The following is a 139,734-nucleotide window of genomic DNA, read 5'->3' as shown; positions in this document are numbered from 1 at the left end:
CCTCCATAGTACAGAATGGCAGGCGTCCACCATTGTTTCTTGACTTGCCAGCCGGCTGCCGTGCTGGATGAGGATGTGGCTGCCCGAAACCCCCCTCCCCTCCACCCTCTGCAACGTCCTGATGTTAGACTAGTTGGACCTCCACCTGGATGACCTCTGTAACTCTGAGCCACGAGCCAACACGGCTTCTTGCCCCGTCGGAACACCCGCCCCCCTCCACCTCTGCCCGCTGCGCTGTCTCCGCTGCATTTGAACACCGGCAGCCGGACCCTTCTGTTCCATCCCAGGACTCAAGCTGCCTTTGTTCTGTCTGTGGGACGTGGCCAGATGCTGACGCTGGCCGGTGTTTGTGGTCCCGCGATGCCGGACAGCACAGCCGGGCCCCACAGGCTGCCGCTCACTCGTCCTGCGGTTTCCAACGACGCTGTGTGTCCTATTATCACTATTTCCTTTTGTTTCACACGCTCCGTAATATAACCTGGTTGACCGAGTTCCTTTCTCCCCCAGGGACCTCCCTCACGGAGTGGCTCCAAGCACCCTCTGGCTTCCTCTTCACCGATTTCCGGGGGGATTCTGTCTGGTGCTCCCCAGCCCCCCGCCTTTCCTGGTCTGCTCCTTTCTCCTTTGCTCGGGCATGTTCTCAAATAGCTTCTAACTTTGTGAGGTTTCAGAGTCCCTGCACGTCTGACATGACCTCTTCCCACCTTCTCATGTCCAGGTTAAAATCTTTGTTCCTCAACCAAAACGAGAAATCACAACAGACTAAATGCAGAAGCAGATAGGACCCTCTGGCCTCATCTACTAAGCCAGACGTTAAAGAGATTTCCAGAATGCTGTCTTTCATGAAATTGTCATTTATATTAACACGTAATGGGTTTACTATTTTTTAATGGATTCGTACATTTAAAAAAATTGTAATTATAATTCCCCCTCAAAACATAGAAGGCAGGGCTCTAATGTCTTCCAGAACCCAGCACGGTGGGTGACACAGCCATGGCTAATCCGAGTCCTGTTATCCTCCAGCTGACCCGCATCATGTCTGGAGCTCTCCCAGCTCTTCCCGGGGTGGGCTATGGCGCAGCCATGTGGCTGGGTGGCGGCCTTCTTCCTCCCTCGTTCTTGCCCCCCCCGCCCGCCCCCCCAACAAGCCCTTGCAATCAAGAGTTCTGTGGCCTCAGCTCAGGGAAAGAACCTTGGATTTTTAACCGTGTTCTTCCCTCTGCTCTCCCCGTTTCCACTTCCCGGGGTTCCCATTGTTCGGATGTTGGCCTCCTCACCTGGATCCCTCCTCTCTTCCTTCCGCTCATCTTCAGCTTCCTACAGCGTTTCCTCGGACATGTCCTCTCGCTATTTCTCGGAGCCGTCTCCGGGCAACGTCAGTCTTAATGTCTACACGCCTTCTTTCATGAGCATGACTTTTTCATGACGTCCTGTTCTTGGTTAATGAATACATCTTCTAGAGAATAATTGGGATATGCTGCTTTTTCAAGCTCCCTTCTGCTCCCCCCAGTTCATCTGTTTTTCCAGGGTCATGCTGTCTGCTTATTCAGTCTCTCTCTTTCATGCTGGAGGATTTCTTCAAACGTTTGAGGGTCCTTTATTTCCCTTCATATGTAACAGAACAGAAAGAAAGCCAGAGAGTGAGTTCTGCATATGCAGGAGGCAATAAGCAGGAGTAGTTGGTGGTTCGCAGGGGTGACTCCCACCTACCAGGTGGGACGTTTCTGGCTCCAGCCACTCAGTGTCTTTAGAGACAGCCCTCCAGGGTATTTCTTTTTCCCCTGAAGGACAGACTCCTGGACGTGTGTCTGCAGTCTAGGGAGGTTGGCAGTGGAGGCTCAGCTCCAGTAAATAAAGACGTTCACCCACCGGCGCCCAGCCCACCCCCATGGCCTCCCTCTCCCCACCTCTGCTTCCCATGAGCTCAGTGTCTGCGACTCCAGCTCCAAAGGGGGACTGTACCCGGAGGCAGCACCCTGCTAGACGACCAGGTCCACACAGACCCCTGCTCCCTTGAAAACCAGAGTCTGTCCTTAAAGTGACTTCCTTTGACAGTCCGATGACTTCATCAAAAAAAAAAAAAAAATTGGACTCTCTTTCTCTCCTTCTCTATATCATTTCCTTCTCTTCACCCTGTTCCTCCTGCCACCCTCCCGCTCATTCCTCGTCTGTTCCTCTCCAAGCCCCGAGCCGAGCAGGCCAAGAGCAGCCATCTTGGGCCCTCAGAGACCGCCGAAAGCCATAACTCCCGGCTCTCGGTGACTGTGGCACCTGTGTGCTCATGGTTCCCATCTCAACAGCTTCTTCACTGTCACCAGAATCAAGCGTGTTATTGTACACGGAGTGTGCTCCGGCCATATGGTCTTGAAAAGAAGTCATTTCTCAGAAGAAAGTCTAGTTCAGGGAAATGTGCTAGTTTAAAATTCCCCCACAGTAGTACAGCATTTTGAAGTTCTTTTGCTTCCTAATAGGAGTTTCTGGCAACTTCTGCTTGGCGATGAATTCGGATCCTTTATGTTCAAAACGTCTCAAGCCCCCTCTGGTCCTTGAGCAGACGTGTAACTCGGGGCCCAGACTGCCGCTGTGGATCAAGCCCTGCCCTGCGGAGGCCTCAAGGGCCTGGGGCCTGGCGGGAGCTGGTTTGTTACACTCAGTTTGACCCTAACTCTCACCAGGTTAGTGGGATTTAAATCCCAGCAGTGTGGGCTAAGGTCCCTACTTCTGGAACATTCTCTGTCTTCCATCAGAATACCAATAGTAGGGCAGCTTGGGTCTCAATGGCCCCTTGGGTAAGGACCTTGTTGGCTTGAGTCTCTGGTTCCACCTGGAGGTCTTGGCCCTCTTGGGACATCCCTCTAACATCAGGTTATCATGTTTCCCAAAGACTGGAGGAAGGCGGGGCCGCTAGGAGACGTTGGAAAAGTGGGAACCTGGAAACCTGAAACAGGAGACTGCATGAGGTTAGGTTTTGTTTCAAAGACTCAAAACAGTTTGATCCCACGTTTATAAAAGTCGGAACGGCCCAACAGCTCCGTACAAAAGTGCTCCTTCTGAAATGTGTGAGGGGCTTGGAGGCCAGGCCGGCAGGAAGCCAGGCTTGGAAGTACGAGTCTCTTTCCAAGTCTCATCAATGGACACGAGGAAGCAGGAAAAGTTCTCAGGAAACTTGGAAGCTTTCTGTCTGGACTTGCCCCGGCCTTTCTCAGGCAGGAGCCACAGACAGTTATAGGTCAACCGTACGCAGGTTTTCTGTAAGGGACACGGATGAATGGCTGTGACGCACAGAGACGCAGGCCACATTGCACACACCTGGGTGTCATCCACACAGGCGCCCCCCCCCCCCGGATTTGTGACAGGCTCCCGTGTCCCCATCCGGCGCAATGGGTCCTTGAGTTAGGTCTAGGCTGAGTCTGAAACTCGGGTGATTTTCTGTTTTTCTGAAAAGCAAAGAAAAAGACCCTACAACGTTACCTGGCCAAGAACACCAGCGTCTCCCAGGGCTGATGTCAGGGGACCACTTCCAGGGCTGATTCCCAAGGCCTCACCTTCCTCGGCACACAGTAAGTGAAAGAAGTGAGAACGGCCTCCCCTCTGTGATCCCTTGGTGTGCCCTTCCTCTGGGGGCGACCGGGGACTCAGTCGCTTGAGTGTCCCACTGTTGGTCTCGGCTCGGGCCATGATGTCCTGGTTCGTGAGTTGGGGCCCCACGTCAGGCTCTGTGCTAACAGCCTTGAGCCTGGAGCTGCTTCAGATCCTGTGTCTCCCTCTCTCTCTCTGCCCCTCCCCTGCTCACACTCTCTCTCGGTCTCTGAAGAATAAATCAACATTTAAAAAAAATTTTTTTTAAAAAGAAACACCTCAGAATTGACTTGTTCAAAGAGCCATTTTAAAACAGAGTTTTGCCCGGGGTGTCTCCATGTATTAAGGGTAAATACAAATTAAAATCCAGAGACTTAGTGCCCTTGTTGAAGACGAGAAGAGCTTCCCCCACCCCTTCCCCCTTCTCGGAGCCTTTACTTTAGAAAACTTGTGAGTTGAAATGGGTGTCAATCTTCTCCAGAAGCTGGACAAGCCCCTGGCCGGCTCTAAGACCCGGGGCTGCCCTTCTGAAGGACGGGCCGTCTCTCCCAGATGGCATCACCTGGGCAGCTGGCGCTCGCCTGCCCCCGTTTCTGAGGGCAGGCCCCCCAGGCTGTCAAACCACCTCCGGCCGTCAGATGCGGGAAGTTCGTTTTCCCTTTGGGTCAAGCCGATTAGCGAATACAGGTGGTCACCCAAGTAGCAAGGGCTACTGTCTTGTCACCGGAGAGCAGGTGTGCCATCGGGTGATGCGCTCGGCCGGGTAAAGGGGACTCCTGTGCCTGCGGTCTCCTGGCGGACCGCCCGACGTGCACATCACATGCCGCTTTAAGTTGTTCAGTAAGAAAATCGTTTTCTTTCTCTTCTACCTTTGTGTGAAGGTGTTCTGGGTTGGGATTTGTTTTTAGTTATACTCCCCCAACGCCCACCAGAAACAAACATTTCACTTCTTTTTTTTTAAGTTTGTTTATTTATTTTGAGAGAGAGAGAGTCGGGGAGGGGGGGGAGAGAGACAGAAAGAGAGAGACAGAATCCCAAGCAGACTGGGCACCATCAGTGCAGAGCCCAACACGGGGCTTGGTCCAACTAACCGTGAGATCACGACCTGAGCCGGAACCAAGAATCGAACGCTTAACTGATTGAGCCACCCAGGCACCCCTTGTCTTCCTTTCTTTTTTTTTTTTTTCTTTAATGCTTATTTATTTATTTTTGAGAGAGACAGCATGAATGGGGGGGAGGCAGACAGAGAGGGGGCACAGAATCCAAAGCAGCTCCAGGCTCCGAGCTGCCAGCACATAGCCCGACACGGGGCTCGAACCCATGAACTGCGAGATCACCACCTGAGCTGGTCAGACGCCTAACCGACTGAGCCCCCCAGGCGCCCGAGGTGCTTCTAAGCGGGGAGTGGAGGTAAGATGTCTCAAGGATGTGGCTTAAGAGCAGGAGGAACCCACTCTCACTGATGTGAAGCCACCTCGTGCAACACAGTTTGCACATCTGTAAGGGGCCTCAAAGGTCAGCGACTGCAACCAACCGCAGTTGCCACGGAAGCAAAGTTCGTGTGGCCCCAGTGTAGGTGGGGTGGATGTCTGCCTCGGGCCACAGGGAGCTGTGGCCTCAGGGTGGGGCCGTTCGGGACCGAACGATGGGGCGGGAGTAGGCTGAGTGGACCGTGTGGAAATCAGGGTGTGAGAGTGGAGGTGACGACGGACCATCCCTGAGTCCGAAATCGAAATCGGAGAAACGCAGACAATTAGGTACACTCGGGTTCCCCCTTTCCAACCTGTCCTTACTGGGGGCTGGACTGGGGCTGGACTGGGGGGCTGGGCAAGCGTGGGACTGGGGGCTGGGCTAGGGCTGGACTGGGTTGGAACGGGATGAGTGGTCACTGCCCAGAAAGTCAGGGACTTTACACCCAGGACCTCCTCCAACGCCTCCAACAGCTCGGCAGGACGCGCCCGTGGCGCCATCCCGCATGAGCGCGTGGACGCTGTGCGAGTGGACGAGGCCCGTCCAAGGTCGCCGAGGGCCGGGATCTGGGCTCCCAGCCTCAAAGTGGGAGGCGGTGACGGCGGTGCTGACGCGAGAGAGACTCACAGACCTGTTTCCCTGCAGGAAGGACAGGCTGGTCTCCGCTTAGAGGGAACAGAGTACGCGTCGCTGGTGAGTTTCGGTTCGCCTGATGCAGCGAGCGTCACAGCAGAGGGGACGCCGGAGGCACAGAGGAAAGAGGGGTGAGGACCGTGTCTGTGCATGCGCGGTGTCTCCAGGACTCGGGACAGCGCTGGACGCACGGGAGGTCCTCACTGAAAACTGGTGCCGTGGTTGTTGAGTGACCCTCGTGACCCGAGGCTGAGGGCAAAGCACGGTGGGGGGTTAGCCACGTGGAGGGAGGGTCTCAGCAAGGGCGGGAACAGCACAAGCAAATCCGGAAGAACTAAGACGTTATCCCGCCCACAAGCCACCGAGTCGGCCTATCACAGCCCCGCAGGTGCTCGCGGAAGACCGGCGTCCTGGGCCAGAGGCGGAGCGCTCTGTGACTCACAGTGGCCGCCTTTTTTTGCCTCACAGGGTGACGCAAAGAGGTCTAGGTGGCAGGAACAGTGGCAGGTGACACGGTATTTCAGGAGCGGAACCCTGAACTTAGAAAGCTGGATCTGTTCTAAATGGAGGGGACAGGCCTGCCCGTTGATCCCGAGGGAGGTGCTCTCTACCCGTCAGGTAGACATGTCACTATGTGGACACGTCAGGAAGAAGTCTGGAACAAAGCGTCTGCTTGTAGCACGTGCAGAGATGGCCAAGTCCCGCAGACGGTGGTCTCCCGAGCAGGGCCCGGCCGGGGGTCACCCTCTACGATGCCACCGAGGACACCCACGTGCAGGTAAGGTCAGGGGTCACCCACGCTGGAGCCTTCAAGCAGACAGCAGCGCCTTGCCTGGGGTCTGGGCGAGCTCGCGAGGGTGCTGAGTTTTCGTGTCGTGACAGTTCGTCAGTCAGGTTCCCGTGGGACAAAGGAAGTGACGCCGAAGTGACCCTTAATAAAACGTATCCCAAACATCCTGGGCCCTCCAGCAGGCCCGCCTGTGCTTGCCCGAGGCTCGCAGGAGGTTCGTCTACTGGGAGCTGACCCCGGGGAAGCAGAGGTGAGGGACAGGGAAGCGAAACGGGGAACCACCGGGCCACCAATCTGGCCACCTTTGTGGGGAGCGGCGCTCCACACCAGGGGACTTCTGAGGAGTCAAGTGGGACGCACGCAGAACCGTCCCCCTCCTCGTCCCCTGCCACCCAGAGACCTCCCTCAGCCTCGACCAGCACGCTGATCTATGCTGCCTGCCCAGTGGGGGGACCCAGCTTGTCACCCGAGCCTCCTCTACCGCCTCGCCCTTTTGCGATTCCAGCGGCTAAAACTCCCCACGCACCTTGTCACCGGGAAGGGGAGCAGCACAGAAGTCCAGTGAACCCTCGGGGCTCCAGACACGCTCCTCCCTGTCCCCGCTGTGGAGGACAACCCAGCACCTGGTGGCATGAGGGTAAATCACACACATCCCGCACGCGTGTGGCTGTCAGTGCACACAGGTGGCTTGTACCTCCAGGCCTGGAGACCCCCCCACCCAAGACCCTCTGGCTGCAGAGAGGTGCTTGGCTCACTCTGAGCCTAGGCCAAGGGTGCTGGGGAGCGGGCACCGGGGGACAGTCTCCGGCTACGCAGCCCCTCCAGTGAGGCCGGGATGGGAGGCTTGCTCCGCGGTCTCCCACTGCCCGCGGTGGGGGGCCTGTGATCACTAACGCACACACTGGACGGGCCCCCTCGCCTGTCTCACTTTCTCACCCCGGCTGCTGGTTCCTGGAATCACCCCCCAACTTAACTATTCACCCTCAAGGTCCACCCTGCTTTGCAGGGAACCCAAACTAGAACATCTGGTAACAGAAGTGGCCCTAGGAAGCAGCCCCTTAGGCTGGCGTTCTGGAATTGGGTCCCTCACTGAAGGTGGCAACAGGGACCCAACTTCCATGGTCGCCGCGTGGTGGCTGCCCTAGCTGTGCCCCAGCATCCCAGGTACCGCATGGGGGAGGGGGTGCCTGGGGGGAGGGGGTGCCTGGGGGGAGGGGGTGCACCGGGCGAGGGGGTGTGCGTTCCGGCACCAGGTACCACATGGGGGGAGGGGGTGCACAGTCCAGCACTAGCTCTGACGCTTGAAAAGCAAGGAGACGATGGTCATTACAAGCATAATACTGCGTCACCAGCCACAGAAGCCGCGAAGAAAGAAACTAACAACCTGGGACCGGCCTGGCGCCAGCTCAGGACGCGGTGTAAAAGCCAGGAGGCTTCCCCGGAACCCCTGCAAGGCCGGTATCCCCCAAAGCTAGCGGGCCAGGCGTGCTGATGATCACACTCAAACACGGAGCCCAGAGAGCTCCTGTTGTGTCCCCAGGGGCACCTGCTTCCGACACCAGTGCCCCCTGCTGCGACAGGGGGGACAGGGGACAGGGGGTGGGGACAGGAGAGGGACAGGGAGGTCCTCCAGCCTGAGGAGCTTGCTCAGCTCCCATTCAGTGCAGAGTGTGGAGCTAAAGCCCCGGGCCCGGGCCCCTCTTGCGGAGACAGCTCTGAGGTTGGCACCCGAGCCCCCAGGGGTCCCCACAGCAGCAACCTGCCCGATAACACCCCGTGTTGGCTTCCTTCTTGCTTCCGTCTTCTGTCCCCGTCCCCTTTGGTATTTTCTGGAATCCCCTCCCAAATAAAGCATCTGCACTCAAACCCTGGGCCAGGGCCAGCTGCTCGCAGACCCCACTGAGGGACACCAGAAGGACAGACACCTCTCTCTGCCTCCTGGTCCGTGGGTGCGAGAAGATCGTGGCTTCAAGGTCAGAGTTACTGTGTCCCCTGACGGGAACGTTCTGCACCTGGGAAACGAGCTCTGATCCCACAGTGACTCAGTTCACAGGGAAGGAACACACCTTTCTCAGGTGGGTCCCCAGACCCGAGGGCTCCAGCCACTGGCAGCACAGCGCCAACCATCACTCATGGTGGGGGGGGGGGGAGGGGGGCGCGCACATGGCAGCCGGGGCCCCGCACACCCCAGGCAGGCGCTGTCCCAGAGCTGCCTCCGCTAAGGCGACAACAGGTAACTCCGCTGTTTTATTGGGCTGGCCCCTTCCGGCCGATCGGGACTCGGAAAGCCCCACTGCTGTGTGCCGCCCCCTGCTCCTCAGTGAAATGGGTCCCTCGCGTTGAGGCCACACGCTGGCTCTGTTGTCCGCAGACGGGATCGCTGGCAGACGCGAGGCACACCAGGACGTGCAGGAGACAGAACTCCAGATGGAGACAAAGGGTCTCATTCCGTCAACATGTCCCCACGTGGCCAGCAGCTCCCCTGCACAGCGGGGCCTTATCCAGGGCTCAGCCCAGCCTCACCTCTGTCCCTGCCGATCTCTGACAGCTCCTAATGATACTGATGATACGAGTGATTACCATGCACGCTATGAGCATCCCCCCCCTTTTATTTTATTTTGCTTTTAAGTTTTATTTTTAATGGGTCTGTAGATACAGAAGTTACCTAAGTTTCCGTTTGGGTGAAATCTATCAATACTTTTCTTTATGGTTTTTGTCTTTGCTGCTACGATTATAAAGCTTTCCTCATTCTCAGTTTAGATACAATTTTCACCAATATTCTCTGGTCTACCGAGGACTCTCTCTATGAACACTTAGGTATTTCATGTATCTGGTGTGAGGTAGGGATCTAACCATCCCCGGCATGCACACACAAGGATTGGGTGGTACTCCCAGCCTTGGATATAGCATTCCCAGATTCCCCTTCCATTCCAGTCATCTGTCAACCCCTGTGCTGGTCCCAAACGAGTTCAGTTGTCCTCACTTAAAGCACGGTAGTACCTGATCGAGATCCCTCCCTTCTTTATAACCATCCCTAAAATGTTCTGCTATTCTTGTACATCCTTTTAAAGGAGGCTTCAATAGGAATTGGAGGGGGATGTGGTGAAGCATCACGGACAGAGGAACAAGGGGCAGGCTTCCAGGTTCCAGGATTAGCGGGAAGCTGATGAGGGCTGAGACCTGAGGGGATTGTGACCCCAGCACACCAGGCTTGCCTCGTCTAAAACAGGAGACGGCTCGGTGGGGGTGGGGGTCCCCCAGCCTTCAGGCACGCTGCCTCTGACCGCGCACAAGGGTCTCTGCACCCACGTAGAGAGGCGATGACAAAAACCACACCCCTGATTACTCACCTGCCAGCGACGTGGAGGGCTCCAGGGCCTCTGGACGGTGAGCTTTGCCTGGCCCTCTCGCTGAGTGACCAGGGTATGGCCAGCCGCTCCCAGGCAAGCCGGTCTCCGAGTGGGGAGATGCCAGATCCCAACGGGAATGTGGACTGAGAGCGTCAGGGTCCCATAAAAGAATCCACGGTACGAGCCACGTGCCCCTGAGGATGCATCTGGCTTCTTGCAGGAGTCAGAAGTGGAAGGGGAGGAAAGCACCCCTGCGCGGCGCCTGAGGCCCCCGTGATCCGGGAGCCCTTCCCAAACCCCCAACACTCTGCTTGGCCCAAGAAACACCTCGTGCAGGCCTCAGGAGGTCGTCCCGCAGTGTGTGCTTATTTTAACACAACAGATTTGACGGTTTCTAGTGGGGTTTTTTTCCCCCTCATGGGTATGTTCTAAATTAGAAACAAATTAGAAAATAATTTGTTTCTAAAATGATTCTGTGTTTTCAAAGTGGCCACGTCAATTGTTTGGGCTCTTTGAACATTTTCATTATTAAAACGAAGTGAGAATTGAGAAAATCTAAATTTGGATAAATCTTCATGGATATGTATTTTTTTTGTGTTTTTTTGCACCAAATTTAAAGGCATGGGACATACGCTGTGGTTTGTGAATCACATGCACAGACACTCGTTTTACCAGGTCTGCGAGGAGACGGGAACAAGGGGGTCGAGGACGGTGTGGCCCGGGGAGTGGAGGCCTTGGGAGGTCCATCCCGGGCAGAAGTGACCGACGGGACGCGGAGGCCGCACATCACAGAGCAAGGCACCTCAGCTGCCATCCACAGATTAGACGTCCACGTGGCCGCAAAGACAGATCTGAGACACGCGGTGGGATTTATGGCAACACCAAGAACACCAATGAAAAAACGCATCCACACCCCAACAGTGCACACCAAGAAGACACCAAAAGCAGCACCCAGCAGAGACATCAGAGCCCTCTCCTGGCGGGAGGAGGGTAGGGAGAGCGCAGAATGCAGATCGAAAGGAAATAAAAAAAAAAAAAAAAAAGACTGTTTTAAAATACATTTCCCATTGCTTTTTCTCTCGTGTGTACTTCATATTTAAATCGTGGGGTTTTTTTTCCCCTGCTAAATCAGGAAGAAAGCCTCCCACCCACAATATTCTAGAGAGAGAGATGAATATTCACCATCTAACTTTTGAAATTGACATTTATTTTGTGATTCAAGAAGAAAAGGTGGTGAGAATAAATAATGTAACCAGGGAACTTAATCCATAACCTGGGGGAAACAGATTAGGTTTTATCAATAAAATCTGGACCGGGGACGCTCAACAGCTTGGGGGACTTATCTACTTGGTGATCTTAGCCCGGGCGGGGAGAAGTTTTAATTAGTGACTATGGTTGTTTCTATTTATGCTTATCTCTTTCACCCTGTCCTTGGGGCACACATTCGCCACCGGATGTAAACCCCCGTCTCAGACACGGCATTTTCATTAGGTGATGATTTCTGCACACAGACGGCAGCGGAACTCACCAAGAGGCCCCATGGGATGATTGGTCTTTAATACCGCGCTGGTTTGTGTTGTGACGCGGCTCTGGGATTTCGGGGGCACCGGTGGTTTTCCGAGCCGATTCTTAGCGGCCCGGACAAGATTGTTAGCAGCACCGGGGTCTTGCGGCTCCAATGGGCTGGGGAGGGAGCTCGAGCCGGCCTGTGCTTCAGCGCTCCCTGCGGCCTCCCCAGGCCCTGCCCACGGAGTTGGGCACCCCGTTCTTACCCTTGGGGGAGAAGTCAGAGGTCGCAGCAGGGCAGGGAGGTCCCCCCACTGCTTGGCGTCGGCGGGCAGCTGTGCTGGGCAGCATCATCACACGGGCTTCCAGAAGGCCAGGGGGGCCTTTCGGCAGGGGACAGCTTCCCAGAGGGGAGGCACGTCCCGCTCTGCCATTCCCATCAGGCCCAGAAACAGAGGTGGCACTCACTGCCCGAATTCCCCGCTTCTCGAACTGGGTGTTGAGTGTCTGTGACCTACAGGGGACTCGGCAGGGTGTCGGGGAAATCGGGGAGCCCCATGTGCTTAGGGCTTGTGAGCGCGTGAGGTCTGGGGTGCTGGTTCCGCCCTCTGTTGCTGCAGAACTACCCCAAACAGGGGCTTAACACAAGAACCGTTTTTCTCTGCTGGAGGTCCCGAGGGTCAGGAACTCAGCGGATGGCAGGCGGGCCGTTTAGCAGGCAGCCCCTGTGCTGCCGGGGGTTCAGCTGGACTCGGCTCCGCTGGGAGGGCCCAATAGGTTTCAGTGACCCCTGCGCTGGCTGGGCGCGCCTCCAGGCGGCTGATCTCTCTCTCTGCCTGTGTGGTTTCCTTCAGGTGACGGCTCTGGGGCAGGAGGCCGTGGGCACGGTAGCGGGCCGCGAGAGGAAGGGCACGGTGGCAGGCCGCGAGAGGAAAGGCCCGGTGTGCAAGTCCAGCCCCAGAATCCACGCAGAGGGAACCATGTGTCACCCTGGGAAAGTCCGAGGTTGTGTCCACCGCTAAGGAGCCCAGCCTGGGGGCTGCATGTGACCCTGGACAATCCACGGTGTGGCCTCCCCCCACCCAGTGACGCACGGTAAGAAGCCTCCAGAGCTGAAGTGAATAAAGGACCCTGAACAAGCCCTGGAAACCGTCTAGCAGGAATTCCAAGCGTCTGCGATGGGGTCTAGGTGCCCCAGTGGGAAGTCGGGGGATGGCCACCATCTTCCTCCACCTCCCCCACCCCCCGCCCCCACCCCTCCTATCAGGGGCCGGTTCGGACACTAAGGGGTGGGGCACCGGAAGACCGCAAGCACCGCCCCCAGGGTCTGACCATGGCCCCCCCCCCCCCAAGTGTGGACTTGGCCTGAGGGCAAGGCCGGTTCTCCCAGCCGGCGCCAATGATCCTGTTACCTGCAGCACAAGCCGCTCCTCCCCTGGGAGACCCTGCCGGCCCCTCCTGTCCTTGACGTGGGCTGGCCCCAGGCCTCGCCCAGACCAGGAGAAAGGAGTCCTGTTCTAGGCCTCAAGGAGCCTGCAGCCAGCACTCCTCCCCCCTGTCAGAAGCCAGCCCTGCCGCGGACACCCAGGGGCCCAGCCAGTCCCCCCGATTCCTGCCGACCCGCCAGCGGGCTCTGGAGGGCCACTGAGACGCCCAGGTGGAGATGTGCACAGGGCAGGGACATAGCTCCCCAAGTCTCTCTGAACAAGGACCGGGCCCCCCTTTGTCACCTGGGCCGAGGACCACACTGCGCCATCTCAGGAGGTTACCCTGTGGGCCGCAGGGCCGTGTGGGGGTACAGGTGTGTGGGGTGGGGCACAGGCGTGCGGGGCGGGCAGTGTGTGCGTGGGGTCACGGGTGTGCGGGGGCGGGCACAGGCGTGCGGGGCGGGCAGTGTGTGCGTGGGGTCACGGGTGTGCGGGGGCGGGCATAGGCCTGCGGGGCGGGCAGTGGTGGTGGGGATTACGGGTGTGTGCGCACGAGTACGGACGTGTGCAGGCGGGCACGGGTGTGCGCATAGGGTCACGAGCGCGCGGGGCAGGCACGAATGTGTGCGTGCGTGGCGTGTGGGCCGAGCGCCTGAAGCAGCCTGTGCCCGCGCCCCCACGGCCTCCCTGCCGGGAGCCGACCTCGGCCGCCCCTGCCCCTCGAGGCCCAGACGCTGAGTCACCGCCACGGCCTCCTCTGCCGGCTCCCAGGGCAACACGGCCCTCCTGGCCCAGCCGACCTCCGCTTCTGATGCCTCGGGGCGCCCCTGCCTCCTGGCGCACAGACCCCTCCTCGAGGGCCGGAAGGGGACCGCCGCCCTCTGCTGCCCGCCGGCTGTGGGCAGGGGCCTCCCGGCCTCTCGCCGGTGGTCGGTGGTCGGCAGGAGCCAGCACGGGGAGGGAGGGCTTCCTCACTCCCAGGGTGCCCCTGGGGGACGCTGGCCCGGGGCGAGCCCTGCGGCCGCGGTGACCACCTTGCCGTCAGCAGAGCCCACGGCTCACACGGAGCTCAGGCAGTCGCCCGGAAGGAGCCCGGTGATGGCACTTGGAGCTCTGTTGCCCTGAAAGTTCTCCCACCGGTGGACTCCTGTCACCTGGCGTCACTTCTGCTCTCTGTCCTCTCCAGTCAAGGGTAGCCGGGTGGCTGAGGCCCAGGCTCCTGCCCCCTCCTGGGGCCTCTTCCCTGGGACCCTCCCCTGCGCGTTCGGGCGCCCGTGTGGGTCCGGAGGGTCAGAGGTCTCTGCAGGTGTCACCTGCGGACCAGGTGCGACCTTGACCCTGACATCACCCTCCACCCAAACCTGGTGAGGCCTGCGCTTGCCCCTTTGAAGGGCCTCACAGCCCCGCCTCCAGGCCCCCCTCCAGGGCCCTCCCCAGGCCCGCCTTCAGCGCCCCCCACCCAGCCCCTTCTTCACCGCACCTGCTCTGCAGTCCTCCCCAGACCCTTCTGGACCTCTGACACTCACCCAGCATTCTGGGCCGCCGAGAGAACATGGCGGTGAGGCAGGCAGCCCGAACCCTTCCCTACCACCCCCCACCCCCAGATGAGAAGTCAACACACAGAGATGCCCAACCTGGGGACCCTGACAGTTATGAAAGCTGCTTTACGATTTTAGCTCTGAATTTCCAGGCGGCCAAAGTTCAGGAGTCTTGATCAGTTACATAATTCTCCGTCCAATCAACCCAACGTCCAAATGTTGATGGCCATCTACTCCCTTCCAGGCACTGTGTCAGGCATGGGGGTCCCCAGCAGCCCAGACCCACCGGCTGAGGTTAGAGATGTACCCACCAGGCTGTGTCTACGCCAGAGCTTAATCTTTGATCTCTGGGGACCCAGGAGACTGACGTATAGTCCCAGAGCCCTGGAGTCCCCTCGCCAGGATAATGGGACATCTATCTGTCAGTATCACAGGACGCCTGGGGGCCCCTGCAGGTTCTCTGCATTCTGGCCCCTTCGACCCACAAGTGCTTGAGCCACTCACACTCAAACCAGCCACGCAAACAAACCCAAAGGAACAAAGAACCCCGGACAGGATTTGCTGGTGACCTTGCTCCCTCCCTTCCAGTATTCGATCAATCCGTCTTTATTTAGCACCTACTATGCGTCGGGCCCTGTGCTTCCCATGCAGAGAGGATGTGACACTCAGTCCAGCTTTTCTCCCACCTGAGCTCATCTCTCCACCTGGAGTGGCCACCGCCCATCTCCTCTGGACCAAATCCCACCCTCCTCCAAGAGGCAATGGTCTTCATTTGCTTAGCAACTACTGTGCACCGGGCGTCCCAGCAAGACTGACCCCAAGCAGAGATGCAGGACCTGCCTTCAGGGAGCCTGAAGTTGGTGGAGGAAGGCTTTAAACTCGCCCCTCCAGGAAGGAGTAAGAAACCCCACCTGTGGTGTGGGCGCACAAGAGCACAATGACCCCTGTCAATCGGAGGGAAGCCGGAGGGCAGACGGGGGAGGCAGCACAGCCTTTCTCTGGGGCCAGCCTGGGGGCGCCTGGGAGGTTCAGTCGTTGAGCGTCTGACTCTTGGTTTCTGCTCAGGTCAGGATCCCAGGGTCGTGGGATCGAGCCCTGCGTCGGGCTCTGTGCTGAGCAGGGAGCCTGCTTGCTTAGGACTTTTTTTCTCTCTCTCTGTCTGCCCCTCCCCTGCTGGCACTTGCTTGATCACTGTCTAGATAGATAGATAGATAGATATAGATAAATAAATGAAAAATAAATAAAAAGTTCCCACGCTGGATCAACAAATGGAAAAAAAAAAAAAAAAAAAGACAAAAAAGGAGGAAAAACCCATTAGCTTAGCTCCCGTCCGGCTTGAATTCTGGAGGGCACGGACCCCGCACTGCGGTGACCCTGCCGTCAGCAGCGGGCTCCTGGGTTCTGGTCCTGCTGTCACCCCATTCCACGCCGTACTGCCCCGGCTGGTCTATTATCCTCTCTGGGCCTCGGTTTCTCTGTCTGTAGAATGGGGGCACCACGTCCCCCGGGGGGGTAGCTGGGAGGATCAACGAGAGACGCTTGTTCCACACGGCGGGGCGGAGCGAAGCGTGGGGACCGCGGCCGGTTCCTCCCGCCAGCCCCCATTCCCGTGACAGCTGCACGCGGGTCCCCGGTCATCCGTGGCGGGCGCTCTCCTTCCGACGCTCCCACGGCTGGTGGGTCTGATTGCCCCTCGGACGCACTGGCACGCGCCGGCTGTCTGACGCGGCCTCACCGAGGTGTGAGGTTCCTGCCCGGGCTCCGTCTCCAGTGCTCTCTCCGTAGTTCCGATGTGACAGCACGCCGCGAGAATCTGTTTGACACGGTCGCCAAAATAGAAGTCTGGCCGCCTGCTACCTGGGTACGGCTTGTCGCCGTCTCTAGAACACAGCCTGGTGACGGCCGGCTTAGAATTCCTTCTAGTAAAGGAAGCCGTCACACAAGCCAGACACCCAGGCCCTTCCTTCATCCAGATGCGCAGCAGAAGGAAGCGCTTTCGCCGCTGCAGCTCGGGCGGAACGGGCCCTCTCGCCACGCAGAACGCTGCTCACGCCCGTGCCACGGTCCGGCTGGGACTCCCAGACGCTGCCCCTCGGGAGCAGTTACTGAGCCCTGTGCCGGGACCTCAGCCCCCCACCGCTAACGCGCACGGCCACCCTGCAGGGCAAGCGTTGCCACCTCCGTTCTACGGGCAGGAAGCCGAGCCGCACCGGCTCCAGTCCTGGGGCCGGTTGAGCCCCGATGTCCGACCGCCCCTGCCCGAGCTCTGCCCGCGGCCGCACGTGGTCTCCGGCCCAGTCAAGGGCAACTCCCGTCCCTGCCCGGGTTCTCGGCCTCTGCGGGTCCTCGCAGGCCCGGCTGATGCATGACCCCCCGCTTTGAGACCCAAGAAAGGCTGTGCCAGGTGTCCCCAGGGCCCCTGCGACCCGCCCCCCCCACCCCACCCCCCCGACATGTCCATGCTGACCCAGTCCCGGCTTTGGTGTCTGCTTCTTAGTCTGGCCTTTGTGCTGAAGGAAACTCTGAAGGAGTCTGGAACCCACAAGCTGGAGTCGGCCCCAGGCCCCCTGCGGACCTCTGCACACCCACCACCACCCCCCGGACCTCCAATCACCTGCACCTCCATCACAGGCCGCCAGCATGGCCGTGACCTCCTCCACCCTTTGGGCACTGGGGCTCAGGCAGCCCTTCTGTGCTGAGTAAAGTCCGGGACTTTACCCAACATCCAGCCAGCAGGTGTAACGGTCAGAGCCATCGCCCCTAGGGTGGTCTGCAAGAAACCGTGCTCACCTAGGCTGGCACCCGAAGGCCTTTGCTCATCTTGCCCACCTGGACACTGCAGAGGGGAGACTGAGGCCCAGGGAGGGGGAGCAAGCACAGCGTCTCACTGACAGAGAGAAATCCAGAACCCAGAGCAGGTGGCTGCTGTTGATTATTAGGACAGCCATTTGTGATTGGTATCTGGTACGGTTTATTGACTGATGCGGTAAAAATGTGGGGCCACAGCAGAGCTCACCCACGTTTTTCACCACCAGAAAAAGGGACCCCTTCCTCAGACAGGGCAAAGGCTCGGCAAGCAGCTTAATGGCTAGATTTCAGGTCCCTTGTGCCTTCAGCTGAGTGGTTGGTGCAGTGAAGCACCCAGACAACTGTACATGGTGGGCCTGCACACAGAACATTGAAATTATTTGCTTAAGTGTCTGCTTCTCCAACCAGACTGAAGGCTCTTTGAGAGTGGGAGTCCTGTTTTATTAATCTCTGTACCTCTCCCCATCCTGGCAAAAACCCTGGCACACAGGGGCTCATTGAAGCCTGTTGAATAAATAAATGGATGAATGCATGATTCACGTCTCCCACTTCACTTCTTCCTTTGCGTATATTTGCTTCAGCGATCCTTCCTGTCTACTACTTAATTTTCTTGCAGTTGTAGTAACTGTCCTGCACCTCAGTGTGCCCGTCTGCAGCCTCACTCGGTGGGCCCGTCTACAGCCTGACGGCACTAACTTCTGCCCGGTACCCTCCTCACAGGAGTGCCGAGCAGGAGGCTGGAGGGAACAACAGTCTGCCTACCCCCTTAGAGAAAGATACAAGCGATCACCGGGCTTATAGACGCGATCCGCACGGTTCTCCATAAACCCATGGGTCTGAGCTCCTGTCCCCCTGGTTCTGCGTTGCTGGCTGGCAGCAGTTATTCTGGGCATTTCTTCAAGTGTCACTGGTAACAGAACTCACGAGTGACAAGCTGGCAGGTGCACTTACAGAACCAGCCCCTGAAAACTACTAATGACGTCGTGAAGAAACAGGAGTATCTGGTCTTCGGTTTCAGGCATAAATATCTGAAAATGAGCAATTCGTCGGAGCCAGCCTCCCAGACGGAACATTTAGTGCTTGGTTCCACAAAGAGACCCAGAAGCCAAGAGGCCGGGCAGCACGGCAGCAGGGGAGCGAGGCCTGGGAGGGGGAAGGTGCAGAAAACCCGAGAGAAACCTCCCTTTCTCTGCCCCAGGGCAACCACGACAGGCTCTGGAATGCCAGGAGGAGGCTCAGCAGCCCCTCCCCCAGGGACCCGATTCCCAAGACAGAGCGACAGAGCGGCTGTGGCGTGAGGTGCGCTGGCAGAAGGCAGCCGCCTGCCCGCGGGGCAATGGACACGGTCCTGACTGGCGGTGGGGACTGACCTCTGTGGTGTAGAGATTCCCACCAGGGCCATCGGCTTTGCGTGAATGGGAAGGTGAGAAGAGGTGCCCACAGCGGGCCTCACAAGCGGGGTGAGCCGGCCTCTGCACCCCCATGACCCGGGAGAGTCACCTACCTCCACGCAACACCTGGGGGGCGGAGGGAGCGGGACCTTCCTTGGGTGGCCCATGGGACCAGGGACGGAGACCATCTCTGAGCCTGGCTCGGCTGGAGGGAGGGGCCGCCTTCCCCGGGGCTGTAGGGGAGGGTGGGGGGGCTCAAGCCAGCATGAGGCATGGGAGTGAGCTCGCACACAGCAGGACACAAGCTTCGCGGAGGTTCCTGGCCCACGCAAACCCTGCTCGCCCTGAGGAGGGCGCCCCAGGGAACGACGAGCACGGAGACGGGCAGCTCTTACCCATTTTCAATGTGACTTACAAAAATAAATACTGGGTCAGTCCTTAAACCGCTACAAAGAGACGGCTGAGCCTTCTGGTTTATGGGGCTTCACTCAAGGTTCCCGGCCCAGGAGGGAAAACGGAAGGTGGTGTGGACCAGTACCGCACACACTTGCACAGAACCACTTTGCAAAGCGCTTCCGTCGTCCTCGGGACCTTGCCAAGCTGGCTGGAGTCCCGCTTCACAGATTTGGATGCCGAGGGTCAGAGAGGCCCAAGACCATCTGGTCCGTTGGTGCAGGACAGACAGGTGTTCCCCTTCTCATCTTGCGTCGGCCACACTCAGAGTTCTGTCCCCTTTAGGGGGACACACCCACCCGGGTTTGCCAGGAACTGTCTCACTTGTAGCTCTGAAAGTCCCGTGAACCCTCGGTCTGGGGCAAACAAGACCAGCTGGCCACCCCAGTCCCTCGTCCTACTGTGGCTGCACAAAGTGCTGTGGGACTCAGGAGGCGAGGAAGTACTTTTGGCCTGGACAGAGGAAATCAGGGAAGGAATCCTGGAGGAAGCCCCCACGGGCTAGACCTCTGAGGCCGAGCTTGAACACACAGGGAGGTGGGGGGTGTACAAGGGGGATGGGGGTGTAAGCACCTCTCGGGCAAAAATAAGAATGATGTAAACACTGAGGGGTCTCTGAGTCCGTGGGGGGCTGGGCGGCTGCAGTTCTGCCTGGGACTCCGGGAAGGGAGGGGCCACCACACCTGTGCTCTCAGGAGGACATCGGGAGCTGGAGAGTGCTAGAACACGGCCAGTGTTCGTCCTCACCTTCTTCCTTGGCGATAGAAACCTGCTTTTAACAGCAATATCTGCCCTGCCTGATGGCCAGTGACACACACGTGTAGGTCACTTAGTTCTAGGATCAGACACCTTTAAAAAGATCAGGCAGGGGCGCCTGGGTGGCTCAGTCAGTTACGTGTCCGACTTCGGCTCAGGTCACGATCTCACAGTTTGTGAGTTTGAGCCGCGTCAGGCTCTGGGCTGACAGCTCGGAGCCTGGAGCCTGCTCGGATTCTGTGTCTCCCTCTCTCTCTGCCCCTCCCCCACTCATGCTCTGTCTCTCTCTGCCTCTCAAAAATAAAGAAATGTAATAAAAAAATTTTTTTCTTAAAAAAAAGATCAGGCAGAGAATGCCCCTTTGCTTCCTCCTATTTTTCTTCCTGCTTGGAACTTGAATGTGATGGCTAGAGTGCCAGCAGCCACCTTGTGACCTCGAAGATGCGTGCAACATGCTAACAAGGTGGGAGCAGACAGACGGAACGAGGCCGGGTCCCGCATGACTGTGAGCCACCAGACCCACCCCGGACCACCTACTTCCAGCCTTCCTTTACCTGGGAACGAAAGCCCTTACGGATCTAGACCACGGGAGGGAATTCTCTCTTTATTGGCAGCCAAAGATAGTTCCACCCAGAGAACAGCTCAAGCAAAGTCACTGCGACCAGAATGCACACAGCCTTTGAAATCTCCAGGTTACTACTCCCCCAGGGTTTAGCCAGATTTCTGTGGATTTTAATTCTCTTTCAGCTCTCCTTCTCTGCCTTCACTCCTGAGCCTTTCACTGACAATCCACAGTGGTATGCAATTCAGTCCTGAGACCCAGGATCACGTCTTGTTTTGCCCCTTGTGATGTGAGGGTATCTCCTTAGCTTTCCCCAGTTCAGCCCCGGGCACTGAGGACGTCAGGGAATGGGCGTACAGAAAACAGGAGTGCAGTCTTAGCTTTTACAAAGTAGACTTTGGGACTCGTTTCAAAGACATCAGAAAAAGCTGTTTTGAATTTCAAAAGCCTGGGTAGTGTGCATTACCGTGGAATTTCAGACCCAAAGAGCTTTCCAAGAGGAAAAAAAAGAAAGAAACAACAACTCCCAACAGCCAGATGACAGAGGAAGAGCCCAGGCCCCTCAGAGTTCCCAGCAGTAAGCTGCTGGAACACAGCAGAGCCATGCCTTCCAGATGTTGTCAGAAAGTCATCTGCAACCTAAAAGTCTGTTCCCAGCCAAATTACCAACCAAGGAATGTCAGATCAAAGACACGTTAGACATCCCAAACCTCTAATATCCTGTTCCCCACACAACCCTTTCTTTGGATATCAACTGTAAAACAGGAAAGAAAAAGACGCAGGATCCAGAGAGCAGGTGGAACCCACAAGGGCAGCAAAGGAAGGGCCAGGAAAGTGTTTACAGTCGGACTGAAGAGGGACCACGAGATGGAGAGAATGGGACGGGCCGCAGCCACAGACCCCACAGACCGGGAGAAAACCCCAGCCAGTTCTCAACTGCAGGACAAGAGGCTGAAGGGCTGCAGCCCGGGGACACTGGCCTGGTTGCCCAGCTCGGCTACTGCTATTTGCATATTCATGAGGCGAGAGGCCACTAGAATTGGCCACCCTGGTGGTAGACAGAGCTCCTGGGGGAGGGGTGAAAACGGGAGGGTTAAGTGCACGCCTCCCAAAACCAATCTCCTGTTTTCTGTACACTTGTCCCCCGGGGTCCTTAGTGGCCGGGGCGGGGCGGGGCGGGGCGGGGGGGGGGGGATGGTTCGGAGATACCCTCACATCACAAGATCCTGGGTCTCAGGACTGAAGCCAGTACCACTGGGGATGGGCAGCGAGGGATACCACATCCGTTTAAACCTGATTTTTAGAGACCTGGTAAATGGAGGGGTTGAAGGTAACTGAGGACGTGGGGAGAAGTGGGCCAGTACTGACTTTTTCATCCGTGTGCATTCCGCGTATCACTAAAAATAAGTCGCGGCTTCAGGAAACCTATAACAAAAAAGGAGCGTGGGCTCTGTAACATAACACACAACAAATGTTAACTCCCCAGAGAGCAGCAGGTACCCTCTCGCTGCATCCGTAATCTGTAATAAGAAAGGGTAATAAATTTGAATTTACCAAATAAAATTCTAATCAGTGTTTTGAAAGCCAAGGCCCTAAAGGCATAAACAATAGATTTGGAAACAATTCTGATGATGCACCCGGGCCAGGTTTTTGTTTTTGTGTTGTTTTTTGTGCATTTACATACACTTTAAACTCTTTATTCCGAAATCATTATAGACAGGACGCTGCAACAATGTTATCTAAAGTCCTAGCATGTCCTTCACCCAGTTTCCCTCAAGGGTTACATTTGTGTAACCATCACTGTGACCAAGATACGGGACTATGTCCCCACGGCAGAGACCTTTCTCCTGTTTCCCTCCCGCTCCTAAGCACAGGCTGACCCTAAACGGTCTTCTACCTCTGTAGTTTGTCACTCTGAGAACGGTCTAGAATGGAATCGTGCAGTACGCGACTTTGAGATCATCTGTGTTCATTCAGCTTGAAGTTCTGGGGTGCTGGGTGTTGGATAGTTTGTTACTTCTTACTGCTGAGCAGTATTCCGGTAGGAACATGTCACAGTTAATTTGATCGTTGTCACTGAAGGACATTCTGGTCATTTCCTGTTCGGCGTTACCGCAAGAAAGCTGCTGTGAGCATCTCTGTGCAGAGTTTAATGTGGACTTAAGTTATCATTTCTCTGGGACACATGCCCCGAAGTGTGGTTTCTGGGTCATGTGCTGGGCACAGAAATGATTTTGTAAGAAACCGCCAAACTCTTTTCCAGACCAGCCGGACCGTTCTCGGCCCCCACCAGCCGTGCAGGAGACCTCCGGTTTTTCTGCATCCTTGCCAGCATTTGGTATCGTCACTGTTTTTTGTTTTTACTGTTGTCACGGGTGTGTGGCAATACCTCATCGTGGTGTTCCCTCGCGTTGCCCCCGCGCCCAGCCACGCCAAGCCCCGTCGCCCATCTTTTCAAGGTGCCTGTCTGCTGCCCACAAGTCCTCTTGAGCACCCTGTCCCTTCCTGGCGCCTAAGCATTTCCACTTGTGTTGTTCGTAGCTTGACCACTGAGTGCTGAGAGGTTTTCTTGTAATATTCAAGATAGGAATCGTTTGTCAGCTGTGTGGTTTGCAAATATTTTCTCCCTGCTTGGAACCTATCCCTTTATCCTCTTGACAGAGTAATGTTTAACTGTCATGTCGTCCAATGTATTGGTTTTTCTTTAAGAGATTGTTCTTTTGTTGTAGAATCTGAGAACTCTTCACCGAGCTCTGTGCCCTGTTTTCTCCTGAAAGTTGTATGGTTTTACATTTGTATCTATGATCCATGTTTTGAGTTAATTTCTTTTTCTTTAATGTTTATGTATTTTTCAGAGGCAGAGAGGAACAGGGTACAAGCAGGGGAGGGGCAGAGAGAGAGGGAGACACAGAATCCGAAGCAGGCTCCAGGCTCCGAGCGGTCAGCACAGAGCCCGACGCGGGGCTTGAACCCACCTACCGTGAGATCATGACCTGAGCCGAAGTCAGACGCTCAACCGACTGAGCCGGCCAGGCGCCCCAGGTTAATTTCTGACACACACGTGAGGTTACATGGAGGTTTGCATTCTTGCCCACAGCCATCAACTGCTCCAACACTCGGCAGAAGAGTCACCTTCTTCTGCTGAATTGCTTTTGCGCTTTTCTCAAAAATCCATTCGCTGAACCTGTTTGGGTGCATTTCTGGATCCTTCTGTCCGCTGTAACTGTCCGTCCACCAACATCACACGGCTGTCCGGTGTCCCGAAACTGGGCAGAACTGATTTCTTCCACTTTCTTCTTCCTCCTGTAAAGGTGCCTTAGCTGGTCTGGGTCCTTTCACGAGTTAGTTTTAGCATCCTCTCGTCTGCACTGCAGGAACCCCAGCTGGAACTCTGGTAGGGATTGCGTCACACCTGCGTGCCAGCCTGGGGGAGAACCGGCAGCCGACAAGGTGGAAAGTTCCAGCCCACGTGCAAAGCGCGCCGCGGCCTAAATGCACTTGATGTCTCCCATCATCCTCTGCAGTTTCAGGTATACACATTCTGAACGTATCTCGTTAGGCTTGGAACTAACTGACCGTGATTTACAGCTAATTTTGTAGGCTTTTGGCTCATTTTCTGTGTCAACGTTACAGGGGCTGAGGGACGCCCGCAGAGCAGGTAAAGCACTGCTTCTGGGTGTGTCTGTGAGGGTGTCTCTGGGAAAGATTAGCATCTGAAGCAGCAGAAGGAGTCAAGATGGTCCCCCTCATCGGTGGGGCTGGGCACCACCCAACCCACCAGGGACTAAATAGGACAAAAAGGTAGAGGAAGGGTGAGTTCGTTCTCTGCCAAAGCCAGGGAATCATCTCCTCCTGGCCTCGGACACTGATGCTCCCGGGTCTTGGGCCCTCGGTCGGACTCAGACCGGGATTTACACCACAGACGAATACAATGTTTTCTCTCTCTCCCTCTCCCTCCCTGTTTCTTTCTCTCTCTCTCTCTCCCTCTCTCTCTTCCTCTCTCTCTCTGTCTCTCCCTCTCTAGCTATTGTGAATGGTATTGTACTTTTGATTCGGGTTTTCATGTAGTTAATGCTATTTTATAGAAATACGATTGACTTCTACATGTTGTTTTGGATCCTACAACCTTTACGAACTCACTTCTCACTTCCAGGGCTATTTTCTCTTTGTAGATTCCCTGGGGTTTTCTACGTGGGCCTCGTGCCATCTGCAAATAGGTACAGTTTTGTGCCTTCCTTTCTGATCTGTATGACTTTTATTTCCTTTTCTGGCTTTATTGAGCTATGTAGAACTTGCAGTACTGTGTTGAATTGCTAAGAATTAACATCAGTGCTACACAATCTGTTCTGGAGAAGAAGAGAGGACACTTTATAAGACCAGTATTATTACCCTGATAACAAAATCAGACAAATAACAGTTCAAAAAGGGAAAACTACAGACCAATCCCTTTCATGAACGTCGACACAAAAATCCTTAATAAAATACTGACAACTAGAAATCAGCAACACGTAAAAAGAATTGCACACGAGGACCAAATGGGGCTTCCTCCAGGGATGCCAAGTTGGTTCGATATCTGAAATCCCATCAACCATATTAACAAACTACCATGTTAACAATGCACCATATTAACAGACTAAGGAGAAAAATCACATTTTATAATCAACCGATACGGAAAAATATTTGAAGAAATTAAATTCTCAACACTTTCAGACCGTGTGACAGAATCTCTCAGAAAACCAGGAATAAAGAGGAACTTCCTCAACCTGATAAAGAACATCCATATTTTAAACACACACACACACACACACACACACACACACACACACACACACGGCTAATATTAGACTCACTGGTGAAAGCCTGAATGCTTTCCCCCTGGGACCAGGAACATGGCAACAACAGGTACTCTCACCACTATTATTCAAGCTGGTTTATATTTCTGAATACTTTTTCCTATTACATAATCCCTGGGCTGGAAGACAAGGAGAATTCAGTGGCGATCAGGAGAGTCAGATGGGGTGGGCCCGCAGAGGGAGGGCATGTGGCCACCACACTCCTGGACAGAGCGCCCTGACAAGAGGAAGTGGCAGAAACACTGTATCTGTTTGAGGGAAATCATAGGGCCCAGGGAGGCCTGTGCCTCTTTCCCAGGTGGAGTTTGGGGAGTCGGCGTCTCCCCAGAGTGTCTGTCTGCCCCACCCGGCCCGGGGCCAGGGCGGCAGAGCAGAGCTGACCCCGTAGGGTGTCTAGGCAGCCATCTAAGGAAGCTGGGGGGCTCTCCACTCCCCGGAAGCAAAGCAGGGGAGGGGTAAGCGAGACCAAAGTCTCTTCCCTGAGGTGCACAGAGCTGCTGGGAGAAAGCAGCATCTGAAAAGCCCTGGGGTCAGGGAAGAAGGAGGCACAGTGGTGACCCTGTGTATTGGCGACCACGGTCCAAACAGGACCCAGGGCCCCCCAGTGGATGCTCGGCGGCCTGTCAATGCCGACGACGACACACAGAAGGCCTCCCACCATCCGGTGCTTGGTCTCCGAAGGCCACCGCCACCCAGAACGTGCACGTGATACTGAAGAAAAGGGAAGTGAAGCTGCATACATTGAACACCGGAACCAACTGGATTTACCGACCAATCAGAATCAGGCTCAAAATCGAAATGAAGTTCCATTCTAGGGAAATACGTGCTTGCGCGTGTACCCCCGTGGCCTGCGAACTGGGCGGCTCAACTCATTTGGACGCAGATTTGCCACCATCACTTGGCCACCGAGAAAGAAACCTGGAAAGCCCAACATTGAGATGGCAGAACCCTCGGATCCGGATCCACGGGGGGAGGTGCCCCTGGGCCGGGTGGGGTTGGCGGGAGCCCTGGACTGAGGGAAAGACGGGGGGGGGGGGGGGGGCGAGAAGACCCTTACGTTCCAGACGTGATGAGAGCCCAGCGCCTCTCAGGACAGGACCCCAGGGGCCCACGAAGCCGGGACGACAGTGTGAGCCCCTCAAGGGAGCACAAGGCCCCCTCTGCCTACCCGTCCACGCTCTGCACCCAGAAATGCCAGGATCCAGTCCCCTAAAGGGCAAAGTCCATGCTTTCACTCAAGAGGCCCCGCGGCAGAATCCTCACCAGGAAACAGCGAGAAGATTCAAAGGGATTTCACAGCCTGAAGCAAAAACCTCTGGCCTCCTGCCTGGATCTGCCCAGGTCTCAGGCGGACATCCACTCACCTCAGCAAGCAAGAGTCTCCTAGGAGATTCAACCCTCTTCCTTGACAGACAGCAGACGGCAGCCAGTGACCCAGAACAAAACACAGATGTCCCCAAAGCGCAGATTTTGTTTTGGCACAACTCTGAGCTCTGTCCTCAGCTTCCTGCACCGGGGCCCTTCGTGTACCGCTGTCATATCCGTCATCGAAGGCCAGACAAAGCGGCCCACCGCCAGGCTCTGAAATCCTTCCCCAGGGGTCAAGGGCGCTTTTCCCCACAGCACCAGGCGCAAAGCTCTGTGGACACCCTGAAGTCGCTGAGCCTGGGCGTTCGAGCCATTCCGGGAGTCCCCCCCCCCCCCCCCGTTCCTGGGCCTCCGTTTCTCCACCTGTGAATAGGGTGGGCAGGACAGGGGTCTCCCAGGGCCCACAGCGTCAGCACGCGATGTCCCCAGACTTAGCCACAGCCGGCACACCCCGAAGGCAGAGCCATTCTGCACACTTGCTTTCAGCTCTACTAACCAGCGTTCTTCCGGATGCAAGTGCCAGAAAATCCGACTGATGGAGACAAAAAGGAGAATTCGCTGTGGCGACTTTAACTGAGAGGCAGACTGAGGTCCAGCCGGACCCATGCGGTTAGTCAACACCGTCAAGACCCAGTCTCTTTGCTTCCATCCACCATCTCTGCTTTTTCTCACGTCGGCTTCCACCTCACCGAGGGCGGCAAGACCGCGGCCAGCGCGGGCAGGGGCACACCGCGTGGTTCCAGCGTCCCCAGCAGCAAAGACCACGCGGCTCCCCTAGAATTGAGTTTCTTTGGCTCTGATTGGTCGGGCTTGGATCACATGACCATCGCTGGCCCATTCACGAAGGCCCGAGGGATACAGTGTTCTGATTGGTCGGGCCTGGACCTGGGGGTGGGGTCACTCTTCATCCTACCGAGTGGGCGGAGGACTCGGGAAATTCCTGCAAGAGATAGTGTCTCCGGCGGAGGGAATTCGTGTCAGGTGGCGGGGTGGGAGGGAAGACGTGCATTCGTCCATGCCATTGGCCTTTGACCTTCCCTAGGATGAAACCCCAGCCTGGACTCCTGCCATCTTAGTCTTCCGAAGCCCCGCAGTGTATGCCGCCTGCTCTGGCGGCGAGGGAGCAGGGGTGCAGAGCCCTGCGTCTCCACCCGCAGAGAGGACAAGAGTTTCCAGTGACCCCTCCCCATCCAGCAGCTGGTGAATGGCCAGCTGCCTGCCCGGCCGCCGCGGGCATCCTGCAGAGTTATTTCCTAAGTAACCATCCACTTACGGCACCTCAATTATAAGAAAAAATTCCTTCGTTGGTTTTTCTTTCTTTCTTGCTTTCTTTTTTTTTTTTTACTTGAAACACCAAATCAGCCTAATGGTGATAGATTTATTTTAAAATCCCTCTGAATTCCCTTTCTTAGAGGCCTGTCTTATTTTAGACTGCACAACAAGCCTACCCCAAAGAATCAATACAAGGCCTGGGAACAACTACTCTCACCTCCTGATTCAGTAAAGCCTCTCCTCCAGAACATTCTAGAACTCTATAACTGTGCCATTCTGGGGAGGTGAACCCTGCAAATAGCTGAAGATTTGCCTTCTCTCTTAAGCACCAGACATTTCTGATTGCAAGTTTTTCTCAACAGTCTGCACACGCACGCCCCTGTCCTATTTGTTCACTCCAGTAACTTCTCATCACAAAAAGTAGAACATAAAGATAAGAAAAATATTGAATTAAAATGAGATGCAGAGCACATATGCCTACTTCCCTTCCCACTCCCCCTAAAATGACTCAAAAGATCAGATTAGCTGGGCCTGATTCCAGTGAAGGGGGTGGTAAATCTTTGACTTATTTTTTTATATTCTCCCATGTTTATAAGTCAATTCTAGGCTATATATGTAACACAATTTGATCCAAAGAAAGAATAGTGGGGAGGCAAGAATGCAGGCCAAGCCCCCCAGAGACCCGAATTCTGCTTCTAGCCAGCCATGAACTTCCTGTGTGGCCCTGAGTGCATCACTTCCCAAGCAAAAGATGAGGAGGTCGGCCTGACTTATTCCCCAGTTTCCCACCGGCTCTGCATCAGTTAGGATCCAGCAGGAAACAGAGAGAACATTCAAATTGGATCATTCGAGAGAAGCACGTAATAAAGGGACGATTTCCAAAGGTCAGGGCTGGGAGTAGGGAAGCCACCAGAGATAACGCTCTTCCCGGGAATGAATACCGCCCTCGGTCCCGAGGAGCAAGGGAGAGGGCAGCCACTGGTACCTAGAGACAGAGCTGGCAGGAGGGAGGTGCCCCCAACCTACTCTCGCTCCCTGCAGACAAACCTGTCTCTTGGGCCAGACCCAACCAGATGCCCTTGAGCTGATACCAGGGACTGCTTCCCACCCCCTCCCCCAGGGCAGGGAGCTGCCAGACAAGAGCTGAGTGGTACACGGAGGTGCCCCGCACAGACTCCTGCACCTCTGTCTGTAGTGCTGTGCTCTGTGCTCTGCTCGGTGGGGACAGACAGATGCTTCTCCCAACTCACTGTCAACCACATACTTGGCTCCCTCGGCAGCGAACCGTCCGCCCCTCATCCTCGATGGGCCAGGAAGCCAAGTTCACCGGAAGGTAGAATGCAGTGTCCATGTTCAGGGGATGGAAAGGGCGGGGGCGGGTGTGTGTGTGTGTGTGTGTGTGTGTGTGTGTGTGACTCTGGGAAGTCAGAGCGTTGCAGCACGTGGGCACTGGTTTTATATTTGCTTCCAGTGCCGCTGGTGCCAATCGTGAGCGAGTCCCGGGGGGGTCTGGACTGCCACGGGGACGCTGGACTGTGAACACGGCATTCCTGGGCCTGCTGCTCGCGACCAAACACGTCTGCCGCTTCTGTGCCCAACTGCCCTGAACAGAAACTGGAATTAGAGATTTGTTCCTGGAGAATACAATTTCTAAAGTTGACCTGCTGGACATTCATCAAACTGTATACCTTGTGAACAGAGCACGTGCCCTCTTTCCCAGGGCCCGGGGGGCAGTCACAGAACTGACCACTTACAGGGCACGAGAGAGACAGAAATACATTTCACATGTAGACAGAGTACAGACCACATATAATTACATTAGGTTTAATGTTTAAACATACGTTATCTATTTTATACAGCATATATGTTTTACGTATAATATATATAAAACATATTTTATATATGATTGTATAGCAATCTCATTGGGTCTGGAAAAAATCTGCACTTAAACGAAAGTGCATGGTCTTAAATACTAACCAGAAATGATAAAAATAAATAAGTTACACACTCAAGAGGTTGAGGGAAACAACAAACAAATCTAAAGAAAGCAGGAGAAAGAGTTTAATAAAGACACGGGTGTTTACTAACAAACTAGAAAAACAGAGCTAACAAATACATTTAAAGACTTCACAACAATAATAATAAAATTAAAGCCTTTTCGGGGAAAGACAGGTAATATAAGACACAAAATCAGTACCTAAGAAAGGGGAAACACGGACGGAGAAAACCAGAATAGCAAGTCAATGTTCAGTTCAGTCTATGATTTTGGAAATGATAAATCACCAGGATTGACTCAAAAAGAGACAAAATAAAACCATGATAATGTAAAAATTCACCAGGATTAAAACGGGGGTTTTCTAGGAAATACACGCATACCTAAATATTGTAAATGTTTTCCAACTGCCAGATTGGCAAACCCAAAGAGATAAATTAAAATTTTAAAAACAGGAAGAATTCGGGATAGTGGTGGCTTACAAAATAAATGTATAAATGACAGTAGCTTTCTTAAATACTAATAATGTCCAGGTTTTTAAAATATAGAAAAAATCATATGTTTATTAGAAGCCACAAAATGTAACTCCCAGAAATAAACCAGACAGGAAGTATACAAGACAAATATAACAAAACGTGTACAATTCTATCAGAAAACTTTAAAGGACAAAGATTGGAGTAATAAACTTTTTTCTTGAATAAGAAGGCAAAGCATCGTGGGGCGCCTGGGTGGTTCAGTCGGTTGAGCGTCCGACTTAGGCTCAGGTCATGATCTCACAGCTCGTGGGTTCGAGCCCCACGTCGGGCTCTGCGCTGACATCTCGGAGTCTGGAGCCTGCTTCGGATTCTGGGTCTCCCTCTCTTCTCTGCCCCTCCCCTGCTTACGCTCTGTCTCTCTCTGTCTCTCAAAAATGAATAAACGTTAAAAAAAAAAAAACTTTTTTAATTAAAAAAAAAGAAGACAAAGCATAGTAGAAGTATTCTTCCTAAATTAATAAATATTTTCAATGTAATTCCAGTAAAAATCTCAGTGAAACTCTTCTAGAACGTGACAAAGGAGAAATGAATTAATCTTTTTTTTTACTCAGATGTAATTGATATGTAATGAATTAATCTTGATGAATAAACGCAAATGATATTTAGAAACACTTTAAAAATGAAAAGTGAGGGACACCTGAGTGGCTCAGCCAGTTGAGCGTCTGGCTCTTAATTTCGGCTCAGGTCATGAACCCAGGGTCATGGGATCCAGTCCCCTGTCAAGCTCCACACTGCGTTGAACCTGGAGCCTGTTTGGGATTCTCTCTCTTCTCTCCCTCTCCCCTCCTTCTTCTCTTAAAAAAAAAACAAAAAAACAAGAAAACAAAAAAACAAAAAAAAAACAGTGATGGGGGTCGAGCACCGCGTCAGGCTCTATGCTGACAGCTCAGAGCCTGGAGCCTGCTTCGGATTCTGTGTCTCCATCTCTCTCTCTCTCTGCCCCTCCCTGGCTCGTGCTCTGTCTCTCTGTCTCTCAAAAATAAATAAACATTAAAAAATTGTAAGTGGAAAAAATGAAACCATAAAAACAGAAAGTGTGGACAGATATGTTTCAGTGTTGAAGGAATTGGTACAAGGATGGGAGAAGGGGGGTGCTGCAGACAGGGAGAGTCAAAAGTCAGAAACCATAAGGAAAAATATTTGTCTATACAGTTCAGACTGTAAAATTTCTTACAGCCTGTATAAAGACATACACAATATACAGGCATAGTAGATATATGCAAGATTAAGGACAATCAACAGACTGTGGAAATAATTTGCAACGCGCACTATAGCTGATGGCTAAGCTCCCTCCTATATAAAGGACTGTGGCAAATCAACAAGAAAAATATTAACACATCTGGAAAAAGGTGTTAACAAGAAATTCACAAAAGAAGGAGTGCAAAGGATCATAAACATTTAAAAATGTCTTGGGGCGCCTGGGTGTCTCAGTCAGTTAAGCTGACTCAGTTGGACTTCAACTCAGGTCATAATCTCACGGTTCATTGGTTCGAGCCCCACCTCGGGCTCTGTGCTGACAGCTCAGAGCCTGGAGCCTGCTTCAGATTCTGTGTCTCTCTCTCTGTGCCCCTTCCCCACTTGTACTCTGTTTCTCTCTCTTTCAAAAATAAACATTAAAAAATTACAAAAACAGTCTAACCTCACAAGCAATTAAAGAAGTAAAAATAAATACAAGAAGGGGATGTCATTTTGCCCTTTCAAAATGGGCAAATTTCAAGAGGTGCATACCACGGCCATCCAGGAGTGACAGGCGGGTGCTGACGTGGGCCTCCCATCCACCCTGGGTAGCCACGCAGAGGAAGTAACCTCCCTGGAAACCTAGTATAATATGTACCCGTGTTTCAAATGCACGTTCCTTGGCCTAGAAATACCACTTTCAGGAATTTGGCCACAGGGAGGGAAATGTATACACAAAGATATTAACTGCAATGTTGTTTCCAAAAACTACGAACGGAAAAACAGCAGAAATGCCTAAGCATGAAGAATCTGTTCATTAAATTCACGGTAATATGAAAACTTGTCCCCACACACTGTGAAGTGAAGGGAGCGAGGGAGATGGAGATTTTAAATAGCCTGTGTTTGCGGAAGCCCATTTCGGTAAATATATTAGCGTAGAAAAAAGTCAAGAAAATTAGATAGCGGAAAAAAAACAAAACAAAACAAAACCAAAGAACCGTGGAAGAGTTGTCCTTTTATTTTCCATGTTCATGTTTGACAAAGAGCCTTATTACATCTACCATCAGACAGAATAACACAGCTATCGTCCCCGGCTGGGGAGTGAAGGCGAGAAGCCCTTGGGTCCGCACGCAGGTGCCTGGCGGAACCGACCCGCGGGCCCCAGCGCTAGAGCAGCAAACCCTCCTGGCCAGACCTCCATTTCCAAAAATGCTTCCGAGTCCACATACTTACTTCTGCATTTCCTTTAGGTGACGTGGAAGCTGTGTTTTTTTAACACGGTGCCAGAAGAGCAAAGCTTCTCCAAATGCTACACCTACCCGCTCACCACTCGCAGGGCATACGTGTGTGCACACAGACGCACACATACAGCAGCACCCAGAAGCTCCCACGCACACAGCGGAGGGCGCACGCAGGCCCCGGGAGTCCTCGGGCACCCAGGCCTGAAGCCGGGCGGACCCACAGACCAGCCAGACCCACAGACCACCCATCGCAAGCAACGCGCAAGCTGACTTCGTGCAAAGTGCAGTAGAAAACCTGCCGGGAGGACTTCGCAGGGGTCTGGCCAGGCCGAAGTCCCTGTCATCTGCTGGCCATTTCTTTGTGGGGCCATCAAGCCCGCCAAAATGCTCCTTAATGCTCCTTCATGCGTCCTCGTCTACAGAGACGTGTCCCCAGACTCAGGGGAAGGTGTTCCCCCCCGGGGCACACTGAGCGCTCTGTGGGAGAGGAGCACTGGAGGCCTGAATATCAGGGCGCAGGGGCTGTGATCTGTGGATCCCTGCGTCCCCAGCGGCCCAGGCTGGGGGCTCTGTGAGCGCTGCCGGGACAGGCTTGCATGAGGGAATGAACGAATGAATGGGTGGATGAATGAATGAACACCTCCAAAGGCGGTCTGCGGTCCAGCCAGGTCACATCACCAGCGAGCTCACTCACACGCAGGCTCTCAGACCCTGCCCGCAAGGAGGGCCTGTATTTTAACAAGACCCCTGGTGATTCCGGTGCCCACGACAGAATCGCTGGGTCCCCCGCGTGCTGGTGGGTGTCTAACTTTGCTGCACATTAAAACCAGCCGGGAGAGCACATAAACCACTCACAGCCTTTTGTGGCTGCTTGTCACACACCCCAGGTGATTCCTGTGTGCAGTCTCAGGTGCCTTAGGGTCTCTGTCACAGTGGCTGCCCTGCAGGCCCAACCTGGGCTCTGGCCCACCTGAGAGGCCCTGCCCCATCTTAGGATAAAAGCCCCACCCCCCAACCCAGGGACTACCCCCTCGGCTGTACACAGACCCTGGGGACACAGGACGCAGTTCAAACCCCAGCTCTGCCCTCCGAGCCTCGTTTTCCCCAACTGGACGACAGAGCTGGTGGGGGTGGGGCCACCTACCCCACAGGGTGGCCGAAGGGTTAAACGACTTGACCTATCTGTGGAGTGCCCTGACCAGACTGCCCCTTCCCTGGAGTTTCGTGGGCCTCAGTATCAACAGGCCCAACGAAGGAGTTCAGATGAGAGCTGGGGTTAAGAACCTCACTCCTGGAAACTGCTTCCCCAAAGAGGGCTAGAAAGAAGCAAAGGCGGTCACAGCGGAGGGTCCCTCTGGGGAGAATGAAGACTGAACCGGGAGGCTTAGCCATCTCGCCTCTTTTGTTTTTATTATTCGTGAAGAGAACCGGCTCCTTGCAGAGTCCGCGCGCGGGGAGCGTGGACGCTAAGAGGGCGCATTGAGGTTAACACGGTCTCGCTCCCCAGCGCTTTCCCCGGAGGAGGGCAGGCCGGAGCCTGGTGCCCAGGACCGCGCGCGGCGTCTCCTCTGCGCGGAGTCGGCGGGCCTCCTCTCCACGGCTACCTGATTCCTGGGCCCCTTCCCTGCGCCAGCCCAGGGCGGTGTGAGCGTGTGTGTGAGCGTGTGTGTGTGTGTGTGTGTGTGTGTGTGTGTGTGTGTGTGTATGTGTGTGCGCGCGCGCGCGCCGGCGGGGAGGGGTGCTCGCAGGTTCGGTGCTGTAAGATGGTGTTCCTCCCTCCTTCCTTCCTTCCTTCCCTCCCTCCCTCCCTCCTTCCTTCCCTCTCTCTTCGGGGCCGCGCGGCCGCCCTCCGCCGCCGCCGCCAGCGCGCTGGGCCGGGCCGGGCGCCCCCCTGGGTCCCTCTGCGGCAGCCGGCGGTGCGCGCTCCCCGCCCCGGCGCCCCTCTCGCCCGGCGGCCCGCGCGCCCTGCCGGTGCAGCATGCGGGCGCGGTGACGTTCCCGGATAAATGCCGTGTAACTGTGTAGGCGAATGGGAGCTAAAAATAAGAACGGAAAATCTATCATTAAGGTATCATTGCGCCAGCGCAGCTATTTGAAGGCTCCCATGGTCCCCGGCGCCTGCGTTTGAAACCCGCCTTTAGGCTTTGGGGGGGTATTTGCAGAAAACTCCCGGCGGCGGCTCGCCAGCTAGACCTCGGGGGCGCAGGGGAGGGGGGTGGCGCCGGTAATTATGGCAACGCGCAAAATGAAACAAAATAAAATGAGCGCTCACCTAACCCCTCCCCCACCGCACCCCCTGCGCGGTCCTCAGGTCGCTGGGGAAGCCGCCGGGTGTGCGGCTGGACCCTGAAATGAATGTGACCCGGCCGTTTACGCAAAGAATAAGACCGAAAGCTCCTTCAGAGCTATTTCGCCAACCACCACCCTCTTCCATCCACATCGGATTAGAAAAATAAAGTACCGGGAGGGAGCCTTTGGAAGAGAAAATGAAAACTGGGACTTAACCCCGGGTCGCCAGGGCGCCGCGGTGGGGCGCAGAGAGGCAGACTCCCAGGATGGCAAGCCTCCGGGGTTCCATGGGGTTAAACGAAAATTGATCTGATTTGGTTTTTAGCACCCGAAGGGGAGCAGGGGAGACCGCGGGGACAGGGGCAGGGTTTGCGCGTGTGCTTGTGCGTGCGTCCGCGTCCGGGGAGGGGGAGGGGGCGCCAAGGTGCAGCCTGCGCGCCGCTCTGCGCCTCGGCGGGCTGCGTGCGTGTCTCTGTCCGCGCTGCTCACACGGGCTCTTCGAGGGATCGGCGTCACATGACTCCGCCTGCCCCTCGCCCGCGCGCAGCTCGCCAGTCCCTCAGTTTGCCCGGCGCCGGGGGAGGGTCGGGAGGCCTCTCCGGGGCCCGGGGGCGCCGCGGGGCGGAGAAGAAGTTCCGGCGGGGAATGGTACATCTCTCTTCCAGAAGCCGCGGCCCGGCGCCAGCTCCCGGAGTGTAGCTATTTGGGGGGAGGGGAGAGCGACCAGGAGCGAGCGAGCGAGCGAGCGAGCGCCGGAGAGAGGCAGCGCGCCGCGCGCACGGACGGGGGGCCGCGGGGTGTCGCGCGGAGAAGATGTAAGCGCGTGGGGTCTCGCTGGCCTCCGAGCACCATGCAGAAGGGGATCCGGCTGAACGATGGCCACGTCGCGTCCCTGGGACTGCTGGCGCGCAAGGACGGCACGCGCAAAGGCTACCTGAGCAAGCGGAGTTCGGACAACACAAAATGGCAAACCAAGTGGTTCGCGCTGCTGCAGAACCTTCTCTTCTACTTCGAGAGCGACTCGAGCTCGCGGCCCTCGGGGCTCTACCTGCTGGAGGGCTGCGTCTGCGACCGCGCGCCCTCCCCCAAGCCTGCGCTCTCGGCCAAGGAGCCGCTGGAGAAACAGGTGAGGCCGCCGCCGCGTCTGACCTCCCAGCGCCCCCGCCGCGGCCACCCTCGGCGCCCCGGGGCCTTCCGCCGGCCCGCGGCGCCCGAACTTTGGTCCCTCCCCTCTGGGCGCCTTCGGTGCGAGCGGAGGCTGGGCCCTGGCGGGCGGGTGACCCCGCGGCGGGCAGAGGGGGCAGGGACTGCGGGCAGGGAGTAGGCGCGGGCTGCGGCTGCCCTTCACCCGGAGAGCTCCGTGGGAGGCGGGGACACAGGGGCCGAGACGCGGAGGCGCTGGGGGGCGACGGGGTGCGGGAGGAGACGGGGTTCCGGAGGACCGGGGATAGACGATGAATGAGGACCGACATCCAGCCAGAAATGGTGCTCCCCACCCCCACTGCCCCCCCGCGGCCCCCGACAGCCCCGACAGTCTGCTCCAGGCCTGGAGAGGGCGAGACGGAGGCGTCCGAGCGCCTGGTCCCCTGCTCCACCGCCGCTCAGAGTGGAGAGCCCGCCCTAGCTCTGCCGAGTTGGGGGGTGCGGGCCGCTGGGGTCGGTTCGGTGCCATCGGGCGTGATGAGCTCCCGGCCGGCCCCAGGCCCGAGCACCAGACCCGGGTGTGCCAGGAACCCCCTCTGGCGCGCGGGGACCAGGGCCAGGGCTGCTGCGGAGGCCGCGGGACAGGCGGGCGCTGCTCTCCTCCCCCTCCCGCTGCGACTCCGCCACCGCCGCAGTCCCGCTGCCCTCGCGTTTCCCGAGCTGCAGGGCTACGGGGCCGGGCCTGGGTTTGCCCGAGGGCCAGGGCGGGGTGGGGGTGCGCCTCTGGCGTGGAGGGAGGGAGGAGCGACCGAGAGCGAGGGCAATTTTTAAGCTCGATGCGCTCTCCAGAGGCGACTGCTCCGTTTCCATGCCTCTGGGAAGGGAAAGTCAAAGATAGTGGTTCCTAAAATGTCATCGCTGGAAGGGACCCGAGATCCGTGGGGGCTCCAACCAGCTAGCTGTTGCCTGGAGGAGGACGCCGAGGCCCACAGGGAGAAATTTACTTGGCCAGTGTCATACCACCAGTCGGTGGCTCAGGCTCAGAAAAGAGCACTGGGTTCTCAAAGCCACTGCTGCATGGAGACCAGTGGTGATGGAGCGGCCCAAGTGTCGGGAATAAAAACCCTGCTCGAAACTGCCCACCGTGTTGTGGGGACGGGTCTGAGCCCGGCGTCTGCAGTACGCCCCTTTCTTCCCTGCCCTTGTCTGCTGGCGTTGGATGATTTCTGGGGACTGGGAAACGTGGACAAGAATATTCGAGGGCCCATCTCTGGGGACAGCAGGCCACACGGCAGGGAGAGGCTCGCCGATGGCAAAGCTGAGCAGAAAGCAGGCAGCTCCTGGGCTCCAAGCACAGATGGGGCCTAGCGGACTCACCTGGGAGAGCCAGACCCAGGCTGGGCCAAAGACGCCGCTCTCAGCCCTTGATGGGCTGTCTTCACGGGCCTTCCGGAACATTGCCAACCTTTGCCAGCCCAAGTCCACCTGCGCCTGCCGGCAGCCTGCAGCCCCAGGCCCAGCTGGAGCCCACCTGCATCCCCCACACCAGAGCAGAGCGCTGGGCAGGGGGGTGGAGGAAGCTGAGTGGCTGTGAGGCTCACAGCCTCTGTTCTCAGCCCTCGGAAGCCGGAGGCAGGCCTGAGACTGAATCTCCGCGCCACGACCTCAGCGCACACGCTCAACTTCTCTGAGCCTCTGTTTTGTAATCCAGATAATGGAGATAATAGCACCTACTTTTCTGAGATTTCTAGAACGCGGGCAAATAACGTATATGAAAGCATGCTCACAACACGTTTTAGCTGGATCTAAATAAATTGTAGTCGGATCTCCATTACCCACTTGGGCAGGGAATAAAGGCCAGACACAGAATGTTAAAGCCGAAAGGCAGCTCAGAGAGAGTTCACACATAGCCAAACGGGACCAGCGAGTGGGGGTCACCTATCCCCACAGAGTAAGTCAGGGCAGAATCGGACCTAGAATTCATCCAGTGTCTAAAGATTCCTGAAAAGGAGATCTTGTGTTGATCCCAAATCAGTCTTGGCTCAGGTAACGAATCATGCTAGCAGCAGATTTTGGACGGGACAGGAGTGCAAAACCCAGAGATGATATGCTCACATGTTAAGGGCTGTGTCCCCAGAATGCCACCGATCGGGCATCCCCAGATGTGTTCAGAGAGCGGGCTCGTGGCGTGAGAAGATTGGGAGGTGACGATCTGATGCGGCCCAGCTCCGGTGCAGATTCCGTTAGGGACGTGTGCTTTGGTCTCAGGCACTTGCGTTAGATGTCCCTTCTGTCCCGCTCCAGAGCGGGAAAAGTCCGCTCGCCTTCTCTGGCCTGTGCGTGTTTGTAAGAATTTATAACGTTTCGGTTCTAAATTTCAGAGTAAAACCGATAGTCTCAGCAGCTGACCCGTATCTCTCATCGGGTTGGGTGCCCCATGGCACCACCCCGCGGGGCCCCAGCGTGCGAGCCTGGCTCCCAGCCATCCCGTCACCGGGCCTGCCTGGGATTTGGGCCCACAGGAAGCCCGGACTCGGAACCGGCTGGGCGTGTGGTGGGGTGCCCTGGTCAGGGCCTCGGAGGTGCCCAGGCTGACCGGACCGGCCGGTATCTGTGAAGCCGCTGTGTTAGCAGGATGTCTTTGTGTTGGGTCGAAGCAGGTGACCTCCCCCCGGACAGGCAGGAATGCGTCAGGGACAGAGCACATAGTAGGTGTGCAGGGAGCGCCTGTAGAGCCGAACTCGGGGTCTCTCATGTGAATTCAACGCTTCGTGCCCTGGGGCCTGCCGCGTGCTAAGTCCAGGTCCTGTCGCTGTGTCGCGGGCCTAGGAAGCTGGATGGTCACGGCCCCCAGACCCTAAATACGGGCACTCGCCTGGTGCAGATTCTCCAGCAGGACGGAATGCAGGTGCTCTGGGAGCCCAGACCCCAGCACCAGGCTCAGCCTCGGGGGATGCCCTGGCCTCTGGCTGCTTCCGTGCGGGTCTGACCGCACCTCATGCAGCCCCGGTGTGCTGGAGCCCTGACCTGGGACCCCACACCTCATGAAGGCGGACTGGCACGGCCGCCGTCTCCTCCTGCCCCTGCTCGCTCAGTGCTGACTTCCTCTCCTCCCGGCCCCGGTGCCCTGGGCTTCGGGTTTGGATTCAGCCTCCCTACAGGCTGACCCTTGGTGTGGGAGCCGTGCTCTGGCCTTGAGCGCCCCACCCTCGTGCTGAGCCCTCTGAAATACAGCTTCCGGCCTCAGCTTCTCAACAGGCGACCCTGACCATCCAACCCCAGCTCCTTCCTCGCCCCACCAACCACAGGGGGTCCAGCCGCGGACCCCAGGCTCTTCCCGATTCACTTAGGACAGATGGGACATGGAAGGGACACAGACCCCCTCCACGGGAACCTCAGCACCGATGTGGGCGGAGGCTCCAGAGGCCGGGGGGTGGGGGAGCCCAGAGCACCGATTGTCCCCCCTCCCCCAAACCGGGTGCCTTTCCCCGGAGATAAGGTGGAGCCCCATTCCCGCTCCTCACGGGACGTGTTCCTGGTCGGCCTGGAGCGTTCACATCAACGACAGTCCTAAAGCTGCGAGCGTGCCCGATTTACAGATGGGGAAACTGGCTGGCGGTGCCACCAGCAAGGCGGGGGCCGAGCTGAGACTCCTCGGGCTCTCCCGGTCCGCAGCTACGCCACCGTCTTCGCCACGAAGCTTGCCCTCCCGTTGCTCTAGCACATTCAGCTTCTCGGCCAATCAGAAAACTGCAAACCTGGAGGGAGGGGGTGAGGTTGTGCCGGAAGCAGCCCCCTGAGACGCAGAACCGGGGCTCGGACTGCGGACGCTGGCACCTGCAGAAGGGCCCACGGTGCGCCCCCCCCCCCTCTGACCCGGCAGGTGCGGGGCCCCAGGGTTAACTGTGTGGGGTGCCCGTTCCATCCCCCCTACGTCTCTAGAGCTGAAACGAGGTTGAAGAGCCTCGGTAATTATACCTTAACTGGGACAAGGAAATGCCAGGTCACTGCTTGTCTGCTTGGTGACAGTGGGGTGATGGAACCGGACCAGAGGACACACAGCTGCACTAAAATACACTACAGTGTGTGCAGCAAACATTCGGGCTCGAGGCGCCAGACCCGGGCTCAGTCCTGCAGCTACAGAGAAAAATAAAGCTTAATGTTGGTCTTCAAAGAGCTCGCGGTGGGGTGGGGAGCCCTCCCCGGGCTCACTCCCATAGCTACGGCCAAGTGTTGGGAGCTCTCCCTCCCCTGCTTCGTGCCCATGGGGTCACTGAACACCCTCGCTCATGCTGTCCCCCTCACCCCCCCTCCACACAGCCCCCACCAGGGCGGTCTAACCGCATGTCAGGTCGCGGCACCAAGCCTGTGAGGCCATCAGTGGCTCCCGTTGCCTTTAGGAAAAAATGCGAACTCCCAGCCATGACCTGGGGCACCCTCGGGACCCAGCCTCTGCGCCCCCAGCCCGGCCCCACCGTCCACATTTTGCCCCTCCACACCCTGCACCAGCCTCTGCTTTCCTACCTCAGGGCCTTAGCGGATACTTCCTCCACCTGGAATGACCTCCCAGCCCAGGCCCTTCAGTGACCAAGTCCTGCCTCCGAGGTCTCAGCGTAGAAGCCACCTCCTTAGGCTTCGCTCACCACACACCGGGGCTTTTCCCTATCCATGCCATTGTCACGGTCTGCAAAGACCGTGTGTTTGGCTGGTGGTTTGTGAGTGGACACCACCCCCAGGACGCAGGTGCAGGAGATCAGGGGACACCCCCCCCCCCCCAGAACACAGGTGCAGGAGATCAGGGCCAGCCAGGGCAGAGGCCGATGGGGCTGTCGTAGCTAGTAGTTGGGGGGCTTGCTGAACCCCAGGCAGCAGCCGGGTCTTTACAATAGAGACTGTTTACAGACACTGAGGTGCCCCTGGCAGGACCTGCGGTCCAGCTGGACAGGGTGGAACCTGACGTCCGACTGCCGACCTCAGCCTGGAGCAGACGCGGTGCCACCAGCAGAGAGAGACATGGGAGGGGAGCAGACCCGGGGTGGGAGGTGGTGGATGATGGCGAGTCCATCCCAGGAGGTCAAGGGTCAAATGTGAGGTGACCCCAGGTGTGGTGACTGCAGGTGCAGTGACCCCAAGTGTGGGGAGGCTACTTACAGAGACAGAGGCCGCCAGGCAAGCAGGGTAGGCGCTGACGGGCTGGACTGCTAGAAGGGGGCGCTCGGAGGGTCTGGCTGGACCGACACGTGCCCGGCCTGGCCCGTCCACTGTCCCTGCCCCCTCCGCAAAGGCAGCCAGCACCGTGGACGCCGACTTGCCGGGGTGCCCGCACCCACAGCTCGGTTCCTGACGCTTCCAAGAGAGTTCTGTCACTGCACCCTCATGGAGGGAGGACCGGGGCCCGGAGCATTTGTCAAAGCCCGAGAGCGGAGGTCGGGTTTGAGCCTCCTGTGCACCCGGTGACTGTGACGTGACACACAGGCCCCTCTCCTTGGCCCCTAACCTACGGCTTCCCTGCCATCTGAGGAGCCCTGGGGCTTCTGCAGGGACCCTCGGTGACCACCATCAGGGCAGTGGAGTGGGGGCCACAGCCCTCACCAGAGGGAGCAGCCCCACTTTTAACCACTGTCCGTGGTAGGGGCCCACGTGAAACATCATCTTTATTAGTGGCTTCAGGAAGTTTCATCTTCGCCCAAAGGCAGCGCTCTGTGGCCTGAGCGCTCGCGTGGAGTGAACGTGGACTCGGCCGTGGGTGACCTTGTCGCCGAGCGCTTCCCGACGCTAGACCAGCGAGCACAGGAGAGTGGGGAACACGGTTCGCGGAGCACCTCCGATCCGTGCCGGGCACCAGGGTGAGGTTTCACGTCCGGCCCCTGCTGAGTCCTCTCAGCAGCCCCTGCTAACCCATTCTCGAGACGACAAAACTGAGGCTCAGAGACGTCAGGGACTCCCTCGGGATTACAGAGAGCGTGCGGCAGAGCCGGCAGGCGGACCCGGGCCCCTCGCCCGCCTGCCTCCGGGACCTGAGCCCTCCGCCACGCTCAGCACACAGGCCTGGGCCGGGGGCGGTGGTGGAGTTTACCATTCTCTGCCAAGAAAAAGAATCAGCAGCAAGTGAAAATATGTCACTGTCGCTCCGGTGACTTCTACGAAGCAGCTTCTGTTTCTGCTTGGGTGGGAGCCTCGCAATTCGAATCCCACGAGCGTCAAGGCCAAGACAGGCATCCACATCCCACGGTCCGGTCTCCCCGGAACCCGTGGGAGCCCGGAGCCGGCGCCCATGTACACACAGCCAAGAACAGGACTCAGCCCCCCGATGTGTATGCGGGAGCTCCGGGGACACGTGGACCCGGGAGGGGCCCAGACGCCTCCGCGCGGGCACCTGTGGTGCAGTGGGCATGCCCACCCCCTCCCCAGAGAGGGGCACACAGCCCCTCAGATGCAGAGCCCGGTCGTCAGCTGGCTCACTGAGGACGAGCCACCCCGCCCAGGCAGGGAGGCAGCATTAGGTGGTAGCCACGGGCTTCGAGCCACGCGGACCGGCGTTCCTGCGGGTTCTGCCCCCTCGTAGCTGGGGGGTGGTCACGCTCCCTGAGCCCCGGCCTGCCTGCTTGTGAGGTGGAGGCCGTGATGGAGCCTCCCTCTGCCCCCTGCTCTGAGGCTTAGACCAGTGGCTCTTTGAAAAGCGCTGGCACAGCCCAGTGGGTCTCGTCAGTAAGCGATGGCTGCTGCGGCTTCGGGTTCCGCCTGCGTGACCAGCCTCTCGCTCAGCGGAGCAGCGACCCCGGGGCCTGGCGGCTCTGACGGGCTTGCAGCCAGTGACAGCAGGCCCTGAGCCCGGATGTTAAGATGGGTGGGAATTCTTCACACGGAGAACCTGGGCGCTTCTGGGAAGGTCTCGGCAAGTCTGTCCCCGGTGCGGGGACGGGGAGCGATGCCCGCAGGAGCTCGTTCCATCCCTGCTGGCCACCCCGGCCCTGTCCATCTTGCCCCCTGCACGTCTCACACCCACCCACTTGGCGTCTGCCCCCCCTCAGCTCTGGTCCAGGCTGCCGTCCCCCCTCACCGGGACGTGGGGGTGGCCTCCGGGCCGTGCGCTAGTCAGGACGGGCTGCGCTCAGCTGCCATAACAACCGCCATCTGCGTGAATGCGGGAACGTGTGTCTCTTGTCGGTGCCTTTCCCGCCCGTGCGCCCGGCGCCGTGATCACTGGGGGCCCAGGCTGATGGAGATTCGTGCTGACTCCTGCCCCCGCGGCCACCCAGCCGAGGGGAGGGCGGTCACACCCACCCCCCCAGGAGTGACCCGCTCTGGCCTCAGCTCAGTGGACAGGCAAGTCACGTGGCTCAGCCCAGCGGCAGCAGGCAAGTGCCGGCCTCCTGTGCCTGCGGGCGGAGCTCCGGTGTCCCCGCCGTCTGCCTCCAGCCGCTGTGTCCCGCAGGCCATCTGCCTGGGTGCAGCCAGAGCGTCCGCGACACACAGTTCCCACTCACACACATTCCCAGCAGCGGGGGGAAGGCCAGGCGCCTCACGGCGGGCGTAACGGCGGGAGGCGGAAGCCGGGCTCAGCCCGGTGGGTTCACACTTGCAGGGGCAGGTCCGGGCCAGGCCTCCCCTTTTCCTGACACTCAGTGACCGTCATCCCTAGGCAGGCGCCAGGAGAAGCACTTTGGCCACCGGGTTTCCCCTGAAGTAATGAGGAAGAGAATTCTAGAAGCAGAAGTGGCGTTCTGTTCCACAGAGTTGCTGGTGCCTCCTGGGAGCCAGGCCCGTGCTGCCTGGGGCCAGGAGGACGGGACAGAAGGAAGGGCCTGCCCTGGAGGGGCTCACCGTCCAGCGAGGAGGCCCCCCTCTCCGCCTCCGGTAGACAGCGGCAGCACAAGGGGGGCCAGTGCTGGTGCAGAGCAGAGCCCGGGTCTGTGGGAGCCCAGCCGGGGGGCAGCAGGGCAGCTCAGGCAGGAAGGGAGCCGTGGGACATCCCGTGGGGGCCGTAGGGGCCCGCTGAGGCCCGTGTGCCCGGCTACTGAGCCGGCCCTTCCCCCCAAGAAGTTTCCCACCGGGTTCCTGACAGAGGCCGACGCCACACTGGAGCCTGTTCCTGAATTCGGCAAACGTCCTGAGATCTGGTCAGTGGCAGGGCCAGGCCGGGACGGGTCTGCGGGGGGGTGGCGATGGACTGAAAGATGTTCGTGCCGGACCAGCCACGCAGGACCTCCATGGCCCTGGCTCCTCGGGCAGGAGTAGCTTCAGACAGAGACCACCCGGCAGTAGAGGCTCGTGGAGGCTGACACGGGCCCCAGGCCTCGGGCTGAGCACCGCCTAGTTCAAGGCTGACTCTGAGGGGGGCCGGCCCTGTAGCCACTCACCCCGTTCCGGCCGGGCCGGCAGTGAGCCGTGAGGTGTCGGCAGCAGTGGGCCTCAGTCCCGGCTGGGGAGGGCCGCAGGGACACAGCCCAAGCCCCATGGGAGGCGGGAGCTGGATGGGGCCTGAGACAGACACGTGGCCCGGGGACCGGGCAGAGCCCGGTGGGGTAACCAGGCCCTGGGAGGATTCCAGCTGGAGAGCTCCGAGGCCCCTCGGAGCAGGGGCAGGATCCAGACCCCTCTCGAGCCGTATGGGATGGGGCGGGGCATCAGGAGCGGGACAGCTGGTCGGTCCAAGGAGTGACCGGCGGGAGCACTGCTGGCCCGGGGAGGCCAGTCCTTCCAGCGAGCAGGCCCACTCGGGAAAGCTGTACTAGTGGAGTGCCGTGTGGCGGGCACGAGACTGGCGTGGCTGGCGCAGCAGCCAGCATTTGAGGAGCGAGTTCTGTGCTGCAGAAGCAGTGGGGGTGGAGGGGAGCCGAGGACACTCTGGGGTGACCTGGCCCGGGTGGGACAGGACCTCTCCCTGCAGGGGCTGGGGAACAGGGCGGCTTCCCTGGGAAGTCTGACCATGAGAGGTATGGAAGGGACCTGAGGGGGAGCCTGGATGGACGGCCCTTATGTGGCGGGGGGGGGGGGGGGGGGGGGGGGGATTCAGGCCAGGGCGTGTCCACACACGCACACACATGTGCACGAGAATACTCGGGGTTCTCCGGCACAGCCCCCTCTGGACCGGGAAAAGCAGCATCCAGCAGAAAGGTCCGGCCGAGGCCCGGGGCCAGCTGGACCACAATCCCGAAGGAGGAGCGGGAGGGATGAGCCAGGACCTGTTGGGGGACAGGGCAGCAGAGTTGAGCAGGAACGGTGCCTCCCTCACTCAGCTAGAAGCAGGGGGCAAGCAGTGGGTCTGGGCTCTGGCCAAGCAGGATGGAGACCGGGGCCAGGGGGAGCACAGGGGGCACTTCAGTGGTCCACGTGGGCGGAGCTGAAGCCTCGAAGCAGGGCGTGGCACGGGATGGGGGAAGGCACAGCGTCTGGAGATTCCAGAGTGAGACCCTTGCCGGCCAGCTGAATATCAGGAATGAGAAGAGATGGGAAGTGGAGTGTTGCACGGGCCGCCAGCCATTGCCTGCTCGACCTTGGCACACCTGCGACCCCTGGGTTGGTGACCCCCAAGCCTCTCGAGTACGCACTCGCGCAGGGGGGGTTTGGGATCAGGGTGGGCATTTTTTATTTTGAAACAACAGTTGTGGGCTCTCAGGGCTCTGGAGGCCAGCGGTCTGAAGTTGGGGCCGTGCTCCCTCGGACGTCCCAGGGAAGAACTTCCCTGACCTCCTCCAGCTTCTGATGGCTTCTGGCAGCCCCCGGTGCTCCTTGACCCACAGGCGCAGCTCTCTGACCTCTGCCCGTGTCTTCACTTGGCTTTCTCCCTCTGTGTCTTTGCCCAGCTGTCAGCGCAGAGCCCGACGTGGGGCTTGAACTCAAACCGTGAGACCATGACCTGAGCCGAAGTCAGACACTTAACCGACTGAGCCACCCAGGCACCCCAAGACCTTATTTTCAAATAAGGTCACAGTCACAGATTCCAGGGGGTTTTGGAGGCTGCAGTCGCACAGCTCGCGAACGCACACGCATGTGTGTTTCCTGGGAACTTGCCACCAGTAGTTTGATTAGACACCCCGCTTAGACTTGCAAAGGATTTGATTGGTTCGAAACCCATTATTAAGCACTTTTATGAACCACGAACTCTCACATTATCTCTGTGAGGTGGGCGATAACCTTCCCCGTTTTGTGAAACAGAAAACGATCTGATCGATCTTCAGAATCTGACAACCAAAGGGTTCCGTGGTGGCGTAAGTTCCAGGAAATATCCTTCGTCGCAGGACTGCGCGGGGCCTTTACGATGTGAGTAGGCCTCCGGGGGTCCCCGAGAACCAAGGACTTCCGTCGTGAAAGGCCAGTGCCCCACTCCTTACGGCCAGCCCCGCCGCCCAAGCCTGGGGAGCACAGTGTCACCTGCCTTGTGGCTTTGCTGGTAATTAATAAGCCTGGCTCCCGTGCCACGGTGACAGATGTGTGACAGATGTGTTCGGTCACCCATTCAGCAAATGGAGGCTGCTCTGTGCCAAGGCCAAGGCACAATGCCGAGCTCCAGGGGCATGTCTTGGTCAGGAATCGTTTAGCGGAAACAGGAGCTTGTTCAGATCAGCTTAAGCAAAGGGAAGGACTTTGTTGGAAGAGCCACGGTGGTGACCCATGGAGCCTCGGAGAAAACCTGTGTGCGGCCTCCGTGGCCTGGACCGGGAACACGCCTCTGCCCAGCCCCCTTGCTACCCAGTCCCTGTCCCCGCTTCTCTCTGAGACACTCGTTTCCTTCTGTGCCTTCTCCCTGGCTCTTGGCGGTCACCATGCACAGCTCATCAGCTGCCTCTCCACGTCACCGTTGCAAACACCTGACACCCTGGGTGTGACCGCTGGGGCACCTGCCCACGGCCGCCCCAGGGCTGCGCTCCCCGTGGGCGAGGGGCGGGCAGCAGGGGAAGCGCTTCTGCCGAGGCATTGCCCCCTCGGGGTTCCCAGCACTGGGTGGACATCGAGACTAGCCACCCCAAGCCCATCCCCCTGCCCGGACCCTCTGCCCCTGGTCCTGCTTTAACAGGTCTCAGGAGGGGCCTGAGTGTGCGTGGCCCAGAATGAGCCTCTCCGCTCTCCCGGAAAGACCACTACAAAGCCATCATCACAGGGGCACCCGGGGGGCTCAGTTGGTTAAGCGGCCAACTTGATTTCAGCTCAAGTCATGATCTCATGGTTCGTGAGTTTGAGTCCCGGGTCGGGCTCCACACTGATGGTGCAGAGTCTGCTTGGGATTCCCTCTCTCTCTCTCTTTCTCTGCTCCTTCCCCTCTCTCTCTCTCAAAAATAAACAAACTTAAAAAAAAAAAAAAAGACAAGCCCTAAAGTACAGGCTTTTAGTACTCAAAGGCAGCCTAATCATCCTTATGATTAGGATGGCGGTAATTATAAGGGCCCAGGGGTGACAATACATTTAGCCTGACACAGAAGTACTCGCGTACTCGCCCGTCTGCGTCCCTCGCGGGAACTTAGGTGCCTCTTAGCATAGGCGGGCAGGTGTAAACCCCCTGCTTGGATCAAAAATTTTGACCGCCTTAAGCCATATGAGGATCACCGCGGAAATCGAGTTAGAGCCCACTCGAATCCCGTAGCTTATGCCGTGGGACTACACGTAGGGTAAGTCAGGCGCGTGCCCCTGACTCCCAACAATCATTCCAGTCAGTTCAACAGACAGACACACAGACACACATCACATCAGGACACGGGTAACAATGGGCATGCCTACTGGTTTTTCAGGCGCCTGGAGATGTTTCTTAGCACTCTGGACTAATTTATACAGAGAAACTGGAAGTCCGTAGAGAAAGTGAAAGTGGTTAACTCGAAAGCGCGTTGGGCGTGAGTGGCCCACAGAAAAGAGTCCTGATGGGCCAAAAAGGCCCCCCCGATGGGCCAGAAAGTCCCCCTGTGTCAGTGGACGTCTCCAACTGACCCCGGCTGGGTGCCCTATAGCGTGTCTGCCAGGGTCACACCTGCTTCCAGACAGAACCGGTTCTCCAGAGAAAAAACACAGATCAGAGAAAAGGAAGAACGTTAGAGCCGGCTTACTTACCGATCGATCGGAATCAGATACGACCCGTTGACCAGAAGTCTGGTGGGCTCGGGGGAAATCTCGGTGGGACCTCCAAATGTTATGCCCGAAGTTCTGAAACCTCCCACAAAAGACCACCAGAGTCGTAAGTCAAAGCCAAGCGGCAAGGGTCGTTTATTGCAGGTTCGACCTTGGACCTCCACGCACTCGTTGCCGGTGTCGCTAAGAGGCAAGGCTGACCGATCGGGACCAACACTCTTGATAAGAGTGTGGCCGACCCATCGGGACCAACACTCTTGACAAGAGTGTGGCCGACCGATCGGACCAACACTCTTGACAAGAGTGTGGCCGACCGATCGGGACCAACACTCTTGTCAAGAGTGTGGCCCCGAACAGCCGGGGTACAGAGTTTTTAAAGCCGATCACATCGTTTTATCATTATCTGGGAACAGAACAGAGAAACAGTTTCCAGATGAGTTAGAAACAGTTGCCAGATGAGTCAGAAACAGTTATCGAATGAGGTGATTATTTTAGACTTTCTGCCGCTAAGTTGCAACCAGTGGATCTCCTTGCCCTTGTCTCTGATGCTCTTTTTTGAGGTTTTGTTTCCTTCATTGATAAAGCCTGATTCACAAGAGTGTGAAGTATGATTTACAAGAGTAAAAGCAAGGTTGTTATCTTTTGACCTTCAGTGTCAGAACAAAGTTGTTATCTTTCAAGCTAAGCGTTAGCTTTACAGTACAATTTAACCCTTACAGTGCAAGCTGATAATGGCTTTGCGGGGGGAGAAGAGGGATTGTGGGAGCGCCTGGCAGTGCAGAATGAGCAGGAAAGAGACGAGCTAAGCTCTGGGTCCAAAGAGCAGCAGGCCTTCTGAAGGCCTTTCACGTTTGTCATCGACAGCCGTGAGGTGACCAGTGTGCGGGCAGAGAGTGAACGCGGGAGAACTTTGTTTCCCACGATGGGTACCACCTGTGTGCCCCCGTGGCGCCTGTGTCCCCGTGAGAGAGAAGAGGCTGCCCCGTGTCCCCCGGCTCTGAGCACCGCCAGACGCGCCCGGCCCTGCCATCTGGGGGGGGTGACCCTCCGTCCTGCTTGGCCCAGGACTCCCGTGGTCGGCACTGGAGGTCTGTCCTTCGGGAGCCCCTTGGTCGGGGGCAGCGTGGGGCAGTGGTCACTCTGCCCGCCAGCTGGGCGTCCTGCTGGGTGTCCTGGACGGCGGAGAAAGCCGGAGGCGGGGGCCCTGCCAGCCACCCCACCCCCAGCTGCCGGGAGCTCCTGTCTGCTCAGCCGCCCTGGATGGTAGAAGGTTGTGACCCAGGCCTGAGGACCCCAGGAACACCGTGCCTGGGCAGGATGAGAAGTAAACCCAGCCCCCGACGGCGAGCAGGCAGTGGGAGCCATTGGGTGGGCAAAGCCCCTGGACGTGGTAAGGCCCCTGAAAGAATCCTGGAGCTGTTGTAACGGTCTGGCTTTGAGGCTCAGAGTGTTTCTGGATCCATCACAACCTTCAAGTCAAGGTGCCCGCCTCTTCAGGTCTAGGGACGCTCTGGTCTGTCCTGGATGTGGAGGCCCCCGCGTGGACTTCTGGGCCCTTCCCTGCAGCCCTGGACGCTCCCGGGGTCGCTCATCGAGCCTGCTTCCGAAACAAGGTCAAGTGTGGTCCAGTGGCAGGTTCGCCTCCATGGCACCTGTGGGTCTGTTCCGGCAGCTCCCGTGAGACCTGTTAAGATTCTGTACAGAATCCTCCCCCCAGAGGAGGCTCCAGCTTTGTGTCTGAGTTTATCCCATATCCTCGATGACGGGTAATGTGTGAGTACTGACCCCTCCCCACACGGCGTCCCGGGGAAGCCACACGTGTGGCCCTGCATCGCACCGGAAAGCTTTGGGGTGTCCCCACCGCTGATTCCAGAACGATGCTGCTGTTCTGTAGAGGGATCCGTCCCACGTGGTCACGTTGTCGTGGTAGGTGCGACGCGGGTCCTGCCCTGTGGTCATGTTGAGGCCCACGTATTATTCTGGTTGAGTTCAGACTTTGGGAAGCCCCAGAGTGGTCCTGCTTGGTCGGGCACCATTCTGGGTGTGCCTGACGTGTGGTCCTGGTCACGTCCCAGTGGGCCCCTGGCCCCAGTACGTGTGCCGTCCACCCTGCAACTCTGTGGGGCCCACCTCTGGCCTCTGCTCGGCCTTGTCTCTCTGGGAAGGCCCAGGGGTGGTTCAAGCTGTCAGGGCCGACCTGAGGTCTGTCTGAGCTTGGATCCGACACCATCTGAGGCTGTGGGACCATCTTAAGAGCTCCGGTGGTCCCCGGGGTCACTGTTCCTCCCTAGAAAAGGCTGATGTTGGCAGTGTTTATCCAGAACCCCAGAAACACCCAGCTCCCTTCTAGACTGCCAGCCGCGTGAGCTTGTCAGGTAGTGGGGGATAGGACATCCTGGTTCTGGAAGACTCCGGTGAGCTGGGCTGGTCCCACTGACCCCGTGGATCCTGGGACCTGAGCCAGAGCAGGTCGGTGAACCCTCCCTCGCCCAGCCCGCGCCCTAACCGCAGACCATACTGCTCCGGGATCCGGAAAGCCTGTCCCAAACCCACCCGAATGAGCCAGAAAGGAGCTGAGGGACCAGAGAGTGAGGCAGAGGCAGAGCACATGTGTCCAGACTTCTGCACCAGGAGGAGAGAAACGGGGAGCCCCTGATCTGACCGCAGCCTGTCACCAGCCTGAGAGGGAGGAACTGACCAAGAGGGGAGCTGTGCGGGGTGCTCCTTCCTGCAGCCCCGGCCAGCCGACCTCACCTTCCCTGCGGAAGGAGGCCGACAGGTGTGGGAGAGGGACCTGGGGAGGGTGGAGACCCAAGGGGCAGGGACCGACCCAGCGAGAAAGGGGCAGAGAGGTGCACGGATAGGACAATAGAGGCGGAAAAACGGAGAGAAGATCACAGAACAGCAGGGAGGTGATGGCTTCCCAGCCCCGCGAGCGACGAGGCGGGCTCCTCCTGGAACATGCCGGCGGGACGCAGCCCGGCTCCCTGTCCAGGCTGCTGCGGTGGAACCGGGCTGGGCCCCCAGACCCCCCCCCCACCCGGCACCTCTGGTGACCACCAGTCCATTCTGTACTTTTCTGGGAGTTTGGTTTGGCTTGGTTGGTTTTTTAGGTTCCACTTTTCTTTATCCGTTCATCCTTTGATGGACACCGACGTGGCTTCCGTGTCTTGCCCGCCGTACGTGACGTTGCCGTGAATGTGGGGGTGCGGGTGGGTTTTGGAATCAGTGACTTTGTCTCCTTCCGATAACTACTCAGAAGTGCAGTTGCCGGATGGTAGGGTCGTTGTTTTTCCAACCCGAGGACCCTCCACACCGTTCTCCACGGCGGCTGCACCGGTCTGCGTTCCCACCCACAGTGCTCGAGCGCTCCCTTTCTGCGCGTCCTCGCCAACACCTGTTGTTCCCTGTGTTGTTGATGTTCGCCATTCTGACAGGTGTGAGGTGGTATCTCTTTGTGGTTTTGGAAAGAGAACGAGCAGGGGAGGGGCAGAGAGAGGGAGAGAGGGAATCTTAAGTAGGGTCTGCCTGACACAGGGGACTCGATCCCACAAATGACAAGATCGTGACCTGAGCCGAAATCAAGAGTCTGACGCCTAACGGACGGAGCCCCAGGCACCCCTGTGCAGAAGCTTTTTATTGTGATAAAAATAATCACAATTCGTTTATTTATTTTTGCCTTTATTCCCGTTGCCTTTGGAGTCAGATCCAAAAACACACTGCCGAGAGTGAAGTCAAGAGCTTCATGACTACATTTTCTTCTAGGATTTTTATGGTTTCTGGTCTCACATGTAGATCTTTAATCCGTTTTGAGTTTATTTTTGTGTGTGGTGTAAGAAAGTGGTCCAGTGTCATTCTTTTGCACGTGGCCGTCCGGTTCTCCCAGCACCGTTTGGTGAAGAGGCTTCTTCTCATTGCACATTCTTGCCTCCTTTGTGGTAGATCAATTGACCGCGTGAGCATGGGTTTACTTCTCCCTTCTGTTGATTGATCCGCGTGTCCGCCTTCATGCCGATAGCGTAGTGTTGGGATCACCACAGCTTTCTAATACGGTTTGGAATCAGCCAGCGTGATGCTCCCAGCTTCCTTTTTCTCAAGACCGCTGCGGCGACTTGTGATCTTTCGTGGTTCCACACGAATTTAAGGATTGGTTGTTCCGTTTCTGCGAAAAATGGCATCGCAGTTTTGAGAGGAATTGCATTGAATCTATAGATTGCTTTGGGTATGTGGACATTTTAACAGTATTAAGTCTCCCATCCGAGAGCACGGAACGTCTTTCCATTTCCTTGTGTCGTCCTCAGTTTCTTTCTTCAGCGTTTTATACTTTCCAGAATATGGGTCTTCGCCTCTTTGGTCAGGTTTATTCCTGGGCATTTTATTATTTTTGGTGCAATTTGTAAATGGGGTTGTTTTCTTAATTTCTCTTTCTGCTGTTTTAATATCGCTGTGTAGAAATGCAACAGATTTCTGTACGTTGATTTTGTATCCTGCGACTCTGCTGAGTTCATTTATCAGTTCTAGTAATTTTTTGGTGAAGTCTTTAGTGTTTTCTATATAGAGTATTATGTTATCTGCAAATAGCGAACGTTTTATATTTTTCCGTATGAACTCGGATGCCTTTTACTTCTTTTCCTTGTGTGGTTGCTGAGGCTGAGACTTCCAACATTGTGTAGACTAAAAGTGGTGAGTGGACATCTGTCTCATTCCCGACCCTCAGGGAAAGCTGTTTTTCACCACTGAGGATGATGTTAGCTGTGGGTTTTTCACATGTGGCTTGTGTCATGTGGAGATATATTCCCTCTAACCCTGCTTTATTAAGAGTTTTTATCGTAGATGCATATTGAATTTCTTCAAGTGTTTTTTCTACATCTATTGAGATGATCATGTAATTTCTATTCCTCATTTTGCTAACATGCTCTATCACACTGATTGACTTGTGGATGTCGAACCATCCTTGCATCCCTGGAATGAATCGCACTCAGTCGCAGTACATGATCCTTTCAATGTGTTGTTCATTCAGCTTGCTAATGTTTTGTTGAGGATTTTTGTATGTATGCTCATCAAGGACATTGCCTGTGACTTTCTTTTTTCGATGGCGTCCTTGTCTGCTTTTGGCATCAGGGTAATGCTGGCTTGGGAAAATGAGTTTGGAAGCATTCACGCCTCTTCAATTCTTTGGTAAGAGTTTGAGAAGGATAGGTGTTAAATCCTCTTTGAATGTTTGGTGGAATGCACCAGTGAAGCCTTCTGGTCCCAACTTTTGCCTGTTGGGGGGTTTTGATTCCTGATTCAATCTCTTTCCTGTAACTGACCCATTCAGATTTTCTGTTTCTTCATGATTCAGTCTTAGAAGACTATGTTTCTCGTAATTTACACAATTTTCTAAGTTGTTGATTTGTTGGTGTATAATTGTTCATAGTAGTCTCTTACGATCCCTCGTATTTCTTTGGTATCAGTTGTAACTTCTCTCTTTCGAAAGTTCCTGATTTTATTTGAGTCCTCTCTCCTTTGTTCTTACTGAGTCTAGTTAAACGTTGATCAGTCTTATTTGTCTTTTCAAAGAACCAACTCTTCTTTTCATGGATCTTTGCTATTGTTTTTTTAGTCTCAATTTCGTTTATTTCTGCTCTGATCTTTATTTCCTTCCTCCTACAACTGCTGGGTTTTGTTACTCTTTTTCTAGTTCCTTTATGTGTAAAGTTAGATTCTTTACTTGAGCTTTTTCTTATTTATTGCATCGCTACGAACTTCCCTCCCAAAACTGCTTTTGCTGGATCCTGTAGATTCTGATATGTTGCATTTTCGCTTCTATTCACCTCAAGGGTTTTTTTTTTTTTTTAATTTCTTCATTGAAACATTTGTCGTTCAGCATTGTGTTTAATCTTCACACGTTTGTGGTTTTTTCCCGTTTTCTTTTTGCAAGCAATTTCCAGTTTCGTACCATTGTGGTCTGAGAAGATGCTTGACATGATTTCAGTCTTAAATTCATTGACACTTGTTTTGTGGCCTAACATATGGTCTCTCCTGGAGAATGTTCTATGTGCACTTGGCCAGAATGTGTGTTCTGCTGTTTGGGGACGGACTGTTCTGTGTAGAGCTATCAGACCCATTTGGTCTAATGTGTCCTTTAAGGCCATTGTTTCCTTGTTGATTTTCTGTCTGGATGATGTATCCATTGATGCAAGTGGGGTGTTCATGTCCCCTACCGTTAACTGCATTGCTGTGCATTTCTCTTTTTAAGTCTCTAGTATTTGCTTCATGTGTTTATGAAGCGTATGTTGCATACATAAATATTTAAAATGTTGTCTCTTCTTGCTGGATTGACCCGTTTATCATCAGTAATGCCCATCTGTGTCTGTAATCATGGGCTTTGTTTCCAAGTTTCTTCTGTCTTAGGTAAGTGTAGCTACCCCAGCTTTCTTTTGGTTTCCATTTGCATGAAGCATCTCTTTCCATCCCTTCATTTCTAGTCTGTGTGTCCTTACATCTGTCTGTCCTTACATGTTATAGAGAGCACATAGGTGGGTCTTTTTTTTTTTAATTGATTCAGCCACTCTGTGTCTTCTGATTGGAGAATTTAGTCCCTTTTTGTTTGTGGTACTTACAGATAGGTATGTACTTGTTGCCATTTTGTTCATTATTTTCTGCACATCTCATATTTCCTCTCTGTTCCTCCTTCTCTTCTTGCCCCCTTCCCTTGTGGTCTGATGCCTTTCTATAGTGTTACGTTATGTGGTTACCACGTGACCTACATACGTCAGCCTACAGACACACCTTGGAGATACTGCATGTGCGGTTCCGGACCGTGGCGATAAAGTGAATGTTGCGATAAAGCGAGTCAAATGAATTTTTTGGTTTTCCAGGGCATGTTAAGGTTACATCTACGCCGTCCTGTAGTTTATTATTTCTTGGACATGTGCGATAGCACGATGTCTGAGAAAACAATGTACTTACATAAATTTTAAAGTATTTCTAACCAATGTTAACTCTCTCCTGAGCTTTCAGTGAGTCATAATCGCAGATCCCCGTAATAAAATTAATAGTAGCGAAAGAGCTTGAAATACCGCAAGAATTACTAACAGGTGACACAGAGACCCAAAGTGAGCAAGTGTCGTTGGGAGAATGGCACCGATGGACTTGTCTGATGTGGGCTTGTCGCAGACCTGTAATATGCAAAAGTGCAAAATGCAGTAAGCAGAGCACAGTGAAATGAGGTGTGCCCGCGTGTGTGTGTGTGTGTGTGTGTGTGTGTGTGCACCCCAGTCTGGTTTAAGTAGCTAGCAATTTAAGTTTGAACACATCCTAAAACTTAACATTTTTACACCCTCTCCCCCATGTGTTAGGCTTTTCATGTCACGTTTCACATCTTTTTTATTTTTACCCCTTCCCTCGTTGTTGTGGTTGTAGTTATTTTTACTGCTTTTGCCTTTAACCTTCATTCCAGCTTTGTAAGGGATTGAGCCGCCGTCTTTACTACACGTCTACCTTTACCGTGAGATTTGTGCTCCCACGTGTGCTCTCATTCCCCGCTAGCACCCTTGCTTTTCAGCCCGAAGAAGTCCCCCGAGTGCCTCTTGCTTGGCCAGTTCCGTGGCGGTGAGCCCCTGTGGCTTGTGCTAGTGTGGAGAACGTTCTCTCCCCTCAGTTCTGAATGACAACCTTGCAGGCTGGCGTGTCCTTGGCGGAAGGTTTTTCCCTCGGCACGTCGACTATACCCCGCCACTCCCGCTGGCCTGTGAAGTTTCTGCTGAAAAATCTGTTCATAGTCTTGTGAGGTTTCCCTTGTACGTAAGAAGCTGATTTCTCTTGCTGCTTTGAGGACCCTCTTTCTCTTTAACTTCTGATGTTTCCGTCATAGTGTGTCCCGGTATGGGGCTCCTTTGGTCACCTTCCTTGGGACTCTCTGGGCTTCCCGGACCCGGATGTGTGTTTCCTCCCCCAGGTCAGGGTCGTTCACAGCCGTTATTTCTTCAAATGACTTTTCTGTCCCTTTCTCTCTTCTTCCGGGCCCCTTACTACCCAAACACTGTCCCCTGCGTGTTATCCCCTGGGTCCCTGAGCAATCTTCCTGCTGCTCTTTTCCAGTGTGTGCCTGGCTTCCAGATGACCCGGTCCTGTCTTCTGCTTCGTCCGCCGTGTTGTTGAACCCCTCGTGTGTTGTCCAGAGCTACTGTATCCTTCCCTCCGTGACTCCTGTTTGGTGCCTTCTTGTGTTTTCTCTCTGTTGAGGCTCTCACTGTGTCCCTCCGCTCTTCCCAAGATCAGTGAGCCTCTCCGGCTCAGTTACTCTGAGCCCTCTATCAGGTAAATTAGCTGTCTCAGTCTCACGAAGGTTTTTTTACTGGAGTTTCATCTTGTTCTTTCTTTGGGAACATATTCCTCTGTGTTCTCATTTTGCCTGGCTCTCCGGGTTGGTTTCCATGTATTAGGCAAAAGTCCTCTCTCCTCATCCTGAAGGGGTGGTCACGGGAAGCCTGGGGTGGGTGTCAGTCTGCTGTCTGCACGGTGCCCCGGGGAGGTGGCCTGCCAGGAACGTCTCTCCGATTGTTTCAGTCCTGTGGGGCCCAGAGCTACAAGCCCCCCGGCCACCAGAGCCACACATCCAGGGGACACCCCCGTGGAGACTGGGCACAGATCTGTGGTGGGGGCGTGGGGGCAGAACACATCAAGCCTACTTGCTGGGTTCAGTGGAGCGGGGGCCACAGCCTCCCCTCACTTCAAAAACCCCCGGGCATTCCTAACTTCGGCTGTTCTCACCCCATCACCGAGATCTCTTCTCCCAACCTTGCTGCTACTGTGAGGTCTGCTTCCCCTGGAGAAGCAGCCCCGTCCCTCCGTGCTGGCAGGGGAGGTGGAGAAGAGTGGGAAGTAGGCGGGCACAGGGACAGTTGTAGCACCCACAGTGCCCATCCCAGGGTCTTGCCTTCCCCACCAGGGCCCGGACCCCTGAGAAATGCAGCCACACCAGGCAGAATGGCTGGCACAGAGCAAGTGCTCAGGGGGCATATTGGCAGTATTATCGGGAATAGTTTTTAAAAATTTTTTGATGTTTATTTTTGAGAGGAGAGAGAGAGAGAGAGGGAGAGAGACAGAGCATGAGCAGGGGAGGGGCAGAGAGAGGGAGACACAGAATGTGAAGCAAGCTCCAGGCTCTGAGCTGTCAGCACAGAGCCCGACGCTGGGCTCGAACTCACGGACTGTGAGATCATGACCTGAGCCGAAGTCGGATGTTCACCCAACTGAGCCCCCCGGGCGCCCCTATCGTGAATATTAATAAGAGTAAGGGGACGAGGACCACAGACCGCAGGGTGCCTTGTGGAGACATCATCAGAGCCCTGGAGCGGGATGTCCCTTTCATGTGTCTGTTCATCCTTTCCTTCCTCAGCCATTTGTCAGCACTTACTCGGTACCAGACTCTGTGTGGGGCTCCAGAGTACCCAGAGGAAGGTAGCCAACCCCGGCCCCGGCCTTGAGCAGTGCACGGCCCGTGAGTCAGTCAGGCGTGAGACCCTCTGGAAGGAGGGGCCTCAGGGGGACGCCATCCTCAGTGACAGAAGGACAGGGGCCTAGCAGACACCCCCACCCGGCCAGGCCGAGATCCAGACAAGTACCTGGCGCTCTGTGTGTGTCCTGGCAGATACGGGGCCACACCTAGGCCCCCAGGCCACACCTGGGCCACACACCTGAGCGGGACAGAAGGGCGCCAGGCCAGAGCCTCCCCAGGGCCTCCCACGGGCTGTACGGGGAGACCGGGAGCCGGCCCAGGCCTGTCCTGAGCTCCAGGAAAGATGCAGAACACTCACCTCCAGCCGGGCTGTGCCCTCCTCCCCCCCGCCCAGCAGATGGGCAGGCACACGTCCATGAGGACAGAGACATAGATGGTGCACGTGTACAGGGAGATCACGGAACTCAGAGACACAGACGGCCCAGCTCGTCCACCCAGCACCGCGCCCCCCATCGCGGATGAGAGCCCGAGCAGGACAGAGGAAGGGGCCCGGCGGCCCCGAGCCGCACGGTGGGTCGGACTCCACGTCCGGTGCCCATTCTCTCCCAGGAGGCCACTTGTCCCTTAACTTGGGGCGTGCCCCTCCCAATCCTGGAGAGAACGCCGGATGACGGGGGAGCCCTGGACTGCGGCCCGGCGCCCCCCTGCGGGAGCCACATCACACCTCCCACCGCAGCCCCTCCTTGGGAGGGCGGTCACCGTGTCGCAGGCGCCTGCACACCCACGGGCCACCCCGGCCGCACCTGCCTGGGACCGGCCGCCTTCCAGGCACCACACAGCCGGCGGTTTACTGGGTCTGTCTGCGCGCGGCCTAGGCCCTCGTTCAGCCTTGCTCGGTTCTCCAGATTCCTTTCTTACTAGCATCTTCCCGGAACCTGGAGCTCACCAGCGTGGGGGCTTCGTTCTTTCCCAGCGGATTTTACTGCCCCTGTCCGCTTTGTGTCTCCGTCCCTGCCTCCCTTCTCCGTCTCCCTCCATCGCTGTCTCCACTCTGTCCCCATCCTTGTCTGTGTCCCCCGCCCCCCAGGCCCCACGTGGAGCACAGTCTGGTTCCTGAGCCGCCCGGAGTCAGGACTGGGGATGACTCAGGTGGCTGGGAGCAAGTCTACCGTCCCCTGGTGAGCACTGGCTGCTGGTCACCGGGGCCACGTGGCCGCGTAAGCCAATGTCAGGGGGGAGGCTGGCGGGCACACGGGACCGCACTGCTCTCCCGTCCCCTGGGCCGCTTACTCTGCAGCCGGGGCCGCAGAAGCATCGCCGGCCGAGAGCAGCCGTGTCCCGGAGGGGGCCTCGGGCAAGGCCCTGCTCCCTGTGACATAGGGGCGGTGTGCTTTACCCCAGGGGCTGTGGCCCAGGGAGGCCGTGCTCTCCGCTGGCTCTCCCTCCTCCAGCTGAGGCTCCCCAGGCTGCCCGCGCAGCAGGCCCTTCGGCCTCTGCCCCGAAGGCGCCCCGGGCCTGCTTGTCAGGAGACACGGTGAAGATTCTGGGCTGTGCCCGCCCCTGAGGCCCCCACGCCCAGCCCTCCACCCGCCGCTGCTCGGTCACTCAGGGTCTAGACAGGGTCTCCAAAGACGAGACGCACGGGACCCGCGTTAGGAGACTGGCCACGGCCACGCGACTTCACCCGGAGCAGGGGTGACAGAGGCGAGGCCTCACAGAGGCGGAGTACATGAGGGGTATGCTAGCCCCTCGCTGTGGAGGTGACGGGACGGCGTGGGGAGGAAGTCTCTGGGGACAGACCCTTCTCCGAGGGGCAGACAGTCGAGCATCCGCATGGCTCCAGAGGCGTCTGTGGTGGCCTGGGTTCAGGCCCGGGAGCTTCCTCGCGGCTAATTCCCTGCTGAGGGGGGTGGCGGGGGTCACGGTACCCAGGCTGGCAAGCGGCCGAGCGTTCTCTAAGCTGGGCCGATCGGGAAGAGGCCGCTGTTAGGGGAGAGGGGCCTCAGCCAAACCCCTCACTGCCCGCAGCTCTGGGGGCCCGGCTCCCGGGGCTTTGCCAACCCGGCCCCTCCCCGGGCAGGTCCACAACCCCCCCCCCCCCCACCCCAGCGGCTTGGCGGGGAAGGAGACCACTTTTGCCCTGGGAACAGGGCCTGGTCCCATCGGTGGGCCCATCCAGCTCCAGGACATCCCCCCTGGGGACCCAAGGAGACCCACCCTGTCCGTCCCCCGTTTCTGAGTTAGGACCCGAGTCTCACCCGCCTATAAGCTCCGTAGCTTTTCCGTCTCTACACCCAGCGCCAGGCCCCAGCTTGTGTGTCCTCCTGGCTTCTCTGCTTTCCAGCTGTGTGGCCTTGAGCAAGTGGCTTGAGTTCTCTGTGCCTCAGGTTCACCCCCTTGGTGAGTGTGGGACTCCGTGAGATCGTGGGGGGACAACCTGGGGGTGCTCACCGTCTCTCGAGAACCACCCGTGGCTGCCTTCCTTCTTCACCTGCTTCTCCCGGGGGGCAGGTGGGGGGCGTGCCCACCCTTCCGAATTCAGTTATTCGAGGCTGCAGCTGACAGTTCCTTCCACAGCCCCAGTTGTCTGTTTCCTAGGAAACAAGTGAGAGACATGGAGTGTGCAACAACACGCACACACACACACACACACACACGCACGCGCACAGGCACGCACGCACAGGCACACCCTGGCTGCCACCCAGACTGACCCTTAACAGAAATACAGGAAATGTCAGCAGAGGCTAAAAATAGTTTACGCACCACACCTCGGTTGCGGGTCCTTCCCCCCAAACCCCAACCCCCCAAACCTGCCCCTTATCCTGCCCCTCCCCCTCTGTGGCCCCCCCACCTCTAGTCGCTCCAGCCAAAGACCTGAGTGTCGTCCTGGCGACGTCCTCCCAGCCCGTCCCCCTGCTGGGCACCGCCACCCGGACCCTGCCGCCTGCCCCCCTTGCCTCCGGCATCCCTGTTCCTGCCGCCCCTCCCGCCCCAGCACACCAGGCGCAGACGTCTGTGCCGCCCCCACACTCCGCGTCTAGCGACCGTCACTCCTGGACCAGGGCCCCAGCGCTGGGCAGCCCTCCTGCTGTCTCTGGACCGATCAGGGGACAGCCCCTTGTCACCTCCATACAGCAGTGAGTGTGGCTGTGGCAGTTGTGCTCGCGAGGGTCCCGGGCATTGTTCTGGGGGTTCACGCACTTTAGCTTGTCCAACAACATAAGAGACATGGGTCCGCTGTTGGTTCCTCCGCTTCCCAGGAGCCCAGGGACGGGCCGCGAGCTTGACCCGCCTCCAAGTCCCCTACACCCGACAGAGGTGCTTCCTGGGGCCGCTCCTGTCTGTTCACCGCTGTAACCCCAGCACCAGAAGAGTGCTCGGTACACTTCCGTGCAGTGAGTCGAGGCACGCTGCACCCAGCGGGCACCCACTTCCCAGGGGGTGCTCTCGTGGGTTTCCTCTGCCGTCCTCCCAGCATACCTGGCGGTTGAAAAGTGGCTTTTCTGCAGTTTGTTGGCAAACGGGACTTTGGGGGCCCCGCTTGCTTCTCACAATGTCCAAAGCACGGGGTCTGCTAACATCATGAGTCTGGGCCCGGCTGATGTGGCAGCAGGCACTTTGCGAAACAGACTGATAGCAGCAGACGTGGCTGCTTCTGTGGACACCTGGTAATCAGAGATACCTTCTTCTCGGTGCAGCATTATTTCACGGTCAACTTCAGCCACGAGAACCAGAAAGCCCTGGAGCTGAGGACAGAGGACGCCAAGGATTGTGACGAGTGGGTGGCAGCCATCGCTCATGCCAGGTATGTCTCACCCACCCCACGGTCCTGGCAGAAGAGGCTGAGCCCAGAGACCCCGTCTAGAGCAAACCCAGGCCCCGGAGTGGGAGGGCGCGGAAAGGAGGGGAGCGGAGAAGGAGCCTTAAGGGAAGGCCTCTTGGGAGGGGGCGCCCCTCAGAGCCCCGAAGCTCGGGGTCTGTAGCTCCCTCGGGTGCCCCAGGAGCCAGATGGGGACAAAAGCAAAGGGCTCTAGTATATGCTGCAGAGAAAGTGGGGCTCCACGCTGGATTGAATCTTTTGGGTCCTGGAGAGGTGACAGGCTTGTGGTCTGGGGTGTGGCTCCACAGCTGACAGTCCCCTGGCAGAGCTGAATACTGTCCGAGGGCAGGGACACCCGGATTCACCCCTCCCAACAGGTGATTTTTATGGCTCAGTAGAGAGAGGTGTGTTTCTGTGTCTGTCTGCCTATTACATGCAAGGTCCTGAAGGCAGAGACCAAAAGCGATCCAACATCCCAAGACTTATAGAGGCCTAAGCAAGTGCTCAGCAAGGTGGATTGGAAGAGGGCAGGGATGAACGAATGGATAGAGGGTGGATGGGAGATTGGATGTTGAGTTTGTGAAAGATGAATGGAGGGTGGATGGGTGATTAGCGGATGTGTTTAAAGTATGAGTGATGGTGGATCCATAGACAGCTGGGGGTGGATGGGTGGGTGGTGGGTGGATGGATGGATAGGTGGGTACATGTAAGGATGACTGGATGGATGGATGGATGGATGGACGGTGGGTGGGTGGAGGGATGATTGGGTAGGTGGGTGGGTATATGAGTGGGTGGATGGATATGTGGATGGACGGATGGATGGATGGACGGTGGGTGGGTTGGAGGGATGATTGGGTAGGTGGGTGGGTATATGGGTGGATGGATGGATGGACGGTGGGTGGGTGGAGGAGTGATTGGGTAGGTGGGTGGGTATATGAGTGGGTGGATGGATATGTGGATGGACGGATGGATGGATGGACGGTGGGTGGGTTGGAGGGATGATTGGGTAGGTGGGTGGGTATATGGGTGGATGGATGGATGGACGGTGGGTGGGTGGAGGAGTGATTGGGTAGGTGGGTGGGTATATGAGTGGGTGGATGGATATGTGGATGGACGGATGGATGGATGGACGGTGGGTGGGTTGGAGGGATGATTGGGTAGGTGGGTGGGTATATGGGTGGATAGATAAATACGTGGATGGATGGATGGATGGATGGTGGGTGGATAGATGGATGAATGGGTAGGTGGGTGGGTATAATGGTGGATGGATGGATACGTGGATGGGTGGATGGATGGATGGATGGATGGTGGGTGGATGGATGGATAGATGAGTGGATGGAAGGATGGATAGGTGGGTAGATGTAAGGATGATTGGATGGATGGATGGTGGGTGGATGGATGAATGGGTAGGTGGGTGGGTATATGGGTGGATGGATGGATGGATGGATGGTGGGTGGATGGATGGATGGTGGGTGGATGGATGGTGGGTGGGTGGATGGATAGATGAGTGGATGGAAGGATGGATAGGTGGGTAGTTGTAAGGATGATTGGATGGATGGATGGATGGATGGATGGATGGTGGGTGGATGGATGGATGGTGGGTGGATGGATGGTGGGTGGGTGGATGGATAGATGAGTGGATGGAAGGATGGATAGGTGGGTAGTTGTAAGGATGATTGGATGGATGGGTGGATGGATGGATGGTGGGTGGATGGATGGTGGGTGGGTGGATGGATAGATGAGTGGATGGAAGGATGGATAGGTGGGTAGATGTAAGGATGATTGGATGGATGGATGGATGGATGGTGGGTGGATGGATGGATGGTGGGTGGATGGATGGTGGGTGGGTGGATGGATGGATGAGTGGATGGAAGGATGGATAGGTGGGTAGATGTAAGGATGATTGGATGGATGGATGGATGGATGGATGGATGGTGGGTGGATGGATGGTGGGTGGATGGATGGTGGGTGGGTGGATGGATAGATGAGTGGATGGAAGGATGGATAGGTGGGTAGTTGTAAGGATGATTGGATGGATGGATGGATGGATGGATGGTGGGTGGATGGATGGATGGTGGGTGGATGGATGGATGGTGGGTGGATGGATGGTGGGTGGGTGGATGGATAGATGAGTGGATGGAAGGATGGATAGGTGGGTAGATGTAAGGATGATTGGATGGATGGATGGATGGATGGATGGATGGTGGGTGGATGGATGGATGGTGGGTGGATGGATGGTGGGTGGGTGGATGGATAGATGAGTGGATGGAAGGGTGGATAGGTGGGTAGATGTAAGGATGATTGGATGGATGGATGGATGGATGGATGGTGGGTGGATGGATGGATGGTGGGTGGATGGATGGTGGGTGGGTGGATGGATAGATGAGTGGATGGAAGGATGGATAGGTGGGTAGTTGTAAGGATGATTGGATGGATGGATGGATGGATGGATGGTGGGTGGATGGATGAATGGGTAGGTGGGTGGGCATATGGGTGGATGGATGGATGGTGGGTGGATGGATGGTGGGTGGGTGGATGGATAGATGAGTGGATGGAAGGATGGATAGGTGGGTAGTTGTAAGGATGATTGGATGGATGGATGGATGGATGGATGGATGGTGGGTGGATGGATGAATGGGTAGGTGGGTGTGTATATGGGTGGATGGATGGATGGTGGGTGGATGGATGGATAGATGAGTGGATGGAAGGATGGATAGGTGGGTAGATGTAAGGATGATTGGATGGATGGATGGATGGATGGATGGACGGACGGTGGGTGGGTGGAGGGGTGATTGGGTAGGTGGGTGGGTATATGGGTGGATGGATGGATACCAGAGCCCTTCCTTGAGCTCTGGAACAAGTGAGTTGACCAGAAACCCTTTATTATGGCCACAGCATTGACGTTGACTTTGGGGTCAGGCCATCTCCAGCCCTGTCCTCAAGGAGTGTCCAGCAGTGGAGACCACGTTCTCACACATGAACCTGTAGAGTCAGGCTCTGAGTGTGGTGCTGGGCAGACAGGTGTCCCCCAGGGATGTCACGGTCCAGTCAGGAAGACATTAGACACATTCACAACTAGCTCTGGTACCTGACAGCTGTGGTAGGGACGAGGCACCACGCAAAAGAGATGTTACTTCTATTTGCAGGGGTTGGAGGAAGCTGGAAATAGGGTGACCGCGACCTGAGCTGGAGGACTAGGGTCGTATCTAATGGGTTTAACTGTGAGGACTTTGGCCCCCAGCCCCACCGCCAAGACACTGATGTAGGAGACTTCCAGAAACAGTAAAGACACCGAGTGCGGGTGTTGGAAGGTGGACGGTCATACCCAGTCTTGAACACCCAGCCGAAGTTTTTGGCTTTTACTCTGTGAACAGTGGGAGCTATGGAAGGTGTTACACCAGGGGAGTGACACGATTAGAGCTACGGATTTGAGCGGAAATTGCCAGTGTTGGGGAGGACGGATTCACGTGGGAAGAAGCCAGACTCCGAGAGACTCGGGGGGGGACGTCAGTCTCCCCGACACTGACCTAGAACCAAGAGCGGGGTCTCTAAGTGTTGAAGGGTTAGAGAATTCTGATTCGTTGTACATTCTGATGACCAGGATTACGCTGACTTAGAAAATCAATTAATACAGAAGTGTTTTAGAGACAGGGAGACGCTGCTGTGTGTGGAGTCCAGCCTGGAAGAAACGACAGCCTGAGGTGGCAGATGCCAGACCAGGGTGGGGCCCCATCATTCACACACACGGGCAGGCGCGGGAAATGGCTCAACCACTTTAGAAAATCGGAAGGCCGTTGCCTAAAAATTAGCAACTTAGAAATTGTCAGGACTGTTGTACGGCCAGCAATGCCACCGTTTGGTATTTGTCCGGGAGGAACAGAAGTGCCCACGAGAAGTCTCGCGTGCTAATGTCCTTAGCGGCTTTGTGCGTGATGGTCCCCAGACTAGAAATAGCCCGGGTGTCCATCAGCAGACAGACATACAGACACGCCCCGGAGCATCCACGAGACGGAATACCGCTCCGCGATGGAAAGGAAGCCACCACAAACCCGCGTAACAAAAGGGATCAACGTCAAAGTCAAAGGAAACAGAGCCAGACACAAAATAATACACACCGTGTGATTCCAGTTATGTGAACTTCTAAATCTTTTTAATGTTTTTATTTATTTTTGAGAGACAGAGAGCTTGAGCAGGGGAGAGGCAGAAAGAGAGGGAGACACAGAATCAGAAGCAGGCTCCAGGCCCCGAGCTGTCAGCACAGAGCCCGACGCGGGGCTCAAACTCACAAACCGTGAGATCGTGACCTGAGCCGAAGTCGGACGCTCAACCGACTGAGCCCCCCAGGCACCCCAAGTTACGTGAACTCCTAAAACGGGCAGACCTAAAGTGTGGTGAAGGAATCTGGACAGTAGTTGTGGGTGGGGGGGTGGCTGGGAAGGGACGTGAGGGAACTTCCCAGGTGATGGGAACGTTCTTTTATCCCAGGTCAGGCACGCACTGATCAAAACCACTCAGACCTCGCACTTAGGGTCTGCGGTCTCCGTTCTATGCATGTTAAACCTCAAATTTTAATTATGCAGTCCCTTGGGGCGCCTGGGTGGCTCAGTCGGTTAAGCGTCCGACTTCAACTCAGGTCACGATCTCACGGTCCGTGAGTTCGAGCCCCGCGTCGGGCTCTGGGCTGATGGCTCGGAGCCAGAAGCCTGCTTCCGGTTCTGTGTCTCCCTCTCTCTCTGCCCCTCCCCCGTTCATGCTCTGTCTCTCTCTGTCTCAAAAATAAATAAACGTTAAAAATAATAATAATAATAATAATAATTATGCAGTCCCAAATCTCTGACCTGCCTTTTCTGTGACCAGCAGAGAAAACTCCCTTTTAAATGGTTCAAGTGATTAGGTCAGGCCCACCTGGACACCCTCCCCATCTTCCCGCCAGCTGTGTCGTGTGTCAGTTAACGTGACCGAGGGAGAGGGGTAGCAGCCCACCCGATTTATGGGCCTGGGGCTTAGGAGGGCTTATGCACCAGGCCCGACTTGCTTCTCCGCTGTGTAACTAGGGGGAGACTACAGACCCTGAGCCGTAGTTAGCTCCAAGTCTAATACATCGTGTGTGTGTGTGTGTGTGTGTGCGTGTGTGTGTGTGTGTATAAGAGGGAGCCTGACGGCCTCCCGCAGCTATATCTGGTAGTAAGTATTTCTGCCGGTATCTTATTTATATTTTATTTGTTTACATAACAGATACATTGTACACACAAAAATAAGCACTGGGATGTATGAACGGCATGCAGGGACACTGTGTACTCTCCTGCATATGTGACGTCCCAGCGTCGGTGGGGGGGGGGGGAGGGGGCCACCTCTGAGCTGTGCGCGAACAGCCGCGTGTGGAACGTTACACCCGCGTGTGCATCACCCACACGTCGGGAGGGGAGCTGTGTGCCGCCGACGGCCGCGCGGGCTCGTGCAGACCCGTCTAGCTCCAGCCTCCACGCTAAGTGACTGTCGTTTGGTGCGAGTCCCATCCCTTCTCCGGGCCTCAGTTTCTTCATTTATAAAGTGAGACGGTTGGTCTTTCGGGCTTCCCGAGCCCCCTTGCAGCCCCGAGTCCGGGTCCGTAAGGACGGTGCTGCACAAAGAGGTACTCAGTACCTCGTCTCTGGAGGAGGTGGGGGGAGGCGGGAATAAGGGAGGAAGGGAGGCAGAAGCCGCCCAGACAGTCCTGCAGGTGAGATCTCGCTCGGCTCCGAAGCGGAAAAACTCCCTGGATCGTGTCTCCCTGGAATGAGGAGGCCCCTCCGTGCTCCCGGCCCAATTCCCCTTGCGAGTAAAGTCGACTGAGCCTCTCGGGAAGTGGGAGAAACTTTAAAACTGAATATTCTGGCTAACGTTCATGCTTGGAATGGAGGCACAGAATCATTGGAATCAAATAGTTCCGCAAACCAGAGACGCCCCTCACAGAGCGTTTACCTTTAGACGGGGCGGGCCGGCGAGGGCGCAGCTGTGCTTTCTGGGCCGGGGTGTCCCCCAGGCCCGCTGCCCCCTGCCCCCCCACACCCTCCCGCCTTCGGGCTCAGCTGAGGGAGCCTCCTCGGACACCGTCAGGGGACCAGGTGCGCCCCACCACCCCGACACAGCCCGTTTTGCAGAGCTGTTCCCCACCCACGGCCTCTTGGGGTCCTCCTGTCTCTCGGGGCTTGTGGGGAAGCTGTCATTGTCCCATTTCGGTCTCAGAGCGCCTGTGTGTGGCTCCTGAGTCGGTGACAGCAGCCAGCACCCACCCCGCCGACCAGCCACACCCAGGGCAGCCGGAAAGTCACATCAGAAGATGCCAGATGGAAAGGCGTCCCCTCGATTGGGCAAGTGGGAGCCAGCTGGTGACCCCCGAGAGGGACCCAGGTCCTGTGGGCGCTGGTGGCCGACCCAGGCCGGCCTGGGCTCGGAGCGAGGGCAGGAGAGACCGCGCGGACGATGGGGGAGGGCAGGCCACTCTTTCCACAAGCCTGCAGAGGTGGGAGGGGGCTTGGTCTGTGCTCCGTGTGGAGGACAAAGCCCATGGAACAGGGGCCGCTGCTACTACAGAGGGAAAGGCAGGGTCTGGGGCACGGACACTCGAGGTCCAGATGGGACTTGGGCTTGGGCAGGGATGCCAGGGGAGGGAGGAGCTGAGGACCCAGCACAGGAAGCAGGGAGGGGAAGATGGGGACCCAGCACAGGAAGGGGGAGGGGAAGATGGGGATGGGGCTTGGGAGGGGACCCGAGACCCCAGACCTTCCCTCGGAGTCGACGTCTGGCTTTCCAGTTCCCTGCCCTTCTGCCCTGTGAGCTGCACCCCTTTCCTGGAATGGGGTCTCTCCCCAGCTCTGATACCTGCACATGGCCATGATTGTGCTGTGGGGAGTCAGGGAGAGCTGGCCCAGACGCAGGTGACCTGGCCCATGACCTTGGGTGTTCCAGGCTCCCCACCGCCCCTCCTGCCCCCAGTTGTGATGCTCTGCAAATGTGAGGTGACGCCTGTTAATCTGCACAAATGCTGGGCTGTCTCTTCCTCCCCCTGCTTATCCTTTGGGGGGACCTCTGACCTGTCCCCACTAACTTTCCGGCTTTGTTGCCAATCACCCCCACACAAGCCTCCCAGCCAAGGCTGCCCTCGGATGGGCGCGTGCCCAGAGCACCGGGTTCGTCATCAGAGGCCCGGGCTGCGGGGACATAGTCCGGGTTGGAGACGGCATTTCAGCTGGACCCGGGCTAGCCTAGGAAAGAGGACGGGGCTAGCACAGGGAGGGCAGGGGAGGTGGATTCCAGACAGGAGGTCTGCCCCGTGCAAAGGCCTAGAGCTCCTGGCAGGAGAGCGGGACCCGTCGGACCCAGAGGTTGGAGCGTGAGACGGGCTGGGGAGGAGGCGGCCAAGCCGGGGCCCCGGGCGCTGTGTCCTGAGTTGGGGGGGGGGGCCCCTTGGGCTGGATCTCTAGGGGTGCTGGGGGCTAACCTGCGGTGTCCATCTGTCCACAGCTACCGGACCCTGGCCACGGAGCACGAGGCACTGATGCAGAAGTACCTGCACCTGCTGCAGATTGTGGAGACGGAGAAGACAGTGGCCACGCAGCTACGGCGGCAGATCGAGGATGGGGAGATTGAGATCGAGCGGCTGAAGGCGGAGGTGACCGCTGGCTGGGCGCGGAGGGGGCCGGCGGGGGTCCAGGCCCCAGACCGGCACCTCAGAGCACCCTGGGCTCCTGCAGGTGGGGCGGGGAGGGGGGCGGCGGGCCGGTCTCCAGATGTAGACCCAGCGATGCAGGCGGAGCGGGAGGGGCGCGTGGTCGGCTCTGGGTTCGAATCCCACCTCTGCCACTGAAGACGGGCAACTGGAGCAGGCGCCCTAGGCTCCGTGCCTCAGTTTCTTCATCTGTAAGGTGGGCTTTTCGCCAGCACCCAGCGAGGTTGTGCGGACGGTGCGAGGTCACGAGGGCACCGGGGGTACTATGCCGAGGACCACGCTGAGCACTCGGCGGGGGCCCGGGCCCGGTCATCGGAGCGTGCGCTCCCGTGTCAGCACCACAGCAGCCCCTGCCCTCTGCCCGTCGCGGGGAGCACTCTCACGGGGTCGTCGGGCAGCCGTCTGGAGGCTGCGCTGCTGCTGGATGGGGCCCGCTAGGCTTTGATCCCGAGTGTCGTCTGCGAAGCAGTTTCTCGTCGGAAATGCGGAACCGGGGCCTCCAGCATCGGAGCCTGCACTCCCACAGCCTCCCAAGCCAGCCCCTCTTGCGTGAAAGCGTGGGAGATGCTCTCGGCCCTTAGACACCCTGCCAGCCGTCTGCCCAGCCCAGAAGGATCTGATCCCTCACCCCACAGCACACTTGGAACCGTCTGGCCCCGTCGCACAAGAGCCGAGGACTCGAGCGGAGGAGGGGACGGGAACGCACAGACTCTTGCAGCCAGAATCCGCTACGTAATTTCCAGGGCCCAGTGCAAGGGAAATAAGCAAGGCCGTGGCTAGGGCTGGGGGAGTCCGCCCCCGTCCTACGGCCCACCACCCCAACCCAGGCGACCCCCAACTTCAGCCTCCACCTCCCCCAGCCTCTGCACCATGAGGCGCTATGTTCCCAGATTAGGGGGTCACCCACCTGGTGCACTGGCTGCTGTCTCCCGGAGACACCATGGGCCACGCCCTCTGCGCCTGCACCCAGGCCCCTGCGGGTGGCACAGGGTCTCCAGTCTCCCCTGCTCCTGCCACCCATTGCCTCCAGGGCACAGGGTAGCCATGGTCATGGGTCCCAGGGTGCCAGGCTGTGGGGAGGAGGCAGCTGAGAACCCGTCCCGGGGAGGCAGGAGCACACGTGAGCTGAGGCCCCAAGCACCTGGGGTGTGCTGCACTGTCCCATCTGATGTCACCATAAAGCACAGATTCCGGAAGGAAATTATTAAGAATTTCAAGATGGCAGCTGCACGGGTCCCGCCGCGTGCCCGCGAAGCCAGCTCTGCCTGGGATGTTCACAGACTGAAGGTCACCACTTCCGCCTTGGTGCTCGGCGGCCAAGCTGCCCGGTGCCCTTGGAAGTTGAAATTCAACAAAGTTTCGGGTTCAGTATTCCTCTTCCCATCCTGCACCGGACACCTGCAGAGGCCACTTCTCAGTCCCTCCGTGACCAGCCACTCAAGGAACCAGGTGCAGAGACAAGTCACGTGCCTGAGCTCACACAGCTGGGCCCAGGGCCCAGGGCCGCCTGTCCACTTGCCAGTGTGTCCACCCTGCCCGGAGCCCCTTCCCACATGGCTCTGGGATAGGAGCTCGTCCTGCGTCTCGGCACCTGGTTCGTTCTGGGATCGGCCGCACCCTGGAGGCCACTCCCGGGAGCTCCCCAGCCCGGCACACGTCCCCGAATTGGGGCTCCACCCTGTGAGGAACCAGAGGCCTGGCCCCAGTCCTGTGTCACTAGATTCACGAGCAGGGGTGTCTAGGTGCCACTCACTCATTCTCTGACATGAGCCTGCAGCCACCTGCCCACAGCTGCGGCCTCCGCTCTTCCCCCAGGCCCCCCCCCAGGTCAGCCAGGACTCTGGCACCTCTTGGCCACGGCACATCCTGGTGCTCCTATTGGAATGGCCCTGTCATCCCACCTGCCCTGCCTCATGGAACCCTACCCAGTCCAGCACCCCCTCCCAGGGACCCCCCCCAGTCCAGCACCCCTCCCAGGGAACACCCCCAGACCAGCATCCTCTCCCAGGGAATACCCCCAGTTCAGCACCCCCTCCTAGGGACCCCCCCCAGTCCAGCACCCCCTGCCAGGGACCCCCCCCCCAGTCCAGCATCCCCTGCCAGGGAATACCCCCAGTCCAGCATCCTCTCCCAGGGAACACCCCCAGTCCAGCACCCCCTCCAGGGAACCCCCAGTCCAGCATTACCTCCTAGGGAACACCCCCAGTCGAGCACCCCCTCCCAGGGAACACCCCCAGTCCAGCACCCCCTCCCAGGGAACACCCCCAGTCCACCACCCAGGGAACACCCCTAGTCTAGCACCCCCTCCCAGGGAACACGCCCTAGTCCAGCACCCCCTCCCACGGAACACCCCCAGTCCAGCACCCCCCCAGGGAACACGCCCTAGTCCAGCACCCCCTCCCAGGGAACACCCCCAGTCCAGCACTCCCCCCAGGGAACACGCCCTAGTCCAGCACCCCCTCCCAGGGAACACCCCCAGTCCAGCACCCCCCCCAGGGAACACCCCCAGTCCAGTACTCCCTCCCAGGGAACACCCCCAGTCCACCACCCCCTCCCAGGGACCCCCCGCAGTCCAGCACCCCCTCCCAGGGACCCCCCCAGTTCAGCATTCCCTCCCAGGGAACACCCCCAGTTCAGCATTCCCTCCCAGGGAACACCCCCAGTTCAGCATTCCCTCCCAGGGACCACCCCCAGTCCAGCACCCCCTCCCAGGGCCCCCCCCCAGTCCAGCACCCCCTCCCAGGGACCCCCCCCAGTCCAGCACCCCCTCCCAGGGACCCCCCCCAGTCCAGCACCCCCTCCCAGGGAACACCCCCAGTCCAGCACCCCCTCCCAGGGACGCACCAGTCCAGCACCCCCTCCCAGGAAACACCCCCAGTCCACCACCCAGGGAACACCCCTAGTCTAGCACCCCCTCCCAGGGAACACGCCCTAGTCCAGCACCCCTTCCCAGGGAACACCCCTAGTCCAGCACCCCCTCCCAGGGAACCCCCCCCCCAGTTCAGCATTCCCTCCCAGGGAACCCCCAGTCCAGCATACCCTCCCAGGGACCCCCCCCAGTCCAGCATACCCTCCCAGGGACCACCCCCAGTCCAGCACCCCCTCCCAGGGACCCCTTCCAGTCCAGCACCCCCTCCAAGGGACCCCCCCCAGTCCAGCATACCCTCCCAGGGACCACCCCCAGTCCAGCACCCCCTCCCAGGGACCCCCTCCAGTCCAGCACCCCCTCCAAGGGACCCCCCCCCCCAGTCCAGCACCCCTCCCAGGAAACACCCCCAGTCCAGCACCCTCCCCAGGAAACACCCCCTAGTCCAGCACCCCCTCCTAGGGAACACCCCCAGTCCAGCACCCCCCCCAGGGAACACGCCCTAGTCCAGCACCCCCTCCCAGGGAACACTCCCAGTCCAGCACCCTCTCCCAGGGACCCCCCACAGTCCAGCACCCCCTCCCAGGGATCACTCCCAGTCCAGCACCCTCCCCAGGAAACACCCCCTAGTCCAGCACCCCCTCCCAGGGAACACGCCCTAGTCCAGCACCCCCTCCCAGGGAACACCCCCAGTCCAGCACCCCCCCCAGGGAACACGCCCTAGTCCAGCACCCCCTCGCAGGGAACACCCCCAGTCCAGCACCCCCTCCCAGGGAACCCCCCCCCCCCAGTTCAGCATTCCCTCCCAGGGAACCCCCCCCAGTCCAGCACTCCCTCCCAGGAAACACCCCCTAGTCCAGCACCCCCTCCTAGGGAACACCCCCAGTCCAGCACCCCCTCCCAGGGAACACCCCCAGTCCAGCACCCCCTCCTAGGGAACACCCCCAGTCCAGCACCCCCTCCCAGGGAACACCCCCAGTCCAGCACCCCCTCCTAGGGAACACCCCCAGTCCAGCACCCCCCCCAGGGAACACCCCCAGTCCACCACCCAGGGAACACCCCTAGTCTAGCACCCCCTCCCAGGGAACACCCCCAGTCCAGCACCCCCTCCCAGGGAACACCCCCAGTCCAGCACCCCCTCCCAGGGAACACCCCCAGTCCAGCACCCCCTCCCAGGGAACACCCCCAGTCCAGCACCCCCTCCTAGGGAACACCCCCAGTCCAGCACCCCCCCCAGGGAACACCCCCAGTCCACCACCCAGGGAACACGCCCTAGTCCAGCACCCCCTCCCAGGGAACACCCCCAGTCCAGCACCCCCTCCCAGGGAACACCCCCAGTCCAGCACCCCCTCCTAGGGAACACCCCCAGTCCAGCACCCCCCCCAGGGAACACCCCCAGTCCACCACCCAGGGAACACCCCTAGTCTAGCACCCCCTCCCAGGGAACACGCCCTAGTCCAGCACCCTCTCCCAGGAAACACCCCCAGTCCAGCACCCTCTCCCAGGGACCCCCCACAGTCCAGCACCCCCTCCCAGGGACGCACCAGTCCAGCACCCCTTCCCAGGGAACACCCCCTAGTCCAGCACCCTCTCCCAGGAAACACCCCCAGTCCAGCACCCTCTCCCAGGGACCCCCCACAGTCCAGCACCCCCTCCCAGGGACGCACCAGTCCAGCACCCCCTCCCAGGAAACACCCCCAGTCCAGCACCCTCTCCCAGGAAACACCCCCAGTCCAGCACCCTCTCCCAGGGACCCCCCACAGTCCAGCACCCCCTCCCAGGGACGCACCAGTCCAGCACCCCTTCCCAGGGAACACCCCCTAGTCCAGCACCCCCTCCCAGGGAACCCCCCCCCCCAGTTCAGCATTCCCTCCCAGGGAACCCCCCCCAGTTCAGCATTCCCTCCCAGGGAACCCCCAGTCCAGCATACCCTCCCAGGGAACCCCCCCCAGTCCAGCATACCCTCCCAGGGACCACCCCCAGTCCAGCACCCCCTCCCAGGGACCCCCCCCATTCCAGCACCCCCTCCCAGGGACCCCCTCCAGTCCAGCACCCCCTCCCTGGGACCCCCCCCAGTCCAGCACCCCCTCCCAGGGACCCCCCCCAGTCCAGCACCCCCTCCAAGGGACCCCCCCCCCCAGTCCAGCACCCCTCCCAGGGAATACCCCCAGTCCAGCATCCTCTCCCAGGGACCACCCCCAGTCCAGCACCCCCTCCAGGGACCCCCCCCAGCCCAGCATTCCCTCCTAGGGAACACCCCCAGTCCAGCACCCTCTCCCAGGGACGCCCCCCAGTCCAGCACCCCCTCCCAGGGAACCCCCCCCAGTTCAGCATTCCCTCCCAGGGAACCCCCCAGTCCAGCATACCCTCCCAGGGACCCCCCCAGTCCAGCACCCCCTCCCAGGGACCCCCCCCAGTCCAGCACCCCCTCCCAGGGACCCCCCCAGTTCAGCATTCCCTCCCAGGGAACCCCCCCCAGTCCAGCACTCCCTCCCAGGGACCACCCCCAGTCCAGCACCCCCTCCCAGGGACCCCCCCAGTCCAGCACCCCCTCCCAGGGACCCCCCCAGTCCAGCACCCCCTCCCAGGGACCCCCCCACAGTCCAGCACCCCCTCCCAGGGACCCCCCCCAGTCCAGCACCCCCTCCCAGGGACCCCCCCCCAGTTCAGCACCCCCTCCCAGGGACCCCCCCCAGTCCAGCACCCCCTGCCAGGGACCCCCTCCAGTCCAGCATCCCCTGCCAGGGAATACCCCCAGTCCAGCATCCTCTCCCAGGGAACACCCCCAGTCCAGCACCCCCTCCAGGGAACCCCCAGTCCAGCATTACCTCCTAGGGAACACCCCCAGTCCAGCACCCTCTCCCAGGGACACCCCCCAGTCCAGCACCCCCTCCCAGGGACCCCCCCCCCCAGTTCAGCATTCCCTCCCAGGGAACCCCCCCCAGTCCAGCATACCCTCCCAGGGACCACCCCCAGTCCAGCACCCCCTCCCAGGGACCACCCCCAGTCCAGCACCCCCTCCCAGGGACCACCCCCAGTCCAGCAACCCCTCCCAGGGACCACACCCAGTCCAGCACCCCCTCCCAGGGACCACCCCCAGTCCAGCATCCTCTCCCAGGGAACACCCCCAGTCCAGCACCCCCTCCCAGGGACCCCCTGGCTCACCACCCCTGCTCCCCGACATCCCCACACCCAACCTACTGGGGACTTGGAGGGCCAGGCTGTCTTTTGTCACTCTCCCTCACACCTGGCACATAGTAGGTGCTCAGTGAAAAAAACGTGCGTCACACTCCGCTGGGCCCTGGAGGTATGGAAGTGTCCACCCCTGAGGTCTGTGGTACCATGAAATCGGCATTGTGATAGAGCTTGTGGTGTGAACCAGGCAGAAAGTGAGTTATTTTACATCCAGAGAGGGTATGGGTCCCTGTTGCATATGGTGTTAGAAGGATTTGCACACCAGAGAAGGTGAGGGTGCAAAGGGCGGGGTCCCCTCTGTGGCTGGGGAGCAGCAAGCAGGTCAGGGGTGTGTGTGTGTGTGTGTGTGTGTGTGTGTGTGTGTGTGTCAGAGGCAGCAGAGGCCCCACATGGTGCAAATTTGGAGCAGAGCTTCCTCTGCCCCCTAGTTTTCTGGGGCAAAACATTCTTCGAAGGGACTTTGAAAGAAAGTCCGTCCTGGTAAAGCTCTCAGGCTGTGGTCTCTCTGTGTCTCACACACAACGTCCTGCAGGCCAGGGGGATGCAGCCTGTTTGCAGGAAGTAGGCCGTGAGGGAGGCCGGAGGCACCGAGAAGCCGAGCGAGTGATGAGTGACCCCCCCGGGAGGAAGACAGGCCTTGGAACTTGACAGCTGGAGGGATCTGAAGACGCTGAGCCCACAGAAGAGGAAGGGACTTAGCCAAGGTGGCTCCAAGGTCACCCGAGTGATGGAGTCCCGGCTCGGACTTGGCTCCCCTGGTTCCGGACCCCTGGCCTGCGTCTGCCGGAAACTTCCTCCTCCTGAGGAGCCGGGCCTGCAGGAAGGGTGTACGTTCACCCACCACGGCGTCGCCTGCGTGGCCCCAAGCCTCCACGGTCCCCCTGACCTCCCACGGCCAAACAAAGCCCGGCGCCCTCTCTCGCACGTCCCGAGGGCCTGCAGGGCCTCGCCTTCTCCTGGCCACCTCTTGGTTCCAGCCGGCTCCCCTGTCCACAGCAGCGGCCCGAAGGCAGCCCTCGGTGGCCACCATGCACCCCTGTCAGGGTGGCCCAAGTACCTCGGCGGCCACAACCCCTCATCGCGGGGGCTTCAAGCAGGGAGCGCTGCTCTTTCACACACCCAGGGTCCAGCGTGGGCCCTGCTCCCGCGCTCTCACCAGAGTCGGGGCCACGGCCCACGGGCCCCGGGCTCACGCGTGGGAAGGGGAACACCTCACACTTCCGGGGACAGAGGCGCATCACAGGACCACGCCCACCGTCAGGTGGCAGAGGACCGAGAAGCCCAGTCCTGCGTCGTCGAGCAGGAGACCCAGAGTCTAACGACTGCCGGACTGCTTCCCCCTTCGGTCCCCAAACCCCGATGCAGCTGGTGTGCAAAATACGGAACAGACTGTGCAAAAGGTTGGACACGGCGGCGGGGGGGGGCGGGGGGGAGGGCTTCCACGGCCATCGAAAACCGCTCCCAGACAGGTAGAAGACACGGCTGCCCTCGCAACCTCTGCCCTTCCGGTCACTCACGGGGGTCTCTCACCCACCTCTCCCCTGCAGCTACCACGCCCGTCGCCCGCCCCGTGGCGTGTGTGCACCGGCTCTTGCCAGCTTGCAGGAACTTGCTGTTTCACCTTCCACAGTTACTCAGGCTGGTTTCTCGACTTTGGCAGCTTAAGACGGGCCACGGTGGGCGTGTTTCCCCCATGGAACTCGGCACGTGCCGCCTGTCACAGCTTTTCTTTCAGAGAGCTGGTCATCAAACATTTACCAGCACACCAGTGTCTTATTTTGTCTCGGGGCCAGCTACATAATTTGTGGGGCTCAAGGCAAAATGAAAACGTGGGGCCATCAGGAACTTCCAGACAGCAACAGCAGAGCCTTGAACCAAACCTGGGCCCTTAGGGTCCGGGGCTCTGCACCGGTCACACGCCGGGAAACCAGCCCTGAGGCCGTGCGCACTCCGCCCTCCAGCCCCGCAGCCGTGTTTCCCTGCAGATCATGCCCAGACAGAGCTCCGCACCGTGCTGCGTTCCTCTGCTGGGTCTCTGGGCTCCCCTGAGCACCTGTCAGGCCACAGAGCTCTGAGGACCTTCTACGACAGAGGGGCATCTCTGGGATGCTCAGCTTGGCTCCGTTTCCTTGCTTCGGTAGCTGTCTTCCCTCCATTTACGGTTGGAAGTAAATTTGGAGCGCTTACGTAGGGCCTACAGGGCAGGGTAGGAGTTTGGAGGCCGTCGCCATATTTTACTAGCCCGGAGCACTCAGTTATAGGCCCGGAGCACCCAGGATCCTGGAGTCTGACTCTGGAAGAAACCGCTGAGATCTTTGGTTCAGGGATTCGTTCGGAACCAGTCTTGCAAACAGACTTTGACGTGGACCCCCACCACGTGAGACGGGTCGGCGAGGACACCGCTCTGGGGGAGCAGGACAGTGCCGTGTGACCCCTCCCCGCACAGGGCCCACCTCCCTGCCTGCAGGCTCGCTCCTCGCCTCCCCTGCTGCCCCGTGCCCTTGTTCACACCGCCCCCTCTGCTGGACGGGCTCCATCCCATCGCCCTCCTGTCGGACTTCTATTTGTCCTTCAAAACCTCTTTTGGATGGCCCCTTGCTATTTCCCTGGTGAGACCCCCCCCCCCCACTGCAGGAGCTGCACGCCTCTGTTCTCACCTTGTCCTGTCGGACAGTGTGAGTGACCTCTGGGGGCGTCTGACCCCCTTGTTAGGCTGGGAGCCCCCAGGGGGATCTGACTCACCTACTTCCAGCTGTGTCTCACCAGAGCCCAGCACAGAGACGTCCCCAGGACGTGCTGATGGGCTTGGCCCGGGAGGACCAAGATGGACGCCTGTGTGGCTTAGAAGAGGCCAGAGGGAGTCGAGAGGGGAAGAGAGAGAGCTGGGCTGTGCGGCAGCTGTTTGAAAACCAAGAAATACAGAAATCGTTAGCAAAACCTTGGCTGTTTAGCAAAAAGCAACACCGTGGGCTCATTCCGCCGTCAGTTGCCGCGCTGACTAAATGCACTCTGCACCAAAGACCCCATCTTGGGGGCGCGGTGGGCCGGGCGCCGGTGCTCAGGGCCCCAGAGCGTGTGGCAAGCGAGGGATTGCCCCCGATGGGCCGAGCAAGCCAGGCCGCAGGGTCGCAAGTGGGCAGGGCGAGCGAGACGCCGGCGTGAGCCCGGCCGGGCCGGAGCGGGGTGCGAGCCAGCGGGTTGGGGTAGGAGCCAAGGTGCCAGCTCTCTGTGGCCATCGCTGATGAGGGTCAGCCGAGCAGGCCCTGGGTGCCCACCAAGCCATCCCCAGAGGGACCTGCCCGGTGGGGAGAAAGGCTGCCTCTGTGGGCCCACTGGGGCCGCTAGCTCCTGGCAGGGAGAAGCCACCGCCCAAGACCTCTGTGGGGTCCCTGGGCTCGCGGCTCCCGAGTCCGCCCCCCAGGGCTTTCTAGTGCCGCCTGTGCAGCGACACGGTGCCTGACCTAATTGTGTCCATTTTTCGCCCTGGCCCCTGCCGAGGAGCCGTCCTGGAAAGCGTCTCTCCGAGAAGAGCACCATCGGTTTTAAGAACAGGCTACTTACACGCGTGCGTGCACACACACACAGACGCACGTCACCGCTGTACAGAGAAAAGGGTACCGTGTGCAGACGGCCGCTGGGAAGCGACAATGTCGGGCCAGAGGTGGGGGTGTTGACCGGGCATCCCCACGTTTCTGAGCTAAGAGCCTGTGTGTGCGTGCCTGTGTCCTCAGCCCTCTGGCGTATGGATCAAAGAGTCCGCCTCTGCCAACGTGCAGATGTTTGCAGAGAGCTGAAAACAAGCCGGGAGGGGTGGGGGGAGGGGGAACGAGAGGAAGAAGGGTCCGCGCCGGCCGGAATGCTCCTCGGATATTTTCAGCCACTCCGCAAGCAGAGGCTGGGGTAATTTTAGCAACCGGGGCGTGGAGAGGGGGTGACTGCTCCGTTTTGCTCCAAAAGTGCTCAGTTGTGAGAACCCATTCATCCCGCGGCGCGGCTCGCGGCCTGGACGGGACAGAGCCACACGCCCTGCAGAGGGCGCTGTGGCCCGGAGCGTTTGTAGGTTCCCCTGCGCGGCCGCCCTGCGTTCCTGTGCCTGCCGTTTGTTTGGTGGCTGCGGGCCTGATTCCCTCACGTGGACGTAGCCCGCAAGCGTGTGCTGAGCGCCGGGAGCACTCTGATGAGAGTGGCAGGCAGAGACGGGGGATGCCAGCTCTTGAATGGGGGTCCACAGCCCCAGTGAAAGGCGCCCGGAGTGGCGGGAAGAAGGCTGGAGGGGCTGGGTCCCCGAGGCACCCCCTGTCCCGGGCCCCGCCCCTCGGTTCTGTTCTTGCAGCTCTGCTGACATCGGCCGGATGGAGGTGCTGACGCACGATCCCCAAATCGGCCGGGTGGAGGCTTTTTAGGGCAGCTCAGACGTTCCTTCCGCGGGGCTGTCCTGTGTTTCCAGGCCGGCAGTTTCCACAGAGGCTCCCGGTCGGAGAAGTGCTTCAGGGCTGCCCAGGGGAGGGGACAGCCAGCCGGCCCGGCTTTGCCTCCGCCACCTGCTTTTCTCTGACGGCAGCAGGGTTTTGTCGGAAACACTAAGGGGACCACCCAAGTGTCCGCTTAGGCGTGAGTGCATTGCCAGGTGCGGTGTGCAGACAGCACAGAACCCTATCCAGCCTTAAAGAGGAAGGAGGTCCTGACCCCTGCTGCAGCGTGGACGAACCCTGACGACGTCGCAGCAGGTGGACTAAGCCAGACACAAAAGTTCTGTAGGGTTCCACTTCCACTGGTGACAGGAGGTCCCTAGAGGAGTCAAGTTCACGGAAGACAGGACCTAGACGGTGGGGCCAGAGGAGGGGGAAACATGGTTTAATGGGGTCAGAGTTTCAGCGTGGGAAGGTGGAAAGTCCTGGAGATGGATGGTGGGGACGGCGGCACACCGTGCTTCATGCCAGTGACCTCTGCACCTGAAACTGGTTTAAATAGTTGTTTTATGCTGTTTTGCCACAACAAAAATTCAGAAATAAAGGGGCTGGTGGTTTGGGCTGTGGGGAGGAGAATCACAGATTGAGGCCAAAGCTGCCACATTGCACTGGGGTGCCCGCCGCCCGGAGAGCGCGGGGGCCTCTCGCCAGGAGCTGGGGCCTGGGTGTGCAGGTGGGCAGCCGCACACAGAGCCGGGGACAGGAGCCCTCGATGGGCTGGGGAGTGGCGGGGGCCCCCACTCACCACCGCGCCCTCGTCTCTTACAGATCGCGACTCTCCTCAGGGACAACGAGCGCATCCAGTCCACCCAGACTGTCACCCCCAACGATGAGGACAGTGACATCAAGAAGATTAAGAAGGTGTGTACCGTCCTCTTTTGAGAGCTTCCCGGCCCTGCCCGGGGTGGGCACTGTCACCGACTGTCTTTCCACCCCCAGGGCCGGCCACCCCCTCCTCAGCCCCGGCCTTGGACTGGATGCACTCTATTTATAGGTGGGGAGGGCAGGTTCCAGAGCGGAGGGAGTGGGTGGGGGGCCGGGCCGGGAACCCAGGCCGAGAGGCTGTCGGCCAGGAGCTTCTCCCACAACACGGGACAGCCTCCTAAGGCCACAGTCCCCTCCCCACGCAGAGCCTTCCCCTCATGGCTTTGGTCCCCAGCACACCCCGGATTGGAAGTCCACGGGGCCCCAAAGCTGACCCTGCTGCTGTGATCTGTGGGAGCCCAGATGGCATGGGGACCCGCCCAGTGGCTCTGGGTACTGACCCCGCAGCCTGGGGCAGCAGTGGGGGCAGGTGCAGGGGGAAGTGTGTGTGTTTGGGGTCTTCAACCCACACGGCGTGGGGGTCTTTTTTTCTTTTTAGTTTGTTGCCAGTGCTTTAGAAGCTAAACGATCTGGATTTTGTTTCTCAAAAATAGAAGTAGCCAACATTCATTAAGCATTTTCTGTGCGTCAGACCCTTCACGCAGAGCCCTCTAGGGTTTTGCCATCATCCGCATTTCACATGGGGGGCAGCTGAGGCGCAGAGAGGCAAAGCCACTTGCCCAAGTCACACAGCTGCTTGTGGGTGACGTTGAAACCCCAGCCTCCAAGCTCCAGAGCCACCTCCTCTGTCCCCGGGACACACTGCTGCCCATGCAAGCCCCATTAGTCCCCACCAGCTGGCCTCCTGCGTCGTCGGTGGGACCTGCCAGGCCCCCTCAGGCACTGGGCTTTGCCACCGGGTCTGAGCCGAGCCCCACCAGGCAGGGCTCCCCTTTGCTGGGGCTCCCCTGGGCTTCTCTGCCCGTTTGGAGAAGCATTCTGGGTGGAACATCTCCCTGTGCCTGCCGAAATCCCCCTCCCTCCCTCTATCTCCACCCTCCTGGAGCCTCAGGCGGGCCCTTCCCTCGTGGAGAGAGCCTCTGAGTCTAGAAGGGGGCGGTCCGGACTCAGGGCAGACGCCCCCCAGCCACACATCCACATCCTGACTGTCCGCACACCTTTCCACTGAGGTTCTGATGAGCACCTGTGCCCGGCCCCCAGGAGGCGGTCCCCAGGTCCCCAACCCCGCGGCAGGAGCCGGGTGGTGCCTGGCCTGGAGGCAGGTGCGTCGGAAAACAGTCGTCTCCGTGGCCATGAGTCAAGGTCCTCTCCCAAGCTCTTGCCAAAGCGGCTGCGCCCAGCGGCCCAACTACACGCCCACCAAGTATCTGTGCCCATCTCGCCGCAGAGGCCAGAGGAGGGCTCCAGGCAGGCCCTGCTGAGGCCCCAAGCACCAGATTAACCAATTTGCCACATTCTGTTCAATTTGCCAATCGCCCTCTATCCCGATGAGCGTTAATTGAGGCTTCTAGGCTTCCAGGCCAGTCGTTGGACGAGGTGAGGAGTGAGGGAGGCCCAGCACGGCCTGGCAGGCGTCTGCCCCCAGCCCCTCCTGTGACAGGGACTCAGGGCCACACGTCCCCTGCCTCTGAGGCGAGCTGGGGGTCTGGGGAACATGCAGAGGTCGGGGCGGGGCCTGGCACCTACATTTCCAGCAAAGCTCGTGGGGCAACACGTGGAGTCCAGGCACCCCCTCCTTAGCCCCATCATGCGGATGGGAAAGCGGCTTATGGGACCCGGCAACTGGCCCAGGGTCTCGCGGGCAGGCCAGGCCCTGGTCCCGGCTTACCTCCCTGCACACCCCACCGTGGAGGAGGCAGCGAGATGGGGCGCCCGACCCTGCCTTGCCCCCCGAGGGAGCCCCCCTGTCCTGGGGCCCTCACGGTCGAGCCCCCCCCCCCCGACGGACCCCAACGCCGCCCCCCCCCCCAGGGCCCTCGCAGAAGAGCCTCCCCCCCACGCCGGGCCCCTGTCGGCAAAGCCCCCCCCCCCGACGGACCCCCAACCCCCCTACCGGGGCCCTCGCGGCTGAGCCCCCCCGACGGCCCCCTCCCCCCTGGCCGCCCCCCAGGTCCAGAGCTTCCTGCGCGGCTGGCTGTGCAGGCGCAAGTGGAAGACCATCATCCAGGACTACATCCGCTCGCCGCACGCCGACAGCATGCGAAAGCGGAACCAGGTGGTGTTCAGCATGCTGGAGGCCGAGGCCGAGTACGTTCAGCAGCTGCACATCCTGGTCAACAACTTCCTGCGGCCGCTGCGCATGGCCGCCAGCTCCAAGAAGCCGCCCATCACGCACGACGACGTCAGCAGCATCTTCCTGAACAGGTGAGGCGGCCCCGGAGGCGGAGGGCCCCTGAGCCGCCGTCCGCCCGTCACCGTCACGGGGGGCGGAAGTCGCCCCGAAAAGCGTGGGCGCGGAGCGCGGGTGGGTGGAGGCGCGCCGCCGGGACGTCGCGTCCGGAGACGCCTCTGATCGACGGAGCCTGGGGGCGGGGTGCTGTCGGCATGGAGCGGGCACCTGCCGGGGCGCCGGACGCCTCCCCACGGCGCCCGCCGGGCCCTCGGCTAAGAATCGTTCCGCGCAGACGTCAGCAGAGCGGCCGCCGAGCGCGTTTCGAATCGGCCTCTGGACGCGGCCGTAACGGCCCGGAGGCCGGGCTCCGTGCCAGCGGCCGTCTCTCCCGGAAGGGGACTCCGGCGCCCGCGTGGGGTTGGCGGCGCCCGGGGGCGAGCCAGCAGCGGCTCTTCTGCCGTCAACCGCGTGGTCGGGGGAGTTTCTCGAGAAATGGTTTAGATGAGCTTCTCAGTGGGTAGTAAAGTTGAGTAAACGGGATACAAACAGGGGAAAAAAACCAGACCGCAGTTTATAAGCGATTACCCCCCCCCCCCAGGAATTACAGCGGGTCACCGTGTGGCCCCTAGATGTTCATTCAGCTGTGACCCGCCCAAAATACGCCCGGCGCAGCCGTGTCACTGGCCGAAACCGGCCCTCCACCGGCAGTCAGGACCCGGGGTCCCCGGGGGCACAGGGCCCGTGGGGCGGCCACGGTTGACGGAGAGACGCAGATGGGGGTCAGAGGTCCAGCTGGAGAGGCCCAGAGTCACTGGGGTGGGTGGGCCTGAGGCCGAGGATGTGTCCCCAGCACCGCAGTGGGGGTGGGAAAGAGACCATCCGGGAGGGGAACAGACTTCAGCCTCCTAAGACCTTCCAGAAACCGAGCCACTGGGCCTCACGAGGTTGCTTTTGAACCTGGTAATGTCGAACACGGGTTTTAAGCATTGCGTAAATGCTTCTGTTCATTTCTTGAGACAGAAAATCAGTCACTATCTTTTTCTGAAATCGGGCAACACTGCAGAAACTACAGCTGGATCTTTCAGGCGCGGTGGCTTGCCGGGTGTCCCGGGCAGCACAGCACGGTCCGCGGACACGCGCCGTGAGCGCCTGCGCGTCTCCATCTCGAGGTCTGGGGTGGAGCCCAGGGAGCTGCCTCTCCAGCAGGGTGACAGGTGCCGTGGGTCACGGGCCACGCTGCGGCGGGGAGCTTCACGTAACTGCGGGTGGCTCGCTGTCCTGCAGGCTCCATGAGGCCCCAGGTGACCTCCCCGAACAACTTGGGGGGTTGGGGCGCACACCCCGAAATCCACATATGACTTTGGACTCCCCGAATCTTAACTACTAGGAGGCTGCCATTGACCCGAATTCGTGCTGGAAAAGTAGTCTATCTACGTGTATTTTGTACACCACACGTGTCACATATCGTATTCTCACGACGAACAAGCTAGAGAAAAGACGACAGTGTTGGGAACGTCACCAGGAAGAGAAAATACCTTTGTGGCCGGACCGTGTTCATCAGAGAAGTCGCACAAAGTGGGTCTGCAGCCCACGGGTCAGCCGGGCCTGGAGGCGTCGTTACATCCGTGTCTCTCGCGGTTTTGGCCAAGATTGCAAGTCTTTGGTGAGCGTTCATCACAATCACTGAGAGAAGGGTGTGCTTTGGTACTTCCTTCACCTTCCCGTGAATTTGTCACTCTTCACTTGTCTTTAACGGCGCCCGTTTAGCCTGGAATCTTCCGTCAAGAGTATTCGCATCAGCTCGTAGCCTTTGTTCAGAAGTCGTTTGAAAAAACTATCCTACGGTTTTATATTTTTATCATTTAATGACTGCACGGATCAGGCCGGGTGCCTTTACCTGAGAACAGACAGGAAGGAAGGAGCCCCCTCCTCTCCCGGTGCCAGAAGGTCCCCGCAGGCCCTGTGCCCGCCGGTCGGCAGCGGGCCCCAGGCTGACAGGCACTCGCCTTCCGGGTCTCACTGATCTGCTCCAAACGGCAGCAGCCTGATCAATTCCTAAGGCCTCCAGAGCGCCGACCTGATCGTCAGCAGGGGCCGGCGGAGGAGCATACAGGTGTCGGGGGGTCCAGTGAGAGGTCCGTACGGGGCACCCAACACAGAGCCCTGGTAAGGTTGCTCAGTGGGAGCTAGACGTTGAGGTCACAGTAAAGCCCCCCCATGACGCCCCTGCGGAGAATGGAACCCACGGCGAACGGGGAGGGGGCACGTCCCCCCTCCTCCTGGAGGCCAGTGTCATTCTAGCACCCAAAACAGGCAAAGCATCTCTCCCACCAGATCTCATAGATACAGAACATTCCAGATTGAATCCAGAATTACATAAAAAGAACGGTACATCATTACACCGAGAAGGCAGGGCTGGTTCAATACTGAGTCGGTCAACGTACTCTGTATTTCTGTACTATTTTCAGTAGGAAAAACCAGTGAGCCTCGGGCCCCTGCCTCCCACCACAGCGCAGAGGTCGGTGTCTCACAGGCCAAGGGCAGAGGCCGCCCACTTACCAGAAGACATTTGCACGTCACTTTCTGCTGGAGTTTCAGGCTCAAATGCACAGCCCCGTTAGAACCGCGCTGCTGACTGGGTAGCGTCGTCGGCCGGAGCTTGGGAAGAGAGCGCCCCTGGGCACGCAGGTGGGCGATCGGGAGGATGCCGCAGAGCGGGGAGGGGCTCGCTGTGCCTCTCCACCAGGGAGGAGAGATCTTTCACACAAAGCGTGTGGCGGGTTTGTTCAGCCAGACCACAAGCTTGCAGACTGGCGCTGTTTCTCCGTGGTGAAAGCCACGCCCGGCCCCCCGTGCCGGGCACCGCGGGCGATGCCGGTGAGCAGGGGCATCCCGCCAGGTGACAGATGGCTTGTCTCCGAGGCCGCTGTGACTGGTGAGCAGGGCTGCCTGCAGTCCCGGGTCAAGAAGGACACTGGGGGGTCGGGGCGTGTGCACCATCGATGAGCCACGTCTGCGCGGGAGGGACGTGCTGGACAGAGGCAGCTAACTGGCCACGAACGGGCAGAGGGCAGGGTGGGGGTGCAGGGGCCAGGCCCCGCCCACTTACCTTGCATTGGCCTTGGGTGAGTCACGCCTTCTGGGCTCCGGGGGGCGCCGGGTACCAGGAGCTCTTCCCAGGTGTATCCCGCAGACAGGTCACTGCCTCTTCCTTGAACACGCCTCCCACCCTGTGTCCTGGACGGGTGTCTCCACTCTGCCTCCATGTCTTTCCTTGGCTCGCGTCCCCATATCCCTTGCCGCCATCGGCTTGTGTCCCTGCTTATGTGTCCCCAGGGTCCTGTGCTGCCCTCGGTGGCAGCCATCACACTTAAATAATGACTTACTCCGTGTCTGAGTCCCGCTTGCTGTGGGTGAGTTCAGGGCCATAGCATACAGCTGTACCAGTTACGCACTGCACAGCTCAGGGGCACTATTCACGTGGACCAGGGATCAGCACACCTTTTCTGTAGAGGACCAGACAGATAGTTTAGACCGTGTGGGTCATGCGATCTGTGCGGAAACTAAGCAGTCATGGGCGATCCACGAATGGATGGACATGGCTGTGTTCCCCTAAGTCTCCGTTTATGGACACTAAACTGTGAGTGTCACGTATGTTCCCATACTGTGAAATACTATTTTGTTTCTTTCCAGACCACTTAAAAACGTAAAAATCCTCCTAAGCCTGCAGGCTATACAACAACAGAGAGTGGGGCCACCCTTGGATGGAAAGGTTTTGTGTCGTAAAGTTGCCGCGTTCACCCAAGATATTCTGTAAATGCAACGTAATTCCAGTCAGTGCAGGATAGCAAGCCAGTCTTCAAGTTCAAGTGAAGACGTACACACATATAAGTAACAGCGTTTTAAAATAAGAACAAAGAGGGGTGCCTGGGTGGCTCAGTCAGTTACGCGTCCGACTTCGGCTCCGGTCACGATCTCACGGTCCGTGAGCCCCACGTCGGGCTCTCTGCTGACAGCCCAGAGCCTGGAGCCTGTTTCAGATTCTGTGTCTCCCTCTCTCTCTGCCCCTCCCCCGTTCATGCTCTGTCTCTCTGTCTCAAAAATAAATAAACGTTAAAAAAAATTAATAAGAGAAAAGAGTCCTTGGACACGGCTAGGCCATTCCCAAAAGAAGGAATTCAGATGGCCGATACACAGGAAAAGTGTTTGCTGAACGTAACAAGGCTTTTTTTAAAAGCAAATCAAAGCACAATGAGATCATTTTGTTTTCCTGTCAGGTGGGAAACGATGGTAATTTCTAGGTAGTAAGATTACAGGTGAAATTCTCACAGCGTATACTTTTAAAATGGATGCTCTGTCAGCTATATTTTTATAGTCCCAGCTTATGACGTTCCCAGCATGCTACTACAGAGGTCTGTGCAGTACTGGACTTCCAGAAGGTGCGTTTCCTTTTCGGTGCAGCCTGAGCAGTTGTCGGCTGCAGGTGCCTGGGGGTGGCTCCCCCGAGGGTTGCTGTGGCAACTCCAGGTAGTCCAGAGCCCCCGGGCTCCCTCAAGATCCCCTGAAAGTCCCCTAACACCCACTCTTCTGTCTCAGATCAGACAGTCTTCCCTTCGTGCATTCTCACACACCCTTGGGTCAGTCTGTTGGTTTTGAACTGCCCGAAGGATCTTCACATGTGGCCTGAAGGTTCTCAGAATTGGTATTTGTACACTCGACAGACTAGTTCAGGGGCCACAAAGAGACGGAAACCAGCCCTTCAAAAGTCACTGTAGGGATTTGCCTAAAAATAAAAAATGACTTCGGACCAGGGTGTGGCCCCTGGTCGGGGATCCGTGTGTCCCCACATGTGGGGGTGTCCCTGGTCGGGGATCCGTGTGTCCCCACACCTGGGGGACCATTCTCGTGGGACTTCAGGGAGATGACAGTCAGGTCTCCCTCATGACCACGCTCAGAACGAGAACTCAGGTGTCCTCTACGTGGATTCTTGATACGTTCCCCCGGTGCCACGTTTCCCTTCCAGTCTGTGTGTCTCGTGGGTATGATGGGGTCATGGGCTTCGCTGTTCAGCCTGAAGGCGGTGTCTGTCTCTGTCCCCGACTCCCCCATCCCACCTGCCCCCGCTGTCTCTGCACTTCCCTCCCAGCCCTCCTTCTCCCCCCTGGGGTCACAGAGCCCCCTGCCTATCAGAGCCCCTCTATACATGAGGGGTACCCCACGTTCTGCTCCCCACGTCCCTGCGCCCCTCAGCACCCTCCACCCCGGAGCGAGACCCCAGGGCACGTGGTGCTGGGAGAGGGGACAGCTCCTGCACCAGCCCCCCCCCCGGGGGGAAATACCCGGTGCCTGGAACAGCAGAACAAGGGGGCGGGGGCGAGAAGAGAGCACAGACACAGAGAACGTTCCGGGGAGAGGGAAAGCGGGGCTCAGAGGCTCCGGCTGCCCCAACCCTTCCTCTCTGGGCCTCTGTTTTCTGGTCCAAGAATAGGGTGTACGACCTTAGCATCCTACGGGACTCCCCGTCTGGTTCAGCACAAGCTCCAGCCGCTCTGGGGAGACCCTCCACCTCTCCCGGGGGGAGGGGGAGGGGAGGAATGGTTGGGGGGAGGGGCTGCAGGAGGAAGCAGGAGTCTGTCCCCGAGGAGACAAGCTGTGAGGACAGACTGGGCTGTGTTCTGGGGCCAGCTGCCTGCAGAGCCGTGGGCGGGGAGGGGGTGCCGGAGGGAAGCCAGGGCCAGCGTGGCTGCCGGGAGAGCACGAAGCTGCCAGCACAGCGCACATCCCCCGGCACGTCAGGGGGCGATGGAGCTGGTGCTTGGGGACACTGGGTCTTTTGCTCCCTTAACTTTGCCCCAAAGGGTGGTGGAGAGTGAGCGGTGACTGAGTGCCCCCCCCCCACACTGAAATAGTCCCGTTAGTGGCAGGTGCATCCCGTCGCGCCTCCACGTTTTGTGTGAGAGACCTGAGGATCAGAGACGTTCGGCGTCTTGCTCGAGGTCACACAGCCAGGGAAGGGGCCTAGGCAGAGTGCAGCCCTGCTTCCTGTGGGTCTGAGGCCACAGCCTGTTTTGTACATCCCTCGGTGGCCTTTACTCCACCAGAGCCCCCCCCCCCCCCCCGTGTGACCCTGGGCTCCTCCAGGGGTCCCCAGGGGGCGCTCCCAGCAGGTGAGAACTTGGGGGCACAGGGAGGCCGGGAGCCAGTGCAGCGTTCAGGCTCCCGGGGCGCGGCCCCCACTTGAGGCCGAAATTCTCGACTGCTTTTTAACAAGGGTCCTGGTGTTCGTCCCACACCGGGCCCCACGGGTGACTCTGTCCGTGCTGACGGTGTTTGCTCTGAGGTCTCGGGGGAGAAAGGGGTTCCCTTCCAGAGCCCCGCAGGGTCCTCAGGGGCTGGCTTGGGGCGGGGGCGCGGCGCCCTGGAGGGGCAGGGACCCCCCCCCCCCCGGGGCGGGGCTCACCCCGCGCTTTCCCCTTTCAGCGAGACCATCATGTTCCTGCATCAGATATTCTACCAGGGCCTGAAGGCCCGCATCTCCAGCTGGCCCACGCTGGTCCTGGGTGAGTAGCTGGCCCTCGCAGGGTCCCCGGCCGCCCACCTCCCCCCAGGGCCCTCGCCGGGGCCGCCGTCCGGGCCGGTGGTGCTTCCGTCCTGGAGCAGCCCCCCCCCCAGAAACCCACCGAATCCCCCAGAGGGAGAAGAGAACACACGTGTTGGCAAAAACTGCATTTCTAGGAGGAAACGGCGTATTTTTAGGTACTTATGTACTTTTCCCTTTTAAAAATAATATCTGTGTACCCATTTGAGAAAATTTGAGAATCTAGAAAAGTAGAAAAGGTTTAAAAATATCAATCATCGTTCTCCTTCCAAAGATAAGTGCTATAAACATTTCAGTGTGTTTTCTTCCAATTTTTTTTCTATGCAGAGATCTTGGGTTTTTTTGTCCCCATTTTACATAATTGCAAACATACTGAATTTAGATTCTGAATCTTGCTGTTGTTTTATTTATTTTTATTTTTATTTATTTATTTATTTTGCCTAACTTCATAGCACCAGTGTTTTCTTACTCTGGAAGCATCCTTTTTGCTGGGTTTGTAATGCTTCGGTGCCCATTGCTGGCTCAGAAGTAATGATCTCTGCCGGTGACGACTTCTCCTTACTATCAGTTTCCAAAAGTAGCATTACTGACCCAAAGCTTCCCCGCCCTCGGGCCATGGACGCCTCTGACCGGGCAGGCACTTTCTCTTGTGTTCTCAAGTCAGAGACCCCCACTGTCCCCAAGGTCAAAATCAGAGCGGCCTGGACAGACGGGGGCCACCCCTCCTGTCCTTCCCAGTCGAGGATGCCGTCCACTGGGCAGAGGACTGCCCCGTCCAGCAGCCCCTGCCCAGAGTTTATGACCAGGACGCATGCTTTTCTTTCTTAATGGGGTTGAGCAGCGGTTTCGGTGGGTCTGTCCCACCCGGCAAGTGTTGAGATCTAGGGAGAGTGGTTGGGCTTTGGGGGGCTGGGAGGGCAGGAGGCCGGCGGGGGACCCACCTCACCGAAGCGGGTCTGGAAAGATGGGAACAGAGGGACACGTGGGGGAAGGGACGGGCTCAGGTGGGAGTGTGGTGTGGCAGGAAGCCGTGGAACATGCGGTCAGAGACCTGCTTCCACGTCCGCCACAGAGTCCCCGTGTGACCTCGGCCATCACTTGTGTCACAGGTGGGACAGGCTAGGAGGGAGGCCTCCTGGGAGCCCTCGTGTGACACAGTGAGGGAGGCAGGGCAGGGGGCAGTTACAGCGGAGGCTTCGGCCGACCCCACAGAAACTCCAGAGCTGGGGTGACTCAGAGATGCCACAGACTGAGGCGGGGGCCCCCCCTTCACACCCCACCCGGGCCCGCCGTCGGGTCGAGCAGGACTTGGGCGAGGCCGCGTCCCTCTGCAGAGAGCACCTCCAGGCAGGCCTCCCGGCTGGGAGCCGTCAGGGTGTGCGGCGTCCCGAAGGGGTGGGGGGCCCCCGCTGCAGCCCGCTGCTGGCCCTCTGGTCCACGGGGGCCACGCCAGACGGGCCGTCGCCACGAGTCTGCGGTTCGGAGGTGGCCCCAGCGCCTCTCCGTCCGGCCCCGGATAGGGCGGCGGCACCCCGAGGCGGGACCCCCCCCCCGGGCTGGGGTCTGAGCCGGGCCCCGGCCCCCTGCCCCCCCGCTGAGCCCGCCTTCCCCGCAGCCGACCTGTTCGACATCCTGCTGCCCATGCTGAACATCTACCAGGAGTTCGTGCGGAATCACCAGTATAGCCTGCAGATCCTGGCGCACTGCAAACAGAACCGGGACTTCGACAAGCTGCTGAAGCACTACGAGGCCAAGCCAGACTGCGAGGAGAGGACGCTGGAGACCTTCCTCACCTACCCCATGTTCCAGGTGCGGGACGCCTTCCCCTCCTGCCCCGGGTTCCAGGTGCTGGACACTCTCCCCTCCTCCCCCGGGTTCCAGGTCACCTCCCCCGGGTTCCAGATGCTGGACACTTTCCCCTCCTCCCCCGGGTTCCAGGTCACCTCCTCTGTGTTCCAGGTGCTGGATACCTTCCTCGCCTACCTCATGGTCCAAGTGGTGCCTGGGGGATGTGGCCGAGTCCGGCCACAGTGAGGAGGGGGCCTGGCCCTGCAGGGCGTGGGGGATGCCCGGGGCAGGCGATGGGGAGCTGGCCCCTGACCCTGGCCGCGCCCCCCATCCAGCACCGCAGAGCGGGCTCTCTGGGCGGGCGCAGGCCCTGCCACGGGGCCCGAGCCCACCAGCCTCCGTGGGACGCTGCAAGGGACAGAGTGCAGCCAGTTCCCTCCCCAGCCCTGCTCCTGGGAGTCCTCCCAGCTGAGGGCCCTTCTTTCCTGCTCTCTCTGTCCTTCTGTGCTCCTGCTCTGTCTCTCCCTGTCCCGTCTCCCCATCCCTGCCTCTGCCCCCTGCCCCTTCCCGCCACAGATTCCCAGGTACATCCTGACGCTGCACGAGCTCCTGGCCCACACGCCTCATGAGCACGTGGAGCGGAACAGCCTAGACTATGCCAAATCCAAGCTGGAGGAGCTGTCCAGGTGAGCCGGGCTCTGGGCGCCCCCAGCAGGAACTTCCAGCCCCAGGTGGTAAAAGCTGGTGGTCAGGGTCAGGGTCAGGTCAGGGTTGGGAGGAAGGGGCTCAGCCTACGCCAGCGGGAGGCAGAGCCCCTCGAGCAGACTGACGGTTCGACGCTCACGCCTGAGCGGCCACCGGGCAGGATGGCGTGGCCCGTGTGTCCCCGGCGTGGATGGTCCGGGGAAGGGCACCCACAGGGGCCGTTTGCTCTGTCCTCCAGCGTAAATGTGTCAGCCCTGTGGCTTCACGTGCCCGAGACTCTGGTCAGCGACCCCACACCTGGCCCTCCCTTCCCCCCCCCCCCCCCCCCGCCCCATCTCCAAAGCCGGCGAGCCCGCCTTCTGCACGGGCAGAAGCCAAGGGGCCAGTGTGGAGGAGCGGGCTGACCCCTCTTCCGGGACCCTGGGCGTCGGTCTCAGGCCAAACGCCTTGGCTCCCATATGCCCCCTGCACCCAGGCAGGAGATGGTGGCCGGTGGCAGGTGGTGGCCGTGGGGGGTGGGGGTGAGGCTCAGATTCCAGGTGCATTTTGAAGGCGGAACCAGCAGGTGTCTCTGGCGAGTTAGGCGCAGCCGCAGGGACTGGAGGCCGGGGCTGCTGTTGGCCAGGACGGAGACTGCGGAGGGCGGTTTGGAGGGGAGTCCTTCCTGTTCCTTGGAATCTCCCTGGGGCTGGGCTGGACCTGAGACAGATGGATGGCACAGAGGCAGCCACAGGAGGGGGCAGGGCATTTGTGTCTGGGGGTCAGGGGTCACCAGCTCAGAGACGGGCCTGTCAGGAGGCTGGTGAGACCACCAGGGATGAGGGCTGAGCCCCAGGGGCTGCACCGCGTGGAGCCCAGACCGAAGGGGCCCTGAACCCTGCAAAGGAGGCTCGGCCCGCAGGGTGTGGAGCCCCCGTCCTGCCTGGGCCCCATCAAGCACTCGTGCCCTGAGAGGCTTCCCCAGGCTGACGAGGGGCCGCCGGCCGGGCCACAGCTCCCACCTGGGCAGAGGGAGGACGGGCTGGTCCAGGGCGGGGTGAGGGTGTTCTCAGGGCGTGATTTCAGACAAACAAAACCACTGGGGAGTGGGCACCCCGTCCTTTCAAGTCCCAGGGAGCTGTCCCTGCACATTCCTCCCCCAGGAGAAGCCTTGGGGCCCCCGTGAGGCAGCGAGGCTCCTTGTCACTGCTGGGCACCCCGGCCTGTGCAGGCAGGGGTCCAGGGGGCACGTGCAGGTCAAGGTGTTTGGCCCGAGACCCCGACTCCCTTCCCCCGGCGTCCTGAGCACTTGGCCGGCTCTTCCTGTGTCCCAGCCAGTGACCTGCACCTGGGCCCTGAGCGAGGCCCTAACCGCACAGGAGGGAGCTTTCCTGTCTCCATGGCAACAGCCCTGTCACCCCCACCCTGCCTGGGGCCCTGAGGAGAGCTTCCAGCCCCCCTGAGCTGTGCTCACAGACCCCTCCTCAGGACTGGCCCTGCCCTCACTGGCTGGGCTCACAGAGAAGCAGGCACCACCTCCAGCCGTGTGCAGCCTGCGCCCAGACACAGACCCCGGCCCTTCCCCAAGCGCCCCCTGCGCCCGGACGCAGACCCCGGCCCTTCCCCAAGCGCCCCCTGCGCCCGGACGCAGACCCCGGCCCTTCCCCAAGCGCCCCCTGCGCCCGGACGCAGACCCCGGCCCTTCCCCAAGCGCCCCCTGCGCCCGGACGCAGACCCCGGCCCTTCCCCAAGCGCCCCCTGCGCCCGGACGCAGACCCCGGCCCCGGGCTGGCACGGTCCGATCAGCTGCACCTCGCGTTTATCTGACGACAAAACCAATTTCGCTACTTGGTTATCACCCCTTATTTTTCACTAAATACAGCCCTTTCCCAGGAGAATCCGCACCCTCAGAAAAAAAAAAAAAAAAGGTTCCCTTACCCTTGGCTGCTGAATCCCTTCCGGGGCGCCAGCACAGCCTGACCAGTCCCTCCCGGAGGAGGGCTGGGGCCTGGGCTCTGAGGACAGCATCGCGGGGACACCGAGGCCCGGCCACATGCCCCGTCTGATAACCAGAAGAAACGGATAGAAATACGCGTTCAGGGACCTGTGGTCAGTGACCGCTGCCCTTTGCTGAAGTGTGGGCCGTGCGCCAGACGCAGGGTCAGCGCGTGGAGTGCATCATCCCCCGTCCTCGCCCCAGGGTCCTCCCCTCCGGCCGGCTCAGGACAGAGGCGTGGACTCACCGCTCAGCACCGTGCAGCTTCCACGGGCTGCCCCTCCCACTGTCTTGGGTTCAGACTTTGTAAACCACACGCACTGACCTTCCCTCTTGGCTTCCTAGTTGTGGAATCAGACGAAACGGGGCTTTGTGCCTCTCCTGGAGTACGTGGGCGCTTTTTCCAGACCCCTCCCCAAACTTACCCGTGACCTCCTGACCCCCCGGAAACTCACGGCCCCCTTTTCTGCAAAGCTTATTTAAAAGCAGGTAACTGGCGCCACCTCCTGGAGAGGATGGGTGCCACCGCGGTCAGAACAGGACAAACAAGAGAGACGCCCAGAGTCTCAGAATAATGGCCGGCTTGTCCTGCTTCCCTCCCCGATGGGCTGGAGCCGGACTCAAGTCAGGCTTCCCCTGAGCCAGCTGGGTTGCTGGCACCCCAAAACTAAGTCCAGAACCCAAACAACATTAAGCAAACAACCATATGAAGAGCATTAAAGGAAAGACTAGCAAGTGCAAAGGCCCTGAGGCAGAGGTGAACATGGTTTGTTCTGCGGATGGAAATAAGGCCAGCAGGGGCACATGGGCCGGAATAGTGAACAAGGGACGTTTGCTATGCTCCCATCTTCCTCCACATTCTTCTGTCTGTTCCACATGGGTCAGACTTTTAGATCAGACACACTTGCTTCCTAATTGTTAATCTCCATTTCCTTTTCTCTGAAATAAGAACATTTGCCTCCTTGGGTTTCCAGAAGAATAAAATGAGATCGTGCCCGTCGAGCGTCCTGCACACAGCGGGCACTTGATAAATGCATGCCCTCTCCCCCTTCGTGACTGCAGGCTCAGAGAATCCAGGGGCCGGCCTTTCCTGCTAGGACTGCCAAAGGCCTGGCCATTGCCTCCTTCTGCCTCTGACTTATTTCCTGTCCCTGCAGGATAATGCATGACGAAGTGAGCGAGACAGAGAACATCCGGAAAAATCTAGCCATCGAGCGCATGATTATCGAAGGCTGTGAAATCCTGCTGGACACCAGCCAGACTTTCGTGAGACAAGGTACGTCCCCTGTGCCCTGCCCTCCCCCGCCCCAGGCAGCCCCAGGGACACCTCCAAATGGCACGTCTGCTGAGTGTCTCGGGGCCGCTGGAGGCCTGTGGACGTCGTACCCACACCTGCAGACGCAGACACCGTTGGCCTCCGGGTTCCTTTTCCCCAGAGGGGAACACACTCCTTCCCAGGCGGCCCGGTCTGTCGTGTGTCCCCGTGAACACGGACACCACGTTCTGGGGAGAGAGTAGGGAGCAGAGGACGAAGGCAGGTGTGGACAGGCCCGAATCTAGCGTTCCCAGCCCCGAGGAAGGCGGTGTGGCTCAGTGCCCGTGTCCTCGGCCTCTCGGGGACGGTCACGTTCACAGTGGCTCCCTTTCCTGGCCTGGGAGGTGCAGCCCCACTGAGGGCCGGCGGGGCGGGGGGCTGGCTGCTGGTGCCAGGACGTTGGGGCCTCGGTGCTTCTGAGGGTGGTCCCATCCAGAGCCCACGTCCCGTGGGGACCGGCTTGTGCTCGCCCGCGTCAGAGGTCCCTCCGTCCGGCCCTGGGCCTCTCTGGCCAGAGGGAGAGCTGCCCACACCTCCTGCAGCCTGGGCAGCTGGCCCTGCAGGTGTCCTCAGCTTGGAGTTTTACTCTAAGCCCCCCGTGTGACCCCGTGCCCTTCCCCCGTCCACCCTGCCTGAGTTGGGCGGCACCGGGCCCACGCTGCGGTGGTCAAAGAGCGGCCCCTCTTGGCACAGGCAGCGTCCCCGCAGACCAGGAATCTGCTCTGTTCCCCGAGCAAAGTGCTTCCTCCTCTCCCGTGGGGCTGTGCTGGACCTGGAACCAGGCAGGGGGAGTAGGCCGGTCCCCCCTCCAGGAGCGGACAGTGTAGGGGATCCTGAGGAGACAGACGCAGGACAGGGCTCCAGGCAGTGCCGGACGGGGCGGGAGGCAGGGTGAGGGGAGTCGGGCAGGCCCTCCTGGGAGGGAAGCACAAATAGGCGTTCACGAGGTGGAAAGGAAGGGCTTTCCCGCCAAGGAGCGGCACTCGGAGCCACAGGTGACGAGCTGAGCGAGGAGGGAGCGCAGAAGAGGGCCAGGCAGGTGCCTGACCGACAGAAGGCCCAGGGAGAGGAGGGGGAGGAGGGGCGTGTGGGGCGGGAGCAGGGGCAGCAGGTGACTTCTTCCCCCGGACGGCCCTGCCCGGGAGTGGCCTCCCGCACGCGGTGTCAGGGACGGGGCCGGCATGCTGTGCCTGAGCAGTCGTGTCTGCTGTGGCCGCGGGGCCGTGCCTGGTGCTGCCCCTTCTGCTCTAGAGCCGGCTCCCCACGTGTGCTGCCCCCACCCCCACCCAGCCCTGCGTTCCTGCCACGGGGGACCTGTCCTGGAGGCTCCTCCACTTGCCGGGGCCCCGGCAGGGGGCCGAGGGGTCCTGCAGGGACTGGCTGACGGGGCTGAGAGAGCGTCCGGGGTGCACCTGCTACCAGGACCCGGGACTCCCCCCTCCCGGCATCGTGACCCACCTGAGAGCTGGCCGGCGGCGGGCGTGGCTCTGGGAGGTGGGCTCAGGGTCTGCCCTCCACCCACAGGCTCCCTCATCCAGGTGCCCATGTCTGAGAAGGGCAAGATCACCAGGGGCCGCCTGGGGTCTCTGTCCCTGAAGAAAGAGGGCGAGCGACAGTGTTTCCTGTTCTCCAAGCATCTCATCATCTGCACCAGGGGCTCTGGCGGGAAACTGCACCTGACCAAGGTGAGGGCTGCGGGGGCTGCAGAGGCTCGTGGCGGGCACCACCACGGGGGCCCGGCTGACCCTGACCTGGGGCCCAGACGGCGGGCCGGGAATCAGACACATGAGAGTGCACACGTGTGTGCTGGTCTGACGGGCGGGTCGGAGAGAGCTGGACACAGCCGGGTTTTCTGCTGGAGAAATCATGGGGAACACGGAGCGCGTGTCAGGACCCCCAGAGGAGCCCCCGACCGCCGGTGCCAGGGCAGAGGGCCCGGGGGTCTAGACAAACCGCTGAGAGGCGCGCGTGTGTGTGCGCGCGTGCGTGTGAGGGGCCGGGTGGAGGACGGCACCTGCTGAGGCCGGAGCAGCGCCCAGAGCCTCCGCTCAGGAGGAGCTCGCGCAGCGGCTCGCGGGGCATCCCAGGCACGACGTGCCAGCAGGAGAGCAGACACGAAGGGCCGTCCTCAGGACCGCATGGCCCTGCAGGAGACCCCACACAGTCTGCTGATCGGCCCGTCCCCAAAGCAAGGGGGAACGCTCGCTGGCGGAGGGATGCCGTGATCGCGGAGGTGGTTCTCCCAGGGGGAGACTTACCCACCACACGGATGTGCTGACCCTGCGATTTCCCCAAACGTGGGGAACTCGACAGCGTAATTTGTGGTCGTGGGGGACTGCACTCCGCCTCCCTGGGACAATTAAGTAGTCACAGAGGGCAAAGGTGACGGGGAATCAGCACCTCAAACGCCTCCTGCTCCTTCACAGACCCCAGGGCCTTGGCTCATACTGTCCCCTTCTTTCTCCCCTGGAAGACCGCCTTCCTGTCCTTCGTGGCTACTCAGGTGCCACCTGCTGTCAGCCTGCACCCAGCTTGGCACATTGCTTATCTCACTGCCCCGAGTTCAGGACCTGGCCCCGACTCAGTCTCTCACACGCACGAGAGCCTGAAACAGCCCAGAAGTGCCCCTGCCCGTCTCTCCCTCAGTTCCCTGTCTGCAAAGCAGGGGTGACCATCCTCACCAGAGGCCCTGCAGAGGTGCAAGCAGCTGGCGGTGGGGGCGCATCTTCCTGGTCGAGGCAGAGCACCTGTGAACCGCGGTCTCCCAGGGAAGCGCGCTTCGGAGGGTCTCGGGTCCGAACACGCGGCGGCGGCCTAGAAAAGGCCGGAAGGTGCCCTCGATTCAGCCAGAGCCTCGGGCAAGCCGCTCTTCCAGACCCGGGATGCCTGGCCCAGAACGCACAGAGACGCTGCGAGACGCCGTGGCTGCGGGGAACGCACCGCTTATGTTGACACGTGCACAAATCGGCCGTTTGGCTGCACGAGGGGAAGTCAGCTTACGGCGAACGCTCCAGTTTCGACCGAATTCCGGGTCAGGGAGAGCTGTCCGTATTCATTAGCTCCGGAGTCTCGGCTGAGGATCTCTGTCGGGCTGGGGGGACGTTTCCTGCAGGCGGGGGTCAGCGGGGCAGGTCGAACTGGAGACGCTGCCTGAAAGCACGTGTCTTTACCTTTGTCGTATTTTGGTTGGGGGTGTTTGTTCGGGCTTTTAAAGTTTTTCTCATAAGGAACGCGGAGATGCTCGTCAAGTCCCAGCACCCGCTCCTGCCAGCAGGTGCCTCACCAGGCCTCGGTTAGTCCATCTGCGCGATGGGGGTGAAAACACGTCCCTCGGGGATGCCGTGAGCGTGAAGCAAGGGCGTGGCGTGGTGCCTGGGACGCAGTACCTGCTCGGCGGGTAACTGTCGCCGTCACTTCCAGTTACGTGGCCGTGAACTTGTAATGATACTCGTGGTAGTGAGCCCTTGCGTAAGCATTAGCGTGGGCCAGGCACTCCCCCAAGTACACACACTCAGCTCCTGGAACGACCCGCTGAAGCCGATACGGTTACTTCCCCGTTTTACGGCTAAAGGGCCTGAGGCGTCTAGGAGCCCGCGAGCGGCAGAGCGGGGATTTGGTCCCGGGCAGGCAGTCTGGCTCCAGAGTCTGTGTCCTTGAACTACAGGCTCAAAGTCAAGCTGTAAGACTACCCTAAGGTCTTCCAGAAGGAAGAGAACGTCAGAGCTAGATGGGGCTTTACAGATGATCAAGCCCGGGGCTCGCCCGAGGCCACCGAGCACCAAAGCGAGAAGCAGAACCCAGGATCGGGGACACCCGATGCCCCCTCCAGTCCCCCTGCCCCCTGGGCTGCCGTCCCCGCAAACACCTGTGTGTAGACTGAATGTGTGGCCAGCGTCTCCGTCGCCATCAGTTATTACGTTACTTACCCACTTCTCCGCCCCGTGGGACAGATTACCCACATCCAAGGTCTCAGCTTCTGAGTGAGGAGGCCTGGAGCCCCCGGCTGGGCGGGTGGGGCCCGGGGTCTCTCGAGCTGGCGTCCAGGCCGAGCTCTCCCGCTGTACCAGCCTTCCTGCTGTAGCTCCCAGGGAACACGTGGTCCCAGGGACCCCCGCAGAGCAAGCAGGGGGCTGTGGCTCCCACAGGCGCACAGCATCTGAGACACAGGTGACCGAGTCTGGCCCACACTTGGCAGGGAGGGGAGTGGACCTCAGCTCTGGGGGGGGGCGTCGGCATCCTGCACCCGCGGCTGTGGTCCCTGTTCACCACGGTGCCGGGGCGTCCGATGCCCGGAGGTGCTCCCACTCTCAGGGACCCAGATGCCCCCGATAACGGGCAACCAGTAGGTTGCGACCCCAGCTCTAAGGGTCCGGGTGACCTCAGGCGTGATCCCCGTCTCCGATCTCGTCTCCTCATCTGTAAAATCACAACGAGACGTGTGCGGAGTCCGGTAAACCCGTGTCCAGGCTGCAGACGTGGAGTCTCAGCCCGGAATCGGGGATTCCGCAGCCCCCGCCCCACCCACCCTTGACCCTCGTCCCTGGAAAGCCCCCGAGACAGTCCCGCCTGATCTGCTTCGTGGGGGCCCCGATGCGAAGAGCACGCCCTTCCACGTGGGAACCAGAGTGCCCACGCGGAACGTGACGCACACACCCTCGAGCTTGTACGGCTGCGCCACGCCCCAGTCCCGGGGCCCTTCACCGGCCCGTGTCCTGGTGACTCGAGGTGGCCCTGCTGTCTTTCAGAACGGGGTCATCTCCCTCATCGACTGCACCTTGCTGGAGGACCCAGAGAGCACGGAGGAAGAAGGTAGGGCTGGGGGCCGCACGCGTGCCCGTGCGCACGGCCGCCCCCACAGACTCTCACCCACCCCAGACCCGCCGGGTCGCAGGGGACGTCCCGCTCTTGGACCCAGGGAAGCCGGGCCCGCAGTGGGAGGGCCTTGGTCCGCTTCCCTGTTCCTCCCACACTCTCCGGGCCCCCTGAGTGGTTGGCGCCGTTCAGTCTGGGGTCACTGCGCTCTACCGAGCACGTCCACAGGTGCCACGCACGGGTCCGCCGAGCACCCCCACGCACAGGTCCTGGGCGCCACGCACGAGAGGCCGGAGAGGCCCTCGGCCTGCTCTGTCCTCCAGTGGGAAGCGCGGGGACATGTGACACCAGCAGGGGGGGTTGCCCCGGCAGTGGGGGAAGGGCTCTGTGGGATTTCCCTCCCCGGCATCCCTGGGGGACGGGGTCATCGTTTTCAGTTACGGGGTGGGGTCACTAGTGCCACTTGATTGGGCTAAGGTTGGTCCTCCTGTCCCTTCTTTACTGCCCCTCCCTCCCCGCGGGGCACAGGACCCTGTGTCTTTACCCTTCCCCAGACTGGGGTGCCCCGGAACAGGGCTGAGCCACCTTGGATCCTGATCCGGGCCCGGGGCTCGGGCTGGGGGTCTGCCAGGCACCGGGAGCCTCGTCCACACACACTCAGGCCCGTGCCCCCGGTCAGCCCTGGTGGCAGGGCTCTGTGCCTTCCCTGCACGTCCACTGGAGCCGAGCCAGGCAACCCCCACGGGAAGCATAGGCTCGGTCTGTCTGGAGCGTCCTTGGCCGAGGAAGCTTCTCCAGTCGTGGCCTCGGCTGGGCCACGGGAAAGCCCAGGCTTCAGTGCAGTGGTCAGGCCCCAAAGCCACTTTCCTTCCGGGGCCAAGGGAGGTAGAGGCCCTGCGCTGTGCAGCCCCCCTCAGCACCCTCGCTCACAGGCGGGCACCCCGCTTCTCAGAGGACCCGCCGGCATCCCCTCCCCGCGTCACCACACGGAACAGGTTCCCCTGTGCCCAGCAGGAAACCCTGAAATCCTGGAGGGTCCCAACTGGAAGAGGCGGGGGCCCCAGAGACGCCACATGGTCTCTGGACGTGCACGGGGGCATCCGCGTCTGGGGCGGGAAGGGCGCCCCCCACGGCCGCGTAGCGACCGCAGGACAGAGCCGGGCTTCTGCGTCGTTCCACCAGGTGGTTCCCCGGTTCACGAGGGCACAGTGAAGGCATCCTAAACTGTGAGCTCGGTCTTCCAGCTCCCAAGACTTGAAGGAAGCTCCCAGGTGGAGAACAGTAACGAAAATGCAGAGAAGGCGCTTTGCTCTTGGGGAGGCCCACACTGAGCTCAGTGTCTGGTCGGGGCCGCGAAAGTGCGAGATCTGAAGTTCCCCATCCAGCCCGGCCTGGGACCACCCTGGGATGGCGGGAGGGCCCGGCCCCAAGGCCGTTCTCGTCCTGGCCTCGCTGCCGCCCTGCGGGGGGTCTCCAGGATGTTGTCGCTCGTGACCTCAGCTACCCCGAGATGTGACAAGGGCAGGGGGGTGCCCACAGCTCTGTTGCCGGACCGCCCACGTGTCGTAAGCTTCTTCTCAGCCCAGGTCCTTGCTTTGTCCGTCTCGAGGGGGCTCCCCTCCCCCCGGGAGTGCAGGGGAGAATGTCTGATACAGCGAGTGGCCAGGTGCCCACTCCCCCCACCACCATTGTCCTCCCGGGGGTAAGACAGACAGGGCCTTGTCAGAGGTTTTCCTACTCAGAGAGGCCCCACTCATGCTAACTCTGTGTTTTGCCAACCGGAAGCCAAAGGGTCCAGCCAAGACATAGATCACTTAGATTTTAAGATCGGAGTGGAGCCCAAGGATTCCCCGCCCTTCACGGTCATCCTCGTGGCCTCGTCCAGACAGGAGAAGGCAGCGTGGACCAGTGACATCAGCCAGGTGAGCAGGGTCACCTGTTCCTGGGAGTGGCGGGGGGGTGGGGTGGGGTGGGGACGGGCTCCATGTGCTCCAGGAAAAGACACAAGTTCCCTCCAAGTGCTGCCCTCACGTTGGCAGAGTGGGAGGAGAACCCTTGGCACCTGGATCTCATGCTACAGTGATGTTTAAAAGTCCGGGTTTTTGAGCTGCCCCCAGGCCCCAGCAGACTTACCGGATACAAGTGCATTTTAGCACATGCGGCAGGCCATTGGTAAGCATCCTAAGCCCAGGGGTGCTGGAGACCACAGAGCTCAGAGAGAGGGGAAAGGCCCCACACGGCCTCGGGTCAGCTACACAGAGCGCCTCGGCCTCCATCGGGCCTGCCCAAGCGTTAGGGCCGTGAGCACAGCAGGCAGGGAAAGCGCGGGCTTTCCAGGGAGGGGTGAGCAGAGCCAGCAAGCCACGGACTCCTGTGAGACCAGGCAGAGTCTGTCTGGAAGTCAGACAGGGGGTCTGGGACATGGGAGTCTGGAAGAGGCTGTCAGCGCCCTGGGCTCCAGGACAGGCGGTGGGTTAGTACAGCCCCTCCCCGCAGCCAGGAACCCCTCCCCGGCCGTCTGCCTGCGGCCTGCCCTCCGCGGGGTGAGGGAGCAGCGGACGGCAAAGCGGGGCATCTGCTCTCTTTAATGCTGGGCCCCCCGCCCCCGACCGCCCGCTCCCCCAGCTCCCTGGCCTGCTGCCCGTCCGGAAATGCCGGAAGAATGAGGCAGGACAGGGTACCGTGTGGTAGATGTGTGCTCTTTCTGGGAGCGCGGTGTGCCCCAGAGAAACCCGGAAAACCAGACACTAGGAAAGAGTGCTGATCCCAGCAGGCGTCAGGGCCCCCAGCCCATCCCCGGGCCCCCTCATGCCTCTGGGGAGCTCTGTCCACAGCCAGGCGCCCCGAGTTTTGGTGTTGCTGGTAGAAGCAGTGCTGAAGACAGCCTAAGAGCAGCGGGGTGGAGACACTGGGCTGGGCAGTGCAGGGAACAGGAACCTTCCTCTGAAAGTCCCGCCCCCCCCCCCCCCACCTCCCGGGGGCGCGATTAGTTAAGCCTCCGACTTCGGCTCAGGTCACGATCTCCTGGTTCGTGGGTTCGAGCCCTACATCCGGCTCTGTGCTGACAGCTCAGAGCCTGGAGCCTGCTTCGGATTCTGCATCTCCCTCTCTCTCTGCCCCTCACCTGCTCACACACTGTTCTCTCTCTCAAAAATAAATAAATATTTAAAACTTTTAAAAATAAAAGTCCCCCCAAAGATCTGGGGACCCAGCCTTGACCGGACACTGGCCCCCAGCACATGGGGCAGGGCTGTCCCTGCTGTGCCAGCCTCTCCCAACTTTCTGGTGACTTTGAGCCCCCTCAACACACACATCCTCAAAACCGGGAGATTCTGAACCGAGAGGAAACCCTCCCATGGCAAAGATGTGAAGGTTTCAGGGAGGGGGGCAGTGAGAAGGGAAAAAGTCCTCCCCGCCCCCCCCTCCCCCGGAAAAAAGGTGTTTTCATTTGGGTGGGGGCTGCTTCTTCGAAACAGAATATGGATTTGAATTTTCCGGAGGCTGAAAGGTCAGTGCGTCTTCCCCTGTGCAGGCAGCCTAACCACCCCCTGCCCGAGGTGGGAGCTTGGCCACGGAACCGCCCGCAGCCTCAGAGCGTTGGCCGAGGGTGGATGGAGGACCCGGGGTGCAGGACAGCATGTGCACTCAGGGGCGTAGGGGGCCAGCCTCCGGCAGGGGGACCCCGATGACCGTGGCTCTGACCTTGCCCTTCACGCTAGACCCCAGAGGTCAGCGACAGACCCTCCAGGTCAGGCGCCTCCTCTTGCGAACAATCTGGCTGTGTAGGAGTCATTGTCCCCACTTTGAAGTCAGGGACAGGAGGCCCAGCGAGGTCAGGCAATCCCCCAAAGGTCACGGAAGGGGAGCTGACCTCCAGACGCGGCGAAGGAAGGCTGCGCCCCACCCGCCCTTGCCTGGACGACACCCTCAGGCGCGCGAGGACCCCGCGTCAGGCTGGGCACGCCGGCCGCCCCCTCGGCGGTGGCCGGGCTCTGACCCTGGGCCTCCCTGATTCCAGTGTGTGGACAACATTCGCTGCAACGGCCTCATGATGAACGCATTTGAGGAGAATTCCAAGGTCACCGTGCCGCAGATGATCAAGTAAGTGCCCGCCAGAGCCTGCTTGCGGCCCAGGCAGCAGCAGGGGCACCGGGCTGGCCGGCCACTGGGCCTCGCCGGGGTGCTGGGCCGCGTCTGTGCGGTTTGGGGGTGTCTGCCTGCTTGTTGGTTTTGACTTAACGTCTGTTTGGATGAGGGCTTTGGCTTAGTTTCTGTTTCATAAAACGTGGATTTTCACGGCAGGCTGTTTAAACGACGGCACGGGTAAAGCTTCGTGCTGCTTTTTTTTTTCTCAAGTGGCTATTTTTCTTCTAATTACGAAACGTGAACACTGCAGAAACACGGGCCGCGGGGCCGCGGTGTTTGTCTCAGCAGGTGCAGGGGCGAGGGGGCCACAGGCCACACCGTCCGACCTCCCTGGCCACCGGGCCTGCTCCTCCCCCGGCCCCTGGCCTCGCCCTCCTCCTGCCCCGTCCTGGCGGCGGCCCGCGGGTCCCTGAAGCTCCGGGGGCCTCAGGCGCGAGCTTCAGCCCCAGCGTGAAGGGTGCGCACAGGGCCGGGGAGGCCCAGGCAGGGTCGTGCGCACAAGGTCTGCTGAGCGTCCGGGCGACCCCAGGAGGTGGCGTTCAGCTCCGTGACGGCACAGCGGGGGCCGGCGGAGCCCGAGGAAGGTGTGAACGTGAGGGCAGCATCCCGGTCCCCAGCCCCGGCTCTGGGTGTCACGACGGACGGTGACGTCACGTTTCCGAGCTCGGGCTTCTCGCAAGCGGGAGATGGCGATGCCTCCTGGATTTGTGTTGTTGGGGGTCCGAGGAGGTGCGTGTTTATCCTTTACGTGCAGAGAGCTGGTGGTGGTCCTGCAGTGAGTGTAGACGCCTCCGACGGCCCGCGCGGGGAAGCTCAGGTGTGCCTGAGCCTGCGTCCTGAGCCGCGTTCCCTGTCAGCCCGCTCTCGGAGGGCCCAGCGCAGCAGGTCGCTGACCCAACCTGTGCTCTCTGATGCGACGAGACAAAAGGGCTGTTTTCACGAGCAAATTAAAATCACGCGGAATTAAGGCTGAACGTAGAGCGGAAGCCCACTCGTCTGCCCAGGATGCCTCTTGAGGCTGCAGAAGCGAGCGAGGTGTCGCCTGTGAAGGTGAAAATAGTGACAGAGTGAAGGGAACGTCCAAACGGAAGGGACGTGCCGAGGGCACACAGCCCCCAGGCTCCAGGAGGAGCGGCCACGGTGGGCGGTCCTGCGAGAACGTGGGAGCAGCGGCGATCAGACGTGCTCTGTGCTCACCTTGCAATGAGAGACGCGCGCAGGAAGTCATGAAACACCGCCGTGAGTCAGAGACGGAGTCCGGGTGGCGCTGGAGGGGCCAGACGTCTAGTGGCGATGTCACCTGGTGCGGTGGGCAAGACGCCCCTGAGAGGGGACATCAGAGCTGACCGTGAGGGTGGTGGCGGGGAAGGGCACTCTGGGAGGAGGGAACAGCATGAGCGAAGGTGCAGAGGCAGGAAGGCTCGTGTGTGTTGGTGACGATAAATCACCCGTGGGGCTGAGGGGGGGGGGGAGAGGGCGCGTCGTGGAGGTGGCAGCCTGCACGGGAGTGGCGGCTGCGTTCACAGCCAGTCGAATGGTGCAGCGCGTCTGTTCTAAGCCCAGTGAGACACGGGGGCACCTGGGGTCTCCGTCAGTGAAGCGTCCGACTTTGGCTCAGGTCACGATTTCGAGGCTCATGGGTTCGAGCCCCGCGTCGGGCTCTGTGCTGACGGCTCGGAGCCCGGAGCTGCCTCGGATGCTGCATCTCCCTCTCTCCCTGCTTCTCCTTTGCTCACGCTCTGTCTCTAAACGTTTACTTATAGTTTCCTAAATGAAAAAATACATGAACACGGTGAGCCACTAGTGTGGCACCTGGTTTACACGGTGTCACCGTCCCGTCCTGGCCCCAGCAGCCTTCCCTGCCGACGGGTCGGCGACAAGCCGGCCCAGGTGGCCCCACAGCGGGGTCCTGGGCCAGCAGAGCGCAAGCTGTGTCCGGCACCCTGTGTTTGCAGTCCCACACAAGCCTGAGTTTCTGGCACGGTCCCCACATCGGACCGTGAGTCAGGAGGGTCCTGACTTGGGGTCTGCGGGACAAAGAGGCAGGAAGTTCGGGCCCTCTGGTGTGTGGCTGCTGGTGGACACGGGAGAGGAGGGTCCACAGCCACGCAGAGAGCTGAGGGGTCCCACTGCTTCGGCCCCGGCTCCCGGGCACTACAGCTCGGCCCCAGCAGGTGGCCTCCAGGATGGGTGGGGTCGAGGTGAGCGCCCTCCCGGGAAGGGGGGTGATGCTCTGGGGTCTCACCAAGAAGTGTGGGGTGCGAGGTCAGGACGTGCTCACGCTGGGAGGGGCGAAGACCCCTTCTCACAGGGGCAGACATCTGGCACATGGCCTGCAAGGGAATCGCCAGAATCGGTGCGTCTTTACCGGACTCGCCCACTTTACAGATGGGGAGCTGAAGTCAGGGTGAACAGAGACCCTGTAACCAGCAGCGATGGCCAGTTTCAGAGGAGAAGAGGGAAGGGAGGGGGCTTCTAGCCTTCTCTACCCATCCAGTGGCAGAAGGAGCCCAGAAAGAAAGTGCTAGAAGCAAACAGCCGCCCGAGGGGCCCGGCAGCCCCCGTTAGGGTGCCAGGCCTGTGCTAGGCACTCCGGGACGCGTGAGGTGTCGGCCAGCCGTGCGGGAGCCCCCCAGCCCCAGGCTGAGCCCTTCCCACCTGCAGACACGGTCTCCTGTCCGCGTCTTCCCTCCTTCCGAGCCGGATGCCTCTCTGTCCACTCGTGTGCCTGACACCCTCTCTCGCCGCTTTAGCCCTTAGCAGCGGTCTGAGCCAGGAGAGACCGGGCGCCTCGCTTGGCTGATTTTCGAGCACCCAGTCTGCTCTCTCCTTGGACTCAGCAGTCTTCTCTCTTGCTTCCAGGAAATCTTTCTCATCTTGGATTATCATGCATTTTCCTGAGTCGTGGCGAAACCCCACCCAAGATTTTATAAAGCGTCTGCCTTTCGGCAAAGTTTCCTTGGAGGGTCCCCTTCATGCGTCTTCAGGAAGGTCTCCAAACCACGTTGCCTTTCCAGGCTCTGTGGGTTTCCCATGTTTTCTCATCCTGAGAAGCAGTCCCCACTCAATAAAGGTGGTTTGCTTACCCGTGGATATTTCCAACCCCAGGGGCATTTCCAAAGAAGGCCCTTAAAGGACAGCGTCTGCACCCCTGACAGAAAGGCCCCCAGGAGTGCCCGTGACATCCATGGGGACGCTCGATCACCTCCCGAATGAGCTGGGCACCGCACAGCATTCTGGGCCCACGAGGCACGGACTTCATTAAATATTTGCAAAAGCGCTGTGAGGTGAATCTTCATATTTCCATTTTACAGATGACAAGACTGAGGCCTGGAGACTGAGTACCTGGTCTGATGCCACACAGGAAACAGGGCTGACAGGTGTCATTTGATTCCAAGCCTCGCGTCCTCCCCTGTTGTGTGACGTGTTCTGGCCGGGACAACCTTTATGAGCTGCATTCGTATTTCTTCAGATTTTTTTTTTCGCGGAAGCCCATTTCGATAAGATTCCCAGGCTTATCCTTTTAGCAACGTCACATATGAATTTGCTCGTTTAGGTACCCTTCTGATCATATCCCACCAGAACACAGGCCACTTAGGCAGCCTGCTCCCCGTGTATAAGAGCGACCAGATAAGATACGGTCACCAGTGCGGAAGGACTTAGGGCAAACAAAACGTGAGGAAGGAAACCTAGGAGGCCCGGCGGTAAATGCACTTGCTGTGTCCTTGCTGGAGCGAGCAGTACACCTGATCCCAGGCGTCTCGTGGCCTTGACAGAAAGGAAAGTGTGGGTACAGAGATTCGCGGTGTCCAGAAGTGGAAACCACTGCTGCCCCGGGGCGGTCGTGATGGAAATGCACTGGAAGAGCGAGAGAGCGCCCTCCTGTGGCCTCGGCACCCAAGGGCGCTGCTGGCCCCCACGGCCTGGTCGGCTGCACCTGACACCTGCCCGAGGACTGAGCCGTGCTGCCTCCAGATCCAATGCGGAAGGTCCCAGAAGAAGAGTGGAATTGCTTCAACTCAGATTCCCTGCCAAGCAGAAATCACTTCAGCCAGGGGTGCAGGACTCCCGAAGGTCTGGTCCAGGACACCTGCCCAGCCCTGCGGGTCTTACTTTTAGGGAAGTACCTGAAGTCCAGCCATCTGCTGCTGGCTAGGGACTGACCTTGATACTTTAATAGGCAGCCGGGCCGGAAGTCAGGGAGGCTGTGACCTGCCCTGAGAGACAGAGCTGCTACGAAGCCCCCAGGCTGGGGTTCAGGCTTCATCCTTCGTGGCTCTCAGGAGCCAAGGGGGGAGAGAGCAGCCGTGCCTGCTGCCGGGAGAGATCACTGGTAGGAAAAGAAGCAGGATTTTCAGACAGAAAAAAATCAGACTCTTGGGGACATAATCAGTGGTTTGTTTACGTGTGTGGACTCTGGCTCACGGGGGCTCATTGGGGGCCGTATGGCCCCTGATTTTGATTTGTGAGTTCATTTTCTGGAGGGATGTATCTGTGAAGATCTCGTAGGGCCTGGTGGAGAACCACAGCCTGTGACAGCTCTGTATCCCCTGTCTGGGGTCCCCAGACCACAGCAGTGGCACTTGCTTGCGTTCCGGAGCCCCTTGGAGAGAAAGTAGTGTGTTCTCGGGGGTGCTGAGCTCCCCTCCCCCAGAGCCTGGGTTAAAACGGGGAACCACCCTTCGATAGCTTTTTCGAGGCCACCTTCCAGGGTCTCAGCCCTCGTGGGGGTCTCACTCCGGCTCCCTTCCCTACAGAAACCCAAGACGCCCGGTATCTACGAGCAGCCGATGCCCCAAAGGCACATAAGCCATCAACTGGTTTCCAGATTTCTCTCCAGTGTTGACCTCTGGGAATCCCCCTTCTAGCTTTTTTGCGCTTATTTGGTTTTTACTGAGATGTAATTCACGTAACACGCAAGTCAGCATTTCCACCCTGCAGTTTAGCGGGTTTTAGTGCACTCACTAACTTGCGCGAGCTTCGGTACCGCCTCATCGCAGAATGTGCCCGTCACCCCTCAGCAAACCCCATGCGTGCTGAGGGCCGCTCCGGTCTCTGCCACCCCCACCCCGGGCGGCCAGCAACCTGTGCTCCGTGTCTGGACGTGGCCTTCTGGCACACTTCCCATAAACGAAGCCCTACGATACGCGGACTTTGTTTCTGGATTCGTGCACTCGGCCTGTCCAGACCCCGCCGCGCGGGAGCACCTGTCAGGACGCCACTCCTTCTCGCAGCCGAGGGATGCTCCGTGCGGACAGACTCCACTGGCTTGTTCCGTCACCGGCTGGCAGACCGCGTGTTGTTTCCCCTCCGGGGCGGTTTGAAGAGCGGAGCCGTGAACGCTGGTGGACAGGTTTCTGTGTGAACAGATTTCCCTTTTATCTTGTGAGCTCAGCGACACGTGCTTTGTAAGCTGGCCACGGGGCGTCCAGTGCGTCTGGGAGTTTTCCTGTCGGGCATGTGGGATGCCGTCCGGAGGAGGCGGCATCTTGCGGGGGGTCGTCCTCCGCACAGGAGGCCCGCGGTCCTTCGGCGCCCCGTCCGTCCGCCCGCCCTCGGCCGTTGCACGTTGGGGAGACGGTGCCGGGTGGGCTCCCGAGCTCAGACCCCGTCTCCCCGCGGTCCTCCCTCGCCCCGCAGGTCGGACGCCTCCCTGTACTGCGATGACGTGGACATCCGCTTCAGCAAAACCATGAACTCCTGCAAAGTGCTGCAGATCCGCTACGCCAGCGTGGGCCGGCTGCTCGAGAGGCTGACGGACCTGCGCTTCCTGAGCATCGACTTCCTCAACACCTTCCTGCACTCCTACCGCGTCTTCACCACGGCCGTCGTGGTCCTGGACAAGCTCATCACCATCTACAGAAAGCCCATCAGCGCTATCCCCGCCAGGTGCGTAGGCCACCCCCGGGGACGTCAGGGGGACCGCAGACGTGACCTGTTGGGTGCGCGTGGGCACCTCCCGGGGCCGGGGGGCTGTCTCTCCCTCGCCCTGGGGGGCTGACCGCCCCCCCAGCTGTCTCTCCCCCGCCCTGGGGGGCTGACCGCCCCCCCCAGCTGTCTCTCCCTCGCCCTGGGGGGCTGACTGCTCCCCCCAGCTGTCTCTCCCCCGAACTGGGGGCTGACCGCCCCCCCCAGCTGTCTCTCCCTCGCCCTGGGGGGCTGACCACCCCCCCAGCTGTCTCTCCCCCGAACTGGGGGGCTGACCGGCCCCCCAGCTGTCTCTCCCCCGAATTGGGGGGGCTGACTGCCCCCCCCAGCTGTCTCTCCCCCGCCCTGGGGGGCTGACCGCCCCCCCAGCTGTCTCTCCCCCGAACTGGGGGGGCTAACTGCCCGCCCCCAGCTGTCTCTCCCCCGAACTGGGGGGCTGACCGGCCCCCCCCAGCTGTCTCTCCCCCGAACTGGGGGGCTGACCGGCCCCCCAGCTGTCTCTCCCCCGAACTGGGGGGGCTAACTGCCCGCCCCCAGCTGTCTCTCCCCCGAACTGGGGGGCTGACCAGCACCCCCCCAGGCCCCAGCTGTCTCTCCCCCGCCCTGGGGGGCTGACCAGCGCCCCCGCAGGCCCCAGCTGTCTCTCCCCCGAACTGGGGAGCTGACCAGTCCCCCCCCCCCAGGCCCCAGCTGTCTCTCCCCCGCCCTGGGGAGACTCAAGGGCACACGTTGCTCTCTGCTCCCTGCCCACACCTCTGCACTGCCCTCCTGGAAGCACAGGGCCGCCTCTCTGGAAAAGCCGGTGCTCCCCACCTTCCCGTTTGAGAAAGAAAGGGAACGGGAAGAATAACGAGGGTCAGGGCAGTGGAAGGAGGCGGACAGGCAGAGACTCCCGGCCCGTCCCTGCCAGGACCTGCTCTGGAGGGAGGGGGCACACTTGGGCTGGCACAGCACGCGGAAGGCAGGCCACCCTCCCGCCCCCAGCTCAGCCCGCCGGGACCCAGAGAGGCTGGGAGACTCGCCCCAGAGCCCCTAGAAGCGCAGGGCTGAGTGGGGGCCCGAACCCAGGGCCCTGGGCTTCTCAGGGATGCCTGTGACCGTGTCTGTGTGAGTCTGCGTAGCAGGCAGGGGGCCTGCCTTTCCCTCCTCTGCCCTGCCCTGGTCTACCCGCTGGCACCGTGAGCCCCGGGTCCCTGCCGGGGGAGGACCCTGAGGGCAGGCACAGCCTGGGTCACAGGGTCAGCCCTTGCCGGAAGAGCCGGCCTCGGAACCGCGGTCACGGGGCTTCGCTGACGGGCAGACCGGTCCTGCTGCTGGACACCCGGCCTCTTAGCTGAACGGAAACCTCCACTCCCGTGTCGCCAAACGGTTACCGGTCCGGGGCAGTACTGGGCAGGGCGCGGCCAGGGGCGACCCCAGTGTGCCTGCGGCCCAGAAGGGGGTGCGTGGGGAAGGTAGTTAGCAGTCTTCATGCAACACAGGGAAACCGAGGCAGAGTGATGGGCCTGCCCTGCCGTAGACCAAGTTCAGGAACCGGACCCGGGCCCCTGAGGGACCTCACTGGTTCAGGGGGACCCGTCAGGAAATGGGAGGGACCAGCAGGTCCCTCTGAATGCCCCTCACCCCCTGGGTGACACTTGGGGCCAGAGCCTCAACTCTGGGGAGGTTCTGTGTCCCACCAACTTCCCAGGGCCACCGGGAGGCCCAGCCGGTCCCAAATGAGAGCCCAGGACGTGAGGAGGGGCTGTGAGGCCTGGAGGCCCTACCCATCCCCCCGCCACCCCACACGTCTGCCGCCAGGGCAGCCGACCTCCCAGAGAGCACCCGCGGCCCCAGTGCCCGTGCTGCCCTCACCCTCCTCACTGACCACCTGCCCCTGCCCTCAGGGCTGGGCTCGCCTCTCCACTCTGAACTTCCGGAACCCCAGCAGTCAGCTTCCAGGGGCCCCGGGAAAGCCGGACAAGCCACCCCGTCCAGGCTGGGACACGTCCACGAGCTGAGGAGGTCGTTCCTGGGGGCCCGGAGGTCTGTCCTGTGCAGAGCACAGAGCAGATACGTTCCACGCGTGTGTCACCCGCTTCCAGCCTGGCCCTGAGGCGTAGAGGCGCGACCAGGATTGCTGGGAGACCCGCTTTCCACGTCCTGCCCCGGGTTTGCCCCAAGGCTGGCCGAACGCCCTGGTGGGGCACAGAGCACACGGGGTTTGGAGCCTCATCCTGTCTCTGAGCCTCAGCCTCTCCATCCCTAACCCCCTCAGGACCCGTGTGAGGGTGAGGTCGGAGCACGAGGGGTCACCAGGCCCTGGTGGACAGCGCCTCGCCTCAGACCCTGCTGGTGACTGGCGGGAAGGCGCGAGGGGCGCCCGTAGACCCACCGTGCCATGGAAGTGCACACCCCTGCCCAGACCGCGAGACGGGACGCTTGCACACGCGCATATCTGTCCACGGCCCGTTTCGTCACACCGCCCCTTGGCCCGTGTCCGTGCAAGTGCACCTGCTCGGGGGATTGGCCCGGGTGTCAGGGGTCCCGAGGGGGTCTCCCGAAACTGGCTTCGCCTCTGGGGGCCTCAGCCAAAGGACACACACGGCCAAGGAGTGGGAAGAGGAAGGGTTTTCCTCAGAACAAGGAGCGAGAACAGCAAGGGTGTGTCCCAACGCTGTGTGCCCCCCACAAAAATACTGAGAAGTTTTAGGCGGAGGGCACACGCACGTTCACGGGCTGGGGCTCGCCTGGGGCAGACTTGAGCACCGAATCGGGGCAAAGTTGTTGGGAGCCACCAGAGCTCAGGCCAGAGCTGAGTGGCGTCCCAAGGCCGGCAGGGTCTGGCACCCTCGATTCCGCTCCTGGTGATCCTGGCGTGGGTGCTCCCGGGGGCTTAAATCCTGCCAACACAAGTCAGGAATGTGCGTCAGGCCCGTCCCTCCGTCCGAACCAGCACCGGGAGTTGTACCAGCGACTTATCATCCCCAAGACGACACTGTCCCCTGCCCGGCAGCGTCTATCTGTCCCTCCCTTCTCCTCCCTTGAAATCGTGACGTCCCAGGGTGTGTCCCGCCATTTCAGCACCTCGTAGGTGGTTCTGGGAGGAGTGTCCCCAGAAGAGAGGTGCCGGGCGCCCCGGAGGCCGGGAGACCCCAGACCTAGGAAGGCAACCGGGCCCACTCTGACCGTCTGCTTCCGTCCCCCGCCTGCCCAGGTCCCTGGAGCTCTTGTTTGCCAGCGGCCAGAACAGCAAGCTTCTGTACGGCGACCCCCCCAAGTCCCCGCGTGCCACGCGCAAGTTCTCCTCGCCGCCCCCCCTGTCCATCGCCAAGACGTCGTCGCCCGGCCGCCGGCGGAAGCTGTCCCTGAACATCCCCATCATCACGGGTGGCAAGGCCCTGGACCTGGCCGCCCTCAGCTGCAACCCCAATGGCTACAGCAGCCTGTACTCGGCCGTGTCGCCCTTCAGCAAGGCCTCGCTGGACACCAGCAAGCTCTACGTGTCCAGCGGCTTCGCCAACAAGATTCCGGATGAAGGCGACACGGCCGCTGAGAAGCCCGAAGAGCCCTCGGCTCTCAGCAAGCAGAGTGAGTGGACGTGCGGGCTCCCCCAGGGCGGGAGGGACTTGGGGGTCCCGGCCAGATACTGGAGGCGGGCAGAGTCTGGGCAGGAGGAAGCCGGCAGACAGGCGGGCAGAAACCCCCCAGGGCGTGGCTTCATCCTGCGTCTGTCTGTCTGCGGGCGGGTCCCGGATCTCGGGCCTCCATCAGGGCCCAGTAAGGAAGGAGTCACCGGACCCGGCTCCCGTCCCCTGGGGTCCACAGCGAGCTGAGGAACAGGACCCCACGCAGAGATGTGTGCACCTGATGTGTTGTGCTGGAGAGATATTCGAGGGGCACAGGGAGTGGGCTGGGGACGCCGTCTGGAGAGTCAGAGAAGGCCTTCTGGAAGGCCCACGATGTCTAGACTTTGACCGGGAGGAGGGGGCACGGTCTAGGCAAGGGGATGCAGTGGACAGGACTAAGCGAGGAAAAGCATTGTGTGCTCAGGAACAGCCTGAGCCCAGCACAGCTGGGACGCTGGGTGTGGGGGCAGCACAGAGACCAGGGGCACAGGCTGGCAGCCCCTTCTTCTTAGAGCCCTCCGGACCATTCTGGAAGGCATCTGTTTGGGTGGCTGGTCCGGTTCAGCTCAGCGCCCCCAGCACTATCTTGGTGAGCACGTTTGTGCCTGTGACATTTGGAAATTTAACATAAAACAGGCATGCACGCGCACACCCCTGGGCTGGCCGGTCCCTAGGCCCCGAGGAAGGGGCCTTTGAGAAAGACGCTGAGGGGGGTCCGGATTCCTCTCCTGTGCATCAAGAAGGGGGAGGCAGGGAGCGGCCCCGGCAGGGACACAGCTGGGGAGGGAAGCTCCCGGAAGGCTCGGTCACCAAGTGACGTTTACCGTGATACGTACAGTAAATGGCTGATGGGTGCGTCCGGAGGTCTGTAACCGAGGGACAGCCCGCTGGAAAGCCCCAGATGCCATCCTGTGGGGGCAGAGGACAGGGTGACCATCTGACATCAACCCTCAGTGAGTTCAGGCCTCTCGCATTTGGAAACTTAACATAAAACAGTCCTGAAAGGTGATCTCATTCCTGACCAGTGACGGAGGGGCCCCAGAACCTAAGTGTGTACTGAAGTGTCTGTGTGTGTGTGTGTGTGTGTGTGTGGACGTTTTCTTAGGGTCTGTAGCTGACTCGGCGTCTCCAGGGCCTCCCCTCCCCTCCAAGGTCTCGCTCACCGCAGCTGGGGAGACCGAGGACCAGAGAGGCGAGGGTACTTACCGCGATGGCTGTTCCTCAGCTGGACTTTAATACACTTCATCCCTTTTCCCCAAAGTGTGTAACCCTGGAGCGCCCTGAGTCTTGGGAGACGAACTTCGCACCAAACCGGGACGCTTTGATAGTGACCAAAGGCGTGGGACGACAGGGGCCAAGCAGGGCTTTCTGGGCAACGCAGGGCGGATGGCGTCCCCAAGATGCTTCACACGCACACACGTGTGCTCACGCACATGCACACACACGCACGCGCACAAGGCTGGGACACGGCACCTCGATGCTCGGCGTGGTCCGTGACCAGCCACGGGGCATCCCCCTGGAGCATGTTAACGGGGCGACCCGCCGGGCCCACCCTGACCTCCGGGTCAGCACCGGCACCGTCGTGAGGCCCCCGGGCGTGGGTGTCAGGCTCTGAGAAGCCCACTCGGAAGGCCACGGTGGAGACCCGCGACCCCGCTGGCGTAAGGAAAGGTCCTCGGCGGGTAAATGCAGACCTGCGCGGCTCCGCTTTGGTGCCTGGAGGCCCGAAGCTGATGGTGGACGACTGTGGGAGAAACGCGGCCTCGTCCCCCCTCTCCCCAGGCTCAGAAGTCTCCGTGAGGGAAGAGTCAGATAACGACGAGGACCAGAGTGAGGACGGGGACACGGAGGCGTCGCCGACCAAATCCCCAACGACGCCAAAGTCGGTCAAAAGCAAAAATCCCTCAGGTACAGTTGAGCATTCCGGAGCCACGGACGGCTTCCGGGGGACGAGCGGCCCAGGCGGGGAGGGGACGGCAGGTCACGCCGGGCACAGCGAGCGGGCCTCCTCTCCACGAGACACACGACCCGAGTGCCGGCCGCCGTGTCGCAGCCCCCGGGGCCACTGCAGGGCGGGGACACGGGCTGCTCCTCCCCGTCTGCACGGTCACCCTGACACAGGCGGGCAGGAGGGGCCGGCACCGGTGCGTTCGCGGGGGACCCGGGTTCGGGTGTCGGCCGAGCCGCGGGCCGGGTCCTGTCGCGGTCGGGCAGCCTCGTGCAGCGAGGTCGTGCCCAGTTACCGGACGAGGGAGCAGAGTCCCCGCAGGTGTGACCGCCCCCGCCCGAGCCTCAAGGACCCACGATCCCAAGGGCCTCCCGTCGCCATGAGGCACTGCCCACGAGGCACTCCCGCTTCGCCTCCCCTCCCGCCTCCAGCCCTGCCATGGGGTGAGCCTGAGCCCCGAGCACCCCAACCGTCCGGGCCTCCCCCGAGTCTCGGAGCCACCGGGTCGTGGACGCCACGGCCCCAGCAGATTCGCCAGAGCGCACATCTCAGAAATAAGCTTTGAGTTTTCGAGATAAAGCATGTGCCCCGCAGGGCAGGAGCTCCGTGCTCTATCCCAAAGACGGGGTGCCGTCCCGAGACCTGGAGCAGTTTCCAGAGTCACGGTTGCTGCTGTCGTGGCTAAAACCTGAGTGCCAAGTTTCGCTGGCACACACATAGCATCTCACCTAAAACCACAGACTTGGACGCGTTCTCTCCTCTACCCTTGACCGCTGTTTGAAGTAGGGACTAATGGCCTTATTGTCCGGAGATCACTGAGACCCAGAGAGGTTAAGCAGTTCACCGAGGCCACACAGCTGGCAGGGCAAGGACTCAGAGCTCGGGGCTCGCCGCACCCCACCAGTGAGCCCGTCAGTATGAACGACTGACGTCAGACTTGGGACGGGTGACGCGTTCATCCCAAATAGCCTGCGAGGGTGAGAACGCTCACGACACAGTCCTCCAGCGGCCTGGGCCCTGCTGAGCCTACGAGGTGACAGAGCAGCAGAGAGGAGGGCCGGGCAGCTGGCGGGGCCTTTCCCGCCCCAAGCCGGCCCTGAGGGTGGCCTGCCCTCTCCTTGGGGGATGTCAGCAGCCGCACCCCCACCAGCACCTGCTCGGGGGCCGTGAAGGCAGCCTGCCCGTCCCGAGGCTGCTCCGGCTGGGGACCCTGGTTTTCTAACCGCCGAGAGCCGGACCGGCAAAGGCTGAGGACTGGCCTTCTTCCCTCCACAGAGTTCCCCCTCTTTTCCTACAACAACGGGGTGGTCATGACCTCGTGTCGGGAACTGGACAACAGCCGCAGTGCCCTGTCCGCGGCCTCTGCCTTTGCCATAGCAACGGCGGGAGCCAACGAGGGCGCCCCAAGCAAAGACAAGTACCGCAGGATGTCCCTGGCCAGCGCAGGTGCGTGGGGGCGGCTCTGGGGGCAGCAGTGGCCACCACGGCCCCGGGAGCTGTCCCCCTTTGCCTGTGCGCAGCTCGCCGCCCCGGGGCCTTGGCTGGTGCCGACCCTCCTGGCTCCCGGCTCGGAGGGCCCTGGCTCCGCCCATCTGGCCCCGCCCCCTGGGAGACTTGGACCCAGTAAAGCCGATGCCCGTGGGAACCCGCCCCCCCACCCTCACGGCACTGGTCCCGTGGCAGAGGTGGAGCGCGGCCGGGAGATCAGAGCTTCCGGCAGCCCGGGCAGAGGTGGGTGTGTGCCCTGTATCCACTGAGACTGCGTGGGCTCCAGTCTCACTGGCCACAAACCCGGGCGGGTTGTTCGGTGTCTTCCTGCCCCTGCCCCCACGCCGTCCACCCACCAGCCACAGAGCGGCCTGGCTTAGCCACACGTGGCTGTTGAACCCAGACGAGAGCCAAGGTGTGCGTCTCGTCCTCACGTCCCCTCTGACCCTCCGTCACGCCTGCCACCAGGGTTTCCCCCCGACCAGCGGAACGGAGACAAGGAGTTTGTGATCCGCAGAGCGGCCACCAACCGGGTCCTGAACGTGCTCCGCCACTGGGTCTCCAAACACTCTCAGGTGGGGGAGGGGGGCCCCGGCACTGGCCTCTGCGAGCAGCGGGGAGGGCAGCAGGGACACCAGGGGACGGGGACCTGGGTCGCCCCACCTCTGTCTGCAGCAGGGATACCAAGTCGGTCTGCACCCCAGGGTCCCGGCCCCGGGGTGCAGCCTCCAGGGAAAAGGGAGACGGGGCAGAAACACAGCTCGGGCTGGTCAGGGGCCACGGCAGGGCAGCGCTAGAGCAGTGGCCAGCGCCGTGGCCCGTCTCCCCCCACAGGACTTTGAGACCAACAATGAGCTCAGAGGCAAGGTGATCAGCTTCCTGGAGGAGGTCATGCACGACCCCGAGCTCCTGACCCAGGAGAGGAAGGCCGCGGCCAACATCATCAGGTAGGGCGGTCGCGGCCCCAGCCGAGCACCGCCTGCATGCGGCCGGCGGGGGGTGGGGGGCTGGGCGGGGCCCTTCCCGGGCGCGGTGGCCTCCGTCCGGTGTGCAGGGGAGCATCCTTGGGCTGCCAGGGGGGGAGGCACCCTGCTTCTGCATCCAGGCCACCCGGGGTCCGTGTGTCCTTGCCCCCCTCTCCCGCCAGGCCCGGGATCCCCTTGTGGCAGGAGCCAGGCTGCTCTGCATCCACACCTGCCAAGTCCTGTCTGGTCTGAGCTCCCTTTTACGGCAGCCCCTGGGGGCACAAGGCTGTGAAGTCTTAGTCAAGGTCAAACAGAATTTTGCCCTCACGCCCCCCCCCCCCCCCCCAACCGCCGGCCTCTCCTGCTGGGCAGTCGGGAGTCAGGCAGCCTGTCTGAGCCGGCGAAGCCGGTGACTCGCTGTGGCCTCGGACGGACCCCTCCCTCGGCCTCCTTTCCTTCCTGTAAAATGGGTGAGCAGCACGCACTCCGAGGGCTGTGGTGAGGCAGGGGTGAGGTCACGCTATCACTTCTGCAGGTCACCGGTGGGTGTCATGCTGCTCGTCTGGCTGACCTGGTCCACCCCCAGCCCTGCCCGGGGGCCAGGGCTCAGGGCTCAGGGTCAGGTTCCTCCTCCCCACTTCCTGCCTTGTCTGCCTGAGCTCGGTCTCTGATCCCCACTTGCAGCCACTTGCCTGAGGCCGGAGTCTCCTGCCCTCCTCCTCCCACACCATCCACCTTGCTTGCCCGGGGCCGTGCCGTCGCTTCCCGGGGTTTGAAGTCCCACAGGGTCTTTCAGGCTTCTCTCACCCTCAGCAGCCCCTGCACCCGCATCCGCACCTACACCACACCTGCACCCGTGTCACCCACACCCGCGCAGTCGGCCCCCAGGCTCTTGGTCTCTCTTCTGCGTGGGAGTGCGCTGGGCCCCTGAGCCCGCCGACCAGAGCCCCCTCCGCCTCGGGTGCGGCGAGATGACCTGGCCGGCGTCGGCGGCCCTGCTGGGAATGGCACGTGCACAGGCCACACGTTCTCCGTGCGATGGCCTCCCGGGCTAGAAGTTTACGTAAAATGCCTTCTGTGGGGCGGACATCCAGTCGGTCCGAGTCTGTCTGCCCACGGCCCGCGGGTCCCTGGCGTCATCCTCTGCCCCCGGCGGTCACAATGCCGTCACGGTGGGAACAAAGCACTTAGGCCTGACTCGATCCACCCTGGCTCCCCACCAGGGCCCGATGCCCACTCCGCCATCCCCGGCCGCCTCTGTCCCTCCGTCCAAAGGGCTCCGCAGCTCTCCTGCCTGCTCTGTCCTCGGGGCCCGGAGCTCCTTCCCCACGTTCATCCTGTCATTCCACGGCTCTCCGCGAGAGCCTGGCTGCAGGCCCGCCCTGGGCCGGGGCCGGGGCCAGAGCTGTGGGGTGGACACATCAGATACCACCCCGCCCTCGGGCTCCTGGCCGGGGGTGGCCCGCAGCCTTCCCAACACCAGGACACCGGGGGCTGAGAGCACAGGGGCCTGGGGCTGACGGAGCCCGGGAGGGTCAGACAACGGAGTCCTGGAGGACAGGCCATCGGGGAGGTTGTGGCATGGTGGGCTCACGGCACAGGAACCACAGAGCAGAGGCGGGGGGAGGGGTAAAGTGGGGGGTCTACGGGGCGCTCACCCCGTGGCGATGGGGTGGGGCGCCCTAGAGGTGAGGGGGGTAGGGGCCGCACGGGGCTAACCGTGCTGTCTCGCCCCCTAGGACTCTGACCCAGGACGACCCGGGTGACAACCAGGTCACGCTGGAGGAGATCACACAGATGGTGAGCCGGGCCCCCTGATGGCGCCCAGTCCCGTCCTGTGCCGGCTCCCCAGGGCGGGCGTCCCAGAGCACACAGGCAGATGACTCGGGGCAGCAGAGACCAGTTCTCAGAGTGCTGGGGGCCAGGAGCCCGCGAGGAAGGTGGCGGCTGGGGCCCGGGGGACGGTCCTTCCCGCCTCTTCCAGCTCCTGGTGGCCCCACAGTCCTCGGCTTGTGGCCGTGGGTCTCTCTCTGATGCCTGCCTCCTCCCTGTCTTTCCTCCACACGTCTGTCCCTGTGTCCACACTGCTCCCTCTTACAGATGCCAGTGCTGTTGGATCAGTCCCCCACCCCGTGTCCTCATCTCACCCGGGCACATCTACGAAGACCTTGTGTCCAAATGAGGTCGCGTCCCAGATGCCAGGGGTTAGCAGCACCTCTGTTTCGGAGGGAGGAAATTCGGCCCGTGACACTCCCGCCCCTCCTCTCTTCACCTCTGCCCCCGCCCCAGCCCCTCAGCTCCTTCTCTGCTCACCTGTCCCTGGAGGGGGCAGGTCAGAGGTCAGGCAGTGGTCGGTGCGTGCTAGACTGAGACGCGAGGTGCTCTTCCCTACGGCAGCGAGTTCGCATCCTCACCGCGTTCACGACGAGGCGGCTGAGGGTGGGGGAGGTGACGGGCCTCACCCGAGGTCACGGTGTCCGCTCAGAGGGAACTCCAAAGTGGGCGCTGGTTCACACACCTCACCGCCTCATCCCTGAGAGGCAGGTGCAACTCGCCCTGCCCGGAAACGGGGGAGCCCAGGGGAGCTCGGTGCTGCCCACAAGGAGTAGGGGGCTGACGGTGTCCCACGCCGTGGAGGGGAATGATGGTCTCGCGTGCTCCCAGGGCCTGGCCGGGCCCACTGCCTTCTCCGGGTCAGGGATGTGCCCCGTGTGCCCCCCAGCATGCCACTGTGAGCCACCCCAGAGTCCTGGGCCCCTGCCACGACGGTGGCCAAGGAAGCTCAAGGCAGACTGGTTTTCACCGCCCCCTCAGGTAGAGGCAGCACTCCCCCCCCCATGCTGCCTCACCTCTCAAACCGGCTGACTGACCTCCTGTGCTTTCTGCACTCAGTGTGGGGACTCAGGACTCGGGGCTCTGGGCCCACTGCTACCCCCCCCCCTCCTGACTCCAGGCCCTGGGCATGGGTGAGGCCCCCATGGGAGAGCACCTGCCTACATGGGGCCCACGTCCTGCCCCCCGAGCACACTCCGGCTGGTGCCCCTGGGCAGGGAAGTTGTTCATGTACAGTCACCAGATTGACCCTTGGGGCCAGGATGCTGGGTGAACCCTGGGAGACACTGGCTCCTCCCTGGCGCCTCTCTGCAGGGGCTAGACCGCACTCGTCCTGTTTCCCACCGGACCAGAATGTTTGCCTTCAGGAGCGGGAGAGCCCTTGTTCCCGGCGAGCAGCCTGCAGCTCTTGGGAACAGAGCACCGCTGAGCCGCCCTCAGCCCCGCCCTGACTTGCTCCCAGTGCCCTGAGAGCCTGTGGGGGCGCAGTCTGTGTGGACGAGGCCCCCATGGCCTCACCAGAGAGCCCAAGGACTTTTGCAGTGAAACTTTGACAGGCCCCGTGACAGGTGGAGGAAGGTGGAGGTCTGAGCTCTGGTTCAGGGTCCCCTTCTTTCCTAGGTGACCAAGAGGGAACAGGGTGCACTTGCTGAGCAAATCTTCTGGCCAAGTCTCTCTGCCCCTGGGCCGACCCCCACAGGCCTCTCCCCGGCGGAGGCCAGCCACTGGCCCTCAGCCCTGATGGGTCAGCTATCCTGGGCCTTCGGAAGTGGGCTGGGCTGCCCACCTGCCTGCCGGGGGCTCCCCCACATGAGGGTCCTTCCCCCAAAACACCGCACCCTGGGTGGCATCTGCGGCTGCTGTCCCCGAGTCCCCACTGCCTTCCTGAGGACTTGTCATCCCTGATGGCTTCATGTCCCCACACTCCCGCACACAGGCTTCTGGCCTGGGGTGACTGTGCCAGGGGGACGCGTGGCTGCCCCAGCACGCACACGTGCACACGCACACACACGTGCACACGCAGACGAGAGAGTGAGTTCCTCTGCCTCCCTGCATTCTGTCTCTGCCTGGTCCTGGGTCTCTGGTCCTTCTGTCCCAGTGTCTGGCAAGGACCTGGCAGTGTGACCCTCAGTGACGCTGCTCAGGGAGTGGGAAAGAGGGAGGGAGGGAGACTGTCTCGCAGGGATGGCTTCCCCCCCTTGAAACGGGATGGACCCCATGCCCTTGTGATGAGTGCAGCTCTGGGGGGCTCAGCCCAGCCCCGGGGGCCCCTGGGGAGAGTAGCTGGCCCCTTCGTCCCACGCGGCCTAGTTGGAGGTCGGGGTGATCCTTGCTGCTGGTTCTTCTGCCGGTGGACACAGGCCCCTCCCAAGGCCAGCAGACTCCCTCCCCTCCCTTCCACTGCCACCGCGCCCCCGGAGCCAGCAGACCTTCCATGAGGCCTCCCCATGTCCACCTCTTATCAAATCCCTGCCACGGGGACCTTGGACCCCTCGCAAGTGTTTCCCGTGGCCAAGGGGCCCAGGTGGTGGCACCTGTAAGGGTAGTGTCCATGGAAGCCCCCAGAGACATGAGAAGCCCAAGACAAAGGCCAGACAGCCACCTTCTGGGCCCAGGACAGGAACACTGCCCCAGGAGACTGTCACACCTGTGAGTCCACACCTGCTGATGAGTTTTAAAAGGAAAGGTTACAGAAGCGGGTATGGGTCCAGACAGAATCTGAAGGAGGAGACGGGTCGCTGGGAGGTCACAGGCCCCAGGCCCAGCCAGTGACCCAGTCGTGATCCTCAGGAGCCTCTTGTCTCATTCATGCTCTGGGGCAAGGTGGACCCGTTGCAGGGGAAGCAGTGACTCAGGAGCACGGGTGCACACTCGGGGCACCGCGAGGTCCCGGCTCCCTTTGCCCTTTCCTCCTCTCCCTCCCTGCACCCGCCAGCCACCCGCTCACCAGGGGTCACAGCGGGGAAGTGGCCAGAAATCGGGAAGGGCCTGACTCAGGACTTGCTCCCTCAGGCAGAAGGCGTGAAGGCAGAGCCCTTTGAAAACCACTCAGCCCTGGAGATCGCCGAGCAGCTGACCTTGCTGGACCACCTCGTCTTCAAGAAGATCCCTTACGAGTGAGTGGGTGCGGGTGCGGGCCCTCCCTCCTCCTCCCCGGGAGTCGGCTTTGGCTGTGCCCCGGGAACACGCGCAGGAGGCTCCCAGAGCCGCGTGAATTCTCCGCAGGAGGAACAGAAATGTGTAAATGCGTGTGTCGGCAGGCACGAGGGAGGGTCCTCTTTGCCGGCCCCAAGGGCCCACCTTACTGTGAGCTGCGCGCACACACACGTGCGTGCTTCTCCAAAAGCATCTCCGACTCCGCATTCCTACTCTGCAGGTCTGGGAAAGGAGTGTGTGTGTGCTCCCCCCCTGGGAGCAGAGCGTGGGGACAGCCCCGTGGTCTGGTGCGCCTGCCCTGGTTTTCAGTTTTCACGTTTATGTCTGAACTGGGGGCAAACCTCCTTGTGAGTCACTGTTGCCGTGAGTTCCTGCCAAGGGCCCGAGAAGAGCTTCCCGAGATTGGCGTCTCTGGGTCTGAGGCTTCTGGTCCCTGCTTTCCAGAAAGGCGGCCCCGCCTGAAACTCCCCAAGGCCCTCGCTCGCGAGCATGGAGGGTGGGAACCCGCCTCTTACCCCGGATGCGAAGCAGGTGTCACTCCCGAAAGGCTCCCTGTGGGAGGAGAAGCAGATTCCTGAAACACAGCTCACTCCCCTCCTGCCCACGGCGCCCTGCCCGGGTCCCCCACGGTCACAGCCAAGCCCAGAGCTTCCCTGGGAGGCTCGGGCCGTGTGGGGGGGCCCGTGAGGTCGCCGTCCCGGAACACACAGCCGGCTTGGCCTGCAGGCCCCTCTGTCCTTCCACTCGGCCCGTGTTGCGCCTCTGTCCCTGTCCTGCAGACAGCTTCTGCACAGGCACGCGGAGATACGAGTTCTCCGTCACAAGCAGGGCGCAGAGCGGACTCAGCTGTGACCACGCGCTCGCTCCCACTTCTCTCCTCGTGTCGGCCTCACGACAGCCCCGTGAACAAAATAGTCACTGATCCCGTTTCACAGATGAGGGGACTGAGGCCGCGAGCCCAGTGTCCTGTCCTCTCCGGGGCTGTACAGAAAGTTACTCCCTGAGAAATTAGAGCCTCCAAAGGCAGAGAAGGCAACACCATCATCCGTGCAAACCTCACCCGCCCGGTGTCCTTCCTTCCCTCAGGGAGTTCTTTGGACAAGGCTGGATGAAGCTAGAGAAGAATGAGCGGACCCCATATATCATGAAAACCACGAAGCATTTCAACGACGTGAGTACGGTGGAGGGGGTGGGGGGGAGGCGGTGCCCTTCTGTCCCGGGTTTTCCTTCCGCAGGCCCCTCAGGGTGCCAGGTGGAGGACAGGTTCCCCGCGAGGCTAGCGCCTGACCGTCTGCGGTTTGTGTGCATCGTGACCCCACGAGCCCTAAAGGATGGGGGCTGTTACCCCCACGTTGGTCTAAGGAAAGCCGGGCTCTCAGGGCCCTTGCCCTGGGGGCTCCTGAGTCATGTCTGGGAGGCAAGGAAAAGTCCTCCCCCAGCACGCAGCCCTGCCCCAGCCCCTGAACCACAGGCCCTTGCACCCAGCCTGGAAAGAGCCCCGAGGGCACCTGCGTTGGCCTCTAAGTTCCCCTGAGCTGAGTCATCCCCCCAAGGGAAGGCCCTTGAGGAAGGAGCTGCACACGATTCCACTAGTCCTGACCTCCTGGCCAGGCTCCCTGGTCAACACCCGCATCAGGGAGGGTCTGCGGCAGCGGGAGGAAAAGAGAGACACGGCCACGCTGCAGCTTGGGGTCAGGACCCCCGTAGGGCACCCAGCAACAGACAGAACCCAGGCCACACGTCCAGCTAGAGACAGTGCGCGAAGCAGGTGGGCAGGTCCTGGGAACGCGCGGCAGCCCCGGGTGGCAAAACCCGGCCCCTCGCCCTCCCCCCGGCTCCCGTGTGCGCCCAGGACCGAAGTGAGCCAAGGGCGGGGCATGAAACCAGTGTTTGCTGCCCGTGTGCGGCATGCCAGGCACTGTGCCCAGGGCTTTGCAAGCATGGTCTCATTTACCCCTGTTATTCTCACTTTGTGAGTGGGGAAACTGAGGCCCAAGGGGGGTCAGTTTCATCCCCAACATCACACGGCAAGACAGCCTGCCTCCGAGGGCCGCCCTCATCACCACCTGGCGTCTGGCCATCTCTCTTAGAATCCGCCCTGTCCCTCAGACACAGAATGTGCACCTCCGTGGTGGTGACCATCACGGCCCGTGGCTGTTTCTAGATCTCTCCCCGGCTGGGTCTGCAGCTTCCCACACCGTTGTCTTACTGAGCGGCACTGACCAGGCTCTCCGGGATCAGGGCGAGGGCAGAGTGGGGGGCACCCCTGCTGCCCGCGGCCCCCTTGCGGCAGACTTGAGTGCAAACATCGATGGTGAATCTTGGTGTTGGTTCTGAAGAGAAAGCTTCTCATTTTTCCCCGTCGAGGATAATGTTTGTTTCTTTATCAAGTTAAAGAAATTCTTTTCTTGTTTGCTGATGGTATTTGCCACAGATCGGTACTGAATGTTATCAAAATTGCGCGCATCTATTGAGATGGTCATGGCTTACCTCCTTTAAACTGTTGATGTGGTGAACGACGGTTACAGATTTTTCTCTAATGTTCGCCCTTCATTTCGTTCCGGGGACAGACCTAACCTGGTCGTGGCACGGCAGACAGGTGGATGTGTGATTTTCCTTCTCGTGTCATCTGCATCTGCTTTTGGCATCAAGGTTATACTGGCTTCATAGAGTACGTTGTGAGATACTCTCTTTTTTTTTTTTCTATTTTCTGGAAGGTTTCACAGAGGTATTCCTTTAAAAAATTAGTATAACTTGGGGCACCTGGGCAGCTCAGTTGGTTAAGCGTCCGACTTCAGCTCAGGTCATGATCTCGTGGCTCGTGGGTTCGAGATGCACGTCGGGCTCTGTGCTGACAGCTCGGAGCCTGGAGCTGCTTCGGATTCTGTGTCTCCCTCTCTCTGCCCCTCCCCTGCTCTCTCTTTCTATCTCTATCCCTCTCTCTTTCTCTTTCTCTCTCAAAATTAGTAAATCTTAAAATTGTTTTCAAGAGTTACAACATATGTACTATTTCATGTTTTCGTTCCTCCCTAATTCTCTTCAGTGGTTTTCCATTCTTAAATAGTTTTCCAAGCCATCCTTTGGACATACATCCTTCAGAAATTATATTTGAGAAGATTTCTTGGCAGTAAAGGCCTACAGTTTTCATTCACCTGCACATGTCCTTTTCTTAATTGTTTGTAACAAGTAGTCTTCTTTTTTACTTTTTTTAAATAATTATAAATTCATAGGAAGTTTCAGAGAAGAGCACAGGGTGAGCCAGCTGCTGCCCCAGCTCTGTGTGTTTCTTGCTCCCTGACTCCCCAGGTCCCGCCCACATCTGATTTGTGCGTGTGTGTGTGTGTGTGTGTGTGTGTGTTCACTGAGGGCAGGGGGACCTCTGCCACTTTATATGTGAGCCCAGTGATGACACAAGGTGTGGGTCCCCTCCAAGCCCCAGCCGTGTGGGGGAGACGGTCTCGGAGCTGGGCTCCTCCTTATTCTTCCAGGCGAACCGTGCGATCACTTTGTCAGGCCCTCAAGAGAGCTCTCATTGTGTGTTTTATTGGGTCACGTTGAAGTCACGTATTAGTTTAGAAAAATGGCGTATTTATATTCTCCTTTGGGAATTGGATCTTGTTCTTCGTAATCCAAACCTTTTATGACCTTTGGTCAATTGTTTTCATGCAGCGTCTTCGGAAATCCTCAGATATTTAAGTTCTTAGGTAGTTTACACATTTCCCTTGGAATTTTGAGAATATTTTCCATGGTGTTTTCTAGTTGGTATTGCCAGTGTATAGGAAAACTCGTTATTACGTGTCGAGTGTTTAACCAGCCACCCTCGTGAGCTCTGTTAGTTGTCCTGGTAGTTTTCCAGTGTATCCTTTTGGGATTTTCAAACGGGCAGTCATATAATCTGCAAGCAATGGTGATTTATCATCTCTGCAATACTTAGCCTCTTATTTTTTCTTGTCTCATCGCATGGGCTTAAAGATCAGTAACTTGATTGCTTCAGAGATCATCCGCAACGAGGACATCAACGCGAGAGTGAGCGCCATCGAGAAGTGGGTGGCCGTGGCCGACATATGCCGCTGTCTGCACAACTACAACGCCGTCCTGGAGATCACCTCGTCCATGAACCGCAGCGCAATATTCCGGCTGAAAAAGACGTGGCTCAAAGTCTCCAAGCAGGTGCGGCGGGAAGCCGGCGCCATCGCCTGCCTGGGGCCGGGCCGGGGCCGGGGCGCCAGAGTGCTGGCCTCCGGACATCGGAGGTGGGCGGAGGACAGGGTGGAGGCCAGCGCTTCCTCGTAAGCCCTCTTCCGGGAGAACCTCTTCTCCTGTATCACCTGAGACCAGGTATCGGGCCCGCATATGTGGTGCTGGGACCCATGAGACTTTAATTCCCACTTGAGAATTAATACTCCAAAGACAAAGGTGGAAGAGTGATTACTGGTCCCGATACTCTTGTCCTTGGGTTGGGACAGAAGGGTGGATGCCACTCTGGATCTGCAGGGTCGCCGGGACGGGGCCGGACGAACTTGCAGATCCCTTCCCAGGTCTCTGATTTCTCTGGCCCTTCTGGCCACCGGGGAGTCCGCTGGTCCCTGTTACCCATGGGTAGTTGGTGACCTTAAATGGGAGCTTGATCCTTATTCACTCAGAACATGATTCTTCCCTGGGAATGAAGTTCCCTACACTGAGGTCACGAGGAGGTCACCGAGGCCCTAAGAGGAGGGTCAGTGGGGCACTTGGGCCACCTCCTTGGTGCACATGGTGTATGCCCGGACCCCAGCCTGCACGTGTGCAGGAGGCTGGATGGGTGCCACCGAGGGCAGGGTAAGCCTCCAAAGATACCAGTGACTTGGCCACAGCGTCTGGTCCTACGACTGGGTGGGCTGTGTGGGGCCCAGGGTCTCCAGGGCGCCTGTCTCCTCTGGATTTACATACGGTGCCCGCCTCGCTGTTCTCTTTATTGCCTGCCCTCTTACCATCCTCACACCCACGACAGGTCATAATTCCGCCCCCACGAGCAGGCATCGGGTCCATGCATCCCTCCTCCCTAGAAAAGCAGCCAAACTCAGGAAGCCCTGGGATGCTGCCCTCCCTGCAGTGCGGTCACTCTGGCCCCAGATGACGGCGTGACTGCAGGGTGCCTCCTGCCCCCCGTGACGCCAGGCCTCTTGCCTCCTAACACACAGAGATGCCAGGGCTGGGACGGGCAACGGAAGGTGCCAGCTTGTTAGTGGGCTCCTGGAAAGAACAGAGCCTGGACGCACAGGGACTCAGGCCGCAGGCACATCTGGCCGCCCGTGGCCACAGTGCTGTGAATTCCTGAGCGGGCCGCTGCAGAACCCCCAACTCATCCGAGCCGACTCGGCCTGTCAGGGAGCAGACGGGTCTGTCGGCGGGTCTGATGGCCATTCCAGGCCCGTGTCTTTCTTCTGCCCGTTCTTCAGAACGGTGCTGTCTTCTCCGGAGGCTCCCACCACAGTGGGGGCTCCGTAACTCTTGGCCTCATTCTTCAGCATCACCCTTATTGTAGAGTTGGGAGGGAACCTCCTTAACCATCCCGAAGTCTCCCGCTGTCTCAAGAGGGTCTACAGGGAGGGCAGTTAGAGATCAAGACTAACGGCCAGGCCTGCGTTCTCGGATGTCATTCAGGACCCGGGCATCGGCGATGCCTCGGAAAGCACATCGGGCTCACACGCCCTGTGGCGGCCTCGCCCAGCCCTCAGCTTGCACGTCTGCGCGGCGCCTGGCCCGCACCGGCCCGGGAAGGATTGCCGCGTCTCTGCAGGTATCCCGTGGATACTTGTGACCCCCACCCCCAGGCCCCTGGAACGGCCACGTGTCTTAGAGGCGTGAGGTGCAGCCCCAGCAGATAGTTGTTATCATTGGCTCGAATGTGCCTGAAGCAGAAAAGCATTCTGTCCAGTCCAGGCCAGCCCTTGGCTGGAGCCGAGCAGTCAGGCTCAGTCAGGGACTTCTGGCTCCGTTTCCCTGTCCTCTCCTTCCCTCCCCCAGCCTCTCTGAAAGGGTGTCCCCCTCCAGGAGAGGACGGATGGCGCCCCTCCGTGGGGCGGCGCGGGTGACTGCCTGATCTGCGTGTCTCCTCTCTGGAGGACAGTTGAGTCTCAGTAGGGACAGAAATCTCTCCTCGGCTGCCAGTACTCTGGGGCTCCTCTGGGAGGGAGCAGCCTTGGCCGTCAGGAAGCATTCTGTTTGGTGAAGAGGGAAGATGGGATCTTCCTTCAGGAGGTTCTGTGACCACCTTCCTTCTCAACACAACAAGGCCGGCCCCTTGCTCGGTCTCTGGTTTCAGCGACATGTTCCAAGGGCTCCCTTGTTTCCACCCTCCCGGCAGAGATGCCCAGAATCCCAGGGGCCTGGGTCCCATTGAGCACCAAAGGACGGAAACTCCTGGCCCAGCCGCTTCAAGCTGGAACTCACTTTGTAAGCGGCGGCGGCGGGAATATCCAGGGGCCTCCCAGGCTGCAAAGCTCCTTCCTGGACAGCAGGACACCCCATCTGTGGAAGGAGTCTGAGCGTGCCCATCTCAGAGCCACAGATCGGTCCCAAGTGTCTACCCAGTCCCCCACACACATCAGAATATCCCCCATGTATCCTCAGGACCGCTAGCATGGTGATACTTCATCCGGAGCTAAGTGGCCAGCGGGGCCTACCCTCCCATTTTCCAGATTGAAAGTGGAGGCCAGCCATGGAACAGGAGCGGTGTCTGTGGGCTTGCGGAGGGTGTGTGCAGAGCTGCTGAGGCCCCAGGGCCAGGACACTGGGCCCCCACATCTGGTCTCCGGCTGCCTCGGGGCCATTCCTCTGCAGGCGAGTGGGGAGGAGGAGGGGGCGGGCCCAGCTCTGGAGAGAGAAGTCTAGAAAGTACAGGAGAAGCGGAGGCCCGGGGCCGCGGTTGACGTCGGCACCAGGCTGCGGGCCAGTACCTGAGGGCGGCTGCGTCAGGGGCACAGAATCACGGCCCGTGGCTGTGTCTCCGCCACCAGGTCCACACGCATTTCTGCTTTGAGCGGGGCTGGTCAGGACCAGGTGACGGCTCCCCATCCAGGAGGAAGCAGACTGGATGGGCCCCTCGAGGACCGCACCCCGGTCCCTTCTCCCATCTGAATCAAGTCTCAGTGTCGCTTTCTGCAGGCAGATTTCTCAGGAACGTCTGGCCCAAAGCTGAGGGGTGTGCTCGGCCCGTGTGACCAGCGTCCCCTCCGGGCCACGTGCGCACAGCTGGCCTCCAGCGCCCGTTCTCGGCCACGGCCTGGATTTTGAGGGCGGGAGCTGGAGAGGTGGGGTCGCTAAGCCACGTCGCTGTTGCATAAGTGAGGGACCCGGGGACCGCCAAGACCAAGGGGCCCCCGGCCGGCAGGGAAAGGACCGCAAAGCCAGACCCTGGGCAGCCTCCGTGGCTCCCGTCTGCTCCCTGCAGACAAACGGGACCCTCAGCTGGGGGCTCACTCTTCCCCATCACGGTCTTTTCTTCCAGGTGATCAGTTCACCTGTCATCTTTTCTCCTGATTCTTATGTTAGTGCGGCATCCTGAGATACACAGGTGTGGTTCTGTGCCCGCACCCTTGGCCACATCCCTGGGGTTGAGGGCACAGGAAAGGCCACGGAAGTGAAGCCACGGCCACTGCTGCGCTCTGCTCCGGAGGGCCCCTTGCAGTTACCCGGTCCCACCCCCACCCCGGTGTCCGGGTCCGTGTTTGCAGGGGTGAGACCGGCACTCAGATCCCCCCCATCGCCACCCCCGTGCTTCTGAAGGGTGAGAGGACAAGGGTCCGTGGCTGACTCTTCAGGAGTTGGGGGGCGGTCCCCGGAAACGCCCTGCCCTGCGAGGAGGCAGAGCAGGGGCGGCCCCGGAGCCCGAGGGCGGCCCGTGGACCGTGGGCCGGTGCCTCGGGCCCCTGCGAGCCGCGCGTTAGTAAATGCTTCTGATTCTTTCTAGACAAAAGCTTTGATTGACAAGCTCCAAAAGCTTGTGTCATCAGAGGGCAGATTTAAGAATCTCAGAGAAGCTCTGAAAAAGTAAGTGTGTGCCATTTTGTCACCGTTATTTTTCAAATCGTAGACCGCATTGCGGAGGCCTCCACGCGCCCCGTCTGGCTGCAGCAGGAGGTCCGTGTGTCTGTCTGTCCGTCCGTCTACCCACGCGGCCCCTGGGCTCCCCAGACCTCTAGGGTGGGTCGGCTTTGTCCTCCACTGTCTGCTAAAGCCATCCCAGTCTCCGGGGCAGTTCCCGGCGAGGGGAGGGGCAGCACGCCCGAGTCCCAGCACGCGGGACGGCCGTGGCCCCAGACGCCTCGACGCTGACGCACACACATCCCCACAGTTCAGTATTTCTGACATCAGGGAAGGTTGTGAGGTCAAGGTGTTTACTTAATGGGATCGCGTTTTCCCGTTTTCATTGAGAATTAGTCATGGGAACAGGTGCGGTTTGCACAAACGGCATCTGGGAATCGGAGAACACAGATTTGCCGATGTCGCACCTGACCGCTGGCAAGGCGGGCAGGTCGTCACTAGAGCAGGACCACGCCACGCTGAGGGGCCGTCTCGTGCCACGTGGGCTGTTGAGCGGCAGCCCCGGCCCCCGCCCACCAGATGCCAGTGCCTTCCCCAAGTCGTGACGACCAGAGATGCCCCCAGACGTTAACAAGTCCCCGGGAGAGGCAGTCGCCCCCGAGGAGGCCCGCCACCGTGAGGCGGGTCCTCCCGTCCCGTTCCTCCAGACGAGGACACTGAGGCGCTAGTGGCCGTCACAGAGCCGTGTGGCCGCGGTGACAGAGCCAGACCCTGGCCCAGGCGGCCTGCAAGGCCAGTGCTCTGCGGTTCGCCCGAGGGCCCAGGCCCTCCCAGCGCATCGGCCTCAGCCCCTTGGGGCGCACGGCGGCCACAGGCTCACGCGCGAGGGCTCTGGGGTCACCCCCGCTCACTCGCTCGCTCGCTCGCTGTGCGCCCGCGGCCTCTGCGTTAGTCCCTGCCGTCCTTGGCTCCCTGCAGAGCGCCTCTCCCGCCTGTCGTGCGGAATCACGCGGCCACTGCCCCCGGGGCCCGGGGACCGCGTCCAGCCCTTGGCACACCCGCGCCCCGCCCGTGTGCCCTCATTTCCCTCCCGCCGCACGCGGGCCGTCCTCCGCCACCTCCGTGTGCCATTGCTGCGTTCATCTCCACCGTGTTCGTCCTCAGACAGATGCCCCGCCATCTGTGCTGTCTCTGTCACGCCCGGGCCCCCCGGAGCCCGTGGGCTGTGCTTGTGCGGGCCGCCTCACCGCGCATTCACCCACCTGTCCGTCTGCCGGGCACCCTTCCATCCGCCTCCCGCCCATGGCTTCCTTGTCTGCCGTCGCCTCCGTGGCCTGGGTCTGTCTCGGTAACCGCCCCCACCCCCCCCACCCCCATCTTCCCTCTTTCCCGGGGGCTCCGGTCAGCCTGTCCCAGACGCCTCTGCTCCGGGCTGCAAGGGGGTGGGGGACCTCAGCCATTCAGGAGCTGAGACCTTTATGCAAACCGGGTTATCGCTTTATGCACACGGAGGCCACGCCCTGCAGGGGAAGGAGAGACGGGGGACGTGGGGCGAATGTGTCCTGCACCCCTTCTCCAGAGGCACCGTAGAGCTGTGCTGTGTGAACCCCGGGGTCTTGTCTCAGCAGGGGGGGACGGTGGTCACAGGAAGGAAGGGAGAGGTCAGTCTTGAGCACAGCCGGTGGCCTGCCCGGACGGGGCCTCCTGCGTAGCCCGTCACTGGAAAGGTTTCGTGCCCGCACGCAGGCTAGTGAATGGCCTTTCCCGGCGGAGACTTCACCCCTACGTCCTACTCCCCTCCCCTCAGCCACACTCTTAAATCCCCCCGGGCCCACCGACAGCGCGTGCCCTGTGCGCCCCAGTCCCCTGCCCAGGGCCCCCGAGCATGCCCCCGTCTGCCCTCCTCATTCCCCGAGCCCAGAGACCACCCTTCCGGTTCCGTGCAGCAAAACGTGGCAAGGAAGTCAAGTCCTCAGTGGCATTTGGTCACCAGCCCCGCTGGGGTCAATTCTGGGATTGCCCACCGGCCTAATCTGAACCCAGCACACGTTGGCAAATCTGTACTCGGGCTCTGCTTTGATGGGAAGCCCTCGTTTGGAGGAACGCGGGGCCACGCTCCCCGCGGGCTGCGGCCGCCCTGAGCAGAGGGCTGTGGGGGACCCAGGCGGCTCGCTGACCACCAGCCCGTCGCCACCCGCCCTTCGCAAGGGACAAAATCCATCTGTGTGGACGCGAGGGGCCCAGGGGTGGCCACCAGGCCACACACTCGTTTCCACCTGTATTTTCTGCTCGTGACCACACAGCAGAGCCTAGTCTCCTGCCGAGACCACAGAGCAGTGGGTGCCCTGGTGGCAAAACGAGAGTGGACTGCGACCCCCACCCCGACTCCTGGCCCCACTGCAATTTTTCCCCCAAAATCTGAGCACCTCATTTCTCGCACTGCATGCCAGAACTGGGGCTCCAGCCCACGTGGCCAGCCCGAGTGCCCCTCACACCCTCTTGGGAGGGAGAGGAGATCCCTAAACAGGGGCAGCGAGGCGTGTGAGAGAGAGGGCCACTCCCCAGGCTGGGGCAGGGCCGAGGGGGGAGAGCTGAACTCCCCACGCTGGGGCGGGGCGGAGGAGGAAGGGCTGACCCCTTGGTGGCCGGCCCGTCAGGCAGCCACACGGAGCTTTCAGCTGCTGGGACCACGTGATCTCCCCTCCCACATGACGTCATCAAGAATTTCTTGGAAGATGGTAGGGGACCCCAGACAATCCCAGGCAAGGCCCAGATGCCAGTGTCACCAGGAGGAGGCTTCCCGCATCCAGGCGCTGCCTGGAAAACCAGAGGCCGTGTTTAGATGGGAAGCGGGGCGTTTTTGTCTCTTCCCTAAAACAGCAGGTTACAGGCGGGTGAGGGGTCTGTGAGGAGAGGAAGCCGCCCCGCATCCGCCCTGAGCCAGGGCAGGGCCGGACCCCGCCCGAGGGGGACGAAAATGCCCACACGGGGAGTCCAGAGCCGGCCAGGGGTCACAGGGGCGTGGCCTACAAGGAGCCCTCCGCGTGTGTCCCTTTCGTTCAGGCGCTCCCGCTGGGTCCCCACACAGTGGCAGCCTTCCGGGACCCTCCACAGCCCCGTGCTCCCCACGCCTGCCCCCAGCGCCCAGCGCCACGTCGGCAGCCCCACGCGCTGACCAGCACGGCTCTGGGTCCGGTCCGGATGGACTTGCCGTGTGCACGCGCGTGCACTAACCGTGTGTGCGCTTCCCTGGGCCCCTCCTTCCAGGCGCCTCGCCCGGAAGGCGGTGACCAGGGACAGAGCGGTGATGGGGCTGTGACTCCAGGTGCCCACCTGCCACCGTCCTACAGAGGGCTCCTGAGCCCGGTAAACGCATCAGGGGATACACGTCCACGATCAGAGGAACCCCTGACTTCCCACCGCTCTGGGCAGTCGGAGACCCTGTACGGCCTCCGGGAACACTCTGCGTGTTCCTTCCCTGCGGCCCCGGTCCCCCTTCCCCTCCCCCCAAGACAGGGGGTCCTTCCGGCCCTCCGCGTTCCTAGTCACCGTCAAGAGCAGAAATAGCGGGCGAGCTGGGAAGCCCCTCTCGGAAGCCGCTGGCCAGCGAACCCCCCCGCCCCCCCAGCGCTGGCTACAGAGTTGCTTCTCCGTCTCCCGACTAAGTCCCACCTGCCGCCCAGACTTGGAGGATGATGGGCGGGGTCGGAGAGCCTGACCTGTGACAGTCACAGACCGTGTGGTCCCGCAGGACCCTGTGTGTCTTGTTTGTTTGTTTTTTTTAAATCACAACCCAGTAAGAACACTTTTTTTTTCCCACAAATACATACACGGAAACAGCAACAAAAGTTTCACAAAACAACATGTGCTTTTGGCCCGTGTAACCGACTCAGATACTTTCTTTTATTCTATTTCTGGGTTGTTGTTGTTTTTGTTCTTTAAAAAGCTGATCAACGCTTAACGTATTTTCACCACCCAAGAAAGAGTCAAGACCTACAGGTCAGAAAACAACTCTGGCCACCACGGTCTCCCTCACCCCCGGGCCCACCTCCATCCCAGCTTTGCTGCTCATGTGCCGGCGGGATCCGCTCTCCGTAGCTTCCTTATAATTAACTCACGTTTTCCCCGAGGTAAATTGAAGTAAGAAGGAAAAGCGTGTCAGAACAGTAAACGGGGAACCACGAATACGAGGTTGCCACGATAAACAGACCCGGTGAAAACAAAGCGGTTTCTCGCTTCTGGCAGGGATCCTGGTATTTGCCAACACCCATCCTGAGACCTGTTGCCGTTTGTCCAAAAAAGAAAGCAACAGGGGAGGACAATGGCCAGTGTCAGAAGGCGTCAAAGCCGTACGACCGCCGGACGAAAACCGGATGTGTTTTTCCCCGCGTGCATCCATGCTACTTCATGTAGCGTGGGCGCATCACCTAACCTGACCTCCTAGACCGGTCTGGGCAATCAGCCCCATCGTGTGAGGGCGGCTTGACCCTCGGGTCAAGGGTCACACGCCTAGCAGGCCAGGGGCAGAGGCTGGGTTTCTGTTCTTGCCCCACAGACCTCCCTGCCTCTCCTTCTTCCGGAGTGGTGGGTTGCCGCGTGGCCTCGAGGAGACAAGGTCAGAGGTCGAGGAGCGGGGGTCACCTGCCCCCGCAAGTGCGCGCAGCCAGACTGGCCGTGTCTGCGTGCTGCGCTGCACTGAAAGGAGGCTGCGGGGCACCATCAGGGGTCCCTGAGGGCACGACCCGGAGCTCTGCCAGAGCACGGTGGCCGCCGGACCCACAGAAAATCGGCCCCTTTCTGGGGCCCCGCCCACAGGCTCCAGGGCGATACCCTGTGAGAAGATGTAACAGCAGCCCCCCAAGTCGGAGCGGCGTGGTCCACCACTGCTGGGTCGTGTCTCCCAAAATGCTCCCTCCCCAAGAGGTCACTTGTTAGGGACGCTGTCCCCCAGCCCCCTGCTTAGAAGCCACTTGTAGGAGGGGACCTCGAGGGCCAGGGTTTCCTGCTCCGGGACCCCAGTGCTCAGGTGGGCAGGAGATCCCGTGGGGCAAGCGGCCGGTCGAGGCAGAGGAGGAGTGTCAAGGAGCAGAACGACACTGGGGGGCTGGGTAGCATGGCTGGCAGAATGGGGTGGGGGCTGGCAGGTCCCCTGGGGGGTGGGTCTAGAGCAGGGCTGCGTGGAGAGTTTCACGGGGGAGTCAGGCGAGGGGGCTGGGAGGGGGCCGGCCGTGGAGCCCAAAGCCTGCATCCGGGTCGGAGAGCGGACGGGTGGGGGAGGGCTTTCTGGCCCGCTGGCCCGTGGCCCATCGCCCCAGAGGACTGACCCTGAGGCGGCTGGCAACCCCAGGCCTCCAGCACATGCATGCAGGGTGTTCTGTTTCCGTAGACGCCCGTGTTTTCAAATGAAAAACGTTTGTCTAATGCCATTTGCTTCGAAGTTGTGACCCGCCCTGTGTCCCTTACCTGGGGATGTACCTCACTGACCTGGCCTTTATCGAAGAGGGGACGCCCAATTACACGGAGGACGGCCTGGTCAACTTCTCCAAGATGAGGATGGTGAGTTTCCCGGGGCAGGGCAGGGGCGCGTCAAAACCCGGGCCGAGTCCCGGGACCGCCGGGCCTGCGATCGAGCACTCGCACCCGGCAGCCTGGAGCTGGCTTCTCCGGCGAGAGCCGCCGCGGGTCCCCGAGAGGCAGAGAGGCAGACAGCACCGGGCGGGCCCCCGGCCAGCCTTACCGCGCTCCCTCGGACGGAGCCCCCTGAGGGGTCGCCCCCGCTCACGGGGGAGCAGCCTGGGGCTCGCGGGGCTCCGTGGCCCACCCGAGGTCACCCCGCGGGGGAGGGGCAGAGCTGGCCACGCGAAGCCAGCGGCAGACAGAATCCGTAGGCAGCCCCTCCCGAGTGGAAGGAGAGCGGCGGGCCGGTGTCGTGGCTCCCCCCCGCCCTTTCTCACGACACCCTCGGAGGGGTTCTGTGTGATGCGGTTTCCAGTTGACACGGGGCTCCCTGGGAGGGCTTCTCTGTCACCCGCAAGCCAGAAGCACCGTCCTGGTGACGGGACGGGGCCCCGGCACCCACGCACGGTGGGCACGCGGAACGTGGCAGGTGCCCGGCGTTTGCCGAGACGTGGGCACCGTTTCGGGATGTTGGACAGCCTGCCCTCTCCGACCGAATGGTGCTTTTTCTGTCACGTAATCGACCCGTAGACTTTTTACTGGTGTCCCCCTGGACACGGATCGCTGGGGCGAGGGAGGCCGCGTGCCTCCACGGGGGCCCTCGGGTGTGAGCTAAGAGGCCGACCGCGGGCTTGGCTGCCGGCGCCCCGTCCGTGCCGCGGAGCGGAGGGGCTGGGGGAGCCCGAGAGAGCAGGCTGTCTTCTTGACGTGTCCTCGTCCTCGCAGATTTCTCACATCATCCGAGAGATTCGCCAGTTCCAGCAAACCGCCTATAAAATAGAACACCAGGCGAAGGTAAGCCGGAGGCACCGTCCCCGCCACCCAGCCCCTCTCATCCCCCGACGCCCCGGGGCCCCGCGCCGACGCCAGCGTCTCCAAGAAGCCTTCCCTGTGCCCCGACCGGCGGGGACGTCTCCCCGCTCCACGGCTGGTGCCGAGCTGGCCGCTCCCGTCTGATTTGCACCTGCCCCGGGACGGCCGGAGGTCCCGTCGGGGCCCCCTCCCAGCCAAGAGAGGCAGCGTCTACAGCATCTTTTGGGAAAGTGACGCCCCCTAGTTACAAAGTTCAGAGCTGGGAAGGGCTCGCGGCGGAAAGTCCCCCCGGCCGAGTGCAGCCGTGTGTGGTGTGGTTTTCCTCCTGCCCTGGGTTTCGGAGCAAAATAATAATAATAATAATAATAATAATAACGAGGCTTTGGTTGCAAGCAAGCGACAACTGAAAGAGCCTTGAGGAGAACTTGGCGAAGCGGGGCTGCCCGTGCGGCTTGGGAGCTGCCCCTCAAAGCACCTTTACTTGTAGGAATCCAGCAGGTGACCCGGGAGGGCGGACGGAAGGGTGATTGTGTCCGCTCCGCGATCTCGCCCCGGAGCGAGCGGTTTCCCCTTTCTCCTCTTGGGGTGAATGTCGCTCAGCCTGATGTGTATTCGGCATGAACGCTGAAAGAACACGTGACCCCCTCGCCACCTGGGTCCTACGACTGACATCTTAGAGGGTTTTTTCCAAAGTACGAGCCCCAAATGCTTCACCTAGAGTTCGGCCAAGGGTGACGTTGGCCACACATGACTTCACGTCCCCGTCAGGCGGCAGTCAGTAATAATAGCCGGCCCACGTGAAGACGCAGGGCTGGCTCAGACGCGTTCGCCCCACCCCCGCGGGGGCCCCGTGTCCCCACCGCCTGCCACTTGCCCCGCGCCTTCCTCTCGCCAGGTGACCCAGTACCTGCTGGACCAGTCCTTCGTCATGGACGAGGAGAGCCTCTATGAGTCTTCCCTGCGAATGGAGCCCAAACTCCCCACCTGAAGCCGGCCCGGCCCGGCCCGGCGCCCCACGGACACACGCGGTGTGATGTGTACATAATTGTCTGGTTCCTGGATTCTCCTCTTTAGTATGTGCTTCTCCAAGAATACCAATCCGTTCTCGTTCTTAGATCCCCGTAGAACCGGAACAGGAGCCTCTGCTCCCGCCCCGCCCCCAGCCCCCGCCCCCCGCAGCGCCTGTTTCTTTCCAGCCGAGTCGTCCGTAGCCTTCCCAGCCCCCCACTCCCTCGGACGGGGAGACGGAGCCCGTGCAGACGCCAGCCTGGGCGCCACCCCGCTTCTGTCCTTCCGCGGCCCAGGCCTCCCCCCGTCCCCGGGCTGAGGCGGCCCCCCCCCCGGGTGCCCTCCCAGCATGTTCCATGTAGTCGTCGTAACGGGGGGGTGGGGGGGTGGGGGGAGGCGGGCGGGGACCGCACCCTGAAGTCCAGTCATCCACGGATCTTCCCGCTGACGGCGATGCCAGTTTCCAAAGCAGCTTTTTCAGCCAAAACCACAGGGGTCAGAACTCTCCGCTCCTGGTAACCTGGACGGAGGGGGTCCTCTCCGCTGGGAACCACGCCCCGCGACACCAGCACACCACCTTGTGCGGGCCCCACGTGCTCCCTGCTCTGGGGACCACACCAGGGTCTCCGTGAACCCGGCCGAGGCCCCGGAGCGTCCCCAGGGGAACGGAGTCACGACGCAGAGTCGCATCGACTTCTGCCGGCCGCTGCCCGGCATCCGCCGCAAGTCGGGGACCCAGAGAATGTCACTCGTCTCGTAGCCGCCTCACGGTCACCGCCAGCTTACGTTGAGATGCTCTGAGTCTGTTCGCTTTGTGAAAATAGTGCCACGCCGTAGAGCTAGGAAATCAGTGAGCGTCTGTGTTGCACACACCGCAGTCCCGTCCGAGCGCCTTCCAGCAGGAGCCCGGCAGCGCCCGTTCCGCGAATACCCCCACGTGCTGTGACGCCGTGCGGCGGGGAGAGCGCGGTCAGCTCCGCGCGGCTGGCGTGCCCCAGGACGGCACACAGGCTGCTCCTGCTGTAAGCAATACCTTAGTGGTATGAGAATTCTATTCCTAGTCCTAAAATATTTCCACTTACAGCTTGTTTGGAAA

The 139,734-nt window shown here is 60.2% G+C and overlaps 1 protein-coding gene and 1 pseudogene across 7 annotated transcripts; both read left to right on the top strand.

Moving 5' to 3' along the window:
• The first annotated feature begins 35,577 nt into the window (after nt 1-35,577).
• On the top strand, nt 35,578-139,000 carry RASGRF1 (Ras protein specific guanine nucleotide releasing factor 1). Of its 7 annotated transcripts, none has more exons than XM_042940776.1 (27): nt 35,578-36,117; nt 61,335-61,441; nt 68,960-69,107; nt 80,463-80,555; nt 82,630-82,883; nt 89,332-89,411; nt 91,065-91,258; nt 91,814-91,923; nt 95,075-95,193; nt 96,757-96,917; nt 99,978-100,041; nt 101,830-101,966; nt 104,063-104,145; nt 109,831-110,079; nt 113,315-113,688; nt 115,509-115,634; nt 116,950-117,120; nt 117,631-117,737; nt 117,997-118,109; nt 119,867-119,927; nt 122,973-123,076; nt 124,203-124,287; nt 127,089-127,286; nt 131,068-131,147; nt 136,580-136,697; nt 137,544-137,612; nt 138,526-139,000. In XM_042940776.1, exons 1-27 carry the CDS (start codon nt 35,842-35,844, stop codon nt 138,616-138,618), a joined length of 3,774 nt encoding a protein of 1,257 aa, XP_042796710.1. In that variant the 5' UTR covers nt 35,578-35,841; the 3' UTR covers nt 138,619-139,000. The 7 variants fall into 7 exon arrangements, with proteins under 7 accessions (XP_042796710.1, XP_042796711.1, XP_042796714.1 ...); XM_042940778.1 differs by lacking the exon at nt 35,578-36,117 and adding an exon at nt 44,233-44,254; XM_042940779.1 differs by lacking the exon at nt 35,578-36,117 and adding an exon at nt 50,068-50,117.
• Nucleotides 97,431-97,584, top strand: LOC122223439 (annotated as a pseudogene).
• Nucleotides 139,001-139,734: the final 734 nt, after the last annotated feature.

This window comes from Panthera leo, chromosome B3, assembly GCF_018350215.1.
Source record: "Panthera leo isolate Ple1 chromosome B3, P.leo_Ple1_pat1.1, whole genome shotgun sequence".
Classification (NCBI taxonomy): domain Eukaryota; kingdom Metazoa; phylum Chordata; class Mammalia; order Carnivora; family Felidae; genus Panthera; species Panthera leo.
This window is presented reverse-complemented; position numbering and strand designations above follow the sequence as displayed.

Bases quoted from the DNA above. Each gene is read 5' to 3' on its own strand.
- RASGRF1 (XM_042940776.1), top strand. From the start codon at position 35,842: ATGCAGAAGGGGATCCGGCTGAACGATGGCCACGTCGCGTCCCTGGGA. The intron at 118,110-119,866 runs GTAGGGCGGTCG...CTCGCCCCCTAG, and splicing joins GCCGCGGCCAACATCATCAG to GACTCTGACCCAGGACGACC. The intron at 127,287-131,067 runs GTGCGGCGGGAA...GATTCTTTCTAG, and splicing joins GGCTCAAAGTCTCCAAGCAG to ACAAAAGCTTTGATTGACAA.